Here is a 144,179-nt window from a genome sequence, read left to right on the forward strand (position 1 = left end):
TACATACTCATTATCACTAAGTGTGCTGCTTTCTAAGCCTTTTCAAATACAGCTGTGGTTAAGCCGTGTGGTTAACACGTTGAGAGGTATAAAGTCTTAAAGGAGCCAATGTCCCAACACCTGTCAAGGGGGCACACGGGCACGAGCTTGGTGGGAGATTTATGTCCCTCATAGCAGACACAAGTTTGTATATTGTTACACAGGTCTGGGTATTCACTGTCTAGGTCCATTTATAACTTATTTAAGTTTCTGTTTGATTTGCTTTCCTGCACATATGAATTTCAGATGCATATTTTACAGTAATCATTCTGTGCATGTGAACTGTGTATGAATACAAGCTTGATTTATACTTTTCCTTCTTACCCATCTATCTGTTAGATGTGTGTGCACATATGTGTGTGTGCATGTGTATGTGTCTGTGCATGTGTATGTGCACATACATACATGCATGCATAGGTATATAAGATGTTATAGATTATATGAAAAGTGCATAGTATATTTATTGCAGGAAACCAGTCTGCTCAAGTTTTTAGACAGGAAAATGCTTTATGTCTTATTAGTCCAGGAATTCAGGAATTTATATATATATATATATATATATAGAGAGAGAGAGAGAGAGAGAGAGAGAGAGAGAGAGAGAGAGTATGTATGTATGTATATATATATATAAATACACACACCATTGTGGGAAAGTCTCATTTATACTTTAGACCCAGCTGCACCTACCAGCTGTACCTGTTTTTGGCTCCTACTAAGTGCCTGGTTTGTTTAATTCTATATTTGGTTCTTGTGGGATTCTGTATCGCTGTGCCATTTCCTTAGAGAATGGCACCTGTATGAGAGTGTCATTCCCAGCCCTTGCTACAGGGGGCAACCTCAGGCTTTACAGAATGGGATGAAAATTGCTCTATTCAGTAGTGTAAAGATTTTTGTAACTTTCCACTTTAAATTGTCATTGGTCAGTGGGATTTTTGACTCCCCGCCTCCTGTATGTTATTGGCCATTCACTGGCTGTTGTGGGTATGTTACCTGCTACAGAGGTAACCACATGAAGAGCTCTAGATGCTGTAGGTACCAGAAGACAACTAGTTCAGATATGAGAAGTATGAGAGGTATGTAATAGCTTTGCGTGTATACTGTTTGTGTGTGTGGTAAATCTCAACATAGGATGTTAGAATTCTCTTTTACTAAAACATATGTAAGAAGCTCTTTTACTAAAACACCTCATTGTTTTTTCACTACAAAACCAATGCAAGTAAAATCAATTTAACTGTTTTCTTGTCTCCAATAATAATTGCTAGATCCTACAACAGATTTTTTTTGTAGATGTCCAGAAATTCTAAGATATTTTCATTTCAAACACTTAAGAGATAGTTGAAACTCTGTGGCTTACAGCACATTCGGTATCACAAGAATTTTGAAGCTGGTGTGAGTTATCAGCCATGTAAACAAACTATATATATGTAGCAAAATAAATACAGCACTCTATAAATAATTATTTATATTATTCAATTTGTCATTCAAGTTATTTATACCCATCAGGGTATCTTGTTTAAACAATACATATTGCATCCAAGCTATTTTAATTCAGTACTCAAGGGTATACATAATACCAAATAAAATATGTACAGGCAAGAAAATCTCTTTAAGTCAAACAGTGTGATACAATATTTCTTGACCTGCCTTCATTTAAAGGAGGATATACTTAAGAAGTTGTTATCTGTCTAAATTGTTGTATGGATTATTTCATGTAAGATTTTTTAAGTACCAGAGAATGAGTAACTAAATTTTTTTAGGAGGAAAAAAACACAATATATATATATACATGTCCATGTATCTTTTCTGTATCTGCCTGTTCCTATGTGTGTCAACTGTATCTCTAATTATCTGTAGATCCAAGAACAATTATAGTCAATCAATTGGGAGTGAATGTAGATTTAAAATGGTTCACGAAAAACAGTCATTTTTATATACATCAAAATTGTACCTAATTTCCTTTCTGTGTATCTATAACACATACATAAGTATGTATGTAAAAATAATAAGTAATTATATACAGTACCATTAAGTATTGGATTAACAATGGGTCAATACTGAATAGCTCTCATCATTACTTATAATGGGTCATTACTGATAATATAGATAACATTATTGTGTGATTATGAGCACATTATTTGCTGTGATTGCTGTGCAAATTATACCTTTGTCAAAGTGGCAGATCAGCGGATGAAGCACAAAAATAAAGAGATTTAAAATACTGTCCTAAGTAAAGAAAACAACATTAGATAAATATACTGCAAATGTGTTTCTTTTGCAGATGTTCCATTAAGATATTATTGTTATCATTATTACAATTATTATTATCAATATTATTTATTTTAATAATAGTCATAATAATACAAGGAATGATAATAAGAATACATTTACTAATTTAAAGATGTTATGTACCAAGAAATTTACTTTTTCTTTATATAAAATTAAAAAAAACTTAAATCCAATTTAATTATTTGGGTATATATCTGTAAATATTCTAGTCTGAAAATGACCAATCAAATAATAAAATATTAATATTATTACTAAACTTTAAGATGCAACAATTCTAAAAACGATTAATTGTTCATGTTAATATATCATAAACAAGGTTAACTGCATAATTAGAAATAATCCAAAACTTTAAATATTAAGGGCCAGATTACGAGTGGAGCGCAAATGTTTGCACTGGAGAGTTTATTGTGGGGGTTTGCTCTTGTCGGGCTTACCGCTGGTATAACAAGTTGAAAGTAAAAGCGATCACTTGAGACATTGTGCTAGAATGATTACCGCAACTTCAGAGCTCTGGTTAACTGTTTCACAAAACAAAAAAAACATCAAAATACATTGCAAAGTAAAGTTACACTCATAATACCAGCGGCTAATAAAAAATATTAAAAATAAAATATTCAACACAAAAATTATAAAGGCTCAAGTATATGAGATCTTGGGTGTTAGAAAAGAAAAAAAGGCAGGATAAGGACTTTAACATAGACATAAATACATATACATCTTTAAAAATGTATATGTATGTATAGAGATATGTCTTTATGTGTATATATGTATTTAAAGACATATATACACATATAAATACATCATTACATATGTACACACATACAGAAATATATTTAAGTGCATTGGAGCCCTTTGCAGTTAAAAAGGAAAACATGTAAAAGCATATTTATGCAATATTCATATTTAATAAAGTGTTATACTGTGTATTTACTGTAATTATTTCACATTCCAATGTTCTGCACATAGACTATGTTCTAAGTGTTTTTAAATAGATATTCTTTATATATATATATATATATATATATATATATATATATATATATATATATCTATACCTATATATACCATGTATATATTTATAGATAGAAATTGTACAAAAAAAACATGATAAATATAGTAATATTTATTTATAAATAAATAGAACATATTCTATGCTGAACATTGGACATATTTTCATGTCGGATTGCTCCATTGACTTCTATTGGGGAACACATGAACAAGCACACAATATTCTAACTTTTTGCACTTGTTGGGTGAGAGGGAGAGAGCAAAAATAGTTTACTTTCAACTCATAATACCAGCACAAACCGACGATATTAATTATTTAGCACTGCACTTGTAATCTGGCCCTCTGTCAGTAGACTGGTAGATTTGTAACTAATTATATGCAATAATTAAATAATTCATGGAGATTAATTATTTTTAACACTGGATGAAGAAATGATAATGTCCTGCACATAAACAAATGCTATAACTAATAAGTTAACTTAAAAGGGTATTTAGCAAAAAGATAATTTAATTATAATAAAGATATACTTATTCAACAAAAGTTTCAACAAAGTTTCTAAAAATGTAAGAAACATTTAACATTAAACATTAAAATAAAATTGTAATATATTTTTTAATGAATCCTACACGTTTGGGAATATTTCTAAGAATTATCTTCAAAATAAAGTGTTTTTTTTTTTTAATCTTACAGAGGTACGTAAAATAAATTATTTTCATTTTCAATTTCACACATCAAAAACCAGGTTGCAAAATAAAATGAAGAATGAAAGTTGTTCCTGAAACAAAAAGTAATATTACTCAAGCAGAAGTCTAGACAACTAGTGAAAAATAAAGAAAAAATGAATAATAATAATAATGCATTTTTGCATGTTTTGTAACAAAAAAAAATCTGTGTTACAAAATTTCTGCATAAAAAATATTTTAATAGCATAGCATTGTTTTGAAGGCCATGTACACACCCCTAAAAATGCCTTTTGAGTGTTATTTATCATACCCCCTGTACTGTGCCCAATAAGGGACAAATACTCTGCAGCATGTAGAAGTGTTAAGGTTCTGAATGCCATTGAATAAAGCCTTTTTTGGAGACATGGAAAAATTTTAATTTTCAGATTTATATTATAGGAACAGCAGGCAAAATAAATAATGAAAATCCATTGCATAACCTTTTATGCATATTTAAATTGAAAGTTTAATGTTCCTTTAAAGTTTATCATTAGACTGTCAGCTCTGCAGCGCCAACTCTGTATTTGCATACGCCTCAGGAGGTATAATTCTCCCATGTGCCAGGTGCTCCTTGATGTGGGCATGTGGGTTAGTATCTCACTGGCAAATCAAAAGAAGTGAGGTATCAAACAGTTAAAGTACAGCACCTGGGAGACCCTAGAGTTTGACATGTGTGAAGGAAGAGGTAGGTGGTGGTACTTCTACAGATAAATATAGATCCTATGTGTGTAAAAAAAGAAACAGATGACTCGTATAAAACACACAATATTTTGAAGTGTAGAAGATGTATGAGTAATTACACTCCATTTTACTGGAAGGTTTGGTACTTTATTTGGCATAAAAACATCCAAACAGACCAGCGAGCCTTTAAGTACTTGTTATTCAAAAACAAATTTATTCAAAGGAGAACATAGAAACCTTAAAATATGATAAACAGCATAATGACAGTCTAAAAGGTTGGTAATTAAAATGCAAAGGTTATTTAGTCCAAAAATATTGGTCTACCAGTATTATTTGTGGGGGGTTTCTAGTGATCACAATCCTAAAATATGTCTGCAATTTATATCACTAAAGCTCAAAATCCCGGAAACAACATGAAATCATTACCTGCATCTATAATCCAAAAAAATCATAGGTTGAAATGATCCTTTTTAATAGTGATGCTATATTACCTGTATATGTACTTTTAAGGAATTAGAAAGGGGCATTATCAATAAAGGGCCCGGGCACACTAACAGTTACACCTGAGCGATATGGGGTTTTTCACAGCTGTTTGCAGGCATCGGACCTAGCACTCATATTACAAGTTGAAAGTAAACACGATCGCTTGAGCGGAATTTAGTTTAATGCATGCGGGATAGAGCGTCCTCAGATTTCTGGTTAACTGTTTCATGAAACAAAAAAGTGTCACAAAACACATCAAAGGTACAGTAAAACTCACGTAAAAGCACAGTTACACTCTTAATAACACTATCTAATAAAAATTATTTAAAAAAAAATATTTAACATAAAAGTTAAAAGGGCTCAAATATATGAGGTCTCAGATGTTAGAAAAAAAGGCACTGCAAAGGGCTTTAACATAGAGATACATAAATAAACATGTCTAAATATGTATATGTATATACTGTGTATATATATATATATATATATATATATATATATATATATATATATATATATATATATATATATATATATATATATAGCAGATGAAAGGAAAAGCACTCGCTGGACTTTAGGCATCAATGTGATATTTTATTTGTGACGTTTCGGGACCTCAAACGTCCCTTCTCTCTCTATATATATATGTATTTATATGGGTATTTCTGTATTTAAAGACATATATACACATATAAACACATAAGTGCTTTGGAGTCACTTGCAGTCAAGTAGATGAAAACGTAAAATCATATTTAAGCCATATTAATTTTTAATATTACATTGTGTATTTAGCGTAAATATTTCACATTCTAATGTTCTGCACATAGGGGAATATCTTCTAAGTATTTGTAAATATATTATATATATATATATATGTATTTATCTATACATATAATATAATCATCTATATAAATAGGTATAAATATATATTGTACCAAATTACTATCACATATATAAAAATATTTATTTCTGAATCAAAAGAATTCTGCTATGTGAAGAACATTGGAATGTGAAATATTCATATTTTCATGTTGAGTTAACGCACTTGAGAATATGAGATCAGGTTTGCGCGCAAGTAGGGTGTTTTTTTGTGCTCCATTGACTTCTATGGGTAATATGTAAACATGAGTGGGAGCATATTTGAAGTTCAGCTTTTAGTGTGCATCAGGTTAGCACACAAGCGAAAACTTTTTACTTTTAACTTGTAATACGAGCGCTACCCGAAGCGAGCAAGAAGCTTACTTCTAGCATTCTAGAGTTGAATACCGCTCCACTTGTAATCTGGCCCAAAAGGGGCATGTGCATTTGTTGGGTTATTGATTTTGTCGATTTTTATTAGTGTAAAAGTGTATATTATTAATTTTGAATTGATTGGGAAGGTAGCATTTGTAGTTCTTTGGTAATGCTGCTTTCTAATGTCATGTGGGATACTTAGTAATAAGGTGAGATGTGCTGTCTGGGGTTTATGAAGTACTTTTAGCTGCTAAATTCAATAAGTAAGAAATGGTCCCATAAATGTGTAATTAAGTATTAAGAATGTGTAGTGTGATCAGAAAACATTAATTGAGCTAGAATTAAGAATTTTGTGCTCGTCGAGTTGCACTTGTATTGTGAGTTAAAAGTAAAGTGTTAGTGGTAAAACAAGGGGCTCAAAAGTGGGGAAAAAAACGAACACCCCACTCTTGCACAAACATGATTGCATATTCTCATTTGCGCTAACCTAACATGAAAATGTGACTATTTCATATTCCAATGTTCTTTACATATCAGAATATGTTTACATATATCAGATGGTATTTTGGTACAATATATATCTATACCTATATATATAGATGATTATATATATATATATATATATATACATATATTATACAGATATTTATAGGCATATCTATTTAAAAATACTTAGAACATATTTTGCTATGTGCAGAACAATGGAATGTGAAAAATTTACAGTAAATACATAGTTAAAACCTTTATTAAATATGAGTATTGCATAAATATGTTATTACACGTTTTCATTATTATTGAACAATTTTATTAGATGTTGTTATTTTGAGTGTAACTATAATTTTTAATGTATTTTTGATGTATTTTGTGGAACTTTTTTGTTTTGTGAAACAGATAACCAGACCTCTGAAGTTGCGGTAATCATTCTAGCGTAAAGCTGATTGCGCTCATGCGATTACTTCCAAGTCGTAATACAAGCAGTAAACCCGATAAAAGCAAACCCTCGCTATAAACCTCTTATCGCTCGGGCGCAAATGTTTGAGCTCCACTCGTAATCTAGCCCAATATAAATAGTGATGCGGATCTAGTTCTAGGATATAAGTAGCTGTTTTTTTGCACAGGTACTTCTCTGGTCCAGCTTCCATGAACCAGTGTTAACTTATTGATTTTTAAACACGTTTTGGCCTAAATAACTCAGTAGGTAATTAGTGAATAAGGTATATTTATTTTGATTTTTTCCCTCTTTACAGGAAATTAAATGCCTCTTCTTTTGTATAAAAAAAGTTTTCTGTCCCATGCTCCCTAGAGAGGCCAAAAAGGAAAGTAACCTGTAAATACTGCAAATATAGTAGCTATTTTAGACATTTTGCAGCATTTTGAAAAAAAACATTGAGGTATTTATTGCCTCTTTAACTAATAAATGTAATGGTAAAGGAGGTTTATCATTTTAAAATAATTTTCCTACCATGGGCTAGATTACAAGTGGAGCGCTAAAATCTTAGCTCTGTTGAATGCTAACTGCGCTCAAGGTAAATCAATAGCGCTTGTGTTTGCACTGGTATTAGGAGTTAAAAGGACAAATTTAGTTCAAGAGCGTAAGGCAAACATCTGGTCAGATAATGCTACATCGCTAAATCCTTTTCCCATAGACTTCTATGAGGCTCACTAAAAACAGCCTTCTCTTTCTTTAGCTCAAGCGATAACCTGTAGGTGCGGTAGGCCAACTGCACTAAAGCTGAAGGTGTGTTAAAAATACTTCAAATACCTATCTTCTTAACTTAGAATATGTTCTTTTTAATATATATATATATATATATATATATATATATATATACTGTATATATACATACACCAGCACTCACAGACAGCTATAAAATATATATATTTAGCTATATATCTATATGAATATAAAGATATATTGTATATAGACTTATATAGAAATGAATATTCTAAGTGAAGAACATAGGAATATCAAGTATTTCTTTAAAAAATAATATATATATGAAATATGTCTATATATAAATGTAATACTTTATTTCAATATGTTTTACATGTGTTTATTAAAACTTTTTTTTTATCCCTAACACTTTACTTCAGGTCTCAGGTCACTCTAATTCTTCTAGGGCTCACTTAAAGGATGTTAGTCGCGCTAAACCTTCTCTGGTAATTCAGTTTTAACATGGATTTGTAATATAATCTGGGCCCGTATGTGCAGTATAATATTTATAGATAGAGGTTACCTCATTGCCATAGGTTTTGTCTGTTTCAGTAAGAACTTAAACTTTGGATTTCCCCATATATATATATATATATATATATATATTTGTATATATATATATATATATATATATATACAGTATATATATGTATATGTATATTTACAGTGCTTTTTTGTAAAAGTCCAAAAGGAATGGCACACACCAGCATCAACAACTACCTGGTGCTCTGCTCAACATTATACAAGTATTCACACTCACTGTATCCAGGCTTGGCAAACCCAAAAAGATACAAAGCAGGCAAACTTCAGGTGAAAAATCATCAAAACGCCTTTAAAAAATAGCGAAATGAAACAGGACCATAGCCATAACGTTTCAGCTTGAACGTGAGCTTTCCTCAAATGGAGGCCAGACAGACATAAGACAGTGTATTGAAAAGCACCCTTAAAATACCCCCTTACATAGCTCATAATTACCCACCTGTGATTGTCAGCTGGAGTCGTCATCCCACTCACAGCGCAGCGCGTGTCAGTGTGAATCACTCCTGTGTGTGCGCATATTATATGTTACATGATATAGCTACACCGTGCCCGTACACTACACAGTCAAGCACCTTTAAACATACACCTCAAGCCTTGGTAATGTATACTACCTACTTTACAATTCTGAACACCAAAGTAAAAAATATGTTTTAATGGTTAATAAACTACATGCTGATGCGCTTCTCTAACCTTTCCTAAGTAAACGTACATTTTTACTAATCTATTTGTGTTTATATGTTTCTAAGACAATACTATTCCCCAACACAGCATAGCTTCCCAGGATTTTACTTTTTTAGTAGAAGGCATTGGGGCCTAGTTATCAACGTGTCTACTTACCTGCCATCGCTGGCCCCAATACGCCCGCCTAAGCTCGCCTACCATCGCCGCCGCGGACCTGAATATGCTCGCCAAAGTTATCAATAAAGCTGTCAAAAAGCCACGCACCAAGTACGGGGCGATGAGCAGCGGACTGTGATAGTTATCACTCATCCGATCTCGCTGCTCTTCGGCTTTTTCCCAGCTTTATTGATAAGCTGTCACTAAGCACCCACACTAAACTACACTGTTCTACCCCCTATACCGGCGCCCCCGGAGCCCCCCGCAACTAAATAAAGTTATTAACCCCTAAACCGCCTCTCCTAGACCCTGCCGCAACTATAATAAATGTATTAACCCCTAAACCGCTGCTCCCGGAGCCCACCGCCACCTACATTATACCTAGTAACCCCTATCCTGCCCCCCCTATACCGCCGCCACCTATAATAAATTTATTAACCCCTATCCTGCCGATCCCGGACCCCGCCGCAACTAAATAAATTGTTTAACCCCTAAACCGCCGCTCCCGGACCCCGCTGCCACCTATATTAAACTTATTAACCCCTAATCTGCCCCCCCTACACCATTGCCACCTATAATAAATTTATTAACCCCTATCCTGCCCCCCCTACACCGTCGCCACCTATAATAAATGTATTAACCCCTATCCTGCCCCCCTACACCGCCGCCACTATAATAAAATTATTAACCCCTAAACCTAAGTCTAACCCTAACCCTAACACCCCCCTAACTTAAATATTAATTAAATACATCTAAATATTATAACTCTTATTAACTAAATTAATCCTATTTAAAACTAAATACTTACCTTTAAAATAAACCCTAATATAGCTATAATATAAATAATAATTATATTGTAGCTATCTTAGGATTTATTTTTATTTTACAGGCAAATTTCAATTTATTTTAACTAGGTACAATAGCTATTAAATAGTTATTAACTATTTAATAGCTACCTAGTTAAAATAAAGCGACATTTACCTGTAAAATAAAAACTAACCTAAGTTACAATTACACCTAACACTACACTATCATTAACTAAATTATTCCTATTTAAAACTAAATACTTACCTATAAAATAAACCCTAAGATAGCTACAATGTAATTAATAATTACATTGTAGCTATTTTAGGATTTATATTTATTTTACAGTTAACTTTGTATTTATTTTAGCTAGTTAGAATAGTTATTAAATAGTTATTAACTATTTAATAACTACCTAGCTAAAAGAAATACAAAATTAGCTGTAAAATAAATCCTAACCTAAGTTACAATTAAACCTAACACTACACTATCATTAAATTAATTAAATTAATTAGCTACAAATAACTACAATTAAATATAATTAAATAAACTAACTAAAGTACAAAAAATAAAAAAAAATAAGTTACAAAAAATAAAAAATAAAAAGTTACAAACATTTAAAAAATATTACAACAATTTTAAGCTACTTACACCTAATCTAAGCCCTCTAATAAAATAACAATGCCCCAAAATAAAAAAATGCCCTACCCTATTCTAAATTACGAAAGTTAACAGCTCTATTACCTTACCAGCCCTTAAAAGGGCCTTTTGCGGGTCATGCTCCAAAGTATTCAGCTCTTTTGCCTGTAAAAAAAAAATACAACCCCCCCAACATTAAAACCCACCACCCACACACCCCTACTCTAACCCAAACCCCCCTTAAATAAACCTAACACTACCCCCCTGAAGATCATCCTACCTTTAGCCGTCTTCAGCCAGCCGACCACCGATGGAACAAAAGAGGACATCTGCAGCGGCCGAAGTCATCATTCAAGGGGCGCTGAAGAAGTCTTCCATCCGATTGAAGTCATCATCCAAGGGGCGCTGAAGAGGTCTTTCTTCAGATTGAAGTCTTCATCCAGGCGGCGTCTTCAATCTTCATCCATCCGGAGCGGAGCCATCTTCAGACGAGCCGACACGGAGCCATCTTCTTTCACCGACGACTTCCCGACGAATGACGGTTCCTTTAAGTGACGTCATCCAAGATGGCGTCCCTCGAATTCCGATTGGCTGATAGGATTCTATCAGCCAATCGGAATTAAGGTAGGAAAAATCTGATTTGTATGAGTAAAGAAATTGTAGCTGCGACAGCTACCGATACACTCCACTGTAACAACGTCCCATAAGAATGACGTCATCCTCGGTAGCGGCCACGGAGTCCTCCAGCAGATAAGACCTCAATCCTGGCAAGGTGCAGGGCTCTGGGGTGCAGGAACCATCTGCCCAAAGTCATATACACAATAGAAGAGCTGCACACAGTATAAATGCTAAACTTAGCAAATTTATTGCATAAGAAATAAAGTTCACAAACACAGAGACAAGGTGTCTGACGCGTTTCCCGCCCTCTAGTGGCGCTTCATCAGAGACTGTGTGTGGCTCTTCTATTGTGTATAGGAAAAATCTGATTGTCTGATTGAATCAGCCAATCAGATTGAAGTTCAATCCGATTGGCTGATCCAATCAGCCAATCAGATTGAGCTTGCATTCTATTGGCTGATCGGAACAGCCAATAGAATGCGAGCTCAATCTGATTGGCTGATTCAATAAGACAATCAGATTTTTCCTACCTTAATTCCGATTGGCTGATAGAATCCTATCAGCCAATCGGAATTCGAGGGACGCCATCTTGGATGACGTCACTTAAAGGAACCGTCATTCGTCGGGAAGTCGTCGGTGGAAGAAGATGGCTCCATGTCGGCTCGTCTGAAGATGGCTCCGCTCCGGATGGATGAAGATTGAAGACGCCGCCTGGATGAAGACTTCAATCGGATGGAAGACCTCTTCAGCGCCCCTTGGATGATGACTTCAATCGGATGGAAGACTTCTTCAGCACCCCTTGGATGATGACTTTGGCCGCTGCGGATGTCCTCTTCTGTTCCATTGGTGGTCGGCTGGCTGAAGACGGCTAAAGGTAGGATGATCTTCAGGGGGGTAGTGTTAGGTTTATTTAAGGGGGGTTTGGGTTAGAGTAGGGGTATGTGGGTGGTGGGTTTTAATGTTGAGGGGGGTTGTATTTTTTTTTTCACAGGCAAAAGATCTGAATACTTTGGAGCATGCCCTGCAAAAGGCCCTTTTAAGGGCTGGTAAGGTAATAAAGGTGTTACTTTCGTAATTTAGAATAGGGTAGGGCATTTTTTTATTTTGGGGGGCTTTGTTATTTTATTAGGGGGCTTAGATTAGGTGTAAGTAGCTTAAAATTGTTGTAATATTTTTTAAATATTTGTAACTTTTTATTTTTTATTTTTTGTACTTTAGTTAGTTTATTTAATTGTATTTAATTGTAGTTATTTGTAGCTAATTTATTTAATTAATTTAATGATAGTGTAATTGTAACTTAGGTTAGGATTTATTTTACAGGTAATTTTGTATTTCTTTTAGCTAGGTAGTTATTAAATAGTTAATAACTATTTAATAACTATTCTAACTAGCTAAAATAAATACAAAGTTACCTGTAAAATAAATATAAATCCTAAAATAGTTACAATGTAATTATTAATTACATTGTAGCTATCTTAGGGTTTATTTTACAGGTAAGTATTTAGTTTTAAATAGGAATAATTTAGTTAATGATAGTGTAGTGTTAGGTGTAATTGTAACTTAGGTTAGGATTTATTTTACAGGTAAATTTGTCTTTATTTTAACTAGGTAGCTATTAAATAGTTAATAACTATTTAATACCTATTGTACCTAGTTAAAATAAATTGAAATTTGCCTGTAAAATAAAAATAAATCCTAAAATAGCTACAATATAATTATTAGTTATATTGTAGCTATATTAGGGTTTATTTTATAGGTAAGTATTTAGTTTTAAATAGGATTAATTTAGTTAATAAGAATAATATTTATTTAGATGTATTTAATTAATATTTAAGTTAGGTGGGTGTTAGGGTTAGACTTAGGTTTAGGGGTTAATAATTTTATTATAGTTGCGGAGGGGTCCGGGAGCGGCGGTTTAGGGGTTATCATATTCATTATAGTGGCGGCAGGGTCCGGGTGCAACGGTTTAGGGGTTAACATATTTATTATAGTGGCGGCAGGGTCCGGGAGTGGTGGTTTAGGGGTTAATCAGTTTATTAGAGTGTCGGTGGGCTCCGGGAGCGGTGGTTTAGGGGGTAATAAATTTATTTAGTTGTGGCGGTGTAGGGGGGGACAGATTAGGGGTGTTTAGACTCGGGGTACATGTTAGGGTGTTAGGTGTAGACAGCTCCCATAGGAATCAATGGGATGTTGGGCAGCAGCGAACATGAACTTTCGCTATGTTCAGACTCCCATTGATTCCCTGGAGGCGGCGGATTGAAAACCAGGTACGCTGGGCCGGAAAAGTGCCGAGCGTACCTGCTAGTCATTTGATAACTAGCAAAAGTAGTCAGATTGTGCCGAACTTGCGTTCGGAACATCTGGAGTGACGTAAGAATCGATCTGTGTTGGACTGTGTTCGGCGGATCGAAGCTTACGTCACTATATTCTACTTTTGCCGGGCAGCAGGGCTTGATAACTAAGGCGAATCAGCCTCGCCACAAATACGCTGAGGAATTCCAGCGTATTTGAGGTTGACGGCTTGATAACTAGGGGCCACAGTCTCTATAATGTATCTACATTCCATTCATCCTCTTTCTATCAACTCTCTTGATCCCCTCTCCTCTTATATTTCTGTTGCTTTTATTCACCATCTGACCTATTAAATTAACTGATTTAATTCCATTTTCTTTATATATACTCTTCTTAACCACATTTGAAAGACACCCTCTCTTGCTCCCTTTCTCTCCAAACTCAACTTCAATCTTGGTCCTTCTATTAACATTGTACAGAGAGAGATTAACACATTTTATCCTATCTCACTTGTCCAATACTTTTGTACAGCCCCGAGTTTGTATTTATGGTTTTCCAAATAATGGAGATTAGGACATTAGGGCTGTAGTTGATTGAATTGAGAAGGTGAGATGATTGCCAAGAGGATGGTGACCTGATAAATTAGCACAATTTGTTAAAAAGACATAGAAGCCGAAATTCCATTTTCATAATTTAGATAGAGCTCAAATTTAAAAAACAGAAATCTGTCAAATTTACATTTTGGTAATAGACTCAGCAAAGTGTTAGTGTCTTGAGTCTGTCCGGGTGCAGCGGACAGACTCAAGACAATTGAGAAGGTGAGATGATTGCCAAGAGGATGGTGACCTGATAAATTAGCACAATTTGTTAAAAAGACATAGAAGCCGAAATTCAATTTTCATAATTTAGATAGAGCTCAAATTTAAAAAACAGAAATCTGTCAAATTTACATTTTGGTAATAGACTCAGCAAAGTGTTAGTGTCTTGAGTCTCTATAAAATTATTATAATCATTATTGCAAACACTTCCACTGTATAGTGCTTAAGACACATGCTCTTAAGCTTACCTAGATATTAAACAAATTATTCTCAGAAAAAGAGGTATATTTGATAATTGATGTACATTTAGAAGCTTTTTTTTTTTTTTTAAACAAATTATACACTCATGAAATCATGAAAATTCAATTTTGACTTTCATGTCCCTTTAAAGAAGACCAGTCAGTGAATTAAGGCATTAAGAAGCAGTAGTTGTAGAAGATGAACCACTATTTCTTAATGTGTCTGCGACCTCAGAGGTAGTCAACATCAAAGAGCCGGACTTGTTCATCCGGGATAACTGATAAGACCTGCTTATGTGCAATTGGTTGCACACAAGCAGGGGACGGGGTTGCATGTGCAATGTTAAATTCTGGCACTGGATTCCAATGTGGAGGACCCGAATGCATGCAAACAGGTTCTCTGGATGAGAATCTTATCCACATGGATCTTCATAAATGGATGCCTTGGTCTCATTTAGAGGGTTAAGTGATAAGCTTCTATTAATAATTGAGCGTATAAAATTATTATAATTATTTTCTTTAATTCATAAAACCTCCAGAAGGTAACACATTGCTGATAGCGGCAGTGCAAATAGATGGATATGAGGGTATCAGCTCACAAAAGCTCTTACAAACCCGACGGGTGCAAAAAGCAAAGAATATAGCATGCTTCATAGAAGTCAATGTAGCAAAAAAAAGTGTGGAAAAACACCCTCGCTAACCCAACATGAAAATATGAATATTTCACATTCCAATGTTCTTCACTTTACAAAATATGTTCTATTTATTCATAAATAAATATTTTTATATATACAGGTATCTGATGTTTTTTTGGTACAATTCATATCTATACCTATATATATAGATGTATATATATATATATATATATATATATATATATACAGGAATATCTATTTAAAAATACATAGAACATATTCTGATATGTGCAGAATATATGAATGTGAAATATTTACACATAAATAAATATTTTGTTTATGTTTCCATCTACTTAACTGCAAAGCGTTCAAATACAATACTATATATGTCTTTATATGTATACATATGTATTTAGGTGTTTATATGTGTATATACAGTATGTGTGTAAATACATATATACACACGTACATATGTACACACACACACAAATATATATATATATATATATATATATATATATATATATATATATATATAACAATTGCGTTCTTTTAATGCCATTTGACAAAGGGACCAGACCGGTACCCGAAACATAATGGAATTTTAAAGGCTGAAATAAAAGCTATTTTTATGGAAACAAAGTCCAGTGAGTGCTCTCCTTCTCTTGGATATATATATATATATATATATATATATATATATATATATATATATATATATATATATATATATATATATATATATATACATACACATGTATATATACATTTTTAGAGATGTATATGTATCTATCTCAATGTTAAAGCCCTTTGTCTGCCTTTTTTTTTTTCTAACACCTGAGGCCTCATATCCTTGAACACTTTTGTGTGCAATATTTCATTTCTATATTTTTGATTAGTGTTATTATGATTGCAAGTGTATTTTGTAATTTATTTTTGATGTGTTTTGTGACACTTTTTTGTTTTGCTATACAATTAACCAGAGCTGTGAGGACACAGTAATCATTCTAGCGTAAATCGTGATTGCGCTCAAGAAATCTAATTTATTTTCAACTTCCAATACCAGCAGTAAATCCGATGAGTGCAAACACCAGTAAAAACCCCTTTTCACTCGTGCGCAAATGTTAGCGCTCCACTCGTACTCTGGCCCTTTGAAAATCTGATAGAGAATATGAAATGCCTGCAATATTGAATTCTTAGGAAGAGCTGCCAATGGATATTTTACCGTGAACTTTATCTCCTGCATTGATTACTTTGTTGGACTCCTGTGTATGCTGTTTATTACAAATTAATTTTGGATTCAATTTGGATTTGTTTTAGTCACAAACCATCTTAGATTGTTTGATTAGCATTCTTAACGATCTTAAAATTACCATGTATCTCTTAATGCTCTACCTCTTAAAGGGACAGTCTATACTAGAATTTTTAATGCTTTAAAAGATATATAATCCCTTTATTATCCTTTCCCCAGTTTTACATAACCAACAGTTATATTAATATACTTTTTACCTCTGTGATTACCTTGTATCCAAGCATCTTCTGACAGCCCCCTGATCACATGGCTTTTTATTTATTATCTATTGACTTGAATTTAGTACTGTGTTGAGCTAACTCTTAAAAAACTCCTCGGGCATGAACAAAATGTTATTTATATGGCCCACATGAACTAGCAGTCTCCTGTTGTAAAAAACAAATAAAAAAGCATGTGATAAGAGGCTGTCTGTAGTGGCTTAGAAACAGTCAAAAATGTAAAGGTTTAAATTTTATAAAGTATATTAATATATCAATGTTTGTTGTGCAAAGCTGGGGGGGGTGTAGTAAAGGCATTATCTATTTTTTAAACAATAACAATTTTAGTGTAGACTGTCCCTTTAAAGGATTTCACACCATGCTGATATGGCTGAAGCCAAGAAAGCCAAACTAAAAGCAACGCAAAACAAAAACCTTGCAATCTGGAAAGAGTGTTTGTGAACACCCTCCAATTTCTTGTCCATAAGATATATTTATTAAATTCCAAAGGTACAGTCATCCATTTAAGGTGGGACCATCCACTTTAGAAAAGGTTTTCCAGTAGAGGCTGGCCAAGACCATAAAGGGATAGCAAATTGAACACATTCTTAAATCCTATACTTAATCTATAATATTTTTTATCCTTACTTTCATTCACCATTTTTATTTTTAGATGTGCGAAAAGCAATATTTTAGCTCCATTGTTATCTCCAAGTGCTGTACATGGCTAGATTGCCTATTGCAGGGAACACATGGTGCTTACATTTCTGTGTGGCTTGATCTGGGGTTATTTAGCTCCCCTTAACAGAAATAGGACTATTGCACCTTAAATGGGTGAGACTCTGTGACAGAGGCGGAGGATGGAGTCACTGTTAGAAACAGAGGTCTCAGTCCACCCTGGAAAGGAAGGAGAGAGGAGGAAGGAGGGTGTGAGGAACCAAAGCTAAGCTAGCTATGCACCATGTGAGTTAAAAACAAAGTATGGACACCCTGAATCTTGACATTAAAAAACAGGCATCCATGTGTATCTAGCTGAGTTGTTTTAAAGTTGTTTTTTAAAAAAGTTCAGTGTTACACAAAAGAAAACATGTGCTTATCAAGCAGGGAAGAGTTATGTCCTTCTAGCTTCCTGCTTTCTCTATGATTGGAATACCTTTTAGTTCTTCCAGAGATAGCTGGGATGAAGTTTGCAAGAGAAATACACGTGTACACACAAAAGAAAATAGTCCTTACAATTAAAGGTGTTTGTGAAACATCTTGTAGCAGGATAAGACCAATTACTTTATTGTATACACTAATAGTATGTGTGGTCTGTTTATCTGTGTTGGAGTCTGTATGTGTATCAATTTATGGTCAGCAGGCCAGATTCTCTGCAGAATGCTGACCTGTGCCAGATAATGTAATTGCTGCAGATTCAACCTTACCAGTTTCATCCCAAAGTGCATGGTGACCTGTTTTGTTTTAAATGTTACTGTGCCCTCATGCCTCCTGCTTCCTTTGCCAGTGTTACTTGCTTCACATTTACTTGGTATACATGTTAATAGTAAAAGAAAATGACACTCAGACCCCTTGTAACCATAATTTTACTTTTAATCAAATTATGATTGTTTTTTACTGCAGAGTGCACACACAAACCTTATCATGATATCAGATGTTTACATTACAGAGCCTTACACATCCTGAGAGCCAGAGAGTAACATGTCCAAAAAATTTACTAAGGCTCTTAGCTTTTTAGATTATTCAACATAATCTATATACAAAAAAGAGAAAATGCAGCTGCACTCTGCAGAGTATTAGAATTAAAAAATATATCTTTATTCATACAAAAATAAAAGCATGAAGTACAAAAAAAGGCTGCAGGAAAGAACTTCCTTACATGTTTCGTGCCTGCACTTGGCACTTATGATTAAGTGCCAAGTGCAGGCACGAAACATGTAAGGAAGTTCTTTCCTGCAGCCTTTTTTTGTACTTCATGCTTTTATTTTTGTATAAATAAAGATATATTTTTTAATTCTAATACTCTGCAGAGTGAAGCCGCTTTTTCTCTTTTTTATATTTTGGCTTTGTAGCAGCGGAACCGGCTGCATTTGCGGAGTGCACTCCCTGAGCTCCACACCTTCATTCCTCCCAACTACTTCCAGTGGCGTCTTCAGCCTGTTTGGGACCTCGGAGCGGTTTGTGCTCCCGGAGATATAATCTATATACAAATGCCCCTTCATGTGTTCTAAAAAGTGTATGTCTGGCTTCAGTATCAGTTGAATACTAAATTACAAATAAAAATTTCACCCCATCATGTAAAAATGTAACCCTTGGTTTCCATCCTCAGGCCCAAAGGCAACCATTCAGCACTTCATTTGTTTTAATTTGCGTTCATTAACCAGAGTGTATAAATTATATACAAATAAATACAGTGTGTTTGTGTGTGTGTATAAAACAATATTAATTATGAGGGGGGTGGAAGTCTTGGTGAGTATGCACACTTTTTTTTGTAGGACTTGACCCCTGGCCTATTGTATCAATAATCAGGTAAATAACATGTACAGTAGTGATCAGTTTGAGACAAGTCAAGTTTCGAACAACTATGTGACAGGAACAAACATATATACATAGAATTTGACAGCAGATACAAATTAAAAATGCCCCATTATGTCTGACCATATTTCTTCTGGAGTTTAAGCTTAGTGTCAAAAAACTTAAATTGAATTCTTCATGATTTGTCATTATTTGTTTCAATAATTTGTCAATATGTATAGTAAAAAATGCAATTTAAATTTATTATTTATGCTGTTAATATTTGTAGTTATACAAATAGTGTTTGTTAAACACAGTGTTTGGCTTGTGCCATAAATTAAGTCCCACCCTTCCTGGTGATCAGACGTCTTCTCCATCCTTAACTCCAACATACTGTATGTTTTGCTACTGCCCTGTAGACTTTGCTGTTTGTTAATATTTATTTTGTCCATTTACTGTGGCGGGAGTTGGGATGGTATGAGAAGTGTCTAGATGATCCCTGGTTTCAGCTCAGGACATGGGACTTTTTTCTTCTTTTTTTTTGTTGAGGATGTACATTACAAAAATCCAGAAAAAGAGTGCATTACAAATATGTTTCATATACATCGCCATATATACAGTATGGTATGAATTTTGAAAGGTTAAATATATACATCTACACATAGGTACATACAAGAAAAGAAAAAACAATCATATTGATATATATGCAATGGTAATAAGAGGAACTAACAGGAACTGTAGGTACTAATCCGTATGGAATAAAATAGGTTAGACCCACTAAGCTATAGTTAGGTATGGACTCAAATAGGCACTCAAATGCTATAGAATCCTCATTTTTACTTTTATTGGAAGATTGAAATTCCCTCATCAAACTAAGGAGGCTGCTCTTGGACCTCAACAAACTAGAAAACTTGTGCAAAGGAGGAGAACAAAACTATTCTGATGGTATGCTAGAAATATATAGTGAAAGATGTAACACAGGAACTCCAAACTATAGATAGCTAATAGGGTATAGGAAGTATATACCCTTTTTATAATACAATAAATATACCAAATATCACAAACAAACAGAATGTGAAATAAATGTGATAACAAAAATAAAAAAAAGAAAGAAAACCAAATAAAGTTCTGAAATAAGGATATGTCTGGGTCCTCTGGATGAATTATTCAGCTTGTCAGCGTTCCTCAGTGAGATCCCATGCAAAAAGAAACAGAAAATTGCAACATAGTGTGAATCTGTAACAGCACTTTGAGGAAGTAGTTGTTTTGTAACAAATGACTACTCACATTTGTTGGAGCTTTCGACTAAGCTCAAGGATATGCGCACTCCCACTTTATACTGATGGGAAAACAGTACACTAGGCAAAACTTGGATACAAATTTTATTTAAAATATATAAAAATATATAAAAGCGTCACAAAAGCCTTAATAACACCACAGTGTAAGGGTACAAAAGCAGATATAGTATAACAAATGCTTCAAATAGCCAAACTTGCAGAGAGGTAAATGGATCAGCAGAAGTGTGACCGCCGAAACCAGTACCTCTTAGTTGCAAGGCAACAGCGCTATTTCCCCAGGTGTCCTGGCGGATGTAGAGACGCAATAAAAGTCAAAATAGAACAGTTCAGTTCCGACGTACGTTTCGCTGGTATGCTTTGTCAAGGAATGAAAGTGCGCATGTCCAAGAATCCTTATAAACAGTTAATTGATGAATTTTTGCCAGGTTTGTAGTTACGTCCTCCATTTTGGAAATTGGCATTGAGGTAATTTACATTTATAAAAGCTAGTATGTTTTTCCAACTTCTTTCTGTCTTATGCATTTTGATGATATATGCATTTAAGTTGAGTTAAATAACCAAAATTGAAAAATAGTGCATTATAGTGTTACAACATTATAAATACCGTATATACAAAGCTATAAAAAACGGATAACATGGTTACATTGTACCTACAATTAATATTGATGCTGGTGATATATATAGGTATTGATCTTTAACCCCTTAGTGTGAAGGTATTAGTTCTTATTATTTAGATATCTATTTCAGTACCGATAATAATACTGACTTTCACTTATATAGACATTAATTTAGCTACTAACCATATCATTAAAGATAGTTATATCGCAATGTTTACAAAAAAGGAGTTTTGTTTAAAATGTTAACATGTTGAATGTGTGAAGACATATACTGTACTTATATGAGTTTACGCTAAAAAATATTACAGGATGTAAAGATTAATACTACTATCTGTGTGTTTAATTTTTGTGTTGGGGGTTCCATTTATTGAAGATTAGTTCGTAAGACTTCTCTTAAACTAAATAACACTGACAATATAAGTGTGGCTAAGGTAAAAGAAATAAAACAAAACATATATAAATTTCATAGCCTTCATGGCTGTACTTATAAATAGCTTTCACAAAAAGTGATGGATTTCAAAATCTTTATTAAGACCATTGGGTATGAAGCTATCCATAATATGGATCCACTTCATTTCCAACTGTCCCAATCTATTTTGTGCGTCTCCTCCCTTCCAATTCTGTTCGAATTTCCTAATGCCCAGAAACTCCAAATCCTTTACATTCCTATTGTGCTTTTTATCAAAGTGAGACAATACTGTATGATTAGCATAGCCCTTTTCTATATTATAAATGTGCTCATTCATCCTAATCTTTAAAAATCTAGAAGTGCGCCCTATATAAATTAAATTGCATGAGCATCGTAGCATGTAAATTATGTTTTTGCTATTGCAAGTAATGAATTGATCTATACATTACTCCCTTTTATTGTCTCCAGAATAGAATTTTTTACAGAATTTCTGAGTTTTTTTCATAAATTTACAAGCATTGCAGAATTTACACTTTCTAAAGCCCATTTCAGATGGTAACAACCAATTTTTTACTTTGTTGTTATCTATTTCTTTAATACATTGGGATAGTTGAAACTTAAGATTGGGAACCTTTCTAAAAATTATGTTGGGTCCATCACCTAAAAATTCATTTAACGCTGAATCTCTTGTGAGAATTCCCCAATGTTTTTGTATGATGTTCCTAAGTTCTCCACTTTGAGTGCTATGTTGAAAGATAAGTCTGTTTGCTAGCTTATCATCAGTAGATTTCTTTTTTTTATTTTATATTTTAATAAATCTAACCTATCCATAATAGTTACTTCCTCTATTTTTTCATCTAAAAAGTCAATTGGATAGTTTTTCTCTAAAAAACGTTTTTTTAGGACTTGTGATTGAGCCTTATATACTTCTTGTTCTTTGTAATTACGTCTCAATCGAACAAATTGACCTTTAGGGACATTCTTAAACCAATGTTTTTGATGACAACTTTCAAGGCTTATGTAATTATTTACATCTATGCTTTTAAAATAGTTTTTCGACTTCAACATTTCATTTTCAATATAAATTTCAAGGTCTAAAAATTCGACCTTAGTTTGACTGTAATTCCAAGTTAAAGCTACTTTGAATTCGTTTGTTTTTAAATACTCCATAAACTCAAGTAGTTGATTTTCACTTCCTGACCATATAAAGAATGGGTCATCTATGTAGCGATGGTAAGGCACCAGATATTGCGCCCAGCTAGAGTTGTAAATGTATTGATTTTCCCAATTGGCCATGTACAAATTGGCATAGCTGGGCGCAAATCTGGTGCCCATCGCTGTACCTCCCACTTGCAAATAATATTGGTGATTAAACCAAAAATAATTGGTTTCTAAAATTATAGCTATGCTATCTAATATAAACTCAAGTTGTTTTTTGTCTAATGAGTCATCATTTTCTAAGATGCTCTTTACTGATGCTATGCCAAGATTCTTGTCTATTATAGTATAAAGTGACGTAACATCACTAGTCACTAACCACCAATTTGGTTCCCACTCAAGTTTTTCTAAATGATTAAGGATACTCAAGGTGTCCTTCAGATATGACTTTGTCTTTACGACATAGGTCTGTAAAAATTGGTCTATATACGCCGATAAGTTACTTGTAAGGGAATTGACCCCTGACACTATGGGTCTACCCGGGGGGTTAGATGGATCCTTATGCATTTTCGGCAGTATATAAAAAGTGGGAGTTTTTGGAAATTTGTTATAGATATATTGATATTCTTTTTTTATTCACAATACCTGTTTTTAAGCCTTTTTCCAGGTGTAGTTCTAACCTTTTTTTGAAATTTATTATTGGATTGCTGTCAAGTTCAATATATACTTCAGTGTTTTTAAGTTGTCTAAGACACTCCTCATTATATTTTGTTTTGTCCATTATGACTGTCCCTCCGCCCTTATCCGCGGGCTTTATGACTATCTTATCATTCTTTTTTAAATCTTCCAAGGCTATTTGCTCTTGTTTAGTCAGATTGGAACCATAGTTGATTTTCATTTTTTAATGTCCCTATGTACTAGTTCTAAGAATGTCTCCATAGGTGCTGATTTGCACTGTGTTGGATTAAAAGAGGATTTTTTATGTACCTCTATATGTTTGTATTTATTTATTTCTATAGAACTGTTTTATGGGATTATTAGTAAAAAACTTTTTTATACATAAATTTCTAATAAACTTCTGAATTCCTATAAAAGCTTCAAATTTATTAATTCTGTAACTGGGAGTGAAATTTAACCCTTTGTTTAAGACAGAGGTTTGAGTTTCTGATAGTGTGGTGCTGGACAGATTGAAAATACCATTATCATTTCTATTTATTTGTTTATTATTGTGTTTATTACTTAGTAATCCGTTCTGTCCATGTTTTTGCGTCTTTTGTTGAACAGATCTGAATCCGTTCTTGTGTATTTTCTTTTTCCAGCCTCTATAAAAACCTCCTCCTCTTCTGAGTTATATCTTGCTAAAGCTCCAAATCTGTTATGGGTGGTGGTTTCTTTTGGATATTGTTCTTTATGATTTTTAAAAGGATTTCTAGGTTGTTGCCAATCATTTTCTTCTCTTACCCATTGTTCAGATCTAGCCTGATTATTCCTATAGTTCATATTTTTATTATAAGTCATATCATGATGTTTCTGAGGATATCTGTGATCTGCATAGGGAATGTCTTCCTTTCTTTTGTTATAGTAGCTCTCTCTTTCTCTATGTGCCATAGAGTTATGTTGGTATTGATTTGATGTGTTACCATAATAATTATTTCTATGTGTATGTCTAAAGTCTTTGTCTTTGTATTGTAACCGCTCCTTGTTGGGGTTATTGGTGTTTTGAATACGTGTTCTTCTATTTTTAGCTCTATAATTTCTTTCTTTCCTCTTTTTATAATCCTCATAGTCTCTAAAGTATTTCTTTCTCTTAGTGTCTTTGATCTCTTTTTTTAAACAATTTAAATTTTCTGCCACTTTTTGTGAAAGTTCCCCATATTGTTTGCTCTCCATATGGGGAGTTATTTTTTGTTCCAGCATATTGATTTCTATATTTGCCTCATCCAATATTTTTTTCTTTTCACTAATAATAAGATTCATAAGTTTTCTTGTGCATTCTTCTAAGATATGATTCCACTTGGTCATAAACATGAGATTATCCTGATCAAATGTGGGATTTTTTAAAATTCGTAATCCTCTAGGGGTAATTTGTTGTTTCAAATATTTTTCTAAGGTTACTATCTCAAGGTGGTATTTGGTTTCTTTAACCATATATTTTTCTAATTCCTTTAAGAGGTTTACTAATGAATCATCTGTGTGTTCAGAATCATTAAAAAAACCATCAGCACCTGATGCTAAGGTGCGTCTACTTTGAAACGAAGACATAGTAAAAAACCCTACAAAATTGGTAAAAAATTATATATATATATATATATATATATATATATATATATATATATATATATATATACGTAGTGTGTTCTATATATATAGAATCTATGAAAATATGTAAACAATGAACACCGTGTGTATCGTGTAAACTTACTAAATAATTTAATAGGTGTTTGTACACCTATAAATAAACCCTGTGCTAAGAAGATACCAAAACGGCTAGTTTACTGCAGGTGAAGCAGCGTGATAAACATATAAACACTAGTAACCAAAACTGATAAAAGTCAGAAATTTCAAAACTATCAGTGCAAAATGAACAGTAAAAAGTGCTTACAAAACATAGGTGCTAATACATATACTTAAAACTAATCCGTAACTACAGAGTATAAATGTTTACTTATATCTTAGTGCACCAAACAAGTAAAGGTATAACAACAAATGGAAAATACAATAAATATACCAAATATCACAAACAAACAGAATGTGAAATAAATGTGATAACAAAAATAAAAAAAGAAAGAAAACCAAATAAAGTTCTGAAATAAGGATATGTCTGGGTCCTCTGGATGAATTATTCAGCTTGTTAGCGTTCCTCAGTGAGATCCCATGCAAAAAGAAACAGAAAATTGCAACATAGTGTGAATCTATAACGGCACTTTGAGGAAGTAGTTGTTTTGTAACAAATGACTACTCACATTTGTTGGAGCTTTCGACTAAGCTCAAGGATATGCGCACTCCCACTTTATACTGATGGGAAAACAGTACACTAGGCAAAACTTGGATACAAATTTTATTTAAAATATATAAAAATATATAAAAGCATCACAAAAGCCTTATTATAACACCACAATGTAAGGGTACAAAAGCAGATATAGTATAACAAATGCTTCAAATAGCCAAACTTGCTGAGAGGTAAATGGATCAGCAGAAGTGTGGCAATCTTCTTATAGCCTATGCCATCTTTATGTAGAGCAACAATTCTTTTTTTCAGATTCTCAGAGAGTTCTTTGCCATGAGGTGCCATGTTGAACTTCCAGTGATCAGTATGAGAGAGAGTGAGAGTGATAACACCAAATGTAACACGCCTGCTCCCCATTCACACCTGAGACCTTGTAACACTGATGAATCACATGGCACCCAGGAGGGAAAATGGCTAATTGGGCCCAATTTGGACATTTTCACTTAGGGGGTGTACTCACTTTTGTTGCCAACGGTTTAGACATTGATGGCTGTGAGTTGAGTTATTTTGTACACTCACTACTTTACATTGTAGCAAAGTGTCATTTCTTCAGTGTTGTCACATGAAAAGATATAATAAAATATTTACAAAAATGTGAGGGGTGTACTCACTCATATTACAAGTTGAAAGTAAATGCAAACACTTGACCGCAATTGAAGTTAACGCTCATTGGGTTAGTGCGACCTCAGAGCTGTGGTTAACTGTTTCGCAAAACAAAAAAGTGTCACAGAACACATCAAAAATACATTACACAATACAGTTACACTCATAATAACATCATCTAATTAAAATTATTTAAAATAAATATTGCACAAAAAAGTTATAAGGGCTCAAAGATATAAGATCTCATAGGCAGGCAAAGGGCTTTAAACAAGACATACATACATATACATGTATAAAGATGTGTATGTATATATATGTATTTATGTATTTATATGTGTATATATGCATTTACAGACATATACACACATAAATACATATGTACACATATAAAGTCACATACAGTGGATATAAAAAGTCTACACACCCCTGTTAAAATGTCAGGTTTCTGTGATGTAAAAAAATGAGACAAAGATAAATCATTTCAGAACTTTTTCCACCTTTAATGTGACCTATAAACTGTACAACTCAATTGAAAAACAAACTGAAATCTTTTAGGTAAAGGGAAATAAAAATAAAAAACTAAAATAATATGGTTGCATAAGTGTGAACACCCTTAAACTAATACTTTATTGAAGCACCTTTTGATTTTATTACAGCACTCGGTCTTTTTGGGTATGAGTTTTTCAGCATGGCACATCTTGACTTGGCAAGATTTGCCCACTCTTCTTTGCAAAAACACTCTAAATCTGTCAGAATGTGAGGACATCTCCTGTGCACAGCCCTCTTCAGATCACAAGCAGATAAAAAGTGGGGGGTTGGGGATAAGCGCTCTAGAAGGAGCAAACCTAAGGTACAATAATGTTAATATAATTTAAAAAGATGATCAAAATGTTGAATATATATATATCAAAAAATCCGGACAAATAGTGACAATGTCAAAAATATCAATTTTTTATCTGTTTGTAATAGTCTGTATTTGGAGATTATATTAGACTACTCAGGGATTTAAGCCTATACCTATATAGATAGCACTCACACCACCTCCTCACTGTTCTATACCTCTTCAGATCACCCCACAGATTTTGAATTGGATTCAGGTCTGGGCTCTGGCTGCGCCATCCCAAAACTTTAATCTTCTTCTGGTGAAGCCATTCCTTTGTTGATTTGGATGTATGCTTTGGGTTGTTGTCATGCTGAAAGATGAAGTTCCTCTTCATGTTCAGCTTTCTAGCAGAAGCCTGAAGGTTTTGTGCCAATATTGTCTGGTATTTGGAACTGTTCATTATTCCCTCTACCTTGACTAAGGCCCCAGTTCCAGCTAAAGAAAAACAGCCCCAAAGCATGATGCTGCCACCACCATGCTTCACTGTGGGTATGGTGTTCTTTTGGTGATATGCAGTGTTGTTTTTGCACCAAACATATCTTTTGGAATTATGGCCAAAAAGTTTAACGTTGGTTTCATCCGACCAGAACACCTTTTGCAACATGCTTTTGGGAAACTTCAGATGTGTTTTTGCAAAATTTAGCCGGGCTTGGATGGGTTTTTTTTGTAAGAAAAGGCTTCTGTCTTGCCACTCTACCCCATAGCCCAGACAAATAAAGAATACTGGCGATTGTTGTCACATGTACCACACAGCCAGTACTTGCCAGATATTCCTGCAGCTCCTTTAATGTTGCTGTAGGCCTCTTGGCAGCCTCCCAGACCAGTTTTCTTCTCGTCTTTTCATCAATTTTGGAGGGACATCCAGTTCTTGGTAATGTCACTGTTGCACTTTATTTTCTTCACTTGATGATGAGTGTCTTCACTGTGTTCCATGGTATATCTAATGCCTTGGAAATTCTTTTGTACCCTTCTCCTGACTGATACCTTTTAACAATGAGATCCCTCTGATGCTTTAGAAGCTCTCTGCGGACCATGGCTTTTGCTGTAGAATGCGACTAACAAAATGTCAGGAAAGACCTACTAGAACAGCTGAACTTTATTTGGGGTTAATCAGAGGCACTTTAAATGATGACAGGTGTGTACTGACTCCTATTTAACATGATTTTGAATGTGATTGCTTAATTCTGAACACAGCTAAATCCCCAGTTATAAAAGGGTGTTCACACTTATGCAACCATATTATTTTTTTTATTTTTTTTTTATTTCCCTTTACCTAAAAGATTTCAGTTTGTTTTTCAATTGAGTTGTATAGTTTATAGGTCACATTAAATGTGGAAAAAGTTCTGAAATGATTTATCTTTGTCTCATTTTTTTACATCACAGAAACCTGACATTTTAACAGGGGTGTGTAGACTTTTTATATCCACTGTATATCATTGCATTGAAGCCCTTTGCAGTTAAGTAGATGAAATAATTTTAAACAAAGTGTTATATTGTGTATTTACTGTAAATATTCCCCATTCCAATGTTCTGCATATAGCAGAATATGATCTAAGTATTTATAAATAGATATTCCTATATATACACTGTATATCTGTATATAGCTATACATATATATAATCAAGTATATATAGGTATAAATATATATTTGTGCAAAAAAACATCAGATATATGTAGAAATATGCATTTATGAATGAATAGAACAAATTCTGCCTTGTGAAGAACATTGGAATATGAAATATTCATATTTTTATGTCGGTTTAGAGCACATGAGAATATTTGGGATCGGGTTTGCGCGCAAGTTGGGTGACTTCTAGATTATGAAGATAAAAAGAGGGCGCCTCATAGCGTGATACAATTTTTTGCAAGTGAATATGTGCTGTAAGATTTTGCGCTTACCAGAATGATTGGCACTGTACTGTGACCAGTGCAATAACGCTTGCTAGCACTTAACAGTGGCTAGTACACTGGACTCGGTTCACCTCCCTGTGACCACCTCTCGGTTTAGATGCTGTGACCACCTCTCGGTTTAGATGCTGTGACCACCTCTCGGTTTAGATGCTGTGACCACCTCTCGGTTTGTAAGATACACCGTTGTGGGAATGTCAGTCTGCTTTCTGTACCAAAGAAAGCCCTGGAACCAGGATTAAAAACAACTTCCGAATAAAATATCAAATGCTTTATTCTTTGACGCGTTTATCAACCTCAAACTGGTTGTTTCATCAGATAAAAAGCGAATAAAAATGGTTACAATTAGTCACAATATATACACAATGTGTTTAGTAAAAATGGAAGTTGTCATTAGCATCAGAACCAATGAATGGTCCACAAAGGAAAAACAAACAAACACACAAGCCGTTACATATTAGCAGCTGTTACATATAAGATCCTAACCATTTAAATCTGTGGCTGATCACAAAGCGGTTATTGGACAATATAATACAATAAAAAATGATAATCCTATCAAATAATTGCAATTTGTAACATTATCCCTAATTCAATCACATTTGTTTCTCACCCAATCCGTAATGCAAGAATGCAAATAAAAAAAATTATATAAAAAACACTAAACATTAAAATATGTAAAATACAAAATGATAAAAAATAATAATTAATGAACTGTATGTGCGCTGTGTTAAAGTTCTCAATAGTCTTGTATGGAAGGCACATTTTAACCTGCTATTCCCTAGCACACTACATTTTCAATAATGAAAGCTTCAGTTGAAATAAAATTGCCTGGCGTGCAAAACTGCCATCATAAGCCTGATACGCCTAAATTGTTGTTTATATATGCATATTCAGTATTAGATGTTGCTAATATTTAGTGCATTAGAAGTAATCGTTAGGAGTATGTTTATTCTACAAGTGCTCTTGTTAGAAATACATTAATTCTACAGGCACTCTAGCACATAAAGGAGGAATATATGTTAACCCCAAATTAGACAATCTTTAGTAAGCACTGACTAAAGTGTTCATCAGTAATCTCCAAAGTGAATGTATTGATATTGTTGTGTATATTATTTGTGCATTAGAGTGATCATTACGAGTATGTTTATTCTACAAGTGCTCTTGTTAGGAATACATGAATTCTACAGGCACTCTTGCACATGTATATAAAAGAGGAATATATGTTAACCCCTAATTGGGCAATCTTTTAGTGAGCGCTGACTTAAGAATTCGTCAGTAATCTCCAAATTGAATGTATTGGTATTGATATGTATGTTGTGTGTACACAAACGGATCTTTTGTGCATAATGAAAAAAATATATTGAATATTAACTCGCCATAAATAACACTGAACCATAATGATCTAGCTACCCGTTAGTAGTCATACAAATAATATCCATTTGGAATGGTTCCAACTCACTAAATGTTTGAAAAATTCCAAACAAATTCATATAGATTCATATTTCATAGCTGTAAGTATAGAGCCCAAATAGCCCATCATTTAAGAATGAAAACAATACTTGTTACTTTCGATCTAAGGAGAGCATAGGAGTATTTCAAAAAAATCTTAGTGAAATAATGAAACATAAACATGAGAAAAATAATAATGGTGTGAATTGGAAAATAATTTAGATAATCATTTCATGATGTGTTCTTATTTAAATGTGTACCACTGATAATGTACCTAAATCTGTGATGCATGAAACAAAAAACATGCTTTCGTTAATTAACCTAAAATATACAGCAACTGTTTTAATGGAGGGATATATAATAAGGAATGTATGTAATGATAAATGTGTGTGAAAATAGTAAACAATTCTGGAAAAACAGTTATTTGGTGCGGTAAAAGTTTTGTGTGAGTATATTGTAAGTCACTATATATATATGTTATAAAAAAAGGTGAATTTGAGCTGACATAAAAATGAATCTTTATTGGTATATACTGCTGGACATATAATGATTCATGATTCAGAAAAAACTTTCATAAAAAAGTAAGGTGTCTGGTGAGGAATATATGTAGTGATGGATATGTATGAAAGTAGTGAACGATTTTTGAGAGACAATTTATAATATAAGGAAGTTTTGTATGAATTTTGTGTAAAACACTATGTATATGTATTGCAGACAAAATTTGACTCTGGTCTGACATAAAAATAAATCTTGTTGGTTTGTAGTGCTGGACTTTAATCTAATAGGTTCACTCTATTATAATGACCGTATAGTGATTCAGAAAAAACTTTCATATAGTCTGCCTGATAAAAACCTGATAAAGAAAGTGTGGTAGGGATCTATCAATTGAAGGCTGCTAGATCCAGATTGACATTGAGCCCAAAGGGATGTAGGGTCTTCAACCGATAGATCCAATATGTTTCTCGTTGTCTAAGCCTGGTCAACCTATTATAATCGGAATTTTTAGGAACATAGTCAATAGGAATATATTTGAAAATGTAAGGGTTTCCATTGTGTTTGGTTAGACAGTGATTAGGTATGCTATGTTTAATTTTGTTTTTTTTTTGCAATTTTTGCAATTACGGTGGTGCTCACCCCATCTAGTTCTCAATTTTCTGGAGGTGCAGCCTATATATTGGAGGCCACATATACACTCCATGAGGTAAACTGTAAAAGATGATTCACAATTAAAGAATTTGAAAGGATTCTCCTGTGACTGTGGATTTAAAACGTTTTGTGCCTGATTTTATAATTTTGCATGAGCCGCAACCTGTTTTACCACATTTATAAATGCCATATAGACCAAATATTCTTTTGTTTTGGTTCATTGTGTTCTGCTTTTCACTCTTGGATAGTGTGTGTTTGACTTTTTTTCTAGGAGCTAGCTTATTTCTTAATGCTCGCCTGTAAATGATTTTAGGTTTATCCTTTACTAGATGTCTTAACACAGGGTCTCTTTGTATTATGTACCAATGTTTGTAAAGTATATGTTTTATTTTGTGATAATCCGAATTCTATTGTGTTATAAAAAGAGTGCCCTTTGAAATGGAATCAGACTGTTCACTGTTGGTCTTTTTGTTGTATAAGATATCGTCTCTATTCAAATTTTTTGCTCTATTCAGAGCTTTGTCAAGTAAGGCAGGGGGCTATTCCTTTTCTATAAATATATCATACAAAATTTGGCTTTGTTCCAAAAAAAATCATAATCTGTGATTGCGTCTAATCCTTCTAAATTGGCTGTATGGAATATTATGTATCCAACCTTTATGGTGGTTGCTGTTAAAGTTCAAAAAACTATTGCTGTCCACATCTTTGAAAAAGGTCTTTGATGTGATGCTATTATTATTGAAGCTAAGTATGAGATCCAAATATTCAATGCTATGTGTTTGGATGTTTGCTGTAAACTTGATGCCCATATCATTACTATTCAGATGGTTAATCAATCTGTCTGCCGAGGGCCTGTCCCCTTCCCAAAGAAAAATAAGGGTGTCTATGTATCGGCCATAGAAGACCAGGCTTGCCCCAAAGTTAGCCAAATATACATATCTTTCCTCAAAAAGCCCCATAAATAGGTTGGCAAAACTCGGGGCAAACCTGGTCCCCATGGCCGTACCCCTGGTTTGCAAGTAATATTTGTCCTGGTATATAAAATAATTGTGTTGAAGAATTAAATAAATACTTTCTAGAATAAATGAACATTGTGAGCTCGGTAAATATATGTCATTTTTGAGAAAGTGTGAAATGGCCTGTACTCCCAAATCATGTGAAATGTTAGAATATAGCGAACTGACGTCGCATGTAATCCATAATACATTTCTGTCAGTGATGATAATGTTTTTCAAATGTTGTAATAGATGCGTACTGTCCTTAATGTATGAAGGTAATGTGATAACAAATTTTTGAAGATATTGATCTATATAATATGACTTCTAGATTATTGTGAGCGCGATATTCTAAGTTTGCTTTTTACGCATTTCGGGTTAATGCAAGAGCGATAACTTTTTACTTTCAACTCATAATGCGAAATGCAACCCGACGAGCTCAAAAAGTTTACTTCTGGCGCAATTAGCTCTCTAGCGAAAGCACTAAATAGCTCTCCTCTCATAATCTGGCCCAAAATAGTTTAAAAACATTTTTGGGAATGCCAGTGAGTTCAAATAATATTAATATATTTAATATACTTACATTAATTTCAGAATAAATTATGAATATATACAGAGAGAGTCCTTATAGCGCTAAAAGTTTAAACTACACCAATAACAGTTGGACAGAAATTTAAAAGACAAGCGGCAATATTCAGACAGTGCTTATGATGTTCTGTTGTGTATAATCCCTAAGAATAAGATCAAAGTGATATGGAAATGTTTAATAATTTAAATAGTCATAAGAAGAAAAGTAATCCATTAATTGTTGCCTTTATTTACTAAGAACTTAAAGGGACATAAAACCCAAACATTTTCTTTCATGCTTTAGGTAGAACATACAATTTGAAAAAACTTTCCAATTTACTTCTATTATCAAATTGGTTTCATTCTCTTAGTATCATTTGTTGAAGGAGCAGCAATGCACTACTGGTTTCTAACCGAACACATGGGTGAACCAATGACAATCGGTATATATATGCAGCCACCAATCATCAGCTAGAACCTAGGTTCTTTGCTGCTTCTGAGCTTTCATAGATAAACTTTTCAGCAAAGGATATCAATAGAAGGAAGCAAATTAAATAATAGAAATAAATTGGAAAGTTGTTTAAAATTGTATGCTCTGTCTAAATCATGAACGTTTAATTATGACTTTACTGTCCCTTTACGACAATATACAGGTGAGATAATTCTCTTCTCTTAGCACAAGGGATTTCTATGAATCTTGGAGAATTAGCTTCATTAGATAACAAAGTTATTGGAAAGCATTTTTTTTTATCACAAAAACAGTTCTCTAAAGTTTAAATTCATTCTAGCCAGTTATATTGTATTGGGTTAAATGGTCACTAACCTATTGAAGAAAGGAGCGTTCTTTAAAGGGTTAATAGGGGCAGGGACCTACATTATATGGCATAATTCAGATAACCAGGTAGAGGCATCTGAGCTCTATTTTCCATGGATTAGGGGACTGCCTCTTGCCCTGTAGGTGGGAATCAGTCCTCAGCGTTTCAGATCTACCTGACCTTTGTAGAGTCTGGCTTCCCGTCAGGATCGAGCAGTTAAAAGGGAGAGTTACCGTCAGCTCTGGCTGAGAAAGACTTCTGACTAATTTCTAACCACAGGTTTGCAGAGCTGACTCACAATGACATCTCTTCTCTCTCTGTACGGTGCCTCAACACCCACAGAAAAACCTAGACTTACGCAACTGTTACAAGGGTGATGCTTGTGAATACACTGGCCAGGCTTGGGATTCATATCAGCTCTTTATATCAGATCAGATTTCTTTTTCCCCAGAGCAAACTGACATGTCCCTTTATATTAGATCCAGATCAGATACGGTTTTCGCCACATATCAGATTCCTGCAGCCCTGTTCACAATAGAGGAAGTTAACTCTTCAAGAATCAGTCAGTTCAGATCACTTGTAAAAGATACAAATTACTAGAACCACTGTGATTAAAACTCCATAGATTAGAACACTTAGTTTACAAGTGGCTGGCAATTTAAAGGGACATTCAACTCTTAATTATACTTACATATAATTATGTAAATTTAAAAAACAAAGTGTAAAGTTTTATTCTATAAAAAGTAATGGGCATACCCATGCTGTAAGTTATGTCATATGTTTAAAAGCAGGATCTCTTTAGCTTATCTCAAATAAAGCCAGTTTCACTGATCTACATAAACATACTGCGTGACAGTTTAATTTATATAAAAAACTAATTATTAGTTTATTTTTTCATTACCATGTTATATTAATCTCAACTCTAAATATGTTAAATTGGTAAATAGATAGATAGATGATAGACAAAGATAGAGAGATAGATAGATGGTAGATAAATATAGAGAGATTTTACACTCTCTCTCCCCCTCTCTTTGTCACGCCGCGCTGCTCTAGCCGTTGCTAGGGGCGCGACGTCTCCTTCCCTGCTCGTTGCCAGGGGCAGTGTCGGCTCAGATGCGTGTGGTGCTGACGTCATCGCCACACACTCCTGATGCCGGTCAGACCTCAGTGGCGCAAATCCTGCGCCTATTAAAACTTTCCACAAACGATCTGTCACTACCCAAATATAGGTGTTACTTTGTGTACTCCTGGGTGTGACAGATCGTTCTTTCTAAGTGCCTAAATGCCGTTACTGAACCTGCCTGCCTGACTACTCTCCTGCCTTAACCCTTAAACTGCTGGATTGATTACTGTTGCTGAACCTGCCTGTCTGACTACTCTACCTGCCTTAACCCTTAACTGCTGGATTGATTACTGTTGCTGAACCTGCCTGTCTGACTACTTTACCTGCCTTAACCCTCAATCTGCTGGACTGCTTTACTGTTGCCAAACCCTGCCTGCCTGACCATTCTAGTGGTTTATCCTTGGACTGCTTTGTTGTTGCCAAACCCTGCCTGCCTGACCATTCTAGTGATTCATCCTTGGACTGCTCTACTGTTGCCGCTGGGGACAGTCCTGCCTGTGGTGAGTGCCGCCTTCCTCATTAATTTCACTAACTTTCTCTACTCTGGGATTTTCCCTATCATTCCGGGCTTGACGCCGGGATAACAAGACTACTGGCCGAGTTTGGTCTGATAGAGGAGTATCCCAGGAGCGTTACATTATACTTGGGCCATGCAGCCAGATGAGATGGCACGAGCTTTTTATCTTCAAGGACAGATGTTGGGAACCCATATCACACAGTTGCAGAATATGGATTCCAAATTAGAGGCTATTACCGCTCAACTCTCCTTACTAGTTGCAGCGATGAATGCCACTCCTGTTACTACACCACCAGCCCCTACTCCTATTACTGTGACTTCTTCCTCTGCTTCTGGAAGTATACCCCGGATACCCTTGCCTGACAAGTATGAAGGTACTACTGATTGCAGGGGCTTTCTAAATCAATGCAGGCTGCACTTCTGCAATGATCCTCACACCTTTCAGTTTCATCAGTCAAGGGTCACCTTTATCATTTCCTTGCTAAAGAACAAGGCCCTAGCCTGGGTCTCTCCCCTTTTGGAACAGAAAGCTACACTCAAGCATGATGCTGATGAGTTCATTTCTGCTTTATCTTCTGTGTTTGGGACTTCTGGCCGTACCTCTGCTGCTGAATATTCTCTCTTGGATTTCCGCCAGGGCAATAAAACTGTGGCACAATTTGCCGTCGAGTTCCGCACCTTGGCACTTGAAACCAGTTGGGATGGCTGTGCTCTCAAGGCAGCCTTTAGGAGGGGTCTCCATGAACGCATCAAAGATGAACTCACTTATCGTGATATTCCTTCTTCTTTGGATGACTTTATAGCGCTATGTATCAATCTGGACTCTCGCTTTCAGGAGAGACAAGCCGAGAGAGACAGAACAAGCTTCAAAAACGTGCTCGTGCACAATTCCCCCATAGGAAACAATGGGGCAGTTTGAGCTGAAAAAAAACCTAACACCTGCAAAAAAGCAGCGTTCAACTCCTAACGCAGCCCCATTGTTTCCTATGGGGAAACACTCTCTAAGTCTGCACCTAACACCCTAACATGTATCCCGAGTCTAAACACCCCTAGTCTTACACTTATTAACCCCTAATCTGCTGCCCCCGCTATCGCTGACCCCTGCATATTATTTTTAACCCCTAATCTGCCGCTCCGTACACCGCCGCAACCTACGTTATCCCTATGTACCCGTAATCTGCTGCCCCTAACACCGCTGACCCCTCTATTATATTTATTAACCCCTAATCTGCCGCCCCCAACATTGCCGCCACCTACCTACAATTATTAACCCCAAATCTGCCGACCGGACCTCACCACTACTCTAATAAATGTATTAACCCCTAAAGCTAAGTCTGACCCTAACACCCCCCTAAGTTAAATATAATTTTATTCTAACAAAATAAAATAAACCTTATTAAATAAATTAATCCTATTTAAAGCTAAATACTTACCTGTAAAATAAACCCTAATATAGCTACAATATAAATAATAATTATATTGTAGCTATTTTAGGATTAATATTTATTTTACAGGCAACTTTGTATTTATTTTAACCAGGTACAATAGCTATTAAATAGTTAATAACTATTTAATAGTTACCTAGTTAAAATAATTACAAAATTACCTATAAAATAAATCCTAACCTAAGTTACAATTAAATCTAACAAAACACTATCAATAAATTAATTAAATAAACTATCTACAATTATCTAAAATTAAATCAACTAAACTAAATTACAAAAAAAACAAACACTAAATTACAACAAAAAAAACACTAAATTACAAAAAATAAAAAAGATTACAAGAATTTTAAACTTATTACACCTACTCTAAGCCCCCTAAAAAAATAACAAAGCCCCCCAAAATAAAAAAAATGCCCTACCCTATTCTAAAATAAAAATTTAACAGCTCTTTTACCTTACCAGCCCTTAAAAGGGCCTTTTGCGGGGCATGCCCCAAAGAAAACAGCTCTTTTGCCTGTAAAAAAACATACAATACCTCCCAACATTACAACCCACCACCCACATACCCCTAATCTAACCCAAACCCCCCCTAAAAAACCTAACACTAAGCCCCTGAAGATCTTCCTACCTTGTCTTCACCACGCTGGGTATCACCGATCCGTCCAGAAGAGGCTCCGAAGTCTTCATCCTATCCGGCAAGAAGAGGAGATCCGGACCGGCAAACATCTTCATCCAAGCGGCATCTTCTTCCATCCGGCGCGGAGCGGGGCCATCTTAAAGCAGCCGACGCGGATCCATCCTCTTCTAACGACGTCCTAAGTCCGAATGAAGGTTCCTTTAAATGACGTCATCCAAGATGGCGTCCCTCGAATTCCGATTGGCTGATAGGATTCTATCAGCCAATCGGAATTAAGGTAGGAAAAATCTGATTGGCTGATTGAATCAGCCAATCAGATTCAAGTTCAATCGGATTGGCTGATCCAATCAACCAATCAGATTGAGCTCGCATTCTATTGGCTGATCGGAACAGCCAATAGAATGTGAGCTCAATCTGATTGGCTGATTGAATCAGCCAATCCGATTGAACTTGAATCTGATTGGCTGATTCAATCAGCCAATCAGATTTTTCCTACCTTAATTCCGATGGGCTGATAGAATCAGCCAATCGGAATTCGAGGGACGCCATCTTGGATGACGTCATTTAAAGTAACCTTCATTCGGACTTAGGACGTCGTATGTATGTTTTTTTACAGGCAAAAGTGCAGAATTCTTTGGGGCATGCCCCGCAAAAGGTCCTTTTAAGGGCTGGTAAGGTAAAAGAGCTGTAAAATATTTATTTTAGAATAGGGTAGGGCATTTTTTTATTTTGGGGGGCTTTGTTATTTTTTTAGGGGGCTTAGAGTAGGTGTAATTAGTTTAAAATTCTTGTAATCTTTTTTTATTTTTTGTAATTTAGTGTTTTGTTTTTTTTGTAATTTAGTGGGGGGGTTTTGGAAATTTAGTTGAGTTGATTTAATTTTAGATAATTGTAGGTAGTTTATTTAATTAATTTATTGATAGTGTAGTGTTAGGTTTAATTGTAAAGATCTTCAGGGGCTTAGTGTTAGGTTTTTTAGGGGGGGTTTGGGTTAGATTAGGGGTATGTGGGTGGTGGGTTGTAATGTTGGGAGGTATTGTATGTTTTTTTACAGGCAAAAGAGCTGTTTTCTTTGGGGCATGCCCCGCAAAAGGCCCTTTTAAGGGCTGGTAAGGTAAAAGAGCTGTTAAATTTTTATTTTAGAATAGGGTAGGGCATTTTTTTTATTTTGGGGGGCTTTGTTATTTTTTTAGGGGGCTTAGAGTAGGTGTAATAAGTTTAAAATTCTTGTAATCTTTTTTATTTTTTGTAATTTAGTGTTTTTTTTGTTGTAATTTAGTGTTTGTTTTTTTTGTAATTTAGTTTAGTTGATTTAATTGTAGATAATTGTAGATAGTTTATTTAATTAATTTATTGATAGTGTTTTGTTAGATTTAATTGTAACTTAGGTTAGGATTTATTTTACAGGTAATTTTGTAATTATTTTAACTAGGTAACTATTAAATAGTTAATAACTATTTAATAGCTATTGTACCTGGTTAAAATAAATACAAAGTTGCCTGTAAAATAAATATTAATCCTAAAATAGCTGCAATATAATTATTATTTATATTGTAGCTATATTAGGGTTTATTTTACAGGTAAGTATTTAGATTTAAATAGGAATAATTTATTTAATAAGATTTATTTTATTTCATTAGATTTAAATTATATTTAACTTAGGGGGGTGTTAGGGTTAAGGTTAGACTTAGCTTTAGGGGTTAATACATTTATTAGAGTAGCGGCGAGGTCCGGTCGGCAGATTAGGGGTTAATACTTGAAGTTAGGTGGCGGCGATGTTAGGGAGGGCAGATTAGGGGTAAATACTATTTATTATAGGGTTTTTGAGGCGGGAGTGAGGCGGATTAGGGGTTAATACATTTATTAGAGTAGCGGCGAGGTCCGGTCGGCAGATTAGGGGTTAGTACTTGAAGTTAGGTGTCGGCGATGTTAGGGAGGGCAGATTAGGGCTTAATACTATTTATTATAGGGTTTTTGAGGCGGGAGTGAGGCGGATTAGGGGTTAATACATTTATTAGAGTAGCGGCGAGGTCCGGTCGGCAGATTAGGGGTTAATACTTGAAATTAGGTGTCGGCGATGTTAGGGAGGGCAGATTAGGGGTTAATACTATTTATTATAGGGTTTTTGAGGCGGGAGTGAGGCGGATTAGGGGTTAATACATTTATTATAGTGGCCGCGAGGTCCGGTCGGCGGATTAGGGGTTAATAATTTAGGTAGGTAGCGGCGACGTTGGGGGGGGGGCAGATTAGGGGGTAATAAATATTATGTAGGGGTCGGCAATGTTACGGGCAGCAGATTAGGGGTACATAGGGATAATGTAGGTTGCGGCAGTGTGCGGTCGGCAGATTAGGCGTTAAAAAAATTTAATAGAGTGGCGGCGATGTGGAAGGGCCTCGGTTTAGGGGTACATAGGTAGTTTATGGGTGTTAGTGTACTTTAGAGCACAGTAGTTAAGAGCTTTATGAACCGGCGTTAGCCCAGAAAGCTCTTAACTCCTGGCTTTTTTCTGCGGCTGGAGTCTTGTTGTTAGATTTCTAACGCTCACTTCAGCCAAGACTCTAAATACCGGCGTTAGAAAGATCCCATTGAAAAGATAGGATACGCAATTGACGTAAGGGGATCTGCGGTATGGAAAAGTTGCGGCTGGAAAGTGAGCGTTAGACCCTTACCTACAAGACTCTAAATACCAGCGGTAGACCAAAACCAGCGTTAGGACCCCCTAATGCTGGCTTTGACGGCTAACGCAGAACTCTAAATCTAGGCGCAAGAGACTTAAAATAGCTGAAAATATTAGCGCATGGACAAATAACTGGATAAAAGACAGATCAGACAAAAGTAATTACCGGTCTCCCCCTAGGATCAGTACTGTTCTATTTAATATTTTTATAAGTGACATAAAGGAAGGATTATGGAGCAACAGCTCTATTTTTGCAGATGATACAAAGCTGTGTTAGGTGATTAGGTTAGTACTGGATGTAATTGCTTTCTAAGGGGATTTACAAAAATTGAAGGAATGGGCTGGTAAATGGCAAATGAGATTTAATACTGGTAAATGTGAGGTTCTACATTTTAGAAGTAAAAATATGCAGTCTACCTATTATTTAAATAGGACTATACATAGCAAAACAGAATAGGAAAAGGATTTAGACATACTTATAGATAAGCTAAAAATGAGTGTGCTTTGCAAAGCAGCAACTTTTAAGGCTAAAAAAATACTAGCATGTATAAGTGAAGTCTTGAAGAAGGAGATTCATCTCACCCATCAGGTAGCATTATTACATAGCCCAGTGAGAGGGCTCCTTTGTTCTCATCTTAAATTCATATAGATAATCTGTTTTGCAGCTCACTTATGTATTGGAATATATTTAAAGTCCTCTATCCCAAATTTCACGCCTTTAGAAAATAAAGTGCAGTACTACTATGAGCTAGCAAATATTCCTTTAATGATACTAGATAAACGAGAAGACTTCTTCTCGATCTTGGAACCCTGGATAATGTTTAGTGAGAAAAGGTTTAGATCAAATTAGCAGGCATAGTTGAACTTTAGTAATGTGGGACACCGCCTCAAAGGAAAGAGACAAGGAGTATGACCATTTTGACCACACCTGAGATTCAGAATAGTTTATAATGATCTGGGAGAGTTGAGATTTTTCTTTCTAGATTGAGGTAATACGTTTGTTTTACTAACAATGATTTAAAACTCATCCAGGGGCATATTCTACATTCAGGGCTAGATTACAAGTGGTGCACTATTTAGGGCTACAGCTCAAGCGTAAACACAGCTAGAAGTAATCTTTTTGAGCACAGGTTAGCATGGATTGAAAGTAAAACTTTTGTGCGCAAGTGAAACCCAATGCGACCTCGGATATCATGACAGAACTAACTTTTTTCTCCATAGACTTTTAATGGAGAGAGCAGAAGAAAAACCTAATACTCATAACTTGCACGCTAACCTGACAGGGGTTATTAATATTTTACATTCCAATGTCCTTATATACAGGAAAATGTTATTTTTTATTTTACATAGACATTTTTATATATAGAATTTTATAGTAGCTCTATAAAAATTATTAATTTTTATAAATATTTTATCCCGAAAACATGAATTCCATAAAGAAATCACTTATTTAAAAATGGAGAGTGCCTTCCTGGAAGTGTTTTTTCTATGTTTTGGCTTTGAAGTGCAACCCGGCTGCTGTTATAGGATATGAGAAGTGAGTGCTGGATCCCCTTTTTGATTATATATATATATATATCTGATGATGTCAAATTCAACGTAAAATATATCACCTAGATTACAAGTTTTGCTTTAGTGTTTTAACGCTGAGAAAAATGGCCATATCAGCGTTAAAACAGTAACGCAGCCATTACGTGTCTTGTCGGTAAAGCTGTACCACAAGCATTTTAGCCTGTAATGCAATGTCAGTCCCGAACAAAAAAAAATGACATTTTTGCATAGCGCTGCCATAACAAGTTTTGTGGTGAGGCTAAAAAGCTTGCGTTACAACCTATACCGACGCGATCCGTTTCGCAATCTGAGAGCAGTAGTTATGAGTTTTACATAACAAAACTGTTATACAAAACTCATAACTAAACTGTTATGAGCTATTTTAGGATTTAATTTTTTTTTCACAGCTAAGTTTGTATTTATTTTAACTAGGTAGACTAGTTAGTAAATAGTTATTAACTCTAGTTAAAAGAAATACATATTTACCTGTAAAATAAAACCTAACCTAAGTTACACTAACACCTAACATTACACTAAAATTAAATAAATTACATTAATTAAATACAATTAACTATATTACAAAAAAAATAAACACTAAATTACACAAAATAAAAAAGAAATTACCAAATATGTAAACTAATTACACCTAATCGAATAGTCCTATCAAAATAAAAAAAGCCCTATCCTACATTAAACTGCCAATGGCCCTTAAAAGGGCATTTTGCGGTGCATTGCCCCAAAGAAATCAGCTCTTTAACCTATAAAAAAAAAATACAAACAACCCCCAACAGTAAAACCCACCACCCACACAACCAACCCCCCCCCCCCAAAAAAAAACGACCTAAAAAACCTAAGCTTCCCATTGCCCTGAAAAGGGCATTTGGATGGGCATTGCCCTTAAAAGGGCATTTAGCTCTTTTTCTGTGCCCAAAACCCTAATCTAAAAATAAAACCCACCCAATAAACCCTTAATAAAACCTAACTCTAACCCCCGAAGATCCACTTACAGTTTTTGAAGACCAGACATCCATCCTCATCCAGCCAGGAGAAGTCTTCATCCAAGCGTGCAGAAGTCCTCAGCGAAAATGGGAGAAGTCTTCATCCAAGCGGCAAGAATTCGTCCTCAAGGCGGGCAGAAGTCTTCATCCAGACGGCATCTTCTATCTTCATCCTTCCGATGCAGAGCGGCCCCATCTTCAAGACATCCGGCGCTGAGCATCCTCTTCTTTCGCTGGCTATTCAAGAATGAAGTTTCCTTTAAATGACGTCATCCAAGATGGCGTCCCTTGAATTCCGATTGGCTGATATAATTCTATCAGCCAATCAGAATTAAAGGGTAAAAATCCTATTGGCTTATGCAATAATTGGAACAGCTAATAGATTGCATCAGCCAATAGGATTTTTTACCCTTTAATTCCGATTGACTGTTTATTATAGTGGCGGCGATGTCCAAAGCGGCAGATTAGGGGTTAATAATTGTATTTTAGTGTTTTCAATGTGGGAGGGCCTCGGTTTAGGGGTTAATAGGTAGTTTATGGGTGTTAGTGTACTTTGTAACATTTTAGTTATGAGTTTTATGCTACAGCTTTGTAACATAAAACCCATAACTACTGACTTTAGATGGCGGTACGAATCTTGACGGTATAGGCTGTACCGCTCACTTTTTGGCCTCCCAGGCAAAACTCGTAATACCAGCGCTATGGAGGTCCCATTGAAAAAGGACTTTTTGAACGGTGCAGTAGTTACATTGCATTACGGCCAAAAAGGTGTGCAGTACAGCTGTACCTACAAGACTCATAATAGCAGTGGTAGTGAAAAAGCAGCGGTATGAGTCATAACGCAAAACTCGTAATCTAGCTGAAAGATATTAACCCCTATTCCACCGATGCCTGACATCGCCGCCACTAAATAAAGTTATTAATCCCTAAACCTCTGGCTTTCCACATCACTGCCACTAAATAAACCTATTAACCCCTAAACCACCAGCCCCCCACATCGCAAAAACACTAAATTAAACTATTAACCCCTAAACCTAACAACCCCCTAACTTTAAATTAAAATTACAAGATCCCTATCTTAAAATAAATAAAAACTTACCTGTGAAATAAAAATAGCTAAGTTTAAACTATATAATAAACTAACATTATATTATACTAAAATTAAAATAACTATCAATTAAATAAATTAAATTACACATTAAAAAAACCTAACACTACTAAAAAAATGAAATCTACAATTACAAAAAATAAAAAATACTAAATTACAAACAATAAAAAAATACTAAAGTACAAAAATAACAAACAAAATTATCCAAAATAAAAACAATTACATCTAATCTAATAGCCCTATAAAAATAAAAAAGCCCCCCAAAATAAAAAAAAACCCTAGCCTACAATAAACTACCAATAGCCCTTAAAAGGGCCTTTTGTAGGGCATTGCCCTAAAGAAATCAGCACTTTTACCTGAACAAAAAATGCAAAGACCCACCAACAGTAAAACCCACCACCCAACCAACTCTCCAAAATAAAAAACATAACTAACTAACAAAAACCTAAGCTACCCATTGCCCTGAAAAGGGCATTTGTATGGGCATTGCCCTTAAAAGGGCATTCAGCTCTTTTTCTTGCCCTGAAAAGGGCATTCAGCTCATTTAAGAAAAGCATAAACCCTAATCTAAAAAAAATCCCCACCCAAAAAAAGTTTTAAAAAACCTAACACTCACCCCTGAGGATCCACTTGAAGTTTTTGAAGTCCGGACATCCAGGCGGCAAGGTATTCATCCATCCAGGCGGCATCTTCTATCTTTATCCAGGCAGCATTTTCTATCTTCAACCTGGCGGCGTCTTCTATCTTCATCCTGGCAGCGCAGAGCGGGTCCATCCTGAAGACATCCGGTGCAGAGCATCCTCTTCATACGGTTTCCCCGTATACTGAATCTTCAATGCAAGGGAGCCTTTTCAAAATGGCTTCCCTTGCATTCCTATTGGCTGATTTGATTTTTGAAATTCAAATCAGCCAATAGGATGAGAGCTACTGAAATTCTATTGGCTGTTCAAATCAGCCAATAGGATGAGAGCTACTAAAATTCTATTGGCTATTCAAATCAGCCAATAGAATTTCAGTAGCTCTCATCCTATTGGCTGATTTGAACAGCCAATAGGATTTCAGTAGCTCTCATCCTATTGGCTGATTTGAATTTAAAAAATCAAATCAGACAATAGGAATGCAAGGGACACAATTTTGAAAAGGCTCCCTTGCATTGAAGATTCAGTATACAGCGGCGACCGTATGAAGAGGATGCTCTGCACCGGATGTCTTCAGGGTGGACCTGCTCCGCGCCCCCAGGATGAAGATAGAAGACGCCGCCGGGATGAAGATAGAAGATGCCGCCTGGATGAAGACTTCGCCGCCTGGATTTCCGTACTTCAGAAACTGTAAGTGGATCATCGGGGTTAGTGTTTTTAACTTTTTTGCACGTTTTTTTTTTAGATTAGGGTTTGGGCTTTTCTTAAAAGATCTGAATGCCCTTTTCAGGGCAAGAAAAAAAACTGAATGCCCTTTTAAGGGCAATGCCCATACAAATGCCCTTTTCAGGGCAATAAGTAGCTTAGGTTTTTGTTAGAGTTAAGTTTTTTATTTTAGGGCATTGGTTGGGTGGTGGGTTTTACTGTTGGGGGGTCTTTGTATTTTTTTCAGGGAAAAGAGCTGATTTCTTTAGGGCAATGCCCTACAAAAGGCCCTAAAGAAATCAGCTCTTTTCCCTGAAAAAAGGGCTATTGGTAGTTTATTGTAGGCTAGGGTTTTTTTTTTATTTTAGGGGACTTTTTTATTTTGATAGGGCTATTAGATTAGGTGTAATTGTTTTTATTTTGGATAATTTCATTGTTATTTTTGGTACTTTAGTATTTTTTTATTTTTTGCAATTTGTATTTTTTATTTTTTGTAATTGTAGATTTAATTTGTTAGTAGTGCTAGTTTTTTTTAATGTGTAATTTAATTTATTTAATTGATAGTTATTTTAGCTTTAGTATAAAAGTGGTTAGTTTAATATATACCGTAGTTCAAACTTAGTTTTTTTTAATTTCCCAGGTAAGTTTTTATTTATTTTAAGATATGGATCTTGTAATTTTAATTTAAAGTTAGGGGGTTGTTAGGTTTAGGGTTTAATAGTTTAATTTAGATTTTGGCGACGTGGGGGCTGGCAGTTTTTGGGGTTAATAGGTTTATTTAGTGGCAGTGATGTGGGAGGCCAGAGGTTTAGGGGTTAATAACTTTATTTAGTGGCGGCGATGTCGGGAGTGGCAGAATAGGGGTTAATATCTTTATTATAGTGTGGACGATGTTGGGGTGTGGGGGAATAGGGGTTAATAACTTTATTATAGTGGCAGCAAAATCGGGAGCGGCAGATTAGGAGGTAATAAATTTATTTCGTGGCAGCAGATTAGGGGTATTTAGACGTGGGGTTTATGTTAGAGTGTTAGGTTTAAACGTAACTTTTTTTCCCCATAGACATCAATGGGGTTGCGTTACGGAGCTTTTCATTCCGTGATCGCAGGTGTTAGGTTTCTTTCTAACACTCTCTCCCCATTGATGTCTATCAGGAAAGCATGCACAAGCACGTCAAAGCATCACTTGGATTTTGTGCAGTATGGAGCTCATCGCCACCATATCGCACGCACAAGGTGGCTTTTCTAAAACTTGTAATGGCAGCGCTATGGAGGGTGAAATAACGCAACTTTTGTTGCGTTCGTTTTATACCCTCTATAGCGCAAAACTTGTAATCTAGGTGATTATCTATATCTGTATCTCTATAGGAATATATATATAGAAATATTTATCTAAAATAAAAATAAAATTTTCCTGCATGTGAAGAACATTACAATTTTACATTTTTACAGTAAATACACAGTAAAATACATTATTAAATATATTACAATAGAAATATTATTTAGACACATATAATATTATAGTCCTTTGAAGTCAAATAAATGGCCATATACTATATACCTTTGAACCCTTATAAAAAAAATTATGAATATTTCTATGAATCATTTTTATCAGATAGTGTTTATATGAGTGTAACAGTTTATTTTAAAGTATTTATGCTGTGTTTTTACATGAGGTTTTCAGTCGCGCTAACCTGACGTGTAAAATTCTATTGCGCTTGAGTGTATGTGTTTACTTTCAACCTGTAATACATTTGCTAATAAACATGCCAGCTATATTTTTATATAGCAAGCACGCTAATATAAGTGTGCCACTTGTAATCTAGCCCTCAGTTGGCTTGAATGTTTTTATTGAACCTAAATTGAGGATATTTTAGGGCAAGAAGAGCAGAGATTTTATCTCTGGCAACATAAATGTTTTTTCACAGTAAGAGTAAACAAATTGTGAAACATCTTGACTAAGGAGGTAGTGACTGCCAATGCCTTAAATACATTTTAAAATGGCTTAGCTAAATTTCTGGCTATAAACAGAATTCAGGAATATGATTGCTTGTGTTAAATGGGTAGGTTTTCAAATTGTTTAATGTAATTAATTGTCAGCTTCTTTCGTGTAAATCAGGTAGACTTTGTATTGGTTGAACTCAATGGACTTCTGTTTTCTTTCAACCCCATCTACTATGGTACTAGGTTATTATTTTACATATTTTATATATGTGTCTGTGAGTGTATTCCTAAAGAAAATGCTTAATAATATAAGTATTATACTTAAGGATTGAAGTCTTTTTTAGATTTTATCAGAACCATAGGTTTCTCTAGTGGAAAGCCAAGACAGCCCCCCCCCTTCATAGTGGCTGACACCTTGTATGCCCTCCCTCTCACTATAGTGATGTTTTCCCATATACAACAATATACAATGTACACATATCAATGAATGTGTGTGTGTTTGTGTTTATACCTAGATAGTGTAATGCTTATTGAACTAAAACAGCTAGTATTGACTAGAGTGTGAAGGTTTTTTTTTAGGGGGGTGTAATAAATAGGGTATAGTTCTTGCTAGAAGTATTACCAATAGACTTTTTTTAAACCACAGTGTCTAGTGTTTGAGCCCTGTAGTCTGACCACAATAAAGGTATTAACTGCTAACAGACTTTTAATGTTTGTATTTAGTGCTGAAAATTGGATTTTGTGTTTTCTTATTACACATTTTAGAAACATATTTTTTTTTGTGGAAAAAAGGATATCATTTTTCTGTTAAATAATGTTTGGTTGTTACTAGAGAAGTTTGGTTTTGTGATCAGTGGTACAGCATAATGTTGACAAAATATATGGTAATGTTGACAAATTGCTTCTAATAGTAATTTGCCATCACTGTCTGTGATTCTACGAATAAACACGATTCTCTTCCTTCCTTTGTTCTCTGTAGGTCTCTGTCAACCTCTAAAACATTCTATATATTTTTAAAGCTCATAACCAAAATTTATTACTCACTCTTCTTCTAAACCACAAAAGACAAAAAAAACTGTGTAAAATGATCAAAGCATTTTTGATGTTATGAAAACAGAAAGAAGGAGTGTATTTGCTTTAAAAAATCCCAAGTGCATCACATTTATATATAAAAATAAACTGATATTTTTAATAGCTATGCTGTAAATCAATCACAAATAAAAATAAAAAATGTTATAACTAAACAGTGAATAATACTTGTGGCAAATACTGGAAGTCAGAAAAAACTAAATTTATGCTGACCTGGTAAATTCATTTATTTCATGGTGGTGAGAGTCCATGATCCATTACGAATAGGATTCAACTCCTTGCCACAAAGAGGAGGCAAAGATTCCCAAAACTTTCAATAGTACTTCATCCCTCCCACCTCACTGGTATGCCAGTCTGACGTATGGCCAAGCAAGGAGAAGTAGACCAGAAAATAGGAAAGGATAAAGCAGGAAGTAGAACAGTTACCACTATGAAAGAAATTAATTTTTCAGGTAAGCGTAAAGTTTTCTTATGTGGTGAGAGTCTACTATCTATTATAAATGGGAACTAATACTTTTTTTTTTTTTTTTTTTTTAAAGGCAGGCACTTATTTCCCAGACACTGCTGCCTTAAGGACTTTCTTATCAAAGATCACTTCAGAAGAAGCAAAAACATCAAAATTATAGAATTTAGTAAAAATATGTAGGGATGACGATGTTGCTGCCTTGCAAATTTGTACAATAGAAGCCTAATTTTTAAATGCTGAGGAAGAAGAAACAGATCTGATAGAATGGTCTGTAATGCGCATCTGGGGAGACTTTCCTGCTTCAAGTAAGCCTTTTGAATCAGAAATTTTAGCCAAAAAGCTAACGTAACAGCAGCGGCCTTCTGGCCTTATGCAGACCGGAGAAATTAATAAACAGATTAGAGGATTGACTAAAATTAGCCTTCAAGTAAAACGTTAAAGCTCTAACCACATACAAATTGAAAAGAAGTCTTTCTTAGAATTTTGACAATTTAGACAAAGAGAAGGAGCAACAATATGTCAAGTGAGGTAATCAGAAGATACTACCTTTGGCAAGAAATCAAATTTGTCCTTAAAAACTGTCTTATCCAGGTGAAAAATAAGATAAAGAGAATCACTGTAAAAAGCAGATAATTTGTAAAACTTATCTAGCAAATAAAATTGCCAGAAAAAAATAATACCTTCTAAGGTAGCATCTTAATGTCTAGAGAATGCATGGGTTCAAAAGGTGAAACCTGCAAAACTCTAAAATCAAATTTAGATTCAATAGAGGAGAAATTGGCTATTGGCTTAATAACTGGTGTGATCCTAACCAAAGCTTGAACAAAACTCTGATTGTCAGGAAGATTTGCAATATTTTTATGGTACAATCCAGACAGGGGTTAAATCTGACCTTCTTTAGAGATTTTAGATAAACCCTTATCTAAGCCCTCTCGTAAAAAAATTGAAGATTTTTAGGAATTCTTAAAGAATGTCAACTAAAGTAATTATTTTCACACTAGAGAAGAAACTTTCCAGATATTATGATATATTGTTCCTGTAAGGCTTTATAGACTGAATTAAGGTTTTGAGTACATAATTAGAAAAAAACTTTCTGTTTTCAAATCATGCGTTCAATCTCCAGGCCTTCAAGTTGAGAGATTTGAGATCTTGATGATAGAACAGACTTTGAGACAGAAGGTTATGCCTTAGAGGAAAAGACCACAGAGATGAACTGGACATCTGAACCAGATCTGCAAACCAGGTTCTGTGAGCTATTATCCTTGGTAGCAGAACTGTTGGAGGAAAAATGTAAGCTAGATGAAATGACCAGGGAGTAGGTAGAGCATCCAGGGATCCTTACTGCCTAAGGCTCCCTGGATCTTGCAAAGTATCTTGGACATTTGTTGTTCAAACTAGAAGTCATCTCTGGAAGACCCCTTTAATCTACAATCTGATTGAGCACATTTTGATGTAAATACGATTCTCCTGGATAGTATTCCCTCTAAGGCCAGTTTTGTGTGTGACCCAGCAAAGAAACACTTAATAAGGGAACCACACCTTGCAGTCTGCATTGTGTAGTGTTTACTAAGACAGAATACGGGAGACTTCCTTCATTGCTAGAGAACTGTGAGTTCCCCCTTGGTGGTTGATATATGTCACTGCTGTGATACTGTCTGATTGAAAGCATAGAAAAATCTCTTCTTTCAGGAGAGGTTGGCTCTGGAGAGCCCTGAAGATTGCACACAGTTCAAGGACATTTTTTTGGTAACCTCGCCTCCTGAGGAATACTCTAACTGGACCCCAAATCGAGAGTCTTACATCTGACGAGATAATTTTCCAGGTTGGACAGACAAAAGATGCTCCCCATAGAATGGATGGATTCTCTATCTACCAGTATAGATCATTATTTGTTGCTGGATCCAAAATGATTCTTTGAGAAACCTGAGTGAAGTCCTTAAAAAATAGTGCATACAAATGTGAAAAAAGTGTATTTTTTACTCCTGACTCAATAAATAATAGTATGTAATTTTATTTTTCTAAGCTCTATCATCAAAACCTGTGTGGATAAATATTTGTATTAGGTAACCTGTCTGAAATAAGAAGAAATTAAGAACATTTGACTGTTTTATTGCAGGCATGTCAATTTGATAAATGATCAAAAACAGCATCTTAGAATTTACTGTACCAGGGGCGTAATTTAGGTTTTGTGCTGCCCTAGGCACTCAGAATCCTGCTGCATCCCCTCTCCCCCCTCACTGTATTTAGGTCATTTTTGGCCATATCATTTTTTGGTTAGGGAGTTGTGACTTCCTTTTTTTATTATTTTTTTGTTGCTACATTTTAAAATTACATTCTCTACCTCTTACTGAATAGATGAGTAGGGAATTTAAAAAGGATATTTGATTTTTTCAATAGTACTAACAGGATCAAAATTACACAACAGAAAGTGTTAAGCTATGTTATGATTAAATGTGCATGGGTATACTATTATTTGATTAGAAACATTACAGCAATATAATTCTATTAACAAAAATATTCTAGTAAATGTTATGACTGTATTAGGTAGCATATGCACATATGCTTTCAATACCCTGTGAATCAGCAATTAAACTTCACACGCTTTAATAATAGATGTGATTTCTAATTTCTATAATGCAAATTAAGTCATTCCTAACACAACAGACCCCATCACTGGCTATCTAAGCTGGTAATGTTTAAATGTTGGTGCACAATTGCACAGCATATGTGCGTATGACACTTAAAACTGTCATAACATTTACTGGAAGGAGTGGAAGCAGTTTTTCTAGACTAAAACAAATATATATTGCTAAAATTATTCTATTCCAAGTTCAAATACACTCATGCACTTTTGACTTTGAACTATTATGACCCTTTAAATTAAATGAATCCCCTTGTGGTTGTCCATACAGCAATTAAATGTACCGACGCCGAATGATCATGACAGACACTCTCTGTCAGACTGTCTGACTTCTCATTTTTTTTAGCTTAGAATTAGAATAGAGCTGAGGTGCAATTACCCGGTCCCAATCCCAATGGTGACAATCACAAAACAAAAAATACCTTGGCTTGTAATTTTTGACCTGCGTCGTGACCATCTGACTGTGTCTGCAAAGTAACTCTGCAAAGTGGACTGACTCACTGCTATGTGCCACCTCACCCCCTCTTAGCCAGGCTCTGCTCCGCTCCAATCAATCACTTCACACAGGCCGCACTCTCACTGACTGACTGAATCTGTCTGCACTGTCCTCTGCAGTCTATAGCCGTCGACCGTGGTCTCTCATATCTGTCACTGTGACTTACCGCATGGAGTCCAATGCCCTGCTCAGAGATCACATGTGTGTCTCCCTCCATCCATGTGCGGCGTGTGAGCAGACAGGAAGGCTGGCGGGCGCAAGGAGGAAAACGTCACATGACGTCGACAAAAGCCGGATCACGTGACCGCCAAACGGGAAACATTTTTTTTGTTCAATAAAATAATAATGCCAACCTGCCAAGTGCCAACATTTCAGTGCCAGAGTGCCGCCCCCTCAAATCTGCCGCTTTAGGCACCGGCCTTGTTGGCCTATGCATAAATATGCACCTGTACTGTACTGTTTTCAGTAATTAAACAGTTCTAGCCACCAGAGAAATTAAAATGGGGTACACAAAGCACACATTTGCAGAAAGTAAACCCCTTGGTGCATCAAATGAGGGGCTACAAGTATTTCCTAGCATGAACTTAGGGTGCACAGTAATTAATGGTATAAGTTGCATTGCTTTAAAAAACAAATCTAAGCAAAGAGCCATATTCCACTTATTATTACATTGCCTATTTTTGTGCTAGCAATACATAGAGCCCCTCATTTGATGCGCCAAGGGGTGTACTTTCCAAAAATGTGAACTTTATTTAATGTATCTTAGTTTCCTAGGTTTCTACAGCTGTCTGATTGCAGACATAACCCATAGAAGTTGAAAGGCTCTTTTTTTTAGACGATTTCAAGAATACCATGTCTGCAATTAAACAGTTCTAGCCACTTGGAAAATTAAAATATGGTACACAAAGCACACATTAGTAGAAAGTACACCCTTTGGCGCATCAAATGAGGGGCTACATGTATCTCTAGCACAAAACTGAGGTGCGCAACAATTAATGGAATATGGTGCTTTGCATAAAAAATATTTTTTGTTTTTAGCAGAGTCATATATTCACTTATTACATTGTCTATTTTTGTGCTAGCAATACATGTGGCCATTTGATGCGGCATGGGGTGTACTTTCTAGAAATATTTAGTTTATATACCAAATACATAATCAGTGAAGGAGAACTCAACTGCTTCATCAGCACTGAGAATACTTAGCCATAATTCTCTTTACAAAATAAATATATATTTTTAAAGGAATTATGTCCCTAGAAAATATGTAATTTGTATTGCAAAAAAAAAAAAGCTTCTTTGCAGTAAAAATTAGACTTGTGAGCGGCGGAAAAATTTGTTTTTGTTCGTCTCAGACCGATTTGGATAATTTCGAATTTCGTTTTCGTATCGATTCGAATTCCGATACATTTGAATGCATTCGTTTCAGATTAATTTGGATTTGAATAAATTCAGATGTATTCGAAAATATTTGGTTTGGATTTGATTCGTAAATTCGGAAGTTCGGTATGTGTAAGGTAGGATGTGCTGTGTATTAGACTAGTATTATGTACTGTAATATTAGGTGTAACCAGTGGCGGTTCTACACGGGGCTAGTGCCCCTGTAAAAATGTCCCTACCCCCCCCTCTGTGGCCCCCCTGAGCTGACTGAATAATAAAATGAAAATTAAATAATTTAATGATCAAGTTATTACGATTTTATGTGCTAGCGCCAAAAGCGGAACTAATGTAATGTGACTCAGCGTTCTACACAGATTAATTAGAGTGACGCATCCAAACACTGCCTTGCCGGATGCGAGATGAGAATAAGAACGGCAGCAACAAGTATTGAAGTCAAGAGAGGGGCTACTAATGTCTTTTTGCAATAGGCGAAGGTATGCAAAACAATTTCATCTCGTAAAGTGATTTGTTGCACGTAACCGTGTTACTGTTGTTCCTAATCCTCACTCCTATAAGAAAATCAAGTTTGTAAATGTCTGGTCTCGCTATATTTAAATATCTAAGCAAACTCATCGAAACAGAAGAAAATATCCAAATGTTCATGCTGAAGGCCTCCATAGTTTCATGTCAGAAGGTTATAAGGTGTGGGGAAATTACATTGTTTTTGATGACATTTCAGTGGCTCTTCATCAGTTAAATATTATCTGTGGTGAGATTTTTTCAGGGGTCCATGTCCACCTTTTGCAGCATTGTCCTACTGTATTTAATTTCTAATTTTTGATGGCCCTACCTCATTCTTTCAATTGATGCACTCTTTATGTACAAAATAAATGTTTGTATGATCTTAATGTAAAGCAAAATTAAAGTATTTAATGTTTAAATATCATTTGTTTCCGTTTTTAAATGTGTCCCTCTGATTAAACACTTGCCCCACCTTGGCCCCCCCAGTAGCAGAGTGATATAACCTAATATACTGTACAATACTAGTGTAATTGTGATTAGTCCATGGCCATCCGAATGTAACGAATAAATCCGAACTAATTCGGATTTATTTGTTAGTTTCGTTGCTACAGTAATTCGGAAATTCGACAAATTTGTCTGAATTTCGATTTGGAACAAAACGAAATGCACATGTCTAGTAAAAATACAGAAGTTTTGAAAGCTGGAGAGAGCTGCGTAAAGACGGTGATTTACTCATCTTCCATGCACGCTAAAAAGGCTGATTATAAAAACATTATTTGGTGTTTTTTTTTTTAAAAAAGCATGCCTCTATCATTTATTAATTTGTAACCACATTATCCAGGTGATCATGGGATTACAATTATAATATCGGTCTGTATTGTAAAAGGGAATGCAACATTTCTCAGCTAGGTGATCAATGCGGTAGCGATGGTTACCACGGTGATCATTTAGCTATAATACATAAACCAATAAGTTTATTTTTTTTAAAAAATATTTTGGGGGTCTCTAGGCAATGTTGATCTTTATTTATGTGCCTTCAGAGACCCCCAAATCCTTTTTTTTAACTTTTTAAAATATTTTTTTGAACCTTTTTATTTTTTATTATACACCCCAAAGACTTATATAATTGGAAAGGGCAGACAATTACCTTTCCAATAGTGGGTCTGTATCTGCTTATATGCCTGAGATACAGGCTTCTTCACAGCATGCCCCATCACACTATAACGGACAATTGTCAGTTTTAAATAAAGTTGCGCGGTGACGTCATTACTAAACGTGAAGCCCCGGTGATGCCTGTCACTATACAGGCCAGATCGCTGGGTTGGGAGCCCCCAGACCTCCATCAAGGTGGGTGAGTGCTAGTGGGAAACTTTGTGACGGCTCAGAGCCGTTGTTAGCACTCATAACTTCACGGGAGTGAGCACAATGGTATCTATATGACACACATGAATTAACAGTGTCTAACTGTCAAAAACTGTCAAAATGCACTGAGATAAGAGGCAGTTCAATGGCTCAGAAAGTAGCATATAAGCCTACCTAGGTTTAGTTTTCCACAAAGAATACCCAGAGAACAAAGAAAATTTTATGATAAAAGTAAATTGGAAAGTTGTTTAAAATTGCATGCCCTATCTGAATCATGAATAGTTTAATTTTGCCCAGACTGTCCCTTTAAATCATAAATCAGTTAAGTAAGTTTATATACCTCAGATCTTTAGAACTGAGTAGAATAACAGCAAACTGTATTGGATGTATTAAAATATCAGGGAATTACTTTAAGTAGGTTCAACTGTGAGTTATTTTCTGTACAAATTTTTAATTTTTATCTGCGAGAATAAGCAAATCTGATTGACAGGGGGAAAAGGTGAACTTCCATCTTATGAAATTGGCTGATGTGGTAGTTAGTGTGTGTCAGACTGTGGGTGCTAGTTATGTAAAACTAAACTGGGGGGAAAATATAATCTCATTGTCAGACGACAAAAAGCATTAGCACATAACTGAACGTATAGAAAAGGCAGATTTTACTAAACAGCTGAATATTATTATCTTCCTCCCGGCTCACACTTGTTCCATTTATGTTCATTTTGTTTTAAATTTCCAGTTACAGAACTGCACACTGAGCAGATATAAAAATAATCAGCATTAGAAATAATACAAATAAGTGCAAATGCCTGGTAATACGGGTTGGAAATCTCAATTTTCTGCACAGTTTGTCAGACCGTGGGAGGCTTCTTTTCTTTAAGTGGCTTTTTTTATCAGCGTCAGTGGAAATGTCATCAAAGCAGCTTTGTGTGTGAATTCCTTTTCCTCACTAACCCCACTCACTCCCCCTCTGTCTGTCTCCTTATGTTCTCTCTCCATTCTCATGCTTTCTCCTATTGCATCCAATTCTTTCAGTATATCCACTATATAACAAATCCGAAGCTGTTCCCATTAAATCGTCTGTCATACCTATGTCACGCTTCCTCTTGTGTACTCTCCTTCCTTCCTCTCATGCCTTCTCCTATTCCCCTTGTTTCACTTCTCACAACCTATTGTTACAGCCACCATATTCACTAGTGTATAGAAAATATTGGTGCAAGATTTATTTAGAATCCTGGACATAATGGGCCAGATTACAAGTGGTGCGCTAGTTTGAGAGCAAACACTGCCAGAAGTACTTTTAACTTGCGCGGGTAGGTCCGCATATTACAAGTTGAAAATAAGTTAGTTGTGCACGAGCGAAAAGCCAACGAGCGTTAACTTCAGGTCTTTGGATATTATGACCATGCTAACTTCTTCACCCCATGGACTTTAACGGGAAAAAACCTAACTCTTATCGTTCATGCGCTAAACCAACACATATTACACCAACTATGCTAACCTGAAGGTAGTCTTTGGCATCCCAATGTTCTTCACATAGAAGAAAATGTCTATTTATTTATTTGTGTGTATATATATATATATATAAGTGAGTACACCCCTCACATTTTTGTAAATATTTTATTATATCTTTTCATGTGACAACACTGAAGAAATTACATTTTGCTACAATGTAAAGTAGTCAATGTACAGCCTTTATAACAGTGTAAATTTGCTGTCCCCTCAAAATAACTCAACACACAGCCATTAATGTCTAAACCGTTGGCAACAAAAGTGAGTACACCCCCTAAGTGGAAATGTCCAAATTGGGCCCAATTAGCCATTTTCCCTCTCCGGTGTCGTGTGACTCGTTAGTGTTACAAGGTCTCAGGTGTGAATGGGGAGCAGATGTGTTACATTTGGTGTTATCGCTCTCACATGCTCTCATACTGGTCACTATAAGTTCAACATGGCACCTCATGGCAAAGAACTCTCTGAGGATCTGAAAAAAAGAACTGCTGCTCTACATAAAGATGACCTAGGCTATAAGAAGATTGCCAAAAACCCTGAAACTGAGCTGCAGCACGGTGGGCAAGACCATACAGCAGTTTCACAGGACAGGTTCCACTCAGAACAGGCCTCACCATGGTCGACCACATGCTCAGCATCATATCCAGAGGTTGTCTTTGGCAAATAGACGTATGAGTACTGCCAGCATTGCTGCAGAGATTAAATGGGTGGGGGGTCAGTCTGTCAGTGCTCAGACCATACACTGCATCAAATCGGTCTGCATTGATGTTGTCCCAGAAGGAAGCCTCTTCTAAAGATGATGCACAAGAAAGCCTGCAAACAGTTTGCTGAAGACAAGCAGACTAAGGATATGGATTACTGGAACCATGTCCTGTGGTCCGATGAGACCAAGATAAACTTATTTGGTTCAGATGGTGTCAAGCATATGTGGCGTCAAACAGGTGAGGAGTACAAAGACAAGTGTTTCTTGCCTACAGTCAAGCATGGTGGTGGGAGTGTCATGGTCTGGGCCTGCATGAGTGCTGCAAGCACTGGGGAGCTACAGTTCATTGAGGGAACCAAGAATGCCAAAATGTACTGTGACATATTGAAGCAAAGCATGATCTCCTCCTTTTGGAGACGGGGCCGCAGGGCAGTATTCCAACATGATAAAGTCTCTAACATCCACCAGCTCTGTGATGTTGTGATGTCGTCATGGAGGATTGAAAGAGGACTCCAGTGGCAATCTGTGAAGCTCTGGTGAACTCCATGCACACGAGGGTTAACACAGTGCTGGAAAATAATGGTAGCCACACAAAATATTGACCCTTTGGTGCCTGATTTGGACATTTCCATTTAGGGGTGTACTCACTCTTGTTGCCAATGGTTTAGACATTAATGGCTGTGTGTTGAGTTATTTTGAGGGGACAGCAAATTTACACTGTTATGCAGGCTTTACACTCACTACTTTACATTGTAGCAAAGTGTCATTTCTTCAGTGTTGTCACATGAAAAGATATAATAAAATATTTCCAAAATTGTGAGGGGTGTACTCACTTTTGTGGGATACTGTATATATATATATATATATATATATATATATATATATATATATATATATATATATATATATATATATAAAATGTATTGTGTATATATATATATATATATATACATATATTTAGGTATAGTTATATACAGATATATATAGGAATATATATTTAAAAATACATAGAATAATTTCCCCTAATCTTGTTTTTAGGGATTTGAATGGAAAGGGCTCCAAAGTATATATACATATGTATATATGTGTATACATGTGTATAAATGTGTTTAATCCCCAAGCAGTCGAACTGAGAAACTAAAGATCTTGCTAAAATAACGGAATACATCTGCATATAAATTCCTTTCCATTCAAATTCCTTGTCATATACTATATACTGTTTAACTTTTTTCAATATTTATATAAATACATTATTGCTGGACTATACAAATAAATGATAATAATAATAGTGTATATATGAGTGTAACACTTTATTTTAATATATATGTTGTGTTTGGTGCAACTTCTTATTTAGCCCTAACCCTTTACTCGAGGACTTCAGTCGCGGGAAACCAACATGCAGATATTTGGTTTGCGGTTGTGCGGTTGCGTTTACTTGTAATATGAGCGCAAGTTAACACGAGCACGATATTGAAATATTGCGTATGCTAACGTTAGTGTGCCACTTGTAATCTAACCCAATATTAGTGTTCTCCCCAGTACCTATTTAAAGGGACATAAAACCCAACATATTTCTTCCATGACTCAGGAACATACAATTTTTTAAAAAGTTTCCAATATGAAAATTATTTTTTTAACAATGTTATATATTTGCAAGCTTACTAGATGATAGCAGTGTTATCTTCCATGTAGTGCTCCAAGCACTTGCATGCTACCTACCTAGGTATGCTCTTCAACTAAAAATACCATGAGAAGTTCTAAGCAAATTTCATAATAGAAGTAACTAGGAACTTTTGAAAAAAAAAATCATATGCTCTATATGAATCATGATTTTGGGTTTCATGTCCCTTTAATGGACACATCCCCGGCTGTTTTTACTGACCACCCAGCTAATATTTATGTTAATATTAAGCAAAAATTAGCTAATCATAATTTTTTTTCAATGTTTGTTGCACAAATTATCATTAAATCAATTTATTTTAAATGATGCAATTAATTTGTGCTTTTAATGGCTTAAGTAACATAACAGAAATGTTTAATATTGCAAAGTATTCTTATAAGCAAATGACAGACATTTAAAACTGTGTTCAAATGTTAGTTTATTTAAATAAAGATTTTTTTGTCAGTGCAGTAATCTAACACTAATATTATTATAAACATTAGTTTTAAGGGGATGCAACTTCCCAGCACATTTAGAAGCCCCACCTTTAAATAATGATTATTGGACAACTTTCTACTTTTTTCAATGTTTGTTGCACAAATGATCAGTATACAAATTGAAATTAAATTTTGCAAGCAATGTGTGTTTTGGATAGTGTAAGTATCATTTACCAATAACAGAAAACGTTATAATATTGCAAAGTGATTCCTAAAACCAAATGATAAGCAATCATTTGAAAAAAATAGCTATTTAAAGGGACAGTCAACACCATAATTTTTGTTGTTTAAAAAGAAAAATAATCCCTTTATTGCCCATTCCCCAGTTTTGCATAACCAACACAGTTATAATAATACACGTTTTACCTCTGTAATTACCTTGTATCTAAGCTTCTGCTGACTGCCCCCTTATTTTAGTCATTTTGACAGATTTGCATTTTAGCCAATCAGTGCTCACTCCTAGGTCACTTCACGTGCATGAGCTTAATGTTATCTATATGAAACATATGAACTAATGCCCTCTAGTGGTCAAAATGCATTCAGATTAGAGGCAGTCTTCAAGGTCTAAGAAATTAGCATATGAACCTCCTAGGTTTAGCTTTCAACTAAGAATACCAAGAGAACAAAGCAAATTGGTGATAAAAGTAAATTGGGAAGTTGTTTAAAATTATATGCCCTATTTAAATCATGAAAGTTTTTTTTAGACTTGACTGTCCCTTTAAATATTGACAAAATAAATGTAAAGTTGTAGTGTCTATAAAACAATGGGAGCTGCCATGTTGTAACTTAGGTAACCTTCTCTGCTGTAGCCAATTAGGGACAGTTATAAATAGGTCACTAGAGTGTGCAGCCAATTGCTGTGTGGAATATACCAGTGTTCTGCAGTTCCATTTCTAACAGCAACTGAAAAGCTTACAATTTCAAAATAGGATTACAAGAAATGGGGACAAAATAAATAATGAAAGTATATTGCAGAGTTTATATATATATATATATATATATATATATATATATACGATTTATCATTTTATATTACCATCTCAAAGTGTTTACTGTCCCTTTAAGACCTAGATTAAACGTAGACCACAAAAATATTAAAGTGACATTCTAGCCCAACCTGGAATCTACATGGATGCATTTCAGTTTTGAATATAATAATTTTTGTAATATACATGTATAAGCAAAAATGTTTCTAATAAAAGCTATAGCTGCTTCAAAACTTTACTTAAGTATGCACTGTGCACCAGCATTTTAAATACAACACTTGTTCAGAAAGCCTACGGTTCTTATACCATCTGGTAATGTCTCAATTTATTAATTGCTGACAGCATATAAGCCCCACTGACACTCTGAGCAGCTGCAGTATTTAAAAAGGTGGTGCACTGAGAGTATCTAGCTATGCTTCACTAAAACAGTGATAACTGTTACTAGAAGCTTTTTTGCCAATACATTTATATTGCAAATATGTTTCTATTCAAACATGTAGATCATCTATGTGCATTTAAATTTTGACCGGAATGTCCTTTTAATTTTATAGTGTGCTAACATCGCTTAAATTAAATCAATAGCGCTTTTCTTTTTGCACTCATATTACAAGTTCAAAGTTATATGTCAGCGTTTGAGTGAACATTCGGGTGTCAGATAGGGTATACCATTAAATGATCGCTGGACGTTAGATTTCTATGTGAAGTTGCAGAAAAACTGATGATGGCGGTTACTTAAGCACTAATCTGAAGGTGCAGTAAGTCTAATAGTGGAGCTCTTCACTCGCATTCAAAGGGCCATAATAATTTAAAAATTACATGCTCTAATCCATTAGAGCAGTGGTTCCCAAAGTGGGCAGTACTGCCCCCTGGGGGGGGGGGCAGTGAGAATACTGAGAGGGGCACTGATATGCATAAGAGGTGGAAGGGGGGGCACTGGGATTACCATATAGGGCACTAGTAAAAGGAGAAAAGGAGTGGAAGATGCTAGTGGGCCCCTCCAAGTAAAATTAGAGTAATTTTTTGTGCTTTATCCTAGATGCGCAAAGCAACTTTCTCAGTTTGTATTGGAAGTTTTACTGCTCTTTACTAAGACTTCGTCAAGGCTGTTCCTTCACTGATCGTTCAGGCTTATCAGAAACCTAAACTTTCTCTCACTATGATACATTGCAGATACTACACTTGCATTGTTTTGCCTTCGTTGTACATTAGCTTGGATTATTGACATTGGGGTCAATTTATTAAAGTTTGGCGGACATGATACGCTGTAGCGTATCATGTCTGCCAGACATCGCTGAATGCGGACAGCATACGCTGTCCGTATTCAGCATTGCACAAGCAGTTCTAGTGAACTGCTTGTGCAATACTGCCCCCTGCAGATTCACGGTCAATCGGCCTCTAGCAGGGGATGTCAATCTGCCTGATCGTATAGGATTGGGCAGATTGCTGTACGCAGCCTCAGAGGTGGCGTATGAGTTAAGGAGAAGCTGTCTATAGACCGCTGCTTCTTAACTCCTGTTTCCGGCGAGCCTAAAGGCTCGCGTGGAAACAGGGTGAATTGGCCCAATTCGGCCAATAATAAATTGACCCCATTAACTGCACAGTTTAGAATCTTCTGTCATCAGAAAAAATCTGGTGGTGCATCACATAACACTCTTGTAAGTATAATACAGTTTCTATAAAGTTGATTTATTGGTGCAGTAGTACAACTATGCTCCAAGCAAAGAAATAAACTACATATCTCAGACTATGGTGATTTAAGGATACAAAAAATAGGAGATATGCTATTCCAAATGTTCAATAAAAAGGAGAATTTTATTAATAAAATGCCATATACTCGATAATGACTATATTAATAATTCGATGGTGACCGGTTACATATAATATGATGTATTAGATATATACACCTATACATATAGGAATACATTGGTATTCATATATTCATATAGTTATATACCATTGACAAAAATATATATCATTTTAAACCTTATATGGCTAAAATCATATAGTGTTAAAATATTGTTTTTCTATAAAAACACCTTCATTGGCTGATTATATTTACAAAACACCACCTGGATACATCAATGCTCTTAGATCGCCACCTTAGTGAATAATTCAGAGTCTATGAGAGCAGTCCCGTTTATTAAAAGGTATATCCCATACCACAATGAAAAAATCCCGGTCAGAACTCCCACTATGCGGGTGTAAAGGAGTTGTTATCTTTTTACCAAGAAATAATAGAGTACCTTGGACGCTTCTCCGTTCTGCGGTGGTATAAATCACACACCTTTGACTCTGTATATTGAGCCTACTTGTGAACAGACAGTGTACTTAAATCGACGCGTTCGCCTTCTTACAAGGTTTTTTCAAGATAAAGAACAGGTGTCTGTAGGGTCTTTAAATACCTCTCCCCTCGGTTTCCATTGGTTAATTCCCATTTCTTTTAAGGTGGATTTCTTTATTTAAGGTGGACTGGTCCGTTGTAAACTTGAAAGTTTCTTAACATGTGCTTGATATTTCTCCCATTTCTACAGGGATCTTTCCTGTTACGTTTTTTAGCAATTCATAATAAAAACAATTTTACTTAAACAGAGTATTGCTCCCATTTGTACAGAAATGTCTCAAATTATGTTTATTATCCAATCTTGATAAAGGTGGTAATTCTTTACAAGTGGTATAGCTATCCATGTTAAAACATTATATAAATTGATTCTTTGATTGAAATATTAGTCCCTAACTGTAACTCTTGTTCAAATATATAATAAAATAGCAAGTATATGGCAAATTCATAGCACGGAATAGTTGAAAGTGCCAAACATCAATTAAATATTAAATTGTCAACTTATACATAGGTTACATCTATATTCTAATTTAAATAGGAGGTAATTGTTATCAGACGAAAACATTTTCAACTTATGCAGAATTAATCTGTATTCTCTGTATTATAGAATTGAACAAATCTGATGTTATATCCATGTCTTAATCTAAAATGAAGGGGTCAGATCAAATTCTGAGTTAAGCCCTGCTGGGTACAAGGTCCCTAGTTCATAAATCAGTTAAGCTTCTTTCCTGAGAAATAGTTTTTGAAAGTCTCCCCCTCCAGTTTTTTTCAACCTTTTTTTTATTGCCCAACATATAATATTTTTAGTAATATTTTTATGTATATTCTTAAAATGGTCATATAAACGGGTTTCTAGTTTCCCCTTTTCTATGTTGTGCAGATGCTCTCTTATTCTATCTCTGTATGGTCTAGTTGTTTCTCCCAAATATTGAAGTTTGCATGAACCTTGTAATATATACAGAATTCCTTTATCTCTACATCTTATACTGTCTTTTATTTCGTATTCTTTACCTGTACTTGTAGAAGTGAATTTTTTCACTTTTTTACTGAATTCGCAAGCTTTAGAGCTATAACATGGGAAGAAGCCAAAAAAAAAAAATATTTCCTTTGAGGTTCACCTCTCTAAGTGTCTTTTTCTTTCCTTTATATTCACTGGGAGCCAGAATGTTTTTAAATTTGCTGCTTTTTTGTAAATAAACACAGGTTTATTAGCCAAGTATTGGATCTGATTTGACAAGATACCAGTGTTTACGTATTATTCTTTCCATCAATTTATGTTGGTGGTTATATGTAGTTATAAACAGAACATTAATATTGACTTTTTCATTTATTATTGGATTATCTTTTTTTAAGATTGTGTTTCTGACCTTTATGCTTACTTCTAGTTTAGCTTTGTCAAGTACTGTTTTGTCATAGTCTATTTCCGTAAATCTGTCTTCTAGTATACGAATTTGTGTCTCATAATCTGTTAATTTGGTAAAATTTATTTTTATTCGTATGAACTGTCCTTTTGGAGTATTCTCGATCCAACTTTTTAGGTGGCAGCTTTTAGCATATATAAAGTTGTTGGCATCTACCTCTTTAAAATGATTTTTGGTAATTAGTGTATTGTCCTCTACAATTATGTCTAGATCCAAGAATGTTATCTTTTCCTTACTATAATCGTAGGTAAACTGTATGCCAACTTTATTTTTGTTCGTCTCTTCAAAGAAATGTATGAAGCTTTCTTCACTTCCTCTCCAGATAATCAAGATATTGTCAATATATCTCTTAAAAAGTACGAGGTTTGCGCCCAGTGGGTATGTTTGTATAAAATATTTTTCCCATTTGCCCATAAACAAATTGGCATAGCTGGGCACAAACCTCGTACCCATTGCCGTACCTTTTATTTGCAAAAATATTTCATTGTTAAATGAGAATATATTATGTGTCAAGATGAATGTTACACTTTCTAGTATGAATTGATCTACTTTGTCTAATTCTGTTTTATTCCCTATCAAAAAGTATTTGATCACCTCAAGTCCCAATTCATGATCTATGTTGGTGTTATATCACAAGTGGCTATGATTAGTTCATTATCCCAAGGAAAGTTGTACAATGTGTTCATAATATGTGTTGTGTCTTTTATGTACGAAGGTAGAGTTTTAACATGTTCTTGTAGATGTAGGTCAACAAACTGATAAATTTGAGGTAAGGGAGTTAATCCCCAATATATAATGGGCCTCCCGGGTAGATTTTCTTTGTTTTTATGCATTTTTGTCAAAAAATAGAATAGGGCCATTTTTGGAAATTTTTGGTTTAAGTACCCAAATTCTTTCTTAGTTATTATTTCTTTTCTTTGTGCTTCTTCTAGCATATTATTTAGGGACTTCTTATTACTTTCTGTGGAGTTGTTTTCACTCCTTTTGTATGTGGTAGTATCTCCCAGTAAACAATTAGCTTCCCATAGGTAAAACTCATTATCCATTACCACTATTACCACTATTTTCTTATCTACCTTAATCTGCTGGTTTAATGATTATTTCAGTATTTTTCTTTAAATTTGCAAGTATATCTATTTCTTTTTTTGTTAAATTATATTTGATGTTTTTATTTGAATTTATTTTAGATTTCTCAAATACATTTAAATTATTGCCTTTTTCATAAGTCGGATAGAACGTTGATTTTTGTTTTAAATTTGTTGTTTTCTTTACACTTTTTTTTTTGGTTAATCAGAGTTTTCTCTATGGGATTTTTTAGGAAATATCTCTTTAGGGTCAATTTCCGTATGAATTGTGTCACATGTATGTGTGTTTCAAATTTATTTAATTTTGTTGTGGGGGCGAATGATAGACCCAAATTGAGTACTCTCTTTTCTTCTTCAGATAGGGTTACTTTAATAATGTTGAAAATTCCTTTGGCGTTATCTTTTTTCACTTCCACCTTTTTTGGGTTTGTTCTTCTTCCCCCCTCTTTTCTCTAAGCTTCTTTTTCTTGTTCTCATTTTGCTTAGCTGATTGCGACTGTACCCTAAAAAATTACTACTACTTTCATCACTTGGACCTGCCATTTCCTTTCTTATGTTGATGTTATCATTTCTATTTTCAATTGGTTGGAATCTGTTCCTTAATGGAATTTTCCATTCTTTTTGTGTCTTATTGTGTCCTTTATAGGAATTGTAATTCTCTTCCTTTTTGTTATAGTGTCTATAATTATATTTGTTCCCTTCTTTTCTTTTAAACTCATATCCCTTTCTTGGGGTATATTCTTCATCATTATAGCAGTGTCCCATCCTATAATTATCATTTCTAAAGGGTTGTTTTTGTGCTCTACTATATTCATATTGGTTCCACCATCTATTTGCTCTATATTCTCTTGGTTCATTATATCTTTCCCTTCCTCTACATTGATTGTCTCTATAGTCATATATAGATCTTTCATATCTACCTTCTCTCATCTCTCTCAGTGGTCTGTGCTCAGTGTATTTAATTTGAATTCTATAATTAAATGATTTATCTTGTTTATTGGTTCCCCTAATGTTTTTTGGTTCTGTACTCATTAATTCACTATTTCCTTTTTCTTTGTTTTTATTTTCCATATCAATTCTATCTTCTTCTGTGTTTGTGTTTACATCCCTGCATGCATTTTTAGCCAATCAGTGCTTGCTCTTAGGAGCTTCATGTGCCGAGGCTCAATGTTATCTATATGAAACACATGAACTAACACCCTCTAGTGGTGATAAACTGTCAAAATGCTTTCCGATTAGAGGTAGTCTTCAAGGTCTAAGAAATTAGCACATGAACCTCCTAGATTTAGCTTTCAACTAAGAATACCAAGAGAACAAAGCAAAATTGGTAATAAAAGTAAATTGGAAAGTTGTTTAAAATTACATTCCCTATTTAAATCATGAACGATTTTTTGTGACTTTACTGTCCCTTTAAGATCCGTGATATGTGAAATTATCATTTTTTGTTTTTCTTTATATTTTTTTGTTATCTTTGTGTATATTTAATTGTACTTTTATTTCATTTATTCTAGTGTAAAAAGTTTCTATGTTAAATTTTCTTGATTTTTTAATAATATCAATTAACCCAAATGAAGCTTTTTCTAAAACTTCAAACCATTCTCCCAGTAGTGTTTCGTTGAGATCGAAGGTACATTTTTTATCTAATCTTAAACCTCTAGGAACCATTTTAGATTCTATGTATTTTTCTAAAAAAGCAAGTTCTGACTTTTGTTTTAATTCTCTCATTAAGATACTTTCTAGCTCTTCCATAAGTTCTTCTATATCGATTTCCTCTATATGAGGGGAATCTGTGTTGGTGTTAATATTGGCTAGTAAGTTTTCGCTTATGTTAAATATATCCATCTTTATGAGTTTTTATCATGTATTATACAATGTGCCTATATAGTGGGAATTTAATATTTAATTGATGTTTGGCACTTTCAACTATTCCCTGCTATGAATTTGCCATATACTTGCTATTTTATTATATATTTGAACAAGAGTTACAGTTAGGGACTAACATTTCAATCAAATAATCAGTTTATATAATGTTTTAACATGGATAGCTATACCACTTGTAAAGAATTACCACCTTTATCAAGATTGGATAATAAACGTAATTTGAGAAATTTCTGTACAAATGGGAGCAATACTCTGACTAAATAAAATAGTTTTTTCAAGAATTGCTAAAAAACGTAACAGGAAAGATTCCTGTACAAATGGGAGAAATATCAAGCACATGTTAAGAAACTTTCAAGTTTACAACGGACCAGTCCACCTTAAATAAAGAAATCCACCTTAAAAGAAATGGGAATTAACCAATGGAAAACGAGGGGAGAGGTATTTAAAGACCCTACAGATACCTGTTCTTTAGCTTGAAAAAGCCTTGTAAGAAGGTGAAACGCGTCGATTTAAGGACACTGTCTGTTCACAAGTAGGCTCAGGAACTTTCGAGCCTTATCTCTGTGCAGAGTAAGAATATTTTACAATCCCCACAGGTTCATCTGAGAAAGCCGAGTTCCAAGAGCCGCTATTGGCTGTGAAGCTGCACGTGATTAAGGCAACACACGTGACACAGAAGTAACAGAGACCAGCAACGCTGTACTCTGAAACACAAGCGGATCAATATTCAGAGTCAAAGGTGTGTGATTTATACCACCGCAGAATGGAGAAGTGTCCAAGGATTACAGTAAGTGTATGACACTGAAAAACTTGGATACTACCACACAGAAAGGTACTCTATTGTTTCTTGGTAAAAAGATAACTACTCCTTTACACCCGTATAGTGGGAGCTCTGACCGAGACTTTTTCATTGTCAGAGCTGCGGTAAGGGATATAACTGTTAATCCACGGGACTGCTCTCATAGACTCTGAATTATTCACTAAGGTGGCGATCTAAGAGCATTGATGTATCCAGGTGGTGTTTTGTAAATATAATCAACCAATGAAGGTGTTTTTATAGAAAAACTATATTTTAACACTATATGATTTTAGCAATATAAGGTTTAGAACAATATATCTTTTTGTCAATGGTATATAACTATATGAATATATGAATACCAATTTATTCCTATATGTATAGGTGTATACATCTAATACATCATATTATATGTGACCGGTCACCATAGAATTATTAATATAGTCATTATCGAGTATATGGCATTTTATGAATAAAATTCTCCTTTTTATTGAACATTTGGAATAGCATATCTCCTATTGTTTGTATCCGTATTTTGGTTGTGGTCATTTTAAAGTATTTTTAGCGCTGTCCATACCCTGTTTTTTCATTCATATTAACCCTTACAGCCTTTTGGGGAAAGCTGTACATTGGCACAGCATAGATTACCACTAAGGGTTGCGCTGTGAATCCTTATATACTTTACATATGGTGATTTAAGACCTCTGCTAAGTGACATGAAGCCAGAGATTGGGAAACTGGTATCTCATTCCATGAAGCCCATCCATCGGAAAAACAGTTTTTCACAGTGAATTAATTACTGAATGTGGTTTATAAGACTCTTGCACAGCAGCTATCAACTTTGAAGAAACTGGTATCAGAAGATAAAGATAATACAGTTTTAATAAAAAAAAATGCTTTATTTTTTTAAAATTGTAATATGTTAATTTGTATTGTTTACACATATGTACACACACATGCATACACATATATGCATACACACATATATCTACACACATACATAGTAACATAGCAACCTAGTAGATGAGGTTGAAAAAAGACAGAAGTCTATCCATCGAGTTCAACCTATACAAATCTAATATACTTATATATATTCTAGGTTTAACACTTTACTTCAGGTTTTCAAGAGCGCAAAATATTCCAGCACCACTTGTAATATAAGCAATGAGTGCACACTGTGTTATCCATATAAAGTATAGGGTGCTCAAGAAAATGTTGGCTATATTAAGTTTGTCTAGCAAATCTTTTTTTTCATTCACTTTTAATATCAGATAATGCACAATTCTCCTTGTAATACCACTCTGCGCTATTAGTTGCACTCCACTTGTAATCTGTGTGCTATTCCCCTTGTAATACCACCCTGCATTATTAATTGCGCTCCACTTGTAATATGTGCACTATTCTCCTTGTAATACCACCCTGCGCTATCAATTGAGCTCCACTTGTAATCTGGGTGCTGTTCTCCTTGTAAAACAACCCTGTGTTATTGTTTGCACTCCACTTGCAATCTGTGCGCTATTCTCCTTGTAGTACCACCCTGCGCTTTCAATTGAGCTCCACTTGTAATCTGTGTGCTGTTCTCCTTGCAAAACCACCCTGTGTTATTGATTGCACTCCACTTGTAATCTGTGCCCTATTCTCCTTGTAATACCACCCTGCGCTATCAATTGAGCTCCAATTGTAATCTGTGTGCTGTTCTCCTTGTAAAACAACCCTGTGTTATTGATTGCACTCCACTTGTAATCTGTGCTCAATTCTCCTTGTAATACCACCCTGCGTTATCGATTGGGCTGCACTTGTAATCTGTGAGCTATTCTCCTTGTACTACCACCCTGTGTTTTAGATTGCTCTCCATTTGTAATCTGTGAGCTATTATCCTTGTAATACCACCTTGCATTATTGATTGTGCTCCACTTGTAATCTGTTTGCTATTCTCCTTGAAATACCACCCTGTGTTATTGATTGTGCTCCACTTGTAATCTGTGCGCTATTCTCCTTGTAATACCACCCTGCGCTATTGATTGCGCTCTACTTGTAATCTCTGCGCTATTCTCCTTGTAATACCACCTTGCGCTATCAGTTGAGCTCCACTTGTAATCGATGTGCCATTCTTCTTGTAATTACAACCCTGTGTTATTGATTGCGCTCCACTTGTAATCTGTGCGCTATTCTTCTTGTAATACCATCCTGCATTATTGATTGCACTCGACTTGTAATCTGTGCTCTATTCTCCTTGTAATACCATCCTGCATTATCGATTCCGCTCCACTTGTAATCTGGGTTTGCATGGCAGCTCAAGCTTTCCAATGGATTGGAACGTGTCCTGTTGAGAGATTATAAAGATTCATGATCATTATAGCCATCTTAGTGGACATGGGCCACTGACCTAGATTCATTATTGATTCAAAGACTTAATTAAATCAGTCTATTGTATATTCCTAATTTAATACATTTAGGAGCAATACCTCCTTCTATAATCAGAAATTGCAGCATTTTTTTAAGTGTTAGTGTTAGTAATATCACTTTATCTTACATATGAATCCCTATTATTTTCACACAGCACATATCGAAGTGATCCCCTGCAAGATCTGCGGAGACAAATCCTCTGGGATCCATTATGGCGTTATAACCTGTGAGGGATGCAAGGTACAGGACTCCAAATAAATGGCTTAGTCATGATATTTTAAAGATCTGTAATATGTACATTGTACAAGCAAGGCAAAGGAGGTATTTTCATCTATATGCGCTGACATTGTAATGTCTTCAGAGCAAGGGGCCGATTAACCGATTTATCACAGCCTGAATGTGGCTGTATACCCCTGTTTCCGCGCGAGCCTTCAGGCTCGACAGAAACAGGAGTTAAGAAGCAGCGGTCTTAAGAAAGCTGCTCCTTAACTTGCCCGCTGCCTCTGAGGCTGTGGAAATCAATCCGCCCGATCTCATACGAGAAAACAGTAATAGAAAAAAGTTCACAGCACTCCAAAAAATCTTGTTGCAATTTTATTAGTGAAAAACAGCATGAGTAAGGGGCTGTGACCCCGAAACGTTGTTTTTCAATAATAAAATTGCAACAATATTTTTTGGAGTGCTGTGGCAGTACTTGGCAGTGTCCTCAGTTTACACGGCACCCCTTTTCCATTGTGCTGTACCCACTACTATTTGTTGGTTCTTTTACAATCAGGTTGATTGACACCCCCTGCTAGCGGCCGATTGGCGGATCATGTCCACCAGACACTTGATAAATCGGCCCCTATGGAGCTTGATGCCCCTGTTTCCGCGCCAGCCTTCAGGCTCCCCCGAAACAGCAGTTATGAAGCAGCGGTCTAAAGACCGCTGCTCCATAACTTGTCTGCCTGCTCTTAGGTCGTGGATAGAATACAATCGGGTTGATTGACACCCCCTGCTAGCAGCCGATTGGCTGCAAATCTGCAGGGGGCTGCATTGCACCAGCAGTTCACAAGAACTGCTGGTGCAATGATAAATGCCGGCAGCGTATGCTGTTGGCATATATCGATGTGCAGCAGACATGATACGCTACATCGTATCATATCCGCTCGCACTATGATAAATCTACCTCTGTGTCTTTTTACTTGTATTAAAGGGGCAGTTTAGTTAAAATTAAACTTTCATGATTCAGATAGGGCATTAAATTTTAAACAACTATCCAATTTACTTTTATCATCAGATTTGCTTTGTTCTCTTGATATGGTAGGTTCATATGCTAATTTCTAAGTCCTTGAAGGCCGCCTCTTATCTGTATGCATTTGACAGTTTTTTCACAACTAGAGGGCTTTAGTTCATGTGTGCCATATAGATAACATTGTGTTCAAGCCTGTGACGTTACTTAGGAGTCAGCACTGATTGGCTAAAATGCAACTCTGTCAAAAGAACTGAGATAAGGGGGCAGTCTGCAGAGTCTTAGATACAAGTTAATCACAGAGGTAAAAAGTGTATTAATATAACCGTGTTGGTTATGCAAAACTGGGGAATGGATAATAAAGGGATTATCTATCTTTTTAAAGAAAAAAAAAATTCTGGAGTAGACTGTCCCTTTAAATTATTTAATTTTATTTAATCTGTATCTGTAGTTATCTTTACCATGAATCACTGTAACCAGAACTACAGATTTTGAAGGCCGGCCTCTACCATACCTCCCAACATTTTCTGGCGGCTTTCTGGATTACAGAAGGTTAAAAAGGGCACAATGTCATTTTGAAAGGGGTGGGGTTGTGGGTGGTCTGTGGGTGGAGTGGCAGGTGGGCCCAGGGGTGTGTCTGGGAAGTCTGTGGGCATAACTAATAGAGTCCCTTAAAATCGGGACAATCTATAACTCCGGGCAAGTAGCAGGTCAGAACTCCCAATCTGTGGTATTCCCACAGGATACAGGGCGATTGAGAGGTAAGCAGTACCCTAATACACAGATGAAATGATGGATGCCAGTTCCCTTCCAATAATGCAGTTTATCAAGAGACATAAGTTCACACAGTTTCCTAACGTTTATTCCAGTGATATTATGCTTATAAAGAAATAATTACAAAAAAAGATCAGTAGGTGTATAAAAAGATAATATACTTATGCAAAACACATGCTTGTAGGTTTTAATTGCTTACAAATTAGTGCAGTTTGATGATATTTAGAGTAGGGATCTTCTTCAATTATATTAATTTGTTCTAGTTAGGTTTTTTATGTATCTATAGTTATTTTTACAATGAATGAGCATGAGCTACACAATTTAGAGGCACTGAACAAATAACTGATGATCATAATATTACTATTAGTAATAATAATACTCATGCCAACACGTTTCAACAAAGGATATGGAGAGAAAGAGTTACATACGCCACTGGTTTGTATAATGGTAAACCCTATCTGAATCATAAAAGTTTAAATGGACATGAAACCCAAATCTTTTCTTTCATTATTTAGAAAGAGCATGCAATTTTAAACAACTTTCTAATTTACTTCTATTATCTAATTTGGTTCATTCTCTTGATATTTTTTGCTGAATAGCATATCTAGATATGCTCAGTAGATGCTGATTGGTAGATGCACATAGATGCCTTGTGTGATTGGCTGACACATGTGCATTGTTGTTTCTTCAACAAAGGATATCTTAAGAATGAAGCAAATTAGATAATAGAAGTCAATTGGAATGTTATTTAAAATTGTATTCTCTATCTGAATCATGAAATCATTTTTTTGGGCTTTAGTGTCCCTTTAATTCTAACTTTTCCCTTTAACATTATAAGTAAAGCACATATGAGAAATCAATTGGTCATTTTACTTTAAGAAAGCTTTTAAAACCTGTCACAATCTCACACTGATACTCACTATCCTTGTGTTTTGTGTCCTGGACAGTAGGATGCAGGTACAGGACAAAGATCAGACTGTGTTACTACTTCCCAAGTTTTTTTTCTTTTTTCCTGCAGGGATTTTTCCGTCGGAGCCAGCAGGGAAATCCCAACTACTCTTGCAGTCAGCAGCAGAGCTGCCAGATAGACCGGTCCAGCCGAAACCGTTGTCAGCATTGCCGACTAAAAAAGTGTCTATCACTGGGGATGTCACGGGAAGGTACGGGGCTAAGAATAATTATAATAACTCCTAACATATATCTTCAGGACACGTATCTCTCACTATGCACTATTAAACATCCCTCAAGATATACCTTTCACCTCCCTTTAATACACAGACACCAAGATATATTCTTCTTATCTGCCTCTAATACAAGGAAACCAGCGCACATACTAGTCAACCTCTGGTAATAAATAGACCTCAAAACAGAGAGATATCCCTGTACCCCAATACACAGACATGGTTCTAGTTTCCATTGCTGTATTAAACTGTGTAAACTGGTAGTAACAACATGTATCTCTATTAAAGTCTATGGAGGTGTCGCCTTTTAATAATACAGGTGGTCAAGCAACATAATCTTATCCAATTTTCTAAACTTAATTCCAGGGAAATTGTGTTTAGAAAAAAATTTTAAGAAAAAAACCCCATCAGTTAGTGCATAAAATAGATTTTATTGTACTTTAATAACTATAGCCAACACTCCAATTTTAAGATTAATCTCACTATGATAAAATCATCTGGGTAGCTATATCTAAAGATCTGATAGTCATCATTCATAATGCTTTTAATTTCAAAATACAGACTAAGGGCCTGATGATCTAAAGTTCTCCAGTCTGGTGAGATTATCTAAGAAGTCTCATCAGTACTGCAAGGATGTTGGAGACGTTGTGAAGCTGGGGAGACCATGATGTCCATTATGTGAGAAAGTGGTTGAGAAGATAGATAAAGTAATTTCATGTACATTTGGATCACCTTATTTTGCCTTTTAACAAATACCCACCAATTAGGTGTAAATATTGCCTGGGCTTATTACAAGTTATGATATATAGGGTAGATTTATGTAGGGTTAAACAAAAATGATTCGTCCCATTCGGATTGGATCAGGATTATTTCAGTCTGTCACCTAAAAGGTGGCGGAGAAGTTAAGGAGCAGGGGTCTTCTTACTTTCTGTTTCTGGTGGACCAGAAACGATCAGGGTCGGAAGCGCATCCGCTGCTTGTTAAATCGGCCCCATAGCGTCAAATCACTTGTCCTGATATATTAGAAGCAATTGAATCCCCATCCCTGGATTGGAAACAAAAGGTGACATCTGATTTCCATAGAAAGATACAAATACCTTATAACTAATCATATACACGAGTACCACTTTGTTGTGTTCATTTGGAATGAATATATTAATAATGTATAGTTAATTTTGCTTCTTTGTTAATTAAATCTACCTTCATCTCTGCTGTAATGATTCAGACTATTGCAGTGTATTTTATTCAGCTCTATTTCACTACTTTGAGTTCTTAGGATATGTTGTGAGTGGACCTCACCTAGGACGGTAGAATTTTCCTTTAATTTCATCCCTGTTTCTTATCTTTTAGAAAATTGGTGTGCTAGAATGGGCAGCATTTGATAGTTCTTTGATAAACTAATATTCTCTATATTCATATTATTTCATATTGTGTTGTCTTTATACATATTTGCTCAGAACTTGTTTTGGAATATCTTGTTTGCATTTTACATGCTTTCAAAACTTCAATAAATATATTATATTTAAAAAAAATAACAATAGCAATTTTAAAAAGAAAGTAAACATAAACTAATCAAAGCAGTTGCAGGCTAATTGAAAAGCAATCAAAAGAGCTGAAGTTATAGAAGCTTCAGGTAACATCCACTTGACCTGAGGTCTGATGTTAGGACATAAAGCAGGGTATGAACCAGAACTGATTATACTATTGGGTTGAGAAAAGGTTGGGTATGTGCATCAGTCTAAACATAAAGCAGGGATACTAATGTTGCTGGGGACCTGCATCTAGTTGACTTCTGGTATTTGGCTTGTAGCTGCCATACATACGACTGGTCTGAGAATAGTATTTTCCTATCCAGCTATGGAAAACCTAATTTAGCATAATTTATGTTATTTATATGTTAAAAAGTATTCATAAAAGCATGCCAATAAACTGATCTAGAAAATAAATGTCATTGCTCATTTTCCACCATTGATACATTATGGCTAATTGAATCTCTGATTAAAATGAACTATCTCTTCCAAAACTTTCACTACAGTGCAGTTACTTGGGTTAGTCAATGCACTGTACCATGGCCACCTTCCTCTCATTTCTTCATAGTACACAAGACTCTCACATGGCAGACATCCAAATATATGTTTCTCACCGATTCCTAGTACACAAAACATTAGGACACATAATTTTTCTCTAACTTAACTTTTACTCACAGCCACAAAGGTAAAAAAATAACCAAGCGATACAAACTTTCCCCTCTCTCAAAAACCAACATGAATTAGGACACACACGTCTGGGTTACTCATAATCTCATCTGATCTGTATCTGGGGTAGGCACTAACTTAATATGGGTCATTCATCTGTCCGAAAGCTTACCGCTCATCCGGCACAAACATGCCCCCAGGTGACCACAGGACATGTCCTTTGGGTGTATTGAATTTGCGTAGTGAACACAGGAAAGCAATAACAAAATAATTATTATGAACCGACACGTTCTCCACATAAAGAATTAGGATGTAGCAACCCAGCAAATTTTCAGACCCTTATGGCCTTCCCCCTATGTGGCTTCTGCTACAAAACAGTGTAAGTCCTAAAAACTAATCACCCTTTTAACTGTTATGAAATTAAGGTAGCCTTTCTGTGACCCCATTAAATAAGGGATCAGGCTTAAGTTACAACAGTGAATAACATGAATAACAGTAACCAATGTAAACAAATAATGTAGAATTATACACCCATCATTATTTTTTTATATCTCTTGTAGCTGTAAAATTTGGGCGGATGTCAAAAACTCAGCATGCGATTTTGCAAGCAGAAGTGCAGAAGTATCTCCTTAGGAAGCAGAGGACAGAGCCCTCTAGTGCAACATGCTGCAGTGACCCCCCACTGCCACATGCATTATTGGCTTCCTCTCCTGACTTGTCTAAGACTCTCCCTCAAACTTCCTCTCCATGGAGTGGACGTAGTAGGTGGGACAGCTCTTGCTCCGTGCAGCCCTGTCCACTGTCCAGACCAGAGAAGGATCAACCCATCTTCCAGCCTCATGCCTCTGAGAAGTCACAGACAGACCTGATTTTGACTAGTTACTTCAGAGACCAGCCACTTCACATGGAAACCGCAAGGCCAAGTGTATTCCACAGGTTACTCCCTAACCAGAGCCTAGAGTCTTACTGCACCTTCAACCATGCCAACTGCCAAATTCCTGAGTCCATGATGTCTCTTGCAGAACTAGGTTAGTCTGTACTTCTGAAACAGTAACGGTTAAATCTTTGGCATGCTCTGTTTCAGTTGGATTTTCCCAAGTACTTTTAGTTATTGGATTTATGTTTTGTTAAAGTAAGGCCCACATTTTCTACAGCCTAAGACCATAGTTGGTAGGCATTTTTACACTCAATTTAATGTCCCTTTAATGTCTTATCTTTGCATGCACATGAGTCTATAGCTTTCAGACAGGAAAACATTTGCTATTGCCTTGGCTCCCATTTTCCTCCTCTTTTGTTCCCCTCTCCAGCATATTCTTATTAATTTCTCTCATAATATCTCTCCTTACAGAGCTCCTTACTCAGAATGTGCTGTTTGCTCACCGAACAACATGCCAGTTTCGGCAGGAAGAGCTACACATTCTACGCTGGGAAATGTTCTCCTCAATTGAAGTGCATAGCATCCAACAAAAGGTAATGCATCCAAACCTTAAAGGGACAGGAAACCCCAAGATTTTTTTTTTCATGATTTGGATAGAACATACAATTTTAAACAACTTTCCCATTTATGTCTATTATCAAATGTGCTTCATTGTCTTGCTATCCTTTGCTGAAGGAGCAACGTTGCACAACTGACAGCTAGCTGAACACATCTAGTTAGCCAATCACAAGAGACAAATGTGTGCAGGCACCGATCAGCAGCTAGCTCCCATTAGTGTAGGATATGTGCGTATTCTTTTTTAACAAGGGATACTAGGAGAACAAAGAGCATTTGAAAAAAGAAGTGAATTTAAAAGTGTCTTAAAATTACATGCTCTATCTGAATCATGCACGTTTAATTTTGACTTTCCGATCCCTTTAATGGACACAGAACCAGTTTAGCTTATTCATTCTAGCTCAGTGTAATTTAAAGGGCTCTGCACATAAATATTACTTTCTCTTGTAGCAGTGCAGTAACTCTCTCACATATATTTTCTGTTTTCAGTTTTTTGTTTGTTTGTTTTTGCTTTATAATAAAAAAAACAACAACAACATTAATAAGGAACTTGAACTAGATAATACACATTGTCATGCTGGCTGACACACAGTTCTTGTGACCTGATAACAAAAGAAAAAAATGCAATTGAAATCAAAGTGTAAACATTTGCCTCCAACATTTTAGGGAATTTTCACTTCAGTAATGAGAGTTACCAAGGAAACAGGACATTGATCAGCTTTTTAGGTAATGATCATCATTTTTGTAGCTATTTTTGATGCACAGCATTTTTTTTTAAATGAAGCTTTATCACTATAAATTGCACATACATATCATAACCAATCATATTCACTGTTTCAGGAACTGTAACACGTTCTCTGTAATTAAACTTAAAAAGAAATGCTTCTTTAAAGATAGCTTTGAAGAGAGAAGAGAAAGGAAAGGCATGATGGAAACCTTCAAGTATATCCAGAGATTTAATTAAGTGATGATCTCAAGTTCAAGTTAATAGATTTAGGAGTAATTAGTAAAAGCATTTTGTTACAGAAATGATGAGTGATGCATGGAATAGTCTTCCAAGGGGGAGTAAGGACAAATACAATTAAACCATGCTTGGGTTATGTATAAAACTATCTTCAGGATTAATTAAATTAACATGAAATCCCAAATTTTCCCTTCATGATTCAGATAGAGCACTGGTTTTCAAACCTGTCCTCAGGCCTCCCCAACAGGCCAGATTTTCAGGATTACCTTGAATGAGAGCAGGTAAAATGACCATGTTTACTAATCATCTGATAATTTCACATGTGCTTCAGTTCAGATATCCTCTAAATCTGGCCTTGAAAATGTACTTCTATTATCTAATTTGCTTCATTCTCTTGGCATCCTTTGTTCAAAAGTATACCTAGGTAGGCTTAGGAAGTAGAAGCAAGCTGCTGATTGGTGGCAGGACATATATGCATCTTGTAATTGGCCTACCAATATGTTCAGCTAGCTCCCAGTAATGCTCCTTCAACAAAGGATAGCAAGTGAATGAAGCAAAATTGACAATAGAAGTTGTTTGAAATGATATGTTCTAAATCATAAAAGAAAAAAAAGTGTGTTTCCTGTCCCTTTATGCTTACATTTCAAATGTCAGCGTATGGGCTTTCTAGTTCTTATGGGGCAACCAAATCTATTTTCTAATCTGTTCTTCTCCATTCACCTCTTAACCTATCCGTTCTTGACACAGTCCATTTAGGGCTAGATTACGAGAGTTAACAGTTACAACTGGTTTTCCGCTCGTATTACAAGTATTACAAGTTGAAAGTAAACACGGCAGTCACATGATAAACGCAGCAGCGGCAGTCACATGATACAGCCAATCATTGGCTGTTTAGAGAATTGCTACTCCAAAGCTGGGTTTTATTTATGTGTTTAACCTCTATGCTGGAGTGAATGACATGGCATTTGAGGGTAAGTACTGCAAAAATGACATGTTGTAACAAATTAGTGCATGTCATTTTTATCCCTTTAATAGTCAGGGTTATTATTATTAACAGTTATTTGTAGAGCACCAACAGATTCCGCAGCTTTATAAAATAGGTATAACATAGAAACATACAAACTATGAGCTGTGGAATCTGTTGGGGCTCTACAAATAACTGATAATAATAATAACCTTGACTAATAAAGGGGTAAAAATCATATGAACTAATTTGTTACAACATTTCATTTTTGCATTACTGACTCTCAAAAATGACATGTTGTAATGATTTAGTGCATGTAATTTTAATATGTATAGATAGCAGTTATAGGAGACAAAGGTATAGAGGGCCCTTCCAAGAGTTGCACTGTTGTAAATCAGTTCTCATAAAGGTAATCTACAACGCAGCTGGGCTCTTAGGCTTACATGCTAAGGGGGTTCAAGGCGATGACAAAAGGAGGAGAGGAACTGAGTTGAGAAAGGTTTAGCGTACATTGTATGCATCCACGAACAGTAAAGTATTTAAGGAGGGCTTAGAACTTTGAAAACTAGTGGAGAGTCTTGTGGAGCAGGCAGAGAGTGCCACAAAATAGAGGTCGTTCTGTAGACGGGAATGTGAGGAGGTAGTTAGGGAGACCAAAAAGAATAGAGTTGCAAAAGGCAAGGCGGAAAATGATGAGAGTAGATTGAGATCTTAGTTGTGTTTTGTGAAAGGAAGGGGCAAAAAAAAGAGAAAGCAGTCAAGTGTGATCCCCAAGTCATCAGTCATGCAGAGTAATGGTTATTATCAACTGCTATAGAAAACGGGGGGGGGGGTATAGATTTTGGGAAGAAGATGGGAAAATAAGGAGCTCAGTTATGGAGAAATTTAGCTTAAGGTAGTGAAATGACATCCAGGAGGACATAGTAGAAAGACAGTGACACCAGTTAGCAAGGAAAGGGATAGGTCTGGTGCCGAGAGGTAGATTTGGGTGTCATCAGTATACACATGATATTGAAACCCATGGGATTTTATTAAAGAACATAAGGATGACTTGTAGAATGAGAAGAAAAGGGCACCAAGGACCAGAGGTGGTATCCCAACAGAAAGTGGTAAAAGTGCATAGTAAGTGCTAGAGAAGGTATGGTTAAACAGGTAGGAGGAGAACCATGAGAGGGCTGTGTTACAAATGCCAAAAGACTAAAGGGATTGGAGTAGAGAGGGTGGTCAACAGTATTAAAGGGAACAAGCAGATCGAGAAGGATTCACAGAGAGACATGGCCTTTCAATTTTGCTGTAAGTAGGTCATTTGAACCCTTAATAATTGCTGTCTTTGTGAAGTGTTGGTAGTGAAATCCAGATTGCAATGGATCAAAGAAGGAGTATATAATAGCCTTTCCAGAAGTTTTAAGGAAAAGAGGAGTAGGGAAATAGGGTGGTAGTTGGATGAAGAGGTTGGATCGAGAGAAGGTTTTTTGAGGATATGTGTGGCTAGTTCATGTTTAAGGGATGAGGGAAATATACCAGTGCTGAGGGAGAGATGGAAGATATGTGTGAGGCTTGGAGTATGCATAAAAGAGAGGAAGGGCTGTATTTGTGAGGGGATGGGAACAAGAGGACAGGTAGTGAGGTGAGAGGAAGATATAAGGGCAGAAACTTCATTCTCTGTAACATGGATAAAAGAGCTGAATTTGTGGCTTGTGGGTTTTGAAAATTTGCAAAGAATTAGGGGGGTTGGAGACTGATGTTGAAATATAATTTCATTGTAATAGGAATGGTAATAGGAGGTGGGGGTGGGTGGAGAAGGGAGTTGAAAATACAGAACTGAATGTTTTGGGTTTTAAGAAAGAATAAATTTAGAAAAGTAATTTTGCTTAAAGAAGTTAAGGACATAATAGTAAGAGTGCAAGATAAGTTTGTAGTAAAGTAAAGAAAGTCAGCTAAACACAAGACTTTATCTAATGTCGCTCAGCAGTGCGTAGGTAACATGTCAGCTGAGTATGCCAAGGCCGAGGAAGAGTATGTGATTTCCGAGCTATAGGAGGGGCCAAATTGTCAAGGACCGATGTAAGAGTGGATTTGTAGTGACAGATTGTTCAGGGGGAAAAAAAGAAGGAGATGAAAGAGAGCAGATGATTAAGAGAGTTTGATAGATGTTGCAGATCTATGGACTTAATGCCTTTGTGGAGTTTGGTATCAGGGTTAAATGGTGGGAGAGTTGTAGGAAGTGTTATGATGCTGCAATTGAGGAGATGATGGCCAGAAAGAGGAAAAGGGGATTTTGAAGCTTGAGAGAGTGCATCAATAGATTAATGGGTTTTGAAGGAATTGGGTGATAAAGAGGCCATGGATAGAAGTAAGCTTGATGCAAACAGAGTGAGAATTCTAGAGTGCACATGTGAAGGAGGGTTGGCTGTAGATACACAAGGAATTGGAGTGTGGTTTCCAGAGTTCTGGTTTCTAGGTTTATGGAAATGTATACATGGGCATCCAAAATTAGGAAGTTGTGGGGGACCAGGTTTGGGAGCGATATCGCCAGCTGCTAGTATGAGCAAGAGAGAGAGTAACATAAGATGAGATACAGATTTGAAGTTTTAGGGTGTCTTTGGGATGTGGTGCAGGGAGGAGAGAGAGTTAAAGAAAGTGTGAAGCTCATAAGAGCAAAAGTGAGGTGAAGCTAAAAGATAAGGGCCAATGAATGTAGTAGGTGTTAACGCCATTATGTTTACTTAAAGGGACAGTAAAGTCCAAAATAAACTTTCATGATTCAGATAGGGCATGTTATTTTAAACAACTTTCCAATTTACTTTTATCATCAAATTTGCTTTGTTCTCTTGGTATTCTTCGTTGAAAGCTAAACCTAGGTAGGCTCATATGCTGATTTCTAAGCCCTTGAAGGCCGCCTCTTTTCTGAATGTATTTGACAGTTTTTCGCAGCTAGAGGGCATACGTTAATGTGTGCTATATTGATAACATTGTGCTCATGCCGTGGAGTTATTTAGTCAGCACTAATTGCCTGCAATGCAAGTCTGTCAAAAGCACTGAGATAAGGGGGCAGTCTGCAGAAGCTTAGATACATAGAAATTACAGAAGTAAAAAGTACATTAATATAACAGTGTTGGTTGTTCAAAACTGGGGAATGGTAAATAAATGGATTATCTATCTTTCTAACCCCTTAACGACCAGCGCCGTACCCTGTACGATGCTGGTCGTTATGCCCTTAAGGACCAGCGACGTACCCTGTATGTCACTGCAGTCCTGGACTTCTCTCGGTGGTGCCGATTATTGGTGAGAGGCTAAGGAAGGAGGCGGGTGGGCGGCCCATCAGTGTAGGGGGCGGGAGGACAGCGGGAGTGGGTTGGACCGCAAAGCCACGCTACAGGGATAACAAAAAATAAATAAGTGATCATTGAGGGGGGAGGAGGGGCAATGAGGGCTTTCCTATGTGGGATCAGTTGACGGCAAGGGATCTGGGAGGGGGAGGGGGAAGGGTAATATGGGGGGCAGCTACACTACAGAAAAAAATAGTATTTTAATTTTTTTTTTAAATATTGCCTAATTTGCAGCAAACTGGGTACTGGCAGACAGCTGCCAATACCTAAGGTGGCGGCAAATAGGTAGAGGAGGAAGGGTTAGAGAGCTGTTTGGGGTGGATCAGGGAGGTTGGGCAGTAAGGGGGGACACTACCCTGCAAAAAAGTAAAAAAAACAAAAAATACATTTTTTTTTTAAAAAAAAAAAAGCCTTTTATTTTAGCACTGGCAGTCTTTCTGCCAGTACTTAAGATGGGGGTGACAATTGTGGGGAGGGGGATGGAAGAGAGCTGTTTGAGATGGGTCAGATAGGGATCAGGGGGTGGGATGTGTCTGGTGGGAGGCTGATCTCTACACTAAAGCTAAATTTAACCCTACAAGCTACCTAATTAACCCCTTCACTGCTGGGCATAATACAAGTGTGGTGCACAGCGGTATTTAGCGGCATTCTAATTACCAAAAAGCAATGCCAAAGCCATCTATGTCTTCTATTTCTGAACAAAAGAGATCCCAGAGAAGAATTTACAACAATTTGTGCCATGATTACACAAGCTGTTTGTAAATCATTTCATTGAGAAACCTAAAATTGTTTAAAAGTTAACGATTTTTTTGATTGCATTTGGCGGTGAAAAGGTGCCATGGAATATACCAAAATGGGCCTAGATCAATGGGTCTACTAAATATATATATATATATATATATATATATATATATATATATATATATAGTTTTGATAGGTAAATATATATAAAAAAGGCTCTATTTCTGTTTAAATGTAGTGAGGGCAAAAATGCTCTGGTCTTTTGGGGAAGTTTTTGTCTGAAATGCCCGGTCCTTAAGGGTTTAAACAATAACTTTTTAGTTATTAGCTTTTTGGTTTTTACTGTCCCTTTAAGGCAGTTTTGGGGCTGTATTAATTTATTTGTAGCTTTGTTATACAATGCTTCAAAACACTGCAACCATAGAGTACTATAGACATATGCACACTCCTGAGCTGTTATGCACACTTCTAGTTTTACTCTTCAATAAAAGATACCAAGAGAACAAAGCAAATTTGTTAGCAGAAGTAAATTTGTTTAAGATGTGTTTAAGTTGTTTAAGATTGCATGCTCTTTTAATTTGTTTAAGTTGTTTAAGATTGCATGCTCTAGCTGAATCATAAAAGGTTTATTTTGACTTTACTGCTCCTTGGTGGTGAGGGGTTATATCCATTTAATAGCAGTGTACGAGAAAATCATTTAATGCAGTACACATAAATGGAAATACTATTTAACATTATAAACATCTAGTTATATAAAATAAGGAAACAGTGTTTCCCTTGAACAGTAAATGTCATGAATACTTTTTAGATAGAATAATGAAGGGGCAATGACTTACATTTACATCAATTAACGTAATTGGTTAAAAAATAAAAGTAATTTAAAAAGTATACAAAAACATATAGAGATTAAAACAGAGCAGCAGGGAACAGAAAAAAAAGTATTGTTTAACATCTTACCTGCCAGGCAGTGCTGCACCACATTGCTAAGCAACGCATTTCTGTCCTCTTTGCTAAGCAACGCATTTCAGTCTTCTTTTCCAGGCAATGGGTTAAGAAATCCTTGCATACCTCTTAATTATCACAACTCAAAAAAAAGAGCCCCATCCATTGTTATTGTTGGAGCCATAGAGCTTATTTCTTAAAGGGACATTCCAGTCAACATTGAAATGAACATAGATGAATTATATCTTTAGAAACATATTTGCAATATACATCTATTGGCAAAAAAATGATTCTAGTAAAAGTTATCACTGTTTTAGTGTTAGCATATTTCTCTGCACGTGCATGTGAAGCATAGCTAGATATTCTCAGCGCACCAGTATTTTAAATACTGCAGCTACTCAGAGCACCAGCAGAGCTTGTATCCCCAATTAACAAACTGACTCATTACCAGATGGTACAAGTACCTAGGATGTCTGCGCAAGTGATGTGCTTAAAATGCTGGTGCACAGCGCATACTTTAATATACTTTTGAAACAGGAATAGCTTTTATTAGAAACATTTTTACCAATACATGTATAAGTTTTGGATGGGATTTCCCTTTAAACTTTCTCATACTTCAAACACAAGATATACAAGATAAACAAATTTCCATTGATTATCAACTTTGTGACTCACCACTCATAATACAGTACAATGAATACATTTGCATGTGTGACATTAACCTATTGTAATCAGAGTACATCCTCAACACTCATTTACCATATGAATGCCATAGGTATCTTTGCATGATGGGCATACTTCCATAGTCACTTCAGTACATCACCATCTACAAATGATTTGTTTTTATATTTCATTTTAGTATTTGATTAAAAGTCGCATTTGCAATGTAGTGATTGTCACAAACAGTACTGGCGTTATTAAAATCATGTTTTTAAAGTGGATAGCTTAATCGCAGCTTTCATAGGAACCTATTGCAATCCGTTTCCATTTGCACCACTGCTAAACTATCTGAATGAATCTTTTATGATGTCAGGATAGGCTGAATGTGCACCAATTTTTATTGCTATATGGACGCTTTTCAACTTTGACAAGTATTTTTTCCTCCAATATTTAAATCAGATGTTTGTTAAAGCACCTTTTCCATTTTGCTGTGAATTGAAAACAAAATGACAACTACGGGTTTCTATGCAAAGGAATTTAAACATCTTCTTTTACTGGATTTTAGAAGATATTAAAAGTCCTTTGCATAGAAACAGTGCTTTAACAAACATTCTGGAGAGCCCTGAAGATTTCACAGAGTTCCAAGATGTTGATCAGTTACCTTGCCTCCCAAACAGGCCAAACTCCCTGCACTTTCCGGGAACCCCAGACTGGCTCCAACCAAGCAGGCTAGCATCCATGGTAATTACTAACAAATTTGGATGGAGAAATGAGGCTAGCTGTATTAATGATTAGTGGCTGCAAGATAAATGCCAGCGACACTTGGGGCAGACTAGTGGCAAACACCTAGAACTATACTTACTCTCACTGACAGTTGTACTCCAGTATCACTGTATAGCTATTAATTATTTAGCACTGGAGAAGGTGTATTCTAAAGTGCCCATCTACCAGATTATTTAAAATAACTATTAAAAGGTCCAGAACAAGTCAGAGGAGTCAGATAGCAAAGATCCAGACCACTAAATATGGAGCATGGGGTCTATGCTACAACATTCTTGCCAGCACAGTCCCATGGTATGTAGGTATATGCTCTTTAAATGGTTAGAAGTCAGGTACCATCTAGGGAGAACTTGGACATTTAATTAATGGATTTGTAAAAAGGTGCATAATCTTTTGGTACTGAGGAAGATTCTCTGAATGTTAAATCCTAGCTCATGTTCAGATCTACCAGTGAAGGACAGTAAGTTAGATGACCCAGACCTTTTGGTTGTTGCTGTAAGTGGGTCCAAACAAAACATACAGGACAATGTATGTTTATACATATTATGTTTATACATATTAAGCTCAAATAAATCTGGAAATGTTAGACACAGGGGTCAAGTCCTACAAAAATAAGTGTGGGAACTCACCAAGACTTCACCCCCCCCCCCCTCACAATAAATATATATAATTACACACACACACACTGTATTTATATGTATATAAACTATACACTTTGGTTAATGAAAGCAAATTAAATCAAGTGAAGGATTGAATGATTGCCTTTGGGCCTGAGAATCCTTCTCTGTCACAGAGTCTCACCAACTTAAGGTGCAATAGTCCTATTTCTGCTAAGGGGAGCTAAATAACCCCAGAGCAAGCCACACAGAAATGTAAGCACCATGTGTTACACACAGTGCGGGGTGATCACATAACAGGACCGCTGACAGGCTTGCATTTAGTGTATTGTATAAAGTGTTACTGCCCATTACTAGAGGCTCTTACTATCCCTGCTCCAGCTCCTCCCACCAGCAGCAGCAGTGTTTATTGAAGCATTTCTGTTCTGTGTCCAGAGGAAACTCAATTCCTCCTGCAAAAATGGTGCAGGAACTCCGTTTCCATGCGTTCCCGCTCAACTTGACCCCTGGCAAAGGGCCTTATTATGACCTGAAATGTTTACCTGCATTTTTTGCTTCAACCCACTTACAGCAACAATAAAGATCCAGTTTAATTTAAAAAACTTGAAGGATGCTATTCTTTCTCATTACTTTATACTGTAGCTAATATAGGGATAGGGGAGTTGTTCCAAGTATAACAAGTAGTATTTTTTATCACACCCATCAAGGCATAGGGCTCAATATATTTAGCTGCTTCTTACACTCTTTACCATGTCTGGGGTGGTGGATTGCGTGAGATAAGGGGGCAGCATTGCACACTCAAGCGACTGTGTAATAGTACATACAGACTGCGGACTTACAGGGTCTGCAGACCATTTATTGTGAAGCCCTGTGGATAAGTTCTCATGCTGAAAACCTTGTCTGCATAGTCATTTATATATATGGGGCCCTTAGACTTTTGAAAAGAAGCTACTGCAATCGCTTAAACAGTGAATAACTACACATAAGAATGCCAACAATACAAAAATCAAACAACAAAAAAAACAAGTAGTAAAAACCACTGTGCACAAATTGTAAATAAAGGCTATAGTCCTTATGTTGCTATCCCTTTATATGGAAAAAGGGAGTTGACTCTTCAATATTGTTCTTTATCCAGAATTACCTAAAATTATGTCAATGAGTTAATAGTGAAGTTCTATTATAGAAAAATGTAAACGTTACTCACACTGCAGAGCTATAACTAAGCTCCTGGTATATGCGCATGGTTACATCCATCATTGTACCTACAAGCAGGAATCTAAGGAAGGATCTGGTTAAAAATATATTTATTAAAACTTTAAAATCAAGAACTTAACAACCCCTAGGTATTTCTAGAGACTATGGCCCCCAAATTCACTAGGATACAATGCTTATAAAACACTGGTCTTCACTCAGAGTCCTAAATCTGGTCCTACAATGCATGTAGGTGGTGTATTGCCACAGAGTGCCACCCTCTTGTGATGTAACCGGACTGTGTACCCAAGGCTTGTTATGTCCTTGGTTAGTATTAAAGGGACATGAAACCCATTTTTTTTCTTTAATGATTTAGAAAGAGTATGCAATTTTTAACAACTTTCTAATTTACTTTTATTATCTAAGTTGCTTCATTCTCTTGATATACTTTGCTGAAAAGCATATCTGGATAGGCTCAGTAGCTGCTGATTGGTTGCTGCACATAGATTCCTCATGTGATTGGCTCACCCATGTGCATTGCTATTTCTTCAACAAATGATATCTGAAGAATGAAGCAAATTAGATATTAGAAGTAAATTGGAATGCTGTTTAAAATTGCATGCTCTACTTGAATCATGCAAGAAAATGTTTGTGTTTAGTGTCCCTTTAAGGAGCTTGTTATTGAGAAGCCAGATAAAGGGGAATTGAGGCTCATCTAACCAGGCTGTGACCAAATGATATTTTGAATCCTGGTGTCTGTCACCTGTGCTAAACTACCTTGATTTAAGTATATAATCATGTTGCATGTAGATGTTGTCAATGTTCGAGAACAAGGTGAAATCTATCTGAGTTGAGTATTAAATTAATCTGCTTGGTGAATATCCATAGGCTACAGTGAGTGGCTATGCTTCTACAATGGGGGGTAGTTATCAACGTGTCAACTTTCCTGCCTTCGCCGGCCCAATACGCCCGCCTAAGCTCGCCTACCTTCGCCGCCGCGGACCTGAAAAAATACGCCTAAGTTATCAAAAAAAGCTGTCAAAAAGCCGCGGGGCGATGAGCAGCGGACTGTGAGAGTTATCACTCATCCGATCTCGCTGCTCTTCGGCTGTTTGACAGCTTTCTTGCTAGCCTGTCACTAAGCACCCACACTATCTACACTGTTCTACCCCCTATACCGGCACCCCCGGAGCCCCCCGCAACTAAATAAAGTTACTAACCCCTAAACCGCCGCTCCTAGACCCCGCCGCAAGTCTTATAAATGTATTAACCCCTAAACCGCCGCTCCTAGACCCCGCCGCAAGTCTTATAAATGTATTAACCCCTAAACCGCCACTCCGGACACCGCTGCCACCTACATTATACCTAGTAACCCCTATCCTGCCCCCCCCCTATACCATCGCCCTCTATAATAAAGTTATTAACCCCTATCCTGCTGATCCCGCACCTCGCCTCAAATAAAAAAATAGTTTAACCCCTAAACCGCCGCTCCCTGAACCCGCCGCAACCTATATTAAATGTATTAACCCCTATCCTGCCCCCCCCTACACCGTCGCCACCTATAATAAATTTATTAACCCCTATCCTGCCCCCCCTTCACCGTCGCCACCTATAATAAACTTATTAACCCCTATCCTGCCCCCCTACACCGTCGCCACCTATAATAAATTTATTAACCCCTATCCTGCCCCCCTACTACCCCGCCGCCACTGTAATACAATTATTAACCCCTAAACCTAAGTCTAACACTAACCCTAACACCCCCCTAACTTTAATTAAATAAATCTAAATAATATTTCTATTATTAACTAATTTAATCCTATTTAAAACTAAATACTTACCTATAAAATAAACCCTAATATAGCTACAATATAAATAATAATTATATTGTAGCTATCTTAGGATTTATTTTTATTTTACAGGTACCTTTCAATTTATTTTAACTAGGTACAATAGCTATTAAATAGTTATTAACTATTTAATAGCTTACCTAGCTAAAATAAAGAGAAATTTACCTGTAAAATAAAAACTAACCTAAGTTACAATTAAACCTAACACTACACTATCATTAAATAAATTAAATAAACTACCTACAAATAACTACAATTAAATACAATTACATAAACTAACTAAAGTACAAAAAATAAAAAAAGCTAAGTTACAAAAAATAAAACAAATAAGTTACAAACATTTAAAAACATATTACAACAATTTTAAGCTACTTACACCTAATCTAAGCCCCCTAATAAAATAACAAACCCCCCAAAATAAAAAAATGCCCTACCCTATTCTACATTAAAAAAAGTTCAAAGCTCTTTTACCTTACCAGCCCTTAAAAGGGCCTTTTGTGGGGGCATGCCCCAAAGAGTTCAGCTCTTTTGCCTGTAAAAGAAAAATACAACCCCCCCAACATTAAAACCCACCACCCACATACCCCTAATCTAACCCAAACCCCCCTTAAAATAACCTAACACTAATCCCCTGAAGATCATCCTACCTTTAGTTGTCTTCACTCAGCCGAGCCACCGATGGAACTGAAGAGGACATCCGGACCGGCAGAAGTTATCCTCCAAGGGGCGCTGAAGAAATCTTCCATCCAATGAAGTTATCCTCCAAGCGGCGCTGAAGAAATCTTCCATCCGGGCGAGGTCATCTTCCAAGAGGCGCTGAAGAAGTCTTCTATCCGGGCGAGGTCATCTTCCAAGAGGCGCTGAAGAAGTCTTCTATCCGGGCGAGGTCATCTTCCAAGAGGCGCTGAAGAAGTCTTCTATTCGGGCGAGGTCATCTTCCAAGAGGCGCTGAAGAAGTCTTCTATCCGGGCGAGGTTATCTTCGAAGCCGGGTCTTGAATCTTCATCCTTTAAGGGACGTCATCCAAGATGGCGTCCCTTCAATTCCGATTGGCTGATAGGATTTTATCAGCCAATCGGAATTAAGGTAGGAAAAATCTGATTGGCTGATGGAATCAGCCAATCAGATTCAAGTTCAATCCGATTGGCTGATCCAATCAGCCAATCAGATTGAGCTCGCATTCTATTTGCTGTTCCGATCAGCCAATAGAATGCGAGCTCAATCTGATTGGCTGATTGGATCAGCCAATCGGATTGAACTTGAATCTGATTGGCTGATTCCATCAGCCAATCAGATTTTTCCTACCTTAATTCCGATTGGCTGATAGAATCCTATCAGCCAATCGGAATTGAAGGGACACCATCTTGGATGACGTCCCTTAAAGGAGCCTTCATTCGTCTGTAGTTCGTCGGGAAAGAAGGATGTTCCGCGTCGGCGGGATGAAGATTCAAGACCCGGCTTCGAAGATGACCTCGCCCGGATAGAAGACTTCTTCAGCGCCTCTTGGAAGATGACCTCGCCCGGATGGAAGATTTCTTCAGCGCCGCTTGGAGGATCACTTCATCGGATGGAAGATTTCTTCAGCGCCCCTTGGAGGATAACTTCTGCCGGTCCGGATGTCCTCTTCAGTTCCATCGGTGGCTCGGCTGAGTGAAGACAACTAAAGGTAGGATGATCTTCAGGGGATTAGTGTTAGGTTATTTTAAGGGGGGTTTGGGTTAGATTAGGGGTATGTGGGTGGTGGGTTTTAATGTTGGGGGGGGTTGTATTTTTCTTTTACAGGCAAAAGAGCTGAACTCTTTGGGGCATGCCCCCACAAAAGGCCCTTTTAAAGGCTGGTAAGGTAAAAGAGCTTTGAACTTTTTTAATGTAGAATAGGGTAGGGCATTTTTTTATTTTGGGGGGTTTGTTATTTTATTAGGGGGCTTAGATTAGGTGTAAGTAGCTTAAAATTGTTGTAATATGTTTTTAAATGTTTGTAACTTATTTTTTTTTATTTTTTGTAACTTAGCTTTTTTTATTTTTTGTACTTTAGTTAGTTTATGTAATTGTATTTAATTGTAGTTATTTGTAGGTAGTTTATTTAATATATTTAATGATAGTGTAGTGTTAGGTTTAATTGTAACTTAGGTTAGGATTTATTTTACAGGTAATTTTGTATTTCTTTTAGCTAGGTAGTTATTAAATAGTTAATAACTATTTAATAACTATTCTAACTAGCTAAAATAAATACAAAGTTACCTGTAAAATAAATATAAATCCTAAGATAGCTAGAATATAATTATTATTTATATTGTAGCTATATTAGGGTTTATTTTAAAGGTAAGTATTTAGTTTTAAATAGGATTCATTTAGTTCATAATAGAAATATGATTTAGATTTATTTAATTAATATTTAAGTTAGGGGGTGTTAGGGTTAGTGTTAGACTTAGGTTTAGGGGTTAATAATTTTATTACAGTGGCGGCGGTGTATTGGGGGCAGATTAGGGGTTAATAAATTTATTATAGGTGGCGACAGTGTAGAAGGGGGCAGGATAGGGGTTAATAAATTTATTATAGGTGGCGACGGTGTAGAAGGGGGCAGGATAGGGGTTAATACATTTATTATAGGTGGCGACGGTGTAGAAGGGGGCAGGATAGGGGTTAATAAATTCATTATAGGTGGCGACGGTGTAGGGGGGCAGGATAGGGGTTAATAAATTTAATATAGGTTGCGGGTGTCCGGGAGCGGCGGTTTAGGGGTTAAACTATTTATTTAGTTGCAGCGAGGTGCGGGATCGGCAGGATAGGGGTTAATAAATTTATTATAGAGGGCGGCGGTATAGGGGGGGCAGGATAGGGGTTACTAGGTATAATGTAGTTGGCGGTGGGCTCCGGGAGCGGCGGTTTAGGGGTTAATATGTATAGAGTAGCTGAGTAGCTTGCGGTGGGCTCCGGGAGCGGCGGTTTAGGGGGTAATAACTTTATTTAGTTGCGGCGGTGTAGGGGGGGGCAGATTAGCGGTGTTTAGACTCGGGGTACATGTTAGGGTGTTAGGTACAGACAGCTCCCATAGGAATGAATGGGATGCCTGTACTTTCGCTATGGTCAGACTCCCATTAATTCCTATGGGATCCGCCGCCTCCAGGCTGGCGGTTTGAAAACCAGGTACGCTGGGCCGTAAAAGTGCCGAGCGTACCTGCTAGTTTTTTGATAACTAGCAAAAGTAGTGAGATTGTGCCGAACTTGTGTGCGGAACATCTGGAGTGACGTAAGAATCGATCTGTGTCGGACGGAGTCCGGTGGATCAAAGTTTACGTCACAAGATTCTACTTTTGCCGGTCTGTAGCCTTTGATAACTAAGGCGAATCAGCCTCGCCACAAATACGCTGCGGAATTCCAGCGTATTTGAGGTTGACAGCTTGATAACTACCCCCCAATGAGTCTATAGAAGGGTCAAGTCACCTGCTAAAGTCAATTTTCCTTTGCAGTTATCTAGAATATTGTTAATTATATTCTTGAACAATCTGTATTGATCTGTTTTAGGGCACAGATAAAGGAGCCCACCCCTCAGAATAAACTTACCGTCCAAGTGTGTGTCTTTGGATAAAAGCTTTCAGAATAGTATCCCTACCCCATTACATTTGTCAGTGTTAGAACTAAAAAAAAGTCAAGAGTGCATTGTCTATTTGTGAATTTGGCTCTTGTTATTGCTTAAAGTGCTTTCTCTAAAAGGTATATATTGCATATTGTTAATTTATACAAACACATCTCACGGCACACTTGGTCAGGATTTCTAGCTTTTAAGATTGTTGTATATATAATTAATTTTCAGTAAAGGAAAAAATTAGGTAAAATGTGAAATTTACTGATTAAAGGGACACTCAAGTCAAAATTAAACTTCATGATTCAGATACAGCATGCCATTTTAAACAACTTTCTAATTTACTTCCATTAACAAAATGTGCACAGTCTTTTATATTTACACTTTTTGAGTCACCAGCTCCTACTGAGCATGTGCAAGAATCCACAGTATATACTTATATGCATTTGGGATTGGCTGATGGCTGTCACATGGTACAGGGGGAGTGGAAATAGACATAACTTTGAAATGTGTCAGAAAAAAATCTACTACTCATTTGAAGTTCAGAGGCCTATTTATCAAGGGTCTGTCATACGCTCTCCGTATTCAGGATTGCACCAGCAGCTCTTGTGAGCTGCTGGTGCAACGCCGCCCCCTGCAGACTCGCGGCAAGCAGGGAGGTGTCAATCAACCCGATCGTACTCGATCGGGTTGAATTCCGGCGATCTCTGTCTGCCTGCTCTGAGCAGGCAGGCAGGGTTATGGAGCAGCGGTCTTTAGACTTGCGTTTCTGGCGAGTCTTCAGACTCGCCAGAAACATGCGCCTTTTAAGCTCCATTCGGAGCTTGATAAATGGGCCTCTAAGTGCTATTGCATTGTCTTTGTTGATTATGTAAATCTACTGTATTTACTGGTCCTTTAAGGCAGTAACATCATGGAAGTGCAGGAATCAAGCCTTTTGAAAATGTAGATGAATTGGTTCTTAAAGGGACATTATACTGTAAGATTGGTTTCCCCTTAATGTGTTTCCAAAGCTGCAGAGTATAAAATATTTTAGAAATTGTTCTTTTCTGCTTATTTGTGTATATGAAATGTAGCTGTTTTTGCTAAATGAAAACACAATCTATATAAGTAACCAAGCTTGCATAAAGTGCAGACATCATTATCTTATCTATTTCTTTATAAACACATGCCTCATTATCGTATCTTTGTCTATACATAAAAGCCAGTACTTAGGGCCCAATTCTCCAAAATAGAATCTCGACAGACCAGAGACCTTTAGAGAACTGGGACCCTAGAGAGTAAATGAAAATAAACATGTTAGCAACAGTCACTTCCACCACCCATGGGATGCTGAGGAATCTTGTTTTCATAGCTTTTCTTTAGAGAAAGTATTCACTTTTCAATTATAGGAGATGGTTTTAACAGACAAAGGGCCAGATTACAAGTGGTGCGCTGCAGTCGAGTGTAAATTTGCAAGGAGTACGATTTTGCTGCACATCAGGTTGAGCACGTGTTACAAGGTGAACTTAAGAAGTTTGCGCACAAGCGAAATCCAACGCACATGAAGAATTACTAATCATATATTAGTATATTGAAATATTAAATATTTTTAAAAATTAATAATTATTAGAAAATATTACAGATATATTTCTTAGTGCATATTAGTCACGTGATTTGTTTCTCTATTATTTACAAATAAATATTCTTATTTGGGTTCAGACTGAAAAGGGAAAACAGTAAGGGCCAGATTACAAGTGGAGCGCAAATTAGCTAGATTTGCAGTGAGGACACAGATAACCCCTGAACGTCTAAGACCATGGTCAGACGAAGGGTATTATATGGAAGAGACAACAGCCAGAGATCCTTGTAGGATTGAGCTTCCAAAAACCCCTTTAACAGGGTAAAAGCTGGAAGCCTCGCAGCTCCCCACAGAAGGCAGGGAAACCCCTGCACTCCACCTCTTAGAGTAACGCAACTCTGAGTAGGAAAGAAGGACAAGCTCGCGCTTCCAGACCAGATGACCCACCCAAGGCAGGAAGGAAGGAGACTCCGCCACCGCAAGAAAATGTTTATTAGGCTAAGAGTCAGCATCCGTAAGAACCTCAAGTGAAGACTCAAATCATTCACCACTCGGAACACTAGACCAGGTGACTCACATCTCCCAACTCCAAATGAATGGAAATCCCATGGACCTGAAAGAACAATGATGATGTCTGAAAAGACAGATTCGTATCCCAGGTGAGTAGCCAGAAAAAGCCAACCTTAGATCAGCACACACAACCCTCCATTCAGAGGCATTGTATCTACACACTAGGCCTCATACTTCGAAATAGGATCCGAGCCCGGAGTCCATATCAATAGGCCAAGTGACATTTAGAATCCGACAGGATTAAATCAGCACCACGAGGGTGACATGAATCCAGGTAACAGCCGAAAAGCGCCCGACCAGTACCTACATGGTATACCTACACTCCAAAACTGTCCAAGGTCCAAGAAAAATTCGACCCGAAGGATCAATAAATGAACTAGAAGACATAATTCTATTATTCAAAAAGTGCGCAACTTCCGTGAAAGTGGCCACGCAACCACAAAATCACAAGTATCGGTTCCAGAGAAGAACGTTTTCAAAAACGGAAATCTAACAGACATGAGCTTAAGAAAAACAACATTAACACATCCATCAAGATTAAAAATAAAAGGAAGGCAGCACCCATCGGGTAAATGCCCAAGGTGAATGAGAACGCCAATGGGACCAACCGATCAGAGGCCCCATTCACCCAAGCTCAAAACTGGAACGGAAACATAATGAAAAAAAAGAACGGAAACGTTAAGGAGATTGGCTTCATCCCCAAACGTCGCAACCAATTTGCCATCCAGCATCTAAGGCCTCGGATCCCTCGGCCCACTAGGACTGGGATCCTCTAACATCGCCAAAATGTGCCTTAAAAGAACACAAAGACGTGCCAGCCTATAACGGAAGGCAAAATCATCCCTCGTCAGATCAATGAAAGATCCTGACCCTGAAGTTGGGGCCCCTGAAGCCTCAGAGGCCAACGCTTCTCCAGGAGGCTAAACTGAATCAGGCAATCCCACGCCCGACAGGCCCTGGTTAACAGAACACGGACAGTATCTTAGAAATATTTCACTTTGGAGATATAAATGATTGAGCGTAATAGAAATGGCCATGCGGAAACGTGCCGTAACCTCTGGAGGAAATAAGCCATCCTCCGAAGAGGGAGTAAAGGCCATAGGGACACCTGCTTGAGTAGCCGAGAAAGTGTCTGGGGCACGCGCCTCACGAGAAATGGAAACCTCAAAGGTGGATGGCTCAACGCACTCTAAGCTCCCTGATTTGGGAGAAGAGAGTACTCTAGAAAAGCAATGGGAACATAACTGAGGGGCATTGATTACCCAGGCCATTTCATATTCATCACAAGATGCATTCTCCGTATCGGAAACATCCGTGTCTAAAATATCAGAATCCTCCATAATCTTGGGATTACAAAAAAGACAAAAACTAACTGGCACCCTTTTAACACCCCCAATGGCTGGGGCACTCACCACCTCCTGTGAACCAGACAACCCACGAGCTAGACTCTCTCTGTCGCACACAGTCAGCATACGGATGTGAGGAACAACAAACGTAACTGAACCCGTCGCAAGGTGCACAGTGCCAGTCACAAAAAGGGCACGCAATCTCGAGAGATAGATTCCTTATTAAGATAAAAGGAGTCCCAGTGGGACCCTACCTTATTTTGTTAACATTACATTCACATATCGAAATAAAATTAAACGATCTTACCAGAATCTACGACGTGGAACAGGAACACGGCCTTTCAAGTGTGACAGATAGTAGCCTCGCTTCTAGCATAGACTTGAGTGAATAAAGGTAGGCAGCGAAACTCGTCAACGCTGATTACCAAGGAGCTGTTAATATGAGTCGGGATGGTTTCGCAGGAAAACTCTCCCTGCATCTCCGGACTCTAACTTTTATCCATGCTGTCACTGAGAGGCTGACAGGATTACTTAAAACTCCAGTCCCATTGCGAAGAGTACTACCCTCCATAAGAGACTATCTTGAACTTCTGACACTTCTCTGCCAACCTCCTGTGACGAAAGGTAAAGAATGACTGGGGGATGAGGGGAGTGGGGGCGCTATTTAAGCATTTGGCTGGGGTGTCTTTGACTCCTCCTGGTGGCCAGGTTCTGTATTTCCCAAAAGTAATGAATGCAGCTGAGGACTCTTCCCGTTTAAAAAGAAAAAAAAAAAATATATATATATATATATATATACAGTATATATTTATATACATAATAATATATATATATATATATATATATATATATATATATATATATATATATATACAAATACATAGAACATATTCTGCTATGTGCAGAACATTGGGATGTCAATATTTACAGTAAATACATAGTTAAAACCTTAAAGGGACACTGTACCCAAAAAAAATATTTTGTGATTCAGATAGAGCATGAAATTTTAAGCAACTTTCTAATTTACTCCTATTATCAAATTTTCTTCATTCTCTTGGTATCTTTATTTGAAATGCAAGAATGTAAGTTTAGATGCCGGCCCATTTTTGTGAACAACCTGGGTTGTCCTTGCTGATTGGTGGATAAATTCATCCACTAATAAAAAAGTGCTGTCCAGAGTACTGAAACCATAAAAAAGCTTAGATGCCTTCTTTTTCAAATAATGATAGCAAGAGAACGAAGAAAAATTGATAATAGGAGTAAATTAGAAAGTTGCTTAAAATTGTATTCTCTTTCTGAATTACAAAAGAAAAAATTTGGGTTCAGTGTCCCTTTAACTAAATATAAATATTGCATAAATATGTTTTTACATGTTCTCATCTACTTAATGGCACATACGTATTTATGTGTTTATATGTGTATATATATATATATATATATATATATATATATATATATCTGTAAATACATATATACACATACTGTATATATACGTGTTATTATGAGTGTAAATGTACTTTGCAATGAATTTTTGATGGTTTTTGTCCAACTTTATGCTTCGCTACACAGTTAACCAGATGTATGAAGTTGCTGTAATCACTCTAGTGTAAATCGTGATTGCGCTCACAGGATCACGTTTACTTTCAACTTGTAATACAAGCAAAAACTCTAGCGATAAACCCCTTATCACACGGGCGCAAACGTTTGTACTCCACTTGTAATCTAGCCCTAAATCTCTTCTAGCAAATAAGCTGATATAGAATGGCAGCTTGGTTAAATTATTTATAAAGTGACATGTTAACTGCAATTGACATGGGAGGGAAAAGGTAATCAAGTTTGAGAATGTCTGAAGAGGGCACATGTCTATTTGTATGTTTCTGCAGCCTATGGATCAGATGTGGGAACTCTGTGTCTGTCAACTCACAGACGCCATTCAGTATATTGTGGAATTCGCCAAACGCCTCAGTGGTTTTATGGAACTGAATCCAAATGACCAGATTGTACTTCTGAAGGCTGGTAACCTAAAGTTTTTTTATGCTTCTTTATTGAAATTTCAGACAAAGGCAATTTTCAGCATTTAAGAAAATATAACAAGAAAGTTGTTTATAAAAATAAAAAATAAAATGTATTTATATGTCTTTTTTGTTCCAGATGCAAAATGATTACAAATGTATAGAAACATTTTTAAAATATCAGTAAATGTAAAGATTACATTGTATCATAAATATACTGTATATGTGTTAGAGTACTGACTATGCAGAACATGTAAAGCCCATTGTGAGCTATAAAAACCACTTTATCTTTATGTTTTGTCCACACAGACAAGCACAACTTTCAGGTTTCTTCTTCAGTGATCATTTAACTTTTACAATATCTTCTCCTCTTCCTGTAGGGGTCATGGAACTGCTTCTGATTAGGATGAGCCAAGCCTTCAATTGTCACAACAGCACCGTCTTTTTTGAGAGAAAATATGCCAATCTGGATATGTTCCAAACTTTGGGTGAGGTGCTGCCCAACATTTTGGGTGGGGCACAAACTGGATAAACAATGACATTTTAAAATTATATGAAAAGACAACCAATGTGTTCTGTCATTTATTTTAATGACAATATTTAAAAGTTTTAAAGCACTTAAAGGAAAATAATAGCAAAACTGCATCTAGTATGTTATCACTTTTTCAGCAGCATACATACATATGCTGCATTTTCCTAAGTAGCAGGCACAATGGGGTTGATTCCAATGTTGGAAAAACAGAAACAGCCATTATTTTTATATTATTATTATAACGATCTTTCCAAGTCAAACACAGGTGACATTGTTAACTCACATGAGATTTTGTTCTCCATTTTTCCACAACAGCAATGAATGCTTATCACTGAAATACCAAGTGGATTAAAGGGGTTAATGGAGTCCTTAAATTTGTTTTGCAACTTGATAGAGTGGTCTTTATAATAAGTATTAAACAATATGAATGCCATTAGCAAATGGGCATAATGGGCATGTTTGATGAATTAGGTTTTCTTTTGTGATTCAAACATACCATACCATTTTAAAACGTTTCCAATTTACTTCTATTATCAAATTTGCTTCATACGCATGATATTTTGTGTTGAAGAGATACCTAGGTAGGCAACTGGAGCACTGCATGGCAGGAATCAGGAAATAGTGCTGCCATCCAGTGCTCTTGCAAATCGATAACATACTTGCAAAACAGCTGCCATATAGTGTTCCAGAAATGGGCCGGCTCCTTAGCATTCATCCCTGCTTTCAACAAAAGCTAGAAAGAGAATGAAGAAAATTTGAAGTAATAGAAGTAAATTAGAAAGTTGTTTAAAATCGCATGCTCTATCTGAATCATGAAAGAACATTTTTAAGTTTCATAGCTCTTTAGGAAAACCTAATTTGTTTGGTTGAGTTTTACATGTGAAATAGAAGAACAGTGTAGCATATTAATTTCCATAAGAAGAAAGTCGCCGTAACTGAGCTCATCTTCTATAACAGGATTTTAACAGTTCTCACACTGTAAATTGGGAAACTGCTAAGTGACGAGGCTTTATAAATAGTCTAAAGTTACAGAACTCAGTGTACAGCCCATGGGCTCCATTTATGAAAGGTCAGACAGGAGTGATTCACTATCCCGAATCATGTCCGCCGGACCTAGCTGCTACTTATCCATTTTTTTTACATACAGCAATTTATCCAGATTACTTGGGGTGTCTGGTTTTTATGTGGAGCTTTATCTACCACCAGCGCATAGACTTTTAGCTGTTGTTTTAACATAATGCTACTTAACCGTTGCCACTTAACTATTGGTCCAGACAAGCCTGAAACGCTGAAGCCCCGAAGCTGCTTTCGCAGCTTAATAAATGCAACCCCATGACTTCAGAAAGCCACTTTCATTGTACAGAACAGGGTTTCTCTTTACCATTTTTCAATAAGTATAAGAAGATTGTGGTTTTAAACAAACAAGACCAAATGGCAAATACATAAGTCACGATCATTAAGACGCGATTGCTGAGAGAAACCCTGTTCCTAAAAACAAGAATACTGGAATTTTCAATCCCAAGATTGCGAGTATGAGATAAAAACCAAGATATTAAGAGTGCTAAATTCCATTTCTCAGTGCTGTGGTCATAATTTCCATTTTGTAGCATTCCCTGCAGATGTTGTTAGTTTAAGAGATATCACATATCTGTCTATTAAAGGGACTGTTTACTCAAAAATTTCCTTCACTTTAATTTGTTCCCAATGGCCCACTTTACCTGCTGAAGTGTATTAAATTGTTTACAAGTATTTTCATTAACCTTATATTGTCATTTGAATTAGTTCATTTAGCCTGTGGTATCCCCACCCATTCTGAAAGTTTTTGGCCACGAGGCCAAGCTGTATTAACACAGCCAGTAGAAAAAACTACACTCCCAGTGGGTTATAGAAGAGATAAGGTAATAAAATGTTAATTTTCCATTGTTCTCTCCAAGTATTGGTGATTGGTTTATGGACAGATATAAGACAAAGAAGCAGGTATATGTACACAATGTGATAAAGTAATTAGATCTTACTATACCTACAAGCTCAACCCATTTTATTCGGTTGTGGCTTCAAAACTCAAAATCAGCTAATTCATATACACAAATAAGCCTTAAAAAGCAAATCTCATACATTTTATACTCTGCAGCTGGTAAAAAAAAATAATTGGAAACACATTAAGGGAAAAACAATTTTATAGTATACTGTCCCTTTAAGTATACATAAGTAAATGTCTGTTCCACTACTAATAGACTATGCAATAGTGCTGAATAAAGGTTTAATGAATCTAGACCATATATTGCTGTGAACATCTAAAATGGTGTATGTGACCATTTCACAGTGTATTGCACGTGTGCAAGATAATAGAATTATTACAATATGTCAAACAGGTAGAAAAGTCCAGTTTTGCACTTTATCAACAGCCTTTGTGTGTTAAATTCGATGTGTCCATTTTGTTGATGAAATAAAGTACAAAACCCATGGTTGGGAGAATTGAGAATGCCAAAGCGATTGCTGTCCATGCATCATATTGGTGATTTCCTGCTATCAGCGTGAATCAAATCTGAACGTTTTCCAGTATGGAAATGTTATCCCTTGGATTGTAATCACTCAGAACGTGATAAACCCGCCTATAAATGTTATCAGAAGGATTGAAATCAACCTCAATATTTGAAAGAAGGTGCAAAAGACAACAGGATCAGCATATACAGGGAGTGCAGAATTATTAGGCAAATTAGTATTTTGACCACATCATCCTCTTTATGCATGTTGTCTTACTCCAAGCTGTATAGGCTCGAAAGCCTACTACCAATTAAGCATATTAGGTGATGTGCATCTCTGTAATGAGAAGGGGTGTGGTCTAATGACATCAACACCCTATATCAGGTGTGCATAATTATTAGGCAACTTCCTTTCCTTTGGCAAAATGGGTCAAAAGAAGGACTTGACAGGCTCAGAAAAGTCAAAAATAGTGAGATATCTTGCAGAGGGATGTAGCACTCTTAAAATTGCAAAGCTTCTGAAGCGTGATCATCGAACAATCAAGCGTTTCATTCAAAATAGTCAACAGGGTCGCAAGAAGCGTGTGGAAAAACCAAGGCGCAAAATAACTGCCCATGAACTGAGAAAAGTCAAGCGTGCAGCTGCCAAGATGCCACTTGCCACCAGTTTGGCCATATTTCAGAGCTGCAACATCACTGGAGTGCCCAAAAGCACAAGGTGTGCAATACTCAGAGACATGGCCAAGGTAAGAAAGGCTGAAAGACGACCACCACTGAACAAGACACACAAGCTGAAACGTCAAGACTGGGCCAAGAAATATCTCAAGACTGATTTTTCTAAGGTTTTATGGACTGATGAAATGATAGTGAGTCTTGATGGGCCAGATGGATGGGCCCGTGGCTGGATTGGTAAAGGGCAGAGAGCTCCAGTCCGACTCAGACGCCAGCAAGGTGGAGGTGGAGTACTGGTTTGGGCTGGTATCATCAAAGATGAGCTTGTGGGGCCTTTTTGGGTTGAGGATGGAGTCAAGCTCAACTCCCAGTCCTACTGCCAGTTTCTGGAAGACACCTTCTTCAAGCAGTGGTACAGGAAGAAGTCTGCATCCTTCAAGAAAAAGATGATTTTCATGCAGGACAATGCTCCATCACACGCGTCCAAGTACTCCACAGCGTGGCTGGCAAGAAAGGGTATAAAAGAAGAAAATCTAATGACATGGCCTCCTTGTTCACCTGCTCTGAACCCCATGGAGAACCTGTGGTCCATCATCAAATGTGAGATTTACAAGGAGGGAAAACAGTACACCTCTCTGAACAGTGTCTGGGAGGCTGTGGTTGCTGCTGCACGCAATGTTGATGGTGAACAGATCAAAACACTGACAGAATCCATGGATGGCAGGCTTTTGAGTGTCCTTGCAAAGAAAGGTGGCTATATTGGTCACTGATTTGTTTTTGTTTTGTTTTTGAATGTCAGAAATGTATATTTGTGAATGTTGAGATGTTATATTGGTTTCACTGGTAAAAATAAATAATTGAAATGGGTATATATTTGTTTTTTGTTAAGTTGCCTAATAATTATGCACAGTAATAGTCACCTGCACACACAGATATCCCCCTAAAATAGCTATAACTAAAAACAAACTAAAAACTACTTCCAAAACTATTCAGCTTTGATATTAATGAGTTTTTTGGGTTCATTGAGAACATGGTTGTTGTTCAATAATAAAATTAATCCTCAAAAATACAACTTGCCTAATAATTCTGCACTCCCTGTATGTGTATGCCACTAAAATAGTGGCAACTTTTACTAGAAGCATTTTTTGCTGTTGCAAATATATAGTAAAAATTATTATGTTTAAAAATGAAATACATTCAATATTTTTTTCTGTACTGATTATGTTCCTTTAATGAAAAATAAGTAACATATTTTGAAAGATAGTCTATATTTCTCCTTCACATTATATTCACATAGTATTAACATTTTAATCAAACTAGTGGTGCTCTGTCAAAACGCAGACGGACATTATGGCAGACAGCATTCTGTCAGACGGACATTTGGCCGACGGACAGAATGGCAAAGCATGTTCCGATTTCGGCCGAGGGCAGATACGCTCCAGAGTGCTCTGTTCTAATCAGAGCCTTGGGCGCCGCAACTGCCTCTGGGAACCTTACCATGGGTCCCAGCCTGCACGTCTTGTAATTCTCTGTCTGTGAAATATCTATCGAATCTATCTATTTATCTATCTATCAAATTTATCTATCGCATCTATTTATCTATATATCTAATCTATGTATCTACCTATCAAATCTATCTATCTATTTCGTGGCCGGACTGTTATCTGACAGCCACTTGTGTGTCGGCCAAATGTCCGTCGGCCAAATGTCCGACTGCCAAATATCCGTCGGCTAAAAGTCCGGCCACGAAACCAGTTGTAAGACTGAATTAGGACTAAACAATATAGGCAAGATTTGTAGCCTTTAGTTTACCATTTTTAATGCAGAAAAGCTTTTTTATTGTTCAGTCTGTCTTTTTAAATGCATAAAAGGTAATAGTTTTACATGACCATTTAGTGCACAAATTAGGGGTAAGGAGGTGATGGTGAGCCCTTAACTTAAGTCAGGAAGCAGACTCTTATGGAAAGATAAAAGCCTAACTTAAAGGGACACTGAACCCAAATTTTTTCTTTCGTGATTCAGATAGAGCATGCAATTTTAAACAACTTTCTAATTTACTCCTATTATCAATTTTTTTGGTTCTCTTGCTATCATTATTTGAAAAAGAAGGCATCTAAGCTATTTTTTTTTTGTTCAGAACCATGGAAAGCACTTGTTTATTGGTAGGTGAATTTACCCACCAATCAGCAACAACACAGTGTGTTCACCAAAAATGGCCCGGCATCTAAATTTACATTCTTGCATTTCAAATAAGGATACCAAGAGAATGAAAAGAATTTGATAATGGGGTAAATTAGAAAGTTGCTAAAAATTGCATGCTCTGAATCACGATAGAAAAATAATTGGGTTCAGTGTCCCTTTAACAACTAAAAATTTTTGTTTTTTTCTTTAGGCTGCAACGATCTCATCAGTTCCATGTTTGATCTGTGCCATTACTTAGGCTCACTCAACTTGTCAGATCAAGAAATAGCATTCTTCAGTGCCACACTCCTCCTCGATCCAAGTAAGGGACAAAGACAAGAGTATTTTAGTATTGCCTGATTTTTGAATTGTAAACACCTGTATAAGTTACAACTCTGATAAGATGTTCCCTCTCACTCTGCACTGTCATTTCTACATACAGTTTATTTATTTATAGGAAAATCTCACCAACTTATTCAACTCAATATTTTTCATCATTTAAGTTTATTGTTTAGATAACCACTCATGATGCTGTCAACCTATTTATTAAGATTATCAGTCCATTCTTACATTGCCACTAACATCATAATTCTCCTCTCCCTCATGTCTATAGAAATGGGAAAGGGAAAAAAACTGTCTAAAGGTTCTTAGATGTTAAGAGAAAGGTCGTACTTACTATATGACTAACAGATATATGCACTTACAAACTAACCACTCTCTGTACCTCTCCCTTAAATTTCAGATCGCCCATGGCTGCAAGATAAGCCAAAAGTTGAGATTCTTCATAGGAAATTGGAGTTGTCCTTCAGATACCTACTCCAAAAAACTAATCGAGAAAGCCTCTTGTCCAAGGTAAGTACTACACCAACAAGTCCTTGATTTGCTACATCACTTTCTTGCTCTGGTAACATAACTGCTAAACATCTGTGTTTACTATTTCATCAATGCTTAGAATTTACATTTAGAATCTCTATAGGAGCTTCTAGAATATAAAATTGAAAGAATATGTGCGGCTTTGACTGCAAGCAATCTGTCTAACGTTTTACCCTCCCTTATTACAAAATATAAAAAAGAATGCCTCACATTAATTTTTAGCTTATTTTTAAGTAATATTTTGGAGGGTATAAATTGGTTAGGGTTATTTGACAGCTACAGTATACCCCTTTATTTGCTAACCACCAAAACCCCCTGCTTCTACAGATCAGAACCCAGACCAGATCTCTGTAATAATCTGAAAGCCATTATAAGGTCCCAGTACACCAGATCTGTCCCCAGGCCAGGACTGTGTCCCATTTAAATAGACATCATGAACCTTCAGTTCAGACCACAGAATAAACCTATACACCATTTATTTACAGACATCATGACCACCCAGTTCAGCTGACAAACAACAGCTCAAATCTATGCCCATTGTATGTGTAAGTCTTCATGCACACAATCCACCATGGCCCCCACACCCTATATCATGAAAAGGTTCAATTAAAAACATTGGAACATACTTATGTCCCCCATAAACCCTTCATGCCAAGTAAATGCCTACAATAATTCTTGCATGGTCCCTTGCTAGTTTCAGCCTTTCAATCAGATCAATAGCTAATGCATCTCCTTAGTCCAGATAAATTCCCCAATAAGACCTCTGACAAGATATGTAAGCCCTGCAGTCCCTGTGACAAGTAAATGCCAATTTAGCACCTCTAATCAGATGCATAACTGGCACTGCAAACTTTAATCAATCCAGTATAGGGAAACCACAATATCTTCAAGCAATGCAATGCATATGCAAACGCAGGCAGGAGCTCACTGCTAGCTCCAAAGTACAGCCAATAAACAAAGGTGTCCACAGCATAAGCTTCCAAATCTTTTCTTTATTTAGGAAAGGATTCAAAAGTACAAAAATAGCAGTAACGTTTCAGGTTATACACCCTTAGTCATACAATGTAATACTATTCACAAAGTTTTGTAGCCACACAGGTTACTTAACTGTAATGTCTGAAAAGAGACAAAGTTTAGGTTGGACCACAGCTACTGATAGGAGAGTATAATTGTGTGTTGCTGAATGTGTAGCAGGAGATTACATGGATATTACCCCTAAGTAATATGTAAGAACCTAGCACACACACATGAAGCAGTTTGATATATGAAAATAAAGAAACAGCAGATATCACTATAGCTGATGCATCATTTAAATAAGGATTACAGCAGTGTAACTACTTTGCCTTACATTCAGAATAATACACTATGACATGTATAAGAAATACTTAAATGCGCATATAAATTGGATTGTGGCCAAAATAGGTTAAAGTAAATATAACTTAAGAAACCTAAGTAGATTGCAAATAGACCGTTATGCTAATGGAGCTTTATAAAACTTGATGAAAGCATATATTAGGAAACATAGGCAGAGCGAGCAGAAAGAAGGGAGGGAACCCCTTCATTAAGATACCTGAGGCAGACTTAGGTGAGTAAGAGTCCGGTTCACTGGTATCACTGGTTTGTGCTGCGAGAGGTAGTTTGCTGCAGTGATGGCGGCAGTACAGAGAAGCGGCAGTATCGGGCATGTGACGTCACAGAGGCCGAAGTTCCGGTTTAGCGCAACAGGTCCCTGCATAGCAATGCAGACTGGAGGCTGAGGGTTGAGATGCAAAAGAACTCCGTGCAATCAGGAGGTCAGGGAGGAGCTTGGGTCCGTTCAGAGAAGCAATACCAAGCAATGATTAGATCCTGATGCTGGTATTTAAGGGGTAATGTATGAGGTGTTAAAGGGCCAGTGATATGACTTATTGTGGGGAATGAATAGGAGCATGACATTAACATACACCAGTAGGTGTTTAATCAATTATAATACGTTAAAGCCATGTAACCACTCACCTACCCCATCTAATGGTAAATCCTGAGTACTACAAGCTCAATTTATCAAATAGAAAATATATACAAAAAAAGCAGTTTAAAAACATTAAGAAAAATAGCTTTGTACACTGTACTGAATTGAATGAACTACATGAATACTGATACATCATAATCTTTATTCATACCAAAAGGCCTCATTGAATTAAGTGTAGATATCCAAAACAATTATTTTCTTTTTAATAATAATTCCCTATTGCTCCCTCTTCTAGGCAGTTTAATTTGATCAATGATCTGCCATCTTAATTGGCTGATAGAGTGCCCTGCTTCCAGGAAATGAGATGAAACAGGCGCACCTTTATTATTGCGCCTAATGTTTGATTTATGTTCATTGATACGATCACGTATCTTCCTTGTGGTCTCTCCTAAATAAATCCTGGAGCACGGGCACTTTATCAGCTAAATCACATAACTTGAGTTACAAGTAAAGAAATCTCTAATATTATACAATTTACCAGTTCTCGGGTGTGCAAACTTATCTCCTTTAATTAAAGAATTACAATTAGAGCATCCAAAACAGGGATAGCAACCCGAATTTTTCTTGGTTATGTAGCCTGTTTCCATTTTAGACTGGCTACCTATATCAGCTTTTGTAAGAATATCTTTAATATTACGATTTCTTTTGTATGCCATCATAAGAGGGTCTTTAAAGCAGGGTAGGTCTTTGTTGCAGTCTCTAAGTATGTGCCAATGTTTCTGTATGAATCTACTCAATTTCTTACTGTGGCTACCATACTTAGAGACAAACACCAAACGATCATCCTTATCTTGAATTTTTGTTTGTGAAAGCAGCTGAGATCTTATCATTTTATTTACCTTAGTAATTTCTTGATTTATTAATTCCCCAGGGTATCCTCTGTCCAAAAATGTATTACCCATATCATGCAGTCTGTCTGTAGTGTTTCCCTCCATATTAACAATCCTTTTTACCCTAATTAACTGACTCCTGGGTAAGGATTTCAAAAGATTATGGGGGTGAAAACTGCTGAAGTGTAAAAGATTATTTTTGTCAGTAGATTTAATAAGTATATCACATTCTAAGCAGTTTTTGGCAGTATTCTTAACTACCTTGGTGTCTAAAAAGACTACAGAAACATCATGCCAGTTTAAAGTAAACTTTATACCATTTACTGCCTGATTTAGATCTGTCACAAACTTCAACAGAGTATCTAGGTTGCCCTCCCCCCATACGCCAAACACATCATCTATGAAACGCCACCATGTGGCTCCATATTGTAAGAACAATTCATGTTAATATACAAACTTCCATTCAAAGTTTCCCATAAATATGTTGGCGTATGACAAACAATAGGCTCTGCAACTCCTAAATGTCAGCTAAAGGTTCATATTGTATCTATTACCAAATAAATGACCACTGCAACTTCTTATGCCAGTTAAATGTTCATATAATACCTACGACTAGATGCATCCACTTATGCCCGGTAAATGTCTCTATGCATGCTGTGAAGCAAGGTCCATGTATAACACATTTTAACCTCACAAAGGATCTCTGCATGCATGGGCACTGCAATCAATTACCTTATTTCTGGCTGTCATTTATGTGTTTGGATATGTACTTTGTATGCTGTCTCACATGACACTGTCAGCACTGCTCACAAAGGAATGGACTGAAATACATAGCATCTGGCAAAACATATTTGCATTGCAAGAAAATGAAGCAATCACCATCAATACCCTAGGATGTGGGGCCAGCAATAGAACATCACAAAGACCCATTTAAAAAATAAATAATAAACTCACTTTTGTAAGGTGTAGGCCTTGGCAGCTCATAAACATACAGTCATTTTATCCGTTACTGTACAAGTCGGCTTTTTGCTTTGCTACTTCTGGAAGCTTGACAACGTCTATCAGTAAAGCTATACAAGTCAGACTATGCATTAATATGGTAATACTAAAGTGGCACTAAATTCACCCTTTGTTTTGATAAATCCAAAACGAATGTAGAGAGACAGCAACCTCTTAGGTTAGCGCACGTAAGACAGGGACTCTGCAATAATCCCTTGGAATCCACAATATACAACAAATGTCCACAGCGCTTCTTAGTTTGTCTCAAGTGTTTTTATTACACAGACATTTACAATGACAAGCAACGTTTCGGGTGACAACCCTTACTCATGCTTTACATGATAAAGCAATTATTTAATGTAACCTTAAAGGGATAGTATACAACAATTTTCAAATTACTGCATGTAATATACACTACTATAAAGAAGAATATGCACAGATACTGATCTAAAAATCCAGGATAACACCTTTTTAAAAACTTACTTAGAAGCTCCAGGTTTAGCACTGTTGATGAGGTTAGGCTGGGACATCCAGTGAAAGGGGCTGGGAGCAGACACTCTCCCCCTCCCCTGCATATGAAAAGAAAGATTAGACAAACAGAAGGCAGCAGGAGCCTGTTAACGCATGTATACAGCTGACACTGTACGGCTTGGTTAGGAGTATGAAAATCAGCACAATCTTATTAAAAAATAAGAAAAACTAAAAACATTGTTACAAAAACACTCCCATATGGGCTGTATAAATGGATCATCTACAAAACATTCATGCAAAGAAAAATCTGGTGTACAATGTCCCTTTAAGTTCTCTTTGTGTCCCACTCCCTGGCTGGACCATGAAAATACATCATTACTTCTTTTAAACCCATCCATGGCTGCTTACTCTTTCGCTGCTCAGGTATTGCATAGCCTCTCTATAAAGAGATTCATCAATTGCTCAATACTAACTGTGAACCATGGTGCCAGAGAATGCTCGGCTATTCCCAATAAGAGTGGATGGTATGGCTGAAAAAAGAGAAACATTTTAAAGGGACATGAAACCCCAAAATTTTCTTTCATTATTCAGACAGAACATACCATTTTTTTAAAAAGTTACCAATTTACTTCTATTAATTAATTTGCTATGTACTCTGATATCCTTTGTTAGACAATTATACCTAGGTAGGTTCAAGAGCTGGGAGAAAGCTACTGATTGGTTGCTGTATAAATATATATATACAGGTAGCCCTCAGTTAACGCCGGGGTTAGGGTCCAGAAGGAATGGTTGTAAATCTAAACCGTTGTAAATTGAAACCCAGTTTATAATGTAAGTCAATGGGAAGTGAGGGAGCTAGGTTCCAGGCCCCTCTCAAAATTGGCATAAGTAACACCTAATACATTATTTTTAAAGCTTTGAAATGAAGACTTTAAATGCTAAACAGCATTATAAACCTAATAAAATAATCACACAACACAGAATATATAATTAAACTAAGTTAAATGAACAAAAACATTTGCTAAACAGCATTATAAACCCAATAAAATAATCACACAACACAGACTTTACTTGCATTTTTCTGCAAACAGTTCTTTCTATGCATTCCAATCTGGACTGATTTATAGACAGGAAGATCTTGTTCCTTTGTAAGCTGCTCGATAGCTCAGGTCTGGTTAAACTGATTAATTTCAGCTTGCTTGGCTTGCATATCTTTGCTGCAACACAAGCGGACAGCTCCACCTACTGGCTATTTTAATCAATGCACTGCTTCTCAATGCTTTTCAATAGCAGTCACATGACTGAAAAAAAGGTTGTTATTCTGAAACGGTGTAAACTGAACCGTTGTAAACTGAGGGCCACCTGTTTATATATATATATATATATATATATATATATATATATACAGTATATACACCTCTTATATATATATACAGTATATACACCTCTTTTCATTAAAGGGACACTGAATCCAAAAAAAATTATTTTGTGATTCAGCTAGAGCATGCAATTTTAAGCAACTTTCTAATTTACTCCTATTATCAAATTTTCTTCGTTCTCTTGCTATCTTTATTTGAAAAAGAAGGCATCTAAGTTTTTTTGGGTTCAGAACTCTGGACAGCAATTGTTTTATTGGTGGAGGAATTTATCCACCAGTCAGCAAGGACAACCCAGGTCGTTCACCAAAAATGGGCCGGCATCTAAACTTACATTCTTGCATTTCAAATAAAGATACCAAGAGAATGAAGAAAATTTGATAATAGGAGTAAATTAGAAAGTTGCTTAAAATGTCATGCTCTATCTGAATCATGAAAGAAAAAATTTGGTTACAGTGTCCCTTTAATTTATCAATGTGTTCAGCTAGTTTCCAGTAGTTAATTGTATGCTCTATCTGAATCATGAAGGGAAAAAATGGGTTTCATGACCTTTTAAGCAAGGCTATTGCATAGTTTAGTGCCCATTTATTAAATGGACACAAAGTTAAATTAAATGTTAAAGGGACATAAAAATAAAACAAAAAAATGTCATTATACAGATTTTAAGCTTTCCAATTTACTTCTATTACCAAATTTGATTTATTTTCTTGTTATTTTCTTGTTAAGTTCAGGAGTGTGCACGTGTCTGCAGCACTATATGGCAGAAGTTTTACAGCAACGTTAGACATAAGCAAGAGCACTAGATGGCCGCACTATTTGCTGTCATTTGCTACCTATCTAGATATCTCTTCAATAACAAATAACATGACAACAAAGCAAATTTAACATCAGAAGTAAATTGTAAACTTTTTTAAACTTTTTTAAATTATAAGCTGTGTCTAAATCATTAAATAAAAATTTGGGGATGCATGACCCTTTAATGATTCAGATAAAGCATGCATTTTTTTAAACAACCATGCACACTCCTAAGCCTGCCTAGCACAGTTGCTTTTAGATCTATATGATAGACTATCTTCATATATACAAATCTTTCCTAAACTCTATAGTATCCTTTTAACGTGTCTTCCTTTGATTCTCCCTTTTCTCATGTTTTAAGTTGCCATTAAAAGAAAAACTACAAAACATCTGCCAGCTGCACATGGAAAAGCTAAACACCTTTCAGCAAATGTACCCGGGCATTGTGAGAGAGAGATTTCCTGCCCTCTACAGGGAACTCTTTGTCTCGGAACCGGAGAACGCATGAAGAAAGAAGTGGCGCTAAACAGCAAAGGGTCTAATGCATAACCCTCCTGTAGATTTGTAGTCATTATCCCTGCTAGAAAAAACTACAAATTATTCAAAAAGTTCACCCTACATTTCACCTTTTCTTTTAAAAAAAGGGCATCAGGGAAAACAGATGTAATAAATTAATTCACTTTATGAATCTTTGGCATTAATAGTGGCTCTATGATCATTAGATCATTAAAATGTAAGCATCCCCCCCAGAACAAGACATTTTTTATGAGTTTTACAGTGCATGACTCACTGATGTTGTACAAGGGCCTAAGCTAACTTCAAGGAACCACTGCTTTGGACACGTGAAGGGGTTGTGCTTAGGGTTATTTTATGTTATTGCTTCAGATAAGCTACAAACAATTTGCATTTTGTTATTTAATAAACACTGTTTGAAAACACAAGATCTCTATGAATGATTTTATGATGCATGATCTGTAGAAACAATTGTACAATTTTCCACCTTTCTATACATTTATATTGCTCAAGAAATTAAAGGGCCATAATACCCAAATGTTTAAACACTTGAAAGTGATGCAGCATAGCTGTAAAAAGCTGATTAGAAAATATCACCTGAACATCTCTATGTAAAAAAGAAAGATATTTTACCTCAAAAGTTCCTCAGTAGCCACCTCCCATTGTAAAGGATTTCTAAGCAGCATTTTAGTGTGTTTGTCCTGGGACATCTGAAGGGACTAGCATCGTGCACTCTCATATTATTTCACCAATCAGGTAAAGGAAGCTTACTATGAAATCTCATGAGAGTTAAGTCAAATCTCATGAGATCACAGTAAGAGTTTGAGGTCCCTAGCTTTCTTCAAAGAGAACTTCTTTTTTTTTTTCAAAAGAGCTTTATTAAAATAAAGTTGTTTGTACAAAATTGTAAAGATACAAAAGAAGAAGTACATATCGGACATGTGGTTTAGGAGTGGGTTAACCCACCAGTGGGCACAGTGCAATGCTTGGAGAGAGAACTCATTAGGATGTCCAAGAGTGAAGAGCCGGAATGGCTACGTGTCCTATGTCCATGTATAGTGGGTTCTTGTGGCTTGGGTGGCCTTCATTCTTTCGTTGTTCTAACATTAAGGTTGGAAAATGATGTCTCTTGGAGGGATATAATAGTTTTCAGGTTGGTTATAGTAAACTTTCAAATAGTTTTCAATGTATGATAAATAATATATTACAACATGAAAATAGTTGGGTAAGTGAAAACATCTGTGTCAAGGAGTATAAAAAGTTCCCTTGAGGAGGGAAGAGGGGTAGGTGTGAATGGGAGTGTTGTTCAAAGGGAACATTTATAAATACTAAATAACATTATTTTATTTTATTTTAAGTGTCACATAGAGCCTGATTCTCAAAAAAATCTCCAGCCTGGAGAGAAATTATAGTGTAGACCTCACAGGGGCAGAACTAACTCTATGAAAAAGGGCAGAACCTGGAGGTCCCAGAGAGATGAGGTCTGCCTCATATTGGGTCAGATTCTCTAAAGCTCTCTGCTCAGATTGATGAGATTATCTAAAATGATCCTACAACACTGCAAGATGCTTCATAAGATTCTAGGAAGTAATGTTTTGCTATATCTTTCCATGGCCCACCTTGCCAAGAATGCTGAGCAAGGTGTGTGTAATATGTGAGTGTGTTTCCTAAATGTATATTTATTTTTTGCTGCAATTCTGTGCGTGTGTTTGATTTAATTTGTTTATAAGTGTGTGTAATTATATTTATGAAGCAAGTGCATTTTTATATATTTATATTTGTTATAAAAGCGTGCAATTGTGTTTAACTGTATATAAGTGTGTGAAGTATCACATGTGGGTGTTGTGGGGTGAAACCGCAGGGGGTGAAAGGGGGAGCTCCAGTCAGGGGAACTCTAGTCAGGGGCCCAGGATGACCGGGTGCCAGGGCCCTGACTAGGTATGAGTATCCTGGTTTTGTCAGGAGCACCAAAATTTCTAGTGGCGGCCCTGTAGAACAGGGTGAGTTGAAAAATGGGAACCACAAGTGGACATGGGCAATATTAACCTACTAAGGCCTAGATTACGAGTGGAGCGCAAAATTGAGCTTTTGCGAGCGCAATATTTGGGCTCCACTCAGTAATACCAGAGCACCCAAATGTGAGCTGGTATTACAAGTTCATGAGAGTGCGCTTCCATAGGCTCCAAAGGTAGCCTCGTTCTCATGCCGTGAGATATGGCAGCGAACATAGTGCAGTGAAGGAGGTAAGTCGCGCAGCGTTGGGCAGCAAATTTGAAATATATATGTAAATGAGTATATACATATATATTTATGTATTAATATGTGTATATACACATATTGACACTTACATATATATGTATTTAAGCATATACATATATATTAACCGTGTAAACACAGTCCCCATAGACTGCAATGTAAAGGCACTTTTCAGTTTATCGGGAAGAGTGTGGAGGGTGATTTGTTGGGAGAGACAGGAAACACTGATTGTAGTCAAATCTGAACTGCGTAGAAAATCAGCTCTTATCTCTAAGAGAATTAATAAGAACTGAGCAGGTAAGGTGGTATAAATGGGGGAGACTAGTGGATGTTATATGGGGAAAATATGCCCTATGTGGAGGAAACAAATTTCAGGAAGAAACAAACAGATGTGATATAGGGCACTTTGCTCTGAATATGAGGAGTAAAGTTGTTATGTTATGTAATAGACAAATTTGTTTAATCTGTAGATTATATTCATGGTAATTCTGGAGTAACAAGGAGTATAACTATCAGGTGCCTACAATTCGGATCTTATGGGATCTCCTGTGTCTTGTACAGAAATGGGTTTAGATAAGGATTTAGAGGGACAGTAATGTCTAATCTGGGAAAAATTAGAAATATGATCTGAGGAACAAGAGAGTCTGACCTAATAGGGAGCAGCAGTTATGACCCCAATTTAGTTTCAAGTTTGCAGTTCAGGGACTTGCGCACACACAGAATCTCAGGGCTTTCCTTGTGCATTTCTTCCTTTTCAGTAAGGGCAGAGTACATGAAAAATTTATAGCTTATAGGTGTAGCGTGTCTGTCTCCGTATGAAGCCTGCTTTCCAGATGTCTCTCACAAGCTCTTGGCACCAACTACCTTTTTGTAGATACATAAAAGAGACCCTCTAGGAAAGCACGGAAAGAGCTAACTGGATGCCTAAGGTGCAGGTAGGTGATCTCTGATATATAAATTGTCATATACATGCACACAGATGTATATTCCCCTGTATAGTCAGCTGGGTTATTACAACTCCCTGTAAGAAAACTTAACAGAAGTAGAAGCATTTTTTATCATCTCATATTGCCTATTAATGCCTATAAACTACATCTCTATGGTGGGAAGGTTATAATAGTTTTTAATGGGTATGTCTGTAGCATATGTTTTCTAGGCTACAGCTGTATGTCTCAGTCTCTCTCTTACGGTCTTGAGAGTTCCAAAATACTTGTCCAAACCTGAACTGGATTCCAGGGAATATCTAGATGGTCAGCTTTGATATCAGCCCTTAAATTAACTGAGTTTATATGCACACAGAGAAAATCAGATCACATTCATGCTAATATATAGAGTGTATTTATTTATAAATCTAGATATGCTTTGTTTAAGTATATTCTGAACTGGTAATGCAAACAATATATTAATCTGAAGGCTGATTTCAGAATTTTTCAAGATTTAATTCCAAGTCCAGCCTTGTACACACACACTTACCTTGCTATGTAGTACCTGCAGTAAAAATATATATGATTATCACTTGGCAAATTGCAAAGGAAGTAGCTAAACGTGAAATGTGCTTAGTGTACAGTCTAATCTGCTTATTATAATCTCATGAAATATTGTATATGTGCTGTCCATGGTTCTTAAGTTTAGCAGGGGGAAGGAGTAGGCAAATTTAGGTGGAAAATACCCAAATAAGCCGAAAGCAAAGGAGACAGCAATTGTTTTAATGAACAAATACAGTTTTGTTTTATCAAATTATAATTAAAGTGAACATTTATTCACAGCATTTATACAGCAAGCTTCCCATATAAAAGTAATTCATAAAATGTTTTCTTATAGTAAAACTATAGAGTCAGGCACCCTTTAATGTGCTCTATCAGGCCTCTTTAAAATAATCTGAAAGTAAAGAAGTTTTAACATTTCAAGTTTAAGACCTAATTTGTCTGCTGTCCTTACCTAATGCTTGGTTCATATGAGAAAGAAATTCAAGCTCTCGTCGGTTAATGTAAAGTAAACCATGCTTTGGTTCCTTAGGAAACCTAGCTCTTTAGTGACCACACAATTGTTGTACATTTTATCAGGCTCGGCTTGTCATGAGTGGAGAAAAGCATGTGTGTGTTTTTTATTTAAAAACAGCAACTTGAGCTCATGCCGTGAATTATAGACTCGTTAGACTGACGTCAATAGAGAAGGTTCCTAAAAAGCTTACCAAAAGTTAATAGTATATTTATTTGTGAGAGCATGCAGGCTCATATGAGACATATGACACACTAAGAAACTTAAATCACTATTACAAAGCAAATCTTAAAATGGACAAAGCGAAATCAGAATAGAACAATGCTGATATTGCAAATGATTGATTTTACATATACAAATGATTTAATAGGTTTTGCTTGAACCAAATATATTTGAATTGGATTACACATGTTGGAAAATACTGCATTGCCAGATCACCCCATTTATTAAATAGCAAAAGTTTTAAAATATCAGGTGGAGTAAGTGCAAAAGTTTAAGTTTCAAATTCACATTAATCAAACCCTAAAACTTTATCTTAATACCAATTTATTAATCTATAGATATTTCCTTTAATGGATATAAACTAGTAAAAACTACATGCATTAATGTGTTACAAATTAACGGCTAGATTACGAGTCTTGCGTTATGAGTAAAAAAGCAGCGTTAAGCCTCATAACGCTGCTTTTTTACTACCGCTGCTATTACGAGTCTTGTAGGTACAGCTGTCCCGCACACTTTTTTGGCCTTACCGCAAATCAACTTACGCAAATTGCGTATAGTCTTTTTTCTACAGGATTTTAATAGCGCCGGTATTACGAGCTTGTCCTGGGAGGCCAACAAGTGAGCGATATAGCCTACCCCGTCAAGATTCGTAACGCATTCTAAAGTCAGTACAATGCTGTAGCATAAAACTCATAACTAAAGTGTTAAAAAGTACACTAAACACCCATAAACTACCTATTAACCCCTAAACCGAGGCCCTCCCACATTGCAAACACTAAAATTAAATTATTAACCCCTGATCTGTCGCTCCGGACATCGCCACCACTAGATTAAACATATTAACTCCTAAACCGCCGCACTCCCGCCTCACAAACATTAGTTAAATATTATTAACCCCTAATCTACTGTCCCTAACATCACCGCCACCTACCTACATTTATTAACCCCTAATCTGCCACCTCCAACGTCGCCGCCACTATAATAAATTTATGAACCCCTAAATCTAAGTCTAACCCTAACCCTAACACCCCCTAACTTAAATTAATTAAAATAAATCCAAATAAAACTTACTATTAATAACTAAATAATTCCTATTTAAAACTAAATACTTACCTGTAAAATAAACCCTAAGATAGCTACAATATAACTAATAGTTACATTGTAGCTAGCTTAGGTTTTATTTTTATTTTACAGGCAAGTTTGTATTTATTTTAACTAGGTAGAATAGTTACTAAATAGTTATTAACTATTTAATAACTTCCTAGCTAAAATAAATACAAATTGACCTGTAAAATAAAACCTAACCTGTCTTAAACTAACACCTAACCTAACCCTACAATTAAATAAATTCCCTAAATTAAATACAATTAACTAAATTCAAAACAATTAGCTAAATTACAAAAAAATTACATCAGCCAATAGGATTTTTTCAACCTTAATTACGATTGGCTGATAGAATTCTATTAGCCAATCGGAATCTAAGGGAAGCCATCTTGGATGACGTCACTTAAAGGTACCTTCATTTGTAGGGTAGTCGTCGTTGGAAGAGGATGCTCTGCGCCGGATGTCTTGAAAATGGAGCAGCTCCACGTCGGAAGGATGAAGATAGAAGATGACATCTGGGTGAAGACTTCTGCCCGTCTGGAGGACCACTTCTGCCCATCTGAAGGACCACTTCTGCCGGCTTCGTTGAGGACATCTTGCCGCTTGGATCAAGACTTTTCCCGGTAAGTGGATATTTGGGGGTTAGTGTTAGGATTTTTTAAGGGTGTATTGGGTGGTGGGTTTTTTTAAGTTAGGGCTTTTGGCCGCAATAGAGCTAAATGCCCTTTTAAGGGCAATGCCCATCCAAATGCCCTTTTCAGGGCAATGGGGAGCTTAGGTTTTTTTAGTTAGGGTTTTATTTGGGGGGTTGGTTGTATGGGTGGTGGGTTTTACTGTTGGGGGGGTTGTTTGTATTTTTTTTTACAGGTAAAAGAGCTGATTTCTTTGGGGCAATGCCCCGCAAAAGGCCCTTTTAAGGGCTATTGGTAGTTTAGTTTAGGATAGGGTTTTTTTGGGTGGGCTTTTTTATTTTGATAGGGCTATTAGATTAGGTGTAATTATTTTAAAGATCTTGTAATTTGGTTTTTATTTTCTGTAATTTAGTGTTTTTTTTTTTTTGTAATTTAGCGAATTGTTTTGAATTTAGTTAATTGTATTTAATTTAGGGAATTTAATTGTAGGGTTAGGTTAGGTGTTAGTGTAAGACAGGTTAGGTTTTATTTATTTTAGCTAGGTAGTTATGAAATAGTTAATAACTATTTAGTAACTATTCTACCTAGTTAAAATAACTACAAACTTGCCTGTAAAATAAAAATAAACCCTAAGCTAGCTACAATGTAACTATTAGTTATATTGTAGCTATCTTAAGGTTTATTTTACAGGTAAGTATTAAGTTTTAAATAGGAATTATTTAGTTATTAATAGTAAGTTTTATTTAGATTTTTTTTAATTAATTCAAGTTAGGGGGTGTTAGGGTTCGGGTTAGACTTAGGTTTAGGGGTTAATACATTTAATATAGTGGCGGTGACGTTGGGGGCGGCAGATTAGGGGTTAATAAGTGTAGGTAGGTTGCAGCGGCATTGGGGGCGGGGGATTAGGAGTTAATAAATATAATGTAGGTGTCGGCGATGTTGGGGCAGCAGATTAGGGGTTAATAAGTATAATGTAGGTGGCGGCGATGTCCGGAGTGGCAGATAAGGGGTTAATAAGTATAATGCAGGTGTCTGTGATGTCGGGAGCGGCAGATTAGGGGTTAATAAGTGTAAGATTAGGGGTGTTTAGACTCTGGGTTCATGTTAGGAATCAATGGGGCTGCGTTAAGGAGCTTTACGCTGCTTTTTGGCAGGTGTTAGACTTTTTCTCAGCCGGCTCTCCCCATTGATGTCTATGGGGAAATCGTGCACGAGCACGTACAACCAGCTCACCGCTGACTTAAGCAGCGCTGGTATTGGAGTGCGGTATGGAGCACAATTTTGCTCTACGCTCACTTCTTGCCATTTAACGCCGGGTTTCCGAAAACCTGTAATACCAGCGCTGTAGGTAAGTGAATGGTGACAACAACGTGCAAGTTAGTACCGCACCCCTCTTACCGCAAAACTCGTAATCTGTCTGTAAGTGTCCATAAAGAAACACCATATAAGGGGGCTCACAAAGTTTACCTAAAAGGATATATTTAGGGTCACTGATGAAATTAAATGCTCCACCCATAATAATTAATCTATACTATAATCGCGTTTGTAACGCATCCATCGGTGTCGCCAGTTGTGCACACATCCTCAAAGAAATGTTGGCTGCACGCGCAGCCAAAAGAATCCACCTAGATGCAGCGAAGCTCGCAAGAAATAAATAAAAAACACGTAACCGCCCGCACGAAGTATAACAATAAAAACTAACCTCCCGCACAAAGTTTTAACAAACACCAAAACCGCCAACTCCCACATCACAAAATAATAAAGTCATTAACCCCTAATCCGAAAATAACATAATTAAAATATCAACCCATTAACCGCCAACCCCACACATCGCAACAAAGCTTATTAACCTATTAACCCCTACACCGACAAACCCCCACATCGCAATAAACCTAATTAACCTATTAACCTCTAAACTAAACTACCAATAGCCCTTAAAAGGGCCTTTTGTAGGGCATTGCCCTAAATTAAACAGCTCTTTTACATTTAAAAATTACTAAATCCCCCCTAACAGTAACAAAACCCCACCAACCAAACCACCCAAAATAAAAAAAACTAACACTAAAAAAGTCTAAACTACCTATTGCCCCTTAAGGGGCATTTGTATGGACTTTGCCTTTTTTATGGGCATTCAGATCTTTTACTGCCCTTAAAATGGCAATCAGCCCATTAAATCCCTAATCTTAAAAATAAAAAAAAATCCTAACACTATGCCCCAAATAGGTACTCACCGTTCCTGAAGTCCGGCGGAGAAGGTCTTCCTCAAGGCGTCTCCATCATCTTCTATCTTCATCCGGAGCAAAGGGGGCGTGGGGTGGAGGTGCAGAGCTGGCTTTCCCGATGCTTGGATCCTCAGCAGCAGTCCTCAACAGCAGCGGCGGTCCTCAGTGGCGTGGAGGCTCCTCTTCATGTGATCGTCCCTCGCACACTGAAGATTGAATGCAAGGTACCCCATAATTATTGGGGTACCTTGCATTCCTATTGGCTGATATTTTTAAATCAGCCAATAGGATGAAAGCTACTGAAATCTTATTGGCTGATTTGAACAGCCAATAGGATTTTAGTAGCTCTAATTCTATTGGCTGATTTCAAAATTTCAGTCAATAGGAATGCAAGGTACCCCATATTGATTGTGGTACCTTGCATTCAATCTTCAGTGTACGACAGACATCGGATGCCGAGGAGCCTCCATGCCGCAGAGGAACGCTGCCGCCACCATTGTCAAGGACCGCCGCCCTTGAGGACCACCATTGAGGATCCACGCATCGGGGAAGACATCTCCACACTGTTCCGCCTTCGTTCTGGATGAAGATAGAAGATGATGCAGCCACTTGGATGAAGATCTTCTCCGCTGGACTTCAGGAACGGTGAGTACCTATTTGGGGCTTAGTCTTAAGCTTTTTTTTTTATTTTTTGGGGTGGAAAAGAGCTGATTGCCCTTTTAAGGGCAGTAAAAGAGCTGAAAGCCCTTTTAAGGGCAATGCCCATACAAATGCCCCTTTAGGGGCAATGGGTAGTTTGGGTTTTTTTAGTGTTAGGTTTTTTATTTTGGGGGGGTTTACTGTTAGGGGGTAATTGGTCATTTTTGTAAAAGAACTGTTTAACTTAGGGCAATGCCCTACAAAAGGCCCTTTTAAGGACTATTGGTAGTTAAGTATTAGATTAGGGGGTGTTTTTATTTTTACAGGGAGTGCAGAATTATTAGGCAAGTTGTATTTTTTAGGATTAATTTTATTATTGAACAACAACCATGTTCTCAATGAACCCAAAAAACTCATTAATATCAAAGCTGAATAGTTTTGGAAGTAGTTTTTAGTTTGTTTTTAGTTTTAGCTATTTTAGGGGGATATCTGTGTGTGCAGGTGACTATTACTGTGCATAATTATTAGGCAACTTAACAAAAAACAAATATATACCCATTTCAATTATTTATTTTTACCAGTGAAACCAATATAACATCTCAACATTCACAAATATACATTTCTGACATTCAAAAACAAAACAAAAACAAATCAGTGACCAATATAGCCACCTTTCTTTGCAAGGACACTCAAAAGCCTGCCATCCATGGATTCTGTCAGTGTTTTGATCTGTTCACCATCAACATTGCGTGCAGCAGCAACCACAGCCTCCCAGACACTGTTCAGAGAGGTGTACTGTTTTCCCTCCTTGTAAATCTCACATTTGATGATGGACCACAGGTTCTCAATGGGGTTCAGATCAGGTGAACAAGGAGGCCATGTCATTAGATTTTCTTCTTTTATACCCTTTCTTGCCAGCCACGCTGTGGAGTACTTGGACGCGTGTGATGGAGCATTGTCCTGCATGAAAATCATGTTTTTCTTGAAGGATGCAGACTTCTTCCTGTACCACTGCTTGAAGAAGGTGTCTTCCAGAAACTGGCAGTAGGACTGAGAGTTGAGCTTGACTCCATCCTCAACCCGAAAAGGCCCCACAAGCTCATCTTTGATGATACCAGCCCAAACCAGTACTCCACCTCCACCTTGCTGGCGTCTGAGTCGGACTGGAGCTCTCTGCCCTTTACCAATCCAGCCACGGGCCCATCCATCTGGCCCATCAAGACTCACTCTCATTTCATCAGTCCATAAAACCTTAGAAAAATCAGTCTTGAGATATTTCTTGGCCCAGTCTTGACGTTTCAGCTTGTGTGTCTTGTTCAGTGGTGGTCGTCTTTCAGCCTTTCTTACCTTGGCCATGTCTCTGAGTATTGCACACCTTGTGCTTTTGGGCACTCCAGTGATGTTGCAGCTCTGAAATATGGCCAAACTGGTGGCAAGTGGCATCTTGGCAGCTGCACGCTTGACTTTTCTCAGTTCATGGGCAGTTATTTTGCGCCTTGGTTTTTCCACACGCTTCTTGCGACCCTGTTGACTATTTTGAATGAAACGCTTGATTGTTCGATGATCACGCTTCAGAAGCTTTGCAATTTTAAGAGTGCTGCATCCCTCTGCAAGATATCTCACTATTTTTGACTTTTCTGAGCCTGTCAAGTCCTTCTTTTGACCCATTTTGCCAAAGGAAAGGAAGTTGCCTAATAATTATGCACACCTGATATAGGGTGTTGATGTCATTAGACCACACCCCTTCTCATTACAGAGATGCACATCACCTAATATGCTTAATTGGTTGTAGGCTTTCGAGCCTATACAGCTTGGAGTAAGACAACATGCATAAAGAGGATGATGTGGTCAAAATACTCATTTGCCTAATAATTCTGCACTCCCTGTATAGGGGTATTAGTTTAAGTTTAATTTTTTATTTTGGATAGCTTTGTTTATTTTTTTCTGTAATTTTACTTTTTTTTATTTTTTGTAACTTTAGCTTGGGGGTTTGTATTTTTTAAACATAGAGTGATCTGGGCAGGCTTATCGCCTAGTATATTATAAAAGTCTTTCATGCAGTGTAAAATGAGGTAAGCAGTACTCACAGTAGGCAGGGTAGTCCTTATCGGTAATAGGAAGGCAATCCAGCAGTATAGCATTTCAGGGGTAAACCAATAGAAGGACCAGGGACAGGCAGCAGTCAGCAAACATGATCACATTTTCACAATTGTGCTAACCCAACATATATATAGGAATATCCACTGAAAAATACTAAGAACATATTGTGCTATGTGCATAACATTGGAATGTGAAATATTTACAGTAAATACACAGTTAAACATATATAGCAATGTATCTGTATGTATCTCTATGTCTTTTGGCAGATTTTTTTTCTATCACTCAAGATCTCATATCTTTGAGCTTTATAACTTTTTTGTGCAATATTTGTTGTAATAATTTTTATTAGATGGCATTATGAGTGTAATTGTACTTTTTGTAATATATTTTTGATGTGTTTTGTGCATATTTTTAGTTTCAGAAAACAGTTAAATACAGCTCCAAGATTGCGGTAAGAATTTCGCTCAACTTGTAATATCAGGGCAATTGAAAATGCTTGCAAAAACACAACATCACTTGCACAAAAACATTTGCGTCTCACTTGTAATCTAGCCCTTAATTTTTACTTTAATGTCCCTTAAAGTAATAAACAAATGTGCAGTGAAAATCATTTACGTAAAGAGTGTTTTTTTAGAAAGACGTTTAGGGGTCGAATTATCATTGTGCGAGCAGACATGATCCGATATTGCGGATAATGTCCACTGCAGAACGATAAATGCCGACAGCGTGCCCTGTCGGCATTTATTATTGCTCCAGCCGTTATTGTGAACTGATGGTGCAATGCCGCCCCCTGCAGATTCGCGGCCAATCAGCCGCTAGCAGGGGGTGTCAATCAACCAGATCGTATTGGATTGGGTAGATTTCTGGCGATGTCAGTCCGCCGCCTCAGAGCAGGCAGACAGGTTATGGAGCAGCGGTCTTTAGACCACTGCTTCATAACTTGTGTTTCCGGCGAGCCTGAAACACGGGGCATCAAGCTCCATACAGAGCTTGATAAAAATGCTCCTTAACCTGTGTCTCTGATGGTCTGTATGTGATGTCAATATGAAATGTAAAAATTCTAAAGGACTTAATAAGCATCCATATCGCTCAGGAAATAAGGGTACCTCACTCTTATGTTGGCATTCACAGGTTCAAAACACACTCCAGGCAGTAATAGATTGTACATTGATATCAGCATGGCAAAGCTTATGGGACCTTCTCACTCCAAGCTCAGACAGCACAGCATCTGTGTCACCTGCTACCTCTAACTTATATGGGCCTAGATCCTATGCAACCTGCCATTGATAAATACAGCATAATGTAAGGCCTGTCGCTACAGGTAAGTGATTACACATCAGAGCTTTTCAGTGTCCCAAGCACTCAGTGGTGTATTTAGGTTTTGTGCTGCCTTAAGCACCCAAAATTCTGCTGCCCCCCTACCCCCACTTCCCCAGGTTTTAGGCCTTTTTTGGCCATAATATTTTTTGGTGAGGATGTAACGTCACTTTTTTTTCCCATGGCATTTGTAAAGTAAATGTTAGTGTTCAAGTGCACATGGTATTTATATATGTTTGTGTGTATATGGTGAGTGTATGTGTAGTGCAGTGTGCAGTAAGTGTGTGTAGGTAGTAGGACCAAAAAGTGCTGCCCCACCAAAACCAGCTGACCTGTAGCATTGATATTCCTTATAGTAAGTAGAGAATTTGTAGCTACAGTGTAGCATCAAAACAGAGTATAATGGAACTGTAGGGGCTAAAGTGTAGCAAGGTATATACCTCTAGAGAGAGTGTACAATGATTATATTTATATATATATATACACTTTAATTAGGAGGACTCAGGAGGTTATGCATGCAAGACACCACCAAATGTTCAATAGTAAGCAGATATAAAATAAGCAGCAACGCATCCAAATAAGAGTAAGTGAGTTTAGCAGATATAACATGTGTGAATAACTCAGAATATCATTTAGGTAGGACTGCGATCATCTAATAACTTAACTGTATATGCTTAAAGTTGAGATCAGGTACCTGATTTGTGTGCGCGACGGGTATGGCAGATCTGTGAATTGTAATAAGACTTGTGACCTAGGTGGCGAGCGGCAATGCGGAAGTGTTTGACCGTGCAGATCCGTCAGAGGACTGAAAGACAACATGCCTACGACAAGACTCTATCTGATAGCTTTCCCACGCAGCAACCTGCAAACCTCTCATCACAGTCGGACCTGCTCTACATCGGCTTCCACACTGTCTCCTGTGACAGGAGACAGTGTGGAAGCCGACATAGAGCAGGTCCGACTGTGATGAGAAGTTTGCAGGTTGCTGCCTGGCAAAGCTATCAGATAGAGTTGGTAGATGGATGCAGAGGAGAAAAAAACTCAAAATGACAGGAAACAACTGTGCGGTAGCAATAAGGAATGGCTGCGTACCTACCTACTGCTGAAGGAGAACAAATAACCAAACAGTGAGCATAGTGGGAGTGGCCGGAGTGAACATTATAAGGTGCCGCCTGCATAAGAATAAGGATCTTCCCATTTTTAAGGGAACAGTGAACTAAAAAGTGCCGCCCTTCCTCAATCTGCCACCCTAGGCACGGGATTTGTTGGCCTATGCAGTAATACGCCCCTGCAAGCACTGCAACAGCTCTCAAGTAATTGTCTACTGGAGCTGCCTAAATATAATAATTATATGATAGTAAACTCTAGATTCTGATAAGCTAATAAAACTAAACAGCTTAAATGTTGTTTAATAACCATTTCACACCACTATACTAAAAGTGATTTGCACTAATTGCGTTTACAAAACAATATGCATATAATTATAAGGATATATACGGTCCTCAGGGTATGTCCAGTTCAGTGATTCAAGTCATTTCTTGCCTCAAATAAAGCAAAAAAACATGGTGAAGTAGGTTAAAACAAGTGATGATTTCACACGGTGATCCCTCCAAGGGGTTACTTACACTTTTCAGAGCCACCCAGGCTCTGAAGTAGACACACACCTGGTTTTATACCGCCAGGTACCCAGTATAACACCACTCGCAGACGCTGCTTAGGTAAATAACATTTATTTTAAAATAAAAACATAAAAATTATATAAAAAGCCACAAATAAGCCTCTCTACATAAAGTCACTCGGGTATCTGTGCACATAGACTTCAAAGTGGAAGTGAACTCGTAACACTCTTGTAGGATGGAAGCGGATTGCGTGCCAAATTGCTACTCCAAAAAAACGCTTAGTAAGAGATACAAACGATACCTGTCCTGGTGACTGTTCGTAGGGGCGTGGCTGTGATGTTCCGGCGTACGTTTCGCCGTAAGAATACAGCTTTTCAAGGAAGTGAGATGGTGTGCGTTTTCACCTTTGATGGCTATATGCGATGGATCATTCCTCCTATTGGCCAATGGTGTTTACGTAAAATGGATAGTCTCTAATACTCGATCCTCCATTATTGAAGATGGCAATTAAATATGTCCTTATGTGTTGTACAGGCGTTCCATTTTGGGAAAGGGCAAAATTGTGAATGATCTTTTTTTTACATGATATGAATATCTGAATTGGTATCAAATGAGTAAGTTTAAACGTATAAATGATTTGTTGCAAAAAATACATTCACCTAGATTTAGAGTTCTGCGTTAGCCGTCAAAAGCAGCGTTAAGGGGTCCTAACGCTGCTTTTTACCGCCCGCTGGTATTTAGAGTCAGTCAGGAAAGGGTCTAACGCTCACTTCCAAGCCGCGACTTTCCATACCGCAGATCCCCTTACGTCAATTGCGTATCCTATCTTTTCAATGGGATCTTCCTAACGCTGGTATTTAGAGTCTTGGCTGAAGTGAGCGGTAGAGCCTCTATCGACAAGACTCCAGCCACAGAAAAAAGTCAGTAGTTGGGAGCTTTATGGGCTAACGCCGGTTTATAAACCTCTTAACTACTGTGCTCTAAAGTACACTAACACCCATAAACTACCTATGTACCCCTAAACTGAGTTCCCCCCACATCGCCGCCACTCTAATAACTTTTTTTAACCTCTAATCTGCCGATCGCCACCTACATTATCAGATTCAAGTTCAATCCGATTGGCTGATCCAATCAGCCAATCAGATTGAGCTTGCATTCTATTCGCTGTTCCGATCAGCCAATAGAATGCGAGCTCAATCTGGTTGGCTGATTGGATCAGCCAATCGGATTGAACTTGAATCTGATTGGCTGATTCAATCAGCCAATCAGATTTTTCCTACCTTAATTCCGATTGGCTGATAGAATCCTATCAGCCAATCAAAATTCGAGGGACGCCATCTTGGATGACGTCACTTAAAGGAACCTTCATTCGTCGGTAGTCGTCGGTAGAAGAGGATGTTCCGCGCCGGTGGTCTTGAAGATGGAGCCGCTCCTCGTCGGATGAATGAAGATAGAAGATGCCGCTTGGATGAAGATGTTTGCCGGTCCGGATGTCCTCTTCTGCCCGGATAGGATGAAGACTTCTGCCGCTCCGGATGTCTTCTTTTGGTCCATCGCTGCTCAGCTGAGGGAAGACGACTCAAGGTAGGGAGATCTTCAGGGGGGTAGTGTTAGGTTTATTTAATGGGGGTTTGGGTTAGAGTAGGGGTATGTGGGTGGTGGGTTGTAATGTTGGGGGGTGGTATTGTGTGTTTTTTTACAGGCAAAAGAGCTGATTTCTTTGGGGCATGCCCCACAAAAAGCCCTTTTAAGGGCTGGTAAGGTAATAGAGCTGTTAACTTTTTTAATTTAGATTAGGGTAGGGAATTTTTTTATTTTGGGGGGGATTTGTTTTTTATTAGGGGGCTTAGAGTAGGTGTAATTAGCTTAAAATTCTTGTAATCTTTTTTTATTTTTTGTAATTTAGTGTTTGTTTGTTTGTTTTTGTAATTTAGTTTATTTTATTTAATTGTAGGTACTTGTAGTTAATTGATTTTATTAATTTATTGATAGTGTAGTGTTAGGTTTAATTGTAACTTAGGTTAGGATTTATTTTACAGGTAATTTTGTAATTATTTTAACTAGGTAGCTATTAAATAGTTAATAACTATTTAATAGCTATTGTACCTAGTTAAAATAAATACAAAGTTGCCTGTAAAATAAATATGTATCCTAAAATAGCTACAATCTAATTATTTGTTATATTGTAGCTATATTAGGGTTTATTTTACAGGTAAGTATTTAGTTTTAAATAGGAATACTTTAGTTAATAATATGTCATTTATTTCATTAGATTAAAATTATTTTTAATTTAGGGGGGTGTTAGGGTTAGGGTTAGACTTAGCTTTAGGGGTTAATACATTTATTAGAGTAGCGGCGAGGTCCGGTCGGCAGATTAGGGGTTAATACTTGAAGTTAGGTGTCGCCGATGTTAGGGAGGGCAGATTAGGGGTTAATACTATTTATTATAGTGTTTGCGAGGCGGGAGTGTGGCGGTTTAGGGGTTAATACATTTATTATAATGGCGGCGAGGTCCGGTCGGCAGATTAGGGATTAATAAGTGTAGGTAAGGTAGCGGCGACGTTGGGGGCGGCAGATTAGGGGTTAATAAATATTATGTAGGTGTCGGCGATGTTGGGGGCAGCAGATTAGGGTTACATAGGTATAATGTAGGTTGCCGCGGTGTCCGGAGCGGCAGATTAGGGGTTAATTGTGTAATGCAGGTGTCAGCGATAGCGGGGGCGGCAGATTAGAGGTTAATAAGTGTAAGGTTAGGGGTGTTTAGACTCGGGGTACATGTTAGGGTGTTAGGTGCAGACTTAGAAAGTGTTTCCCCATAGGAAACAATGGGGCTGCGTTAGGAGCTGAATGCTGCTTTTTTGCAGGTGTTAGGTTTTTTTTCAGCCCAAACTGCCCCATTGTTTCCTATGGGGAAATCGTGCACAAGCACGTTTTTCCAGCTAGCCGCTACCGTAAGCAACGCTGATATTGAGAGTTGAAGTGGCGGTAAATATGCCTGTACGCTCCCTTTTTGGAGCCTAACGCAGCCCTTCAGAGAACTCTCAATACTAGCGTTATTTAAAAGGTGCGGGGGGGAAAAAAACACGCGTAGCTAACGCACCCCTTTGGCCGCAAAACTCTAAATCTAGGCGATTGTTTTGTATCGCGCTAAATGCAAAGAAGTTTTATATAAATGTTAATACATATATAATCTACTTAGTAAATAACAATATTAGTTATATATATGATCAATACATATCATGTTTATGATTATGATCCTTGGCTCAAATTTGGACACTTAAAGTAAGTATAAAAGCGCCAATTTAAGGATCACAAATAATTGCATACACACATATAAAGCAGAATATAAGTGAAAGGAGGAAAAAATAATAATCAATTCAAAAAATTATGCAGCTCAAAATCTTTGTTCAAGCCATTGGGAACTAAAGTGTCCAAAATATAGATCCACTTCATTTCTATTTGTCCCAGATCGTTCAGTCAAACAATTTTGAGCTAAACCATTTTTATTATTTTTTCCTCCTTCCAATTTGAAGTCTATGTGGACAGATATCCGAGTGACTTTATGTAAGGAGGCTTATTTGTGGATTTTTATATAATGTTAATGTTTTAAAATAAATGTTATTTACCTAAGCGGTGTTATACTGGGTACCTGGCAGTATAAAACCAGGTGTGCATCTACTCCAGAGCCTGGGTGGCTCTGAGAAGGGTGAGTAACCCCTTGGCGGGATCACCGTGTGAAATCATCACTTGTTTTAACCTACTTCACTATGTTTTTTTGTTTTTGTTTTATTTGAGGCAATAAATCACTTGAATCACTGAATTGGACATACCCTGAGGATCTTTTATATACTTATAATTATATGCGTATTGTTTTCACATTTTATTTTTTATCATTACCACACCAAGTGAATTTTTTACTAATTGCATTTACACATTAAATTCAATGATTTTTCTGCGAGATACCTACACAAATAATATCTTGTTCTTTTTCAGAATTCTAAACAGTTTTAGAAAATAATTTTAGTTTGAATAATAAAACCAAATTAAATCAACCAAGTTAAATAAAACCGGTCTTGTTTTGTGTCATTTGTATAGCACCTAGATTATCAACCTGTGGTACGTGTACCCCTGTTGGTACTTGGGGCATTCATAAGGGATACTTCAGGTATTGGCATTATTTGTTTTCCTGATGTAGCTATTGTAAACGTGACATATCAATGAAAGCTATGTTTCTAATTTTTACCCTTGAGCACTTCTAACAGGGCAGAGTGTATTTCCCTGCATAGGTTGAACCACTGATTAATCATTGAGTCACCTCAGATTTGTAAAACCTTAGATTCTGGCTTGTTAGTGACATATGAGCACGGGAAATGAGCTTCACTAATATGAACAGAGAAAGTGTATTACTGTGACCAAGGGTCACAGAGACAAGTGCCATTGTGAAATAGGTAAAGTGCATCATACTAAAGTGTGCCGCAGTAAAACAAGACAGGTAAACTGTATATGAAATGGTTATTAAAAATAGAAAGATGGTACCATAAATATTACTTTCCTCATCCTGCAGAAAATAGTTTATTTTCCTTTTTTTAATATAAGAAGCACAGTAATTACATATAATTATAAATATTAATGCACTATATCTGTGTTTTATGTGTTTATTTGTTTCTGTTGTAATATTGCCAAATATTAAATTCCGGAAAAAATAAAACAAATATAAGATTCCTATATATTTACTTAACATATCTGGTACAAGCTTGTAAAATCAAGTGATACACGATTTCCATTTTTGCTCATGCAAATGATCATTAATATTTGTGCTTCAGTTGGGGTACATAGAAATCAAATGAATTGCCTACAGGGGTTCTTGCTACAAAAAGGTTGAGAACCACTGGTATAGCACACACGGTAAAAATCAGCATGAGAGTAATTATTCCTAAATTATTTTAAAAAAAAAACACTTCATAGTTCCACATTTAGCATCCGTTACTTTCTCAAAACACAAACAAAATCAGATTCTATTAGTATTCTATTATTATATCATTCAATAAAAAATACAATTAGACAATGAGAAAATAATATGTATAACCATTACCATAGTGATCAACTGTAAATTAGAGGAACATGTGACCCCTCAAACAAAACAGAAGAATTTCCTCTTTCAAACATGGGATTTCACAACCTCTAATTAATCAGAGTGGGAGACAGGCGCTTTGTGAAAGGCCCTTCCACTGAAAACACTCTGATAACCATTGGAGAAGGTGGTCACCATTTGTCACTGTGATCAACCCATCCTAAGAGAACAAGTGACTCCTTATTTAAAAGAAGGTTTCAAATGAGAGGGTCATATGTTCCTGTAGCACAAACGGATGCATACAGCGATTAGTTATAACACCCACCCTGAGATAAAACTGCCTGATTATTTTTAGAGATAATCACTATATTTTGCCATTTAACAATGATAATACCCTAGAGGGACATGTGATATAATTTGAAAGGGGAGACTTCTCTCGTGTTCCTCTTATGGTGCAGTGCTCCAGATAAGGTTCCTCAACCGTAATACATGCTATCAGGAAGTGCCTCTGCCTCTAGGTAGTTCCTCATTGTGTGTGTACCAGGCTAGTATATCAGACTACACGTGTGAGACGTAGGGTCCGATTCTATAAAGTTCTCTGGGCTCATGAGATTCCATAAGAATGCTTGCCAGCCCTTCTATTTCCCTGGCGTAATTATAAAAAGCCACTTTTTACCCTGAAAACAGGGTGTCTCGCTAAGGGGAGCATACATTACAAAAGTGCACAATAAAAGTCGTAATTTTAAAATCATGCAAAAGGAATAATTGACCATTAAGAAAAAATTGTGGGCTAGATTAAAAGTATTACGTGCACATAAAAAGGCAAATTCGTCCGTTTACAGGTGCGTGATAAATAACCGGCCATTACAAGTGACTGGTTATTGTTACCACAAGCTTTCTTAAATGTGTTTTAGGGACTAAAGTTGGCGGATGTGGGATGTTAGAAAAAAAAACGGCACTGAAACTGTGTGTTCTCAATAAATATATATGCTTATATTAGGGCTGGGCGATATGGGCAAAAAAAAATATCCTGATTTTTTTGGGGGGGAAAAACGCGATTGCGATTTAATCACGATTTTCTTATAAATGACTATAACACCTTCATTTTCCATTAAAAAGTTTATTTAACACTACAGAATCTTAATGTACATGTTTCTCAATGCCCAATACACTATCGGAGCATAAAAATACAAAACAAAAAAATAGTTAAAATAAAATTAGCTGCCTGTGATGTGATTAAATAGTAGCCACTAGCCAGTTATTAGGTCTTATGACACACAACATTGTCATGTTTTCTTGGACAGTCATTCTAACTGTGAACAGTGGTATGATTAACATATGAAGCAGTGTAAGCCACATACACACACAATTATATATATATATATATATACACACACATATATAATATACAATCACATACACAGTTACACACACATATATGTGTGTATGTGTGTGTATATACAGTATATATAAATTATTTAATTTTTTTTCTTTTTTTAAACATTTTTAATTTGACTGAAAATGAGCCCTGCTCCTGTGCAGGAATCCAATACAGGCATATAGCAGTAGGGGTGGGGGGCTGCTCCTTTCATAAATGCTGTGCCTTGCTGATCAAATACATTGTAGATGCAGTAAAGTTAACCCAGCAGCAGAGGGGACTGCAGTTTTAGCCTTTTTGGCAGCCGTGGGGTTAACTGCATCTGCTATGTATTTTAGCCTTTTCTCAGAGAGCAGGAAATTGTGTGGGAGGTTCCATAATGATTACATACCCTAAGTTTCAGACTGCAGAGGTCCCTAGGGGGAAATATAAGTACTTCTTCACATCTCCTGCATGGGCTCTGCTTTTAGATTTCTATAGCTTGATCGGATGCTGAGATCACAAACAGAAAGTGAAAGTGAAACAGACATTTTACAAATGTATACTAAAAACAACCACTAGATGGAGCTGGTTTGCAAGAAATCACATACAAATAATGCAGTACAGCCACTTCTGAGTTTTTGGGGGGTTTTAGCAAAAAATCGCGACCTCTCGCGGTTTTTAAATCGCGCCAATTAATCGCGGTTTAAAAACGAAACCGCAAAAAATCAAGCAGCCCTAGCTTATATACATATACAGTATTTTATGTGTTATATTTGCTGCCCATCGCTGCACGATTTACCCCTTCGCTGTGCTAGTTCTCATGCTGTGTCTCACAGCATGAGAACGAGCCTCCTATTAGAGCCTATAGAAGTGCGCTCTATTGCATGCAAAGCTTCCATGTAATATGAACGTGAGGTTGCGTTCGCATTGCACCTCACTTGTAATGCCAGCACACATTTCCGTGTATACAAAAATTACAGAGTATTTAAAGGCAAAAAATGTGAAGAGTCCAGCACACTGTTCCCAAAATGCACGCTGCCTAGGACACTGCCATCCCACAAATAGTAAAAAAAAAACAAAAGGAGCAGCAGCATAAATAATCACAAAGTTTATTGGAAAAAAAGCCCACAACGTTTTGGGGATTACCCCATAGTCATGTGGATACAAAGTAACACTGAATCTCTACCCTTTATACACAGGTGTAATTAACACATCATTATCAACTCTTTGGTATGTGAATTGGGTCCCTGCATTCAAATCCTGCCACTTTCCATGCTTTTGTGTCATTTGTACTGCAAGTCTCTCTTTGGTATGTGTATATGTATATTGAGCACATGATTTTAGGTTGTTAAAATTAAGTCCTGCATTTATTGTAATGTTATTCCCAATCTCTTAATTCTAATGTTTTGTTAATTGCAATGTGATGTTCAATCCTTTTCAATACCTGCTATTATTCTTAAATGTATAAGTTGTCTTATGCCATAGTTTCAACCTCCTCCAAATTTTACTGTCTGTTTTCTTAATTTATCTCACCCTGACCAGACCAGAATCTAACTTTCCAATTGGTCTTTTAAATTATCTTTGATTAGCAATCAACTACATTTAGTGGACTCAGCTGACTGCCCTGCCTGTATATATTTCACACTAGTTTGGGATGTGCATTGCACAGGGGGTGCATTGCCAAGGCAGTGTGCATTGTAACAATAGCATATGTTCACATTTCTAAAGTGAACATTTTAGAAGTGAGGTACTAAGATAAGAATTATACAATAATTATACAAGGATTGGGAAAGGGACAAGACACAAGGCAAGTACTCTTGTAATATTGTGTTTTATGTATCTCATTGTATCCTTATGCAAGTGCTGCTGTAATACTGTGTCTTATGTGTTTAATAGGTTCCCACTTTTGTAATAATGCTCAATATCATCATATTCCTTTTTGCTACCTCTTGTCTCTATAACAAACTACATTATTCAATTACTCCTTCTCCCTCTCCACCTGCACTGTTCATTAGCCCATCTCTCTTATACTCACCTTACTTTTGTACTCATGAACTTTACCAATTCCTATACACTCTCCCCCTTGCACTTCAGCCCAAAAACAGTCACATTACTGCAAATCTGCTTCTCATCTCATGTCACTCTCCCTCTTGCTAATACTACCTGCTGGCGACATCTCCCCTAATCCTGGTCCCCCACAACTTCCTAGCCTTGCACATCCATGTGTGCCTTTTAATAGACTTCATAAACAAAACTCTGGTAACCTTAATCTCATTCCTCTTACATCTAAAACTACCTCCCCCTTCACTTGTGCACTCTGGAACTCTTGCACTATTTGCAACAAGCTCACTTCTATCCATGATCTCTTTATCTCCCACTCTCTTAACCTTCTGGCTCTTACAGAAACCTGGCTCTCTGCTTTGGACAAAGCATCCACTGCTGCACTGTCAAAAGGGGGTCTCCATTTCAGCCACACTCCTAGGTCTGGCAATAGATAAGGAGGTGGTGTTGGTATTTTACTTTCCTCTTGTTGCACCTTTCGACAAATACAGCCCTTCTCTTTCCTCACATTTTCTTAATTTGAAACACACATGATTCGTTTATTCTCTCCCCTCTCTATACATGTTGCAGTCATATACTGCCCCCCTGGCTCCCCAACTCAATTTTTAGATCACTTTGCTGCCTGGCTTCCTTATTTCCTTTCCTCATACACCCCTGCCCTCAACTTCTTCAACTCACTTCCTCTTTCGGCCTGTCAAAATGGACTGACTCTCCCACTCACAAAGATGGTCACTCCCTTGATCTGATTTTCACCTATCAATGCACTATCTCAAATTTCAAAAACTCCCCTTTTCTTCTTTCTGACCATCATCTCCTAACTTGCAACATCACTTCCATCCCTACAACTCTCCCTCCCTCTACCCCTCACACCAAACTTCACAGAAGCACTAAGTCATTAGATCTGCAACAGCTCACTAGCTCTCTCAAACCTCTCCTCTCATCCATCACCTCCTTTTCCTGCCCTGAGCAATCTATCTGCCATTATAACTCCACACTTACATCGGTCATTGACAATCTGGCCCCTCCAACCATAGCTCAGAAACCACACTCTCATCCTCAGCCCTGGCATACTCCTCTGACATGGTACCTATGCAGATGTTCCCGTACTGCTGAGCGACACTGGAGGAAATCTTGGAGTTCAGCTGACTTGCTTCACTACAAGTTCATCCTGAACTCCTACTATTCTGCCCTTAATATTTATAAGCAACAATACTTCTCTAATCTCATCTCTACTCTTTCCTCTAACCCAAAATGTCTGTTTTCCATGTTCAATACTCTTCTCCGCCCACCCTAACCTCCTAATACAACTTCTCTCTCAGCTCAAGATTTTGCCAGCCACTTCAATAAAAAATTGACTCCATCAGAAATGAAATCAGCTCTCAACATACTACCAATCTCCCACCCCCTCAAAACCTCACAATCATCCAAACCCCAAATATCCAAAAATGTAGCTCTTTTGTCCCTGTTAACGAGGATTAAGTTTCTGCCCTTATACTGTCCTCTCATCTCACTACCTGTCCCCTCAACCCATCCCCTCACAGCTACTCCCCTCCCTCTCTTCTACCCTCACCCCCATACTCACACACATTTTCAACCTCTTCCTCAGCACTGGTATATTTCCCTCATCTCTAAAACATGCACTGGTCACACCTATCCTCAAAAAACCTTCCCTCAATCCAACCTCCCCATCCAACTACAGCCCTATTTCCCTACTCCCTCTTGCCTCATAGCTCCTCGAAAAGCTAGTATAAACATGTCTATCCCATTTCCTTACACTAAACTCTCTTTTTGACCCACTGCAATCTGGATTTCATCCCCATCACTCCACAGAGACAGCAATTGTTAAGGTTACCAATGACCTACTTACAGCAAAATCCAAAGGCCATTTCTCTCTGCTTATCCTCCTTGACCTGTCTGCAGCCTTTGACACTGTTGACCAGCCTCTTTTGCTCCAAACCCTCCAATCCTTTGGCATCTGCAACACAGCTCTCTCATGGTTCTCTTCCTATCTGTCTAGCCGTACATTTAGTGTAGCCTTCTCTGGAACATCCTCTGCCCCGTTACCACTTTCTGTTGGGGTACCTCAAGGCTCTGTCCTCGGTCCCCTTCTCTTTTCAATCTACACGTCATCATTAGGTTCCTTAATAAAGTCCCATGGGTTTCAATATCATTTGTATGCCGATGACACCCAAATCTACCTCTCTGCACCAGACCTACCTCCTTCCTTACTAACCCATGTCACTAACTGTCTTTCTCATATCTCATCTTGGATGTCCTCTCACTACCTTAAGCTAAATCTCTCCAAAACTGAACTCCGTATTTTTCCCCCTTCTTCCAATATCTCCACCCCCAAATTTTCTATAACTGTTGATAATTCCAGTATTACCCCTACCCCGCATGCCCGATGTCTTCGGGTCACACTTGACTCAGACCTTTCCTTCACTCCTCACATTCAGTCCTTGGCTAAAGCCTGCCACTTCCACCTTAAAAACATCTCTTAAATTAGACATTTCCTTACACAAGACGCAACTACGTTTTTTTTTTTTTTTTTTTTTTAAATCTTTTATTTATTTCCAGGACCAGACACAATAACAAGCATCTTAAACAGTTAGATTTTTACAATGTTCAATACAGATTTGTCACTATAACCGTCCTGGCATTTTCTATATATTTCAACGGTTTACTTCCACCACCCCCCTTCCACTTCCTCCATCCCCTCAAATACCATTAGTAACCTATCTAAGCCTATATGTGCTTTACCCCACATGCTATTTATCACATTATCTCTTTCCTTCGCTGCCCATCAATTAAGGAGCAAAAAGTCTTATGCCACATTGCGATTTGCTGCAAGCTACTCAAAAGTCTTAGTAATGTGGCAATGGGTTATCCTTTTGTCAATCAATGTCTTTGCCATGGAGGTAAGTCTTTGTTTCATGTTATAGGCATCAAAGTCTAACATTTTGCATTTTCATCACATCCCTTTCCCACTATTTCCAAAGTTCTACTCTTCTTTTACTCTCCCCGAGGCGCCCCCCCCAGGGTCAGAACTCTCCATCTTATCTGAGTCAATTAGTCGAATACGGGTATGTTAGTTAAAAATATTCCACTGTCCCCTAAGTTGGGCTTCAAGGACAAACTCTGAGTCCTTAAATGGGTATATTATTTGTCTCTGGTGTGGGAGATCTAAGCTGCAAATCAGGGGTTCCCATTTATTCAGAAAGTGTTGGGTCCGCATTGTTACGTCCCCTTGTGTGTCAATCTGTTCATATGTCATTTGTCTTTGTACAGTTATTTTGAGCTGTGTTAGAGTTGGTGGATCGGGTGCCATCCATTGTTTGAGAATAAGTTTTCTAGCCAATAGTATTACGTTATGGATGAATTTAACGTGTTTCTGTGGATCTGACTGTGAGTGCAGTAGGATCAGCATAGTCGTTGTCAATTCGAATTTTTCCCCTGTAAGTTTCTCCACCCATCTCTGCGTCATTCCCCAGAATTTCTTGAGTCGCGGGCATTGCCATATCATGTGTGTAATGTTAGGGTTAGGATGTGAGCATTTTGGGCATAACCCTGATGTTTCAGGACTCCACTTGTGAAACTGTCTAGGTGTTATGTATGTATTGTGTAGTAATTTAGTGTGTGATTCCCTGATCTCGTTAGACAATGAGGCTTTCCTCACTTTCATTACACTTTGTTCAATAATTTGATCTGGGGTCGGTTGTCCATGTAGTGTGTTCCATTTATTTTGGAGGTGATCTCTTGTGATTTTGTTGGGCTTGTTCTGAAGAGCCTTGTAGGCGTGCGAGATTGAGGTCATCCCCCCTCTGTGCAATGTCAGTAGTCTGTAAATTTCACAATTAGTGTCTGGCAAGTCCCCCGCTCTCAAGAGGCCTTGTATATAGTGTCTACTCTGTAGGAAAGCAAAATGATGTTGGTTGGGTAAGTTAAAGTCTGTATCTCGACAAACGGTCTAACTGTTCTCTGATCTGCTGATAACATCTGTCTTATGGTAGTTAGTCCCCAGTCTTCCCATTGTTTGAATGGTTTGGTGGTAAAACCTGCCTGGAAATCTGGGTTACCCCTTAGTGGAAGGTACGTAGTGTGTCTGTTTGAGAGTCCAAGAGCCTTGCATAGCTTCCTTCACGCCAACAAAGGGTGTAGGAAGAGGGTGGTATTGCCCACCACCCCTTCAATTTGTGCACGGGTCATGTGTGGGAGCATTTTCAGGGACCACGGGGTGATAAGTTCCCCTTCTAATTTAGGATTAGTGAAGGTGCTTCTATCTAAAAGCCAATCCATTGCGTATTTCGCTAGGGCAGCCCAATTATAATGCTCTATGTTTGGAAGTCCAAACCCTCCCATCTCTGGTGTACAGGTCATTTTTGTGAAGCTTATTCTGTGTTTTTTCCCTCTCCATAAGAATTGAAGGATGTCTCTATTCAGCGTGAGGAGATCTTGTTTGTGTATGAGTTCTGGTAACATTTGAATGGTGTAGAGCAATTTGGGAAACAGAATCATTTTAATTAATCCTACTCTTCCCGACAGTGTTAGTGTTAGTGCTGACCAGGTCACCAATGTATGTCTTAGACCTTTAACCCCTTAAGGACCAGCGACGTACCCTGTATGTCGCTGGCCTTTTTTTGGGACTTGATTGTTTTATAGCGCTGTCTTGCCACCAGCGTTGAGACTTCTCTATTCCACAAAGCCTGCTGGAGGGAGTGCATTAATAGCGTGTTCTTTCTAGACTTGTGCTATTATGTCCTGAAAAAACCCTTAAGGACCAGTGACATACAGGGTACATTGTGGTCATTAAGGGGTTAATTAAGGGCTTGAAATTCAAGTCATACCACTGTCTGGGATCTCTAGCCAAAGTGATACCTAAGTACTTGAATGTAGTAGTAATGATTTTGAAGTTGTCCTGAAGTGGTACAGCAGGGTTTTTATTATGTAGCCAAAGTAGCTCTGATTTTTCTTTGTTGATACAGTATCCCGATATTTGTCCTAATTCAGTTATAATGCGCATAATATTGGGGATGTTATTTCTAGGTTCTTTAATGTATAGAATCATGTCATCTGCAAAAAGTGAGATATGCATTGTTTCTTTGCCTATAGTCAGTCCCTCCATATCTTTTCTAAGTTTAACTGCTAGTGGCTCTAACGCAAGGTCAAAGAGGAGCGGCGACAGGGGGCAGCCCTGCCTCGTGCCTCGCTTAAGGGAGAATACCTTAGAAGGAGTACCGTTAACTAGGATCGCTGCTCTAGGATCAGTGTAAATGGCGTGTATGGCTGTCATAAAGTCACCCCTTATGTCAAATTTTTCCAATGTGGTAAATAGATGGTCCCATAATATCTTGTCGAACGCTTTTTCAGCATCCACAAGTATTAGGCAGGCTTCCCCTCTTTCTGTCTCTCGGTCCTGTTTCTTTAGTCCCCAATAGTGAGTTAGTATGGATTGTAACTTTCTCATATTTTTCACCGATGATCTGCCCTTTACAAATCCCGTCTGGTCGTCGTGTATCAGTGAGGGTAAGATTTCTGTCAGTCTATTGGCCAGTATTTTCGTGAACAGTTTGTAGTCAGAGTTAAGAAGGGATATTGGTCGGTATGAGGATGTCAGTAGGGGGTCTCTGTCTGGTTTGGGGATTACTGTCACGTTCGCTTCCGAAAATCTGCTAGATAGGCCAGCACTTCCCTCCCTAATTGTATTGAAGAACAATGTGAGCGTCTCCGCTGTTTCCCCTTTGATCATTTTATAAAATTCCCCTGGTAGTCCGTCAGGGCCAGGGGTCTTTTCCAAGGGTAATGATTCGATAGATTTAATAACTTCCTGTGAGCTGATTGGGGCATTGAGTTTTTGGAGCTGTTCTTCAGTCACCTTCGGGAGATTTATGTCTTTCCAGAAATTTAGTTTCTGGTCATTGGGTATTGCTTGGGCACTGTATAGGTTAGAGTAATAGTTTATAAATGCTTCATGTATGTCTTTCTCCTGCGTTAATAATCTACCCTTTTCTCTAAGAGCTGTTATGTAGTTTGGTTTTCTATCTAACTTGGTAACCCTCGCCAGTAGCTTCCCCGTGCGATTCCCATAGCGATAGAATTTCGCCTGCATGCGATCCTGAGCCCTCACTGATGTCTGAATGAGGTGTGTGTCTCTGAGTTGCTTAGTGTCTTTGTACTTTATTCTATTATGTTCTGTCGGGTATCTCAGGTACTGGTTTCTAGCATTTAAAAGTTGGCGTAGCAGCAGCTCTCCCTTTTGTTTGTAGGTTGCAGTCATTTTAATTGTATACCCCGTCAGTACTCCCCTCAGTACCGCTTTTGCAGCCTCCCAGAACAGTGAAATGTTGGTCATGTGTTGGGCATTGAGGTCTTTATATGCCAACCATTCCCCTATCAGGTGACTTCTCAGGTTTGTGTCATGGTACAGATGTGTGGGGAATTTCCACCTACATGCCTTCCTGTGAGGTGTGTTTGTGTGTAGCTCTAATGTGACTGGAGCATGATCCGAAATGGTTATGGGGTCTATTCTCACCTCTCCAATTCTAGGACAAAGCTGTTTCGACACTAGAAAGTAATCTATGCGGGATAGTGTAGTTTTTGATGGGTGTGCGCATGTATAGTCTCTTGCTTCTGGGTTTCTTTCCCTCCATACATCTAGTAGAGCTAGGGTATTCCTAAAGTGTTTAATAATTAGTGTTTCTCTTTTAGATTCTTTCCCTTGGTGCGTGTGTTGTGTGACACTGTTGGGATCACGGAATCTATCCGCCGGTGTGTAAGGAGCGATGTTGTAATCTCCTCCTGCTATGATGGGGAGGTCTGAGAAGTGAATGAGCTTAGTTTGGAGGAGGTTAAGGAATTCTCTTTTCCTTGTCTGGGGGCCATATATCCCACATAATACCACACTGATCGATTCCAGTTGAACCTTAGCTATCAGATATCTGCCCTCTGTATCAGACACCGTTTGTAAAGTAGTGTATTGTAACCCCTTACGAAACAACATTGCCACACCTCTTGCCCTTTTCCCCTCATATGGGGTGTACAGGACTTCCCCCACCCATCCCTGTTTAAGTTTTTGGTGTTCTATTTGTGATAGATGAGTCTCTTCTAATATTGCAATGTCAGTTTTTTTGGTTTTAAGCTGTTTCAGTATCGCTTTTCTTTTGATTGGTGAGGTTATTCCTCCCACATTCCACGTGGTGATCCTCATCCTAGGGTTTTATTTACCTAACTTTGGTTTCTTGTCAGCTTCAGTCACAGATGTGTGGTGTGCTATGCTAGGTACAATTGTGTGGGAATAGTGAGGTATGTTTTACTTACTCGTTTGTGCAGTCTCCCAGATTTGTCCTTTTTTCCCCTAGGGTGGCGCCCCGAGGCTGGCTCAATCTGTCTATTGTTATAACGTACAGCTAACGAGTGTACGTTACTAGAACAGTTCAGCTTCTTTATCTCTCCTCAACAGTAACAACAGCTGCAATATTCTTTGCAAAAAAACACTTAAATAAAACACTTAAATACCTAAACAACAAAACAGAACAGAGAATCAATAAGTGCCCCCCCCCACATTGTAAAGGATATAAGTTCACTTGTCTTAGTCTTCAAGTTGCTTTATTATTATTAAGTTCGTTTCTTCTGTGATCTTAGCAACAGCTTTCATCTGTCTGAGCTTGAAGGGCGATTTTCACGATCTCGTGACAGTTCTTGTTTGCTTTCCCTCTGTAAGTGTAACCTGAGTTGATTTGGTGAGTCGAAGTACAGGGGACCATTGGTTGTTTGTAGACGTAGTCTCGCTGGATACAGAAGGGCTGCTGGTCTTCCTTGTTCCATAAGCTGCTTACAGTAGGGTGTGAATTCTTTCCTTTTGGCTGCTACTGCTGCAGAATAATCCTGAAACAGGTATATTTTCCTGCCTTCGAATTCCAACTGCGGGGCTTTTCTGTATGCTTGTAGGATTGCTACTTTTGCCTTGAAATTGAGATATTTGACCATAATCTGTCTTGATTGTTGATTATTTTCGCCTATCTTCCTTTCGTCTCCAACCCTATGGGCTCTCTCTACAGTGTATGGCAGGCATGCTTGCGGGATATGGAGCATCTTTGGCAGTGTGTTTTCTGCAAATTCTATTAGTTGTGATCCTGGGAGGGATTCTGGAATTCCTACTATTCGCAGGTTGTTTCTTCTTGACCTGTTCTCCAGGTCGTCAATTTTCGCCCATAGTCTTTTATTTTGCTGCTGCAGTGTTTGAATATTGGTCTCAGCTTCTCTATGGCGGGTTTCTCCCTCTGCTACCCTTTGTTCTACTTGCGTTAGCCTCCCATTAAATGATTTAACTTCAGTTGTTAATGAGTCCATCCCTGTTTGTAATTGCTCAATTTTTGGTAAGAAAAGTGCAGATATTTGGGAGACAATTGGGTGGGGGTCCACATGGCCAGCATGCTGCGTGTCTTCTGTGTCCACGTGGGGCTGTGATGTTTCTACTTGAGTTTTTTTCTTATCAGCGCTTTTAAGCCTTCCTGCCATTATTCCTGTTTTCTTATTAAAGGAATTGTAGTATTTTTGCATGCAGCTTTAAGTATGTTTGCCGTTGCTTCCCAGTAAGTCAAGTCTTTAATGTGGTACTCTACACCTAAGCACCTTCTGTTCAAAGTTTATTTGGTCACAGAATGGTATCAGATCTAAGAGGATCGTTTGCGGTGGGTGGGTTGGGGGGGAGCTGGGCCTGACCTCCTAGCCCTGCATGGTTAGAGTATTCTGTTCACAATTGAGGGTATAGTCTTGCTAGGGATTATTAGGTCTTGAGCTATCCCGCTGAGCTAATTATTGTTTTATGGGTA

General features: G+C 36.9%; 1 protein-coding gene and 1 long non-coding RNA gene across 2 annotated transcripts; one reads left to right on the forward strand and one right to left on the reverse strand.

Moving 5' to 3' along the window:
- Nucleotides 1-69,861: 69,861 nt before the first annotated feature.
- On the reverse strand, nt 69,862-107,446 carry LOC128642765 (uncharacterized). The gene is made up of 3 exons (XR_008399705.1): nt 107,329-107,446; nt 75,146-75,265; nt 69,862-70,951 (listed from the first exon to the last, which is right to left on the reverse strand). It is a non-coding gene; the product is annotated as an uncharacterized LOC128642765 (long non-coding RNA).
- LOC128642756 (nuclear receptor ROR-gamma-like) lies at nt 74,172-113,178 on the forward strand. The gene is made up of 8 exons (XM_053695553.1): nt 74,172-74,199; nt 76,976-77,443; nt 77,764-77,885; nt 98,889-99,021; nt 99,398-99,505; nt 105,097-105,207; nt 105,628-105,737; nt 112,599-113,178. Exons 1-8 carry the CDS (start codon nt 74,187-74,189, stop codon nt 112,743-112,745), a joined length of 1,212 nt encoding a protein of 403 aa, XP_053551528.1. The 5' UTR covers nt 74,172-74,186; the 3' UTR covers nt 112,746-113,178.
- The last annotated feature ends 31,001 nt before the right edge of the window (nt 113,179-144,179 follow it).

The sequence above is a fragment of the Bombina bombina genome, chromosome 1 (genome assembly GCF_027579735.1).
Source record: "Bombina bombina isolate aBomBom1 chromosome 1, aBomBom1.pri, whole genome shotgun sequence".
NCBI lineage: Eukaryota > Metazoa > Chordata > Amphibia > Anura > Bombinatoridae > Bombina > Bombina bombina.

Coding starts and splice junctions, on each gene's coding strand:
- LOC128642756 (XM_053695553.1), top strand. Junction 99,506..105,096: donor GGATATGTTCCAAACTTTGG/GTGAGGTGCTGC, acceptor TTTTTTCTTTAG/GCTGCAACGATCTCATCAGT. Junction 105,738..112,598: donor GAGAAAGCCTCTTGTCCAAG/GTAAGTACTACA, acceptor TCATGTTTTAAG/TTGCCATTAAAAGAAAAACT.